This window comes from Varroa destructor, unplaced genomic scaffold, assembly GCF_002443255.2.
Source record: "Varroa destructor unplaced genomic scaffold, Vdes_3.0 BEIS01000003.1, whole genome shotgun sequence".
Lineage (NCBI taxonomy): Eukaryota > Metazoa > Arthropoda > Arachnida > Mesostigmata > Varroidae > Varroa > Varroa destructor.
In genome coordinates, this window is record NW_019211456.1 from 20160933 (window position 1) to 20304326 (window position 143394).

Sequence of the window (143394 nt, forward strand, 5' to 3'; positions counted from 1 at the left end):
AATCATTATTTTATCAAGACGCTAGATGATAAATAGAGCAATACTGTTTAGCACATCATTCACCCTTACTTATCATATTTAATTACACTTATTCACCTAGAAACATCATATCATATTATATACATATACATCTAGTATACAATTGGCTCGAACGATCGGAAAGGGACCATCAGACGATCGCCGCCCGCTGCTCATTGAATGTCAAACCTGTAACGACGCACGTGGTAGCCGCTGCTTATCAACATATTTACATAAATACACATTTAATCTATAAATTGCCGTTCTTAAGTCTAAAACATTAAATCATTGTTTCGGTCCTTTATAGCTTTGACTAGGATCAGTCTGATTCAAGTTCGCATAGAATCATTGTCTGTACCAAACTAAAATACGTGATACAAAATGAAGCCCTGACCTTCAAGAATCGCGTATATTCTGGGTTCATGGAAAAATCACGTTGGCAGTTTTCAGGTAGTGTAGGACACTGACCAGCAGCTGGCGTCAAGCCACTCATTATTAAGGACACCCGACCCTGTCCGTCATTTCGTGACGAAGCTCTCAGAGCGCAAACTTATAGAAGGGGCGGTTCATAAATAGATGTCATCGGCGATTGGCTTGTTGGCGAATTGCAGCAGTGGATATGCGATCTGAAAGTCTCGATAAAAGTAACTTTTCGAAATAGTTATGGCCTCTGGAACTTTGCATAGCTTCACAAGAGTATCGACTAGCTGCAGTAAGAATGCGCCGTTCGTTGAAACCACCCCAGGTATTTTGCAAAAAAACCCTTGGCTCGATTTGACCGCTGACCTGTTAAGCTTTGGTGTGTCAAGCTTTTCCAGTACCATGCCATGGATCTATGGTCCTCTGCAATGCCACAGACTTGTATTTGATAGCGATTCAACATTATACTTTAGCGAAGTTTGTTGTTTTAGAGCTGGTTAGCCGTCGGATTAAAAGTAGACGTATTTGCTTGACATAGGGTCACAACTTAGCTGATTTCATGTGTTCAATGAGACTTTGCATGATGTAAAATCTATGGTGGTTCATTGCTTAAGGATACGATCACCTTCTGGAACATTCCGAGAATCACAGTCAATTTTTCCGTAACAACGATTTAGCCCTTTGTTCTCGATAAATACTTGGACTGAATGAACTAGCGGCTAGATGTTAACCTGACGCATTCAAAAATGGCCGTTATTGGAAAAACGTTTGCATCAGTTTCTCATTGTAATTTCTACAGATAAACCTTAGTGTAGTACAAAAAATTGTCTCTGCTACTGTTGTTCTACGGCGAGACTCATACGCTTTGAATGTCCGGCTTTCCCCGTGATTCACGAGAACGATTATGCAACAACCCTAAATGAGGTTATACTTAAGAAAAAATACTCACCCAATTTATTCATCTATTTTTTATGTAAGTCATGAAGAGAGGACCCATATATCTGATTGTTGTACTCTATAAGCAAATAAGCACATCAAGACAGTTACACCAAAAAGCAAAATAACCATGAGTTGAAAGTATTATAGCGTTGTGATGAAACGCTGAATCACGAGTGTGCGTACTACAAAGTGTCATACTTTACGAGTTATATAGCTATACTTATTGGAGATACACATCTTAATGGCTCACATTCAAAAGCAACAAACAACACTAGAATGTCTTTTCGTGTCGTTGGCCTCCGTTTATTAAAAGTATCGGAAAAATCGCTCGTTCGGTGTACATTGGATTAATGTTATGCATAGTCGATGCCTACGCGAAGGCCGGCGCTTTGCAGTATTTGCAAATGATCTTTACAAACGTTGAAGCCTTTTCTCAAGGTTACAGCTAAAGTTATATGTCACGGTATGCTTGCGCTAATAGGACAGTAAACAATGTCTACAGATAGAAATTACGATCGGTAAAATAGCTAGCTGAAGTTGGTTTTTCGTTTGTTTCGAGATTCTCTATTTGAAGTTCTGCCCATCACGTGAAAAACCTAGGCTGCACTCTTTAATAACGCGCGTGGAAACTCCTGAAGAGTTTGGCCACAAAATTGTAAAATTTGTAGAACAGCCCATAGTCTAACCGTAATGGCTACAGCATGGGAACTATAGCTCTGGGACCGGCATATTTTTCAATACAGTGTAGGGTCTGTGGCACAAGATTAAGTGTTCACAGGTTGTGACAGTATTACTTGTATTTCTGATAGTAGATGTACGCTAGTCTCACGGAGAGTATGCTGTTCTATAAGACGTAAAAATGGGTTATGATCATAATTTAGTGAGCTATTTGAGTTACGAAAATAACGATCTTGAGTTGTACGCATGACGAGACCAACGATTCTTCAGAACAAGGATTAAGGTTCGGGTGAAACAAGGAAGACCTCTTATGAAAAGTAATACTTCAGAAACTGCTCTAAAATAGCATCTGACACCTTAGCCTCATTCGTATGACACAAACAACGATGATCCAAGTATAGGTCAGTGGAGTATATGGTTTATCTATAAGTGTACAACTTCCTTGTTAATACATGAGGAATTATGGCGATTTGTCTTGTCCAACTTACAGGCTTATACATTTTTTTTTTTTGGTTTTCTATGCTTCACATTCTTTCTTTTCCTTGCCCACATCGTTCGTTTTACGGAGCAAAATCAAAACAGTACGAACGATCGATGTCTTCACCTGAAAGAAAGTCATAGCTGACGTTCATAACACCAGTGGTCTACTATACGGCAACTACAGAAAAAGGCGTTTTACTGCTTAGTTGGCTATGTCTCCGGGTGATAAAAACACACGTCGTTGGCTCAATAGTCGCATCATCGACGCAGATCTACACGATGTTCTCATTATCGTTATGCTGAAATTTAACCGAGCTCGTTGAGGTCACTGAATTTTCAGCTGAATTTGCCACTCTAGCCAGGAAACATATCTAATAAGTGATAGGTGCTTAGAATAATGTAACGTAACGTTCCCACATACGTACGTACCACACGTTCAAAAACAGATATCAATATCTGATAACATTACGAATATCTTCGGCGTTGATAATTGGTTTTATTTGTATGTAAATGTGTAATGAGTTCTGCACAAAAGATGGTCAGCTCTGGCCAGTTGTCAAACACCGTTCGTTTTTGTGACGTTCAACAGTGTGATAGCATCTCGAAGCGTTTCTAGGATTTTTACGAACTTTTTTATCGGGATCTTTTTTTTCGCAATTTACATTCAACAATTCCTAAAAAGCCCAACTCCTTAGTACAAACCATTTAAAAAGCGAAAAATAGGTAATTCAGCGCACCCTGTTAGTGGAGACCTGCAAACAATCAATTTAAATTTTAAAATTCGTTCCACGTCTGAAAACAGAGCAGGTCTCGCTTTACTTATACTTCTCTATAGTGATATTTTTTTTTCGAGGAAAATAGGAGGTGCTTAGCGCCTAGCACTAAGCACCAATGGGGTACGGCGCAAAGAAATTACTTGCGCAGTGCGAGCCACGCCTTCAGTCTTTTCCTTTGCGGTACGGTCACCGACCGCAAGAAGCTCCGGGGTAACGAGCGACTCCCCTGACAAGCTAACGATTCAATCCGTAACTACGAAAGCCTGACTGCCGTTTAGATCAATTTCGAAATTTAGGTAGTTTTACGGCTCTACGGACATATCCGTACCATGGCACGGTGCCCAAACAGGATAATGCGTTTATCACGAAGCGTCTATCTGATTTGACGTCTGAGAAGATCTGAAACCTCTTTATCATTGAGTGTTCATTCTGCCTGGGATACTGTGTCCCAACGCGGGAATCTTTCCTACAATATATACTACACGTCCGCCGTTACTTTTTTTTTCTATTCAGGCGAACTCTAGCGGTTTTGACACAGTCGTGTGGCCATTAATGGAATCGCCTTGGAAGAACGTATCTTTCTCGCAGTCGAAGAAATAATCATGAGTATATTGATAATTTCCGATCTGACATGGCACGAAAAGACACTTAAATTTGTGTCATAAGTGTCGGATAATTAATCTGGGGTTTACTCATAATTATTGGGCAAATAGATAGCGAATAAGTGTTCGACCCACGTTTCATCGACTTAGCAGGCTTTATATAATGGGCGTTTGTTACTAATATAACAGTTATTGGTATTGATATATTATTAAACAGTCAAATGGTTAATGGATGACTACTGCGTTGAATACAATAATTTTATATGCAATAAAAACCCATTAGTAATGGAAGAGATGAATTTGGTTTGCAGAATCCTTCACCTGTTCTCTGTCAAATTTAAACAATCGTGACCACTTCTCCCGCGCAAACAGTCTTGGATCGTATTTCGTCAGATCTTACCTTTTTACCTTACAGATATGTAAACGTTCATTAAAGCCTTTTACCGTTATATGGCCACGTTAAATAGCTGCCGTTGTACATTTAACGATATTTTACTAGACATCTGTTTGACGCCGAGATATTTGTCGGTTTCGGTTAGTTCTGTAAATGTCCATTGCCTGTCCGTAAACGCGTCGCGCTGATCCAGAGCGAATCTTGGTAGAATTAAACAGTCTGATCTCTAATACCTGAAGCAGCATATAGTGCGATAATGAGTCAGCGCAAGAAACCCGTTTAGCCATGTTTTTCAGGCTATAAAGTCTGATCTGAGGACCGGCGCCTTGTTTGGCTACAAGCACTAGTTAACTACGCAATAATTCTATCAGATACCGACATCTTTAACCGCAAGAGAATAGATGGTTATGCGGATAGCAGTCGTTTGTTGCTGATAGGCAAGGTAACAGTTCGTTCTGTGTGCTACGCGTATTGCAAGCTCGCTGCAACTTCAATCGATTTCTTGTTGTCAAGGGGACACTACACCATATAGCAATAGCATGAGTCCGTCAGACAGCTAAACTTATTTGGCCAGTTTGGTTAGTATTCAAGTAGCAGCTTGCCAAGCAAATCCTGCGGAAGTTAAATGATAGATCCGATAAAATCGTCCCTATGGCGACTGCGAGGGTATAGAAGCGAGAGTTCGGGCATAGCGAAAATGCATTAGCAAAAAACAGTCGATAAGTGAGTTACGTCTACCCTTTAAAAGCTATCCCGCAACGTCGTCAGTGCCTATAGAAGAGGTTGGCATGCTTGATTAACATATTTCAACGCTGGTAATGGTAAAATAATGCGTATTACTCAACAACCAGTTGATTTGTATCGTTTCTTGCTTTTGTACGTGTGTCGGTATTGAATACTTTGGGGATTGCTTTTAGATGGACAAAGGTTGGTTGATATGAGAGTCTTCAGAGGACCCATATTATTAGTCATCCTCTTGCTACTCATCTCGCACATTAAGATCACAAAGGAAAATATATGGAGGACATTCTTTTTTTAATTTTGTTTTCGTTATTTATCAACAGAAATGGTTAACTTTACCATAATGATTAGACCTGATCAAATCAAATCATCTAATAGGTGCCGATAATAACATGTGTTGACAGGTTTGCAAGGTTAGCTATGATTTACACGTACTTAGCGGAATCAGAAACGATAACTTTAGGGTCTTCAGCTTTCTCGATGCGCCATTTCGTTGGTCAGTAAGAATACTTTGCAATTTCTAGAAGCTCTAACAGTTACAGCATAACGTTTTTCTGTGTTATTTGACGAAACCACTTGGTTAGCTTTATTTTCAAACGTTAATACTGTATTTGGATCCTGATCAACAAATTCCCAAAATTCACTATTAACTTGATCCTTTTAATAGAAAACTCACCTATTTACTAAAAAGCCATAGTAAATTTAGATATTCTAAGAACTTACTCAGTGAAAATGAATTATTGTCGTAAATACCCTAATTTGTCGTGGCCTCTGTGGGTTGTTTAGGTTGAAATGAGAAAGACTGGACCAATCAATGCCTTCGTAAAATTTTCGATCCCACCGTGCATATTGAAAATTTCAGAAACGTTTTGCTGACCGAACTCGGCGATTATACAACTTCGTCCACGCGTTTCTGGCGTATGTCGTGGAGCAGGCGAAAAATCTCTATTCTTAGTACAGTGGAGATGCGGGAGCGTTTTTTCATTAGTGGTTAGTAAAAGATCAGAAATTGTGCGATCTTTACAACATCCAGTTACCCGTCTTGCTTCTCGATTCCTACTATTCGTTCAGGCTTGCGGCCTTATGGGGCCACTTGTATAGCCAAACGTGAACAGCGGCTTGAAATGTTCGCTATGAGCTGAAAGTATCAGATCGAACTTGGGCTCGACTTCAAGCTGTGATTGGAATATGAAAGTATTTGTGTTTCGCGCCGACTACTATTGGACGACTTCGTTTCGGATTTTAGATAAGACACTCAATGTCTCAATAAATAACGCCAACAAAAATATGTTTATTTAAACAGTTCTCGTATAGGTTGCAAGGATGCCCAAAGACTCGAATAACTGAAAAAATACAAAGCCATTTTGAATTATCTTTGGTCTGAGAATACTTTCGATATTTATCTGAAATGGAAAGCATTGCATTCTCACGACGTTTGCCGGTAAGGAAAGGTGCTCATACTGCTTAGTTGTTTGTTACGCAATATTCAACATATCTAATTTGAGTTGATATCTCAAAGTATTTCCCTAAAATTGGGCAACAAGAACTACGCAAGCTTCTATATATATATATATATATATATTGCCCTATATGTTAACACATATAATCACTGCTCCTCATGTTATGCAAAGCGACAGAAGGGACAAGTTATCTATTGACCTTACGACACTTACATTTTTAAATATGATCTATTTTATATAATATTACCTATAATATATTTTGTAAAAGATAGGTACCGTATATAATATTGCTAGTAACATATACAGAGTAGCAACTAAAACTCATTTAACAAAACTCATTTAAATCATCATGCCAGTTGGTAAATAAACCAAAAAAAAATTTATTGTCGGACTTCCATTTTCCTTCCACGAATATTTTTTTGTTAGAATTAAGTGCAGAAATTATCAACGATTAAACGTTTACTATATTTCTATCTGCATTATAATTTATCAATTTGATGTGAACTATTTCTTTATTGAAATGTCACAGCAGTTTACAGAGTAAATGGGTATGATTTACTGAGCACCAGAAGCACTGAATACTTAGCAGTATAGTTTTTTTACTGTGGAGCACATTTTGTACTGCAGTGTATCATAACAATAACGAATTATAACTGAAATAGCATTCAGTTGTACTTTGGTGCTACGTACATAAACGTAAATAAAAATCGTGCATATGAATGGTAACCGGTAAAACTGCCGTTAGCGGTGACTACTATTAAGTGTCAATAATTTCCACTAAACATGATTGAGGCTTTTTGAGTTATTCCCTATGCGACTACTATTAATCGCTGAAAAATCACGGATTAATACAAATTCACACTATTCATGCTACCGGTTCTCAATGGAAGCGTTTCGAGGTAACTTGAATTGGACAAGTCCACCCGAAAAACATCAAATAATCATATAAGTGGAATTAAAGTATCACTGGAGTTGAAAATCATCGTTGCATTTAATGATATGGAAACATTACCCTTATATAAAATTTAGCGAAGAGGTTACACCTGAAAGCTATGCGTAATTTATGCGTTTTACTATAATATCAACTGAATAGAAGTTTTTTTACATTATTTGTGACTTCGTTACCGATTCACAACGTCATCGATCTTTTTCTGTGTCCATAGTGCTATATCTTGTAAATTCTTATCCGCTGTACCACGCGCGATAAGTCTATAGCGGGAACTCGTAGCTAGAAACACTAAAAGTTTGTAAAGACGCGCCTGTTCGAACGCGGAGTTTAACTCGAAACAGCACGGATTTTTAAGTTAAGTGGTACTATTTTGAAACATTTAATTTACTGTATGCCGGGATTCATATGTGGTTTTCGTTTGTTTTATTGTGGGTTCAGAAATTTGCACTTTTGGATAACCCTACTTTTGCCCTTTGGAACTTTCTCTAATCGTTTCGAATTAAATGTGAAAGATTTGAATTCGTACCTTAAGGATTTAGATGGAATTCCAGGTAACAGTGATGGTGTTCGCGAGATGAAATCACGATTTCTGTCGTGCCTTGTATTAATTAGGGCTGGATCTATAAGGTTCACCTCATTCAAATGGCTTCTCACGCGTCGGCAGCGAACCGTTCCTTGGGCCGTTCCTTATACGAAACAGATTTCCTAGGAAGGTTGCGATGTCTACATGTGCAAGCTGAGCAGAGGGATTGCAAACACCTTCGAAAAATATGTGGTTATACCAAATGATCTTCTAATACCCACGGAAATGATTCCAATAACAAGAGCACTTTACAGTTTTGCTAGAAAAATAACAGTTACCGTCCGATATATCTTTCCTATAGATAGTGGTGCCTTATTAAACAGAGCCGGCATGCATCTTATATTGTCTTTCCTGCAACTCAAGCCTTAAAGAGCTCAGATCAGTTCAAAGGATGTGTAAAAATTGAATCGGCGCTTTTCTTAACATTTGACAGCAATTTGAATGTAATATGTATTTGTAGCGACCGTATATAAAGAAAATATACAAGTATATTTCAGTAACACGTACAACTAGCCCGGTTTTAGCCAAGAACGCAATTAGATCGTTTTTGAAATAGTGGATCCGTACTAACGAAGGTTTGGATAGACATCAGGTGGTTTAAAAATACTCCATAAACTTGAAGTAATGACAGAGTTCTAAAACTTCGTTGAAAAGAGGTTCAACAGATTAGCGACCTGATGATCGCAGATGACCTGGTCTAGGTCGCGCAAACCTTCGTCGAAGTCTTGTTGAACGTTACAAGACAACTGAAGTATAGATTTCAATTAACAATTAATCAGTTGAAAGAAACAAGTCCGCTACGGCGCTCGAATATCTACATGATCAAATGTTATGTGCAGGGAGCAGGTTCAGAGTATTTAGCGTCTACTGAAAGGCCATAGCAGTACCCAACCTGAAATACGGGCCATGACAACTCCAAGGGCTTGAATGGGGGCTTATGGACAGTCGAGGAAGTAAGTCGTTGTAATGGTAGAGAAGGACAGTAGCGAAGAAACTCTACAAAGTATGGATAAGAATTATCTTCAAACCAGTAATACAGCAACAGCAGAAGATACTAACAGCTGGCGCTGGCACGTTCACGTTTAGCACGTTAGACAATTTTATTGACACGTTAAACTCGGTATACAAGGATGCTGTATCAAGCGTAGGACATGCAGTACTAAAGTTCATTTGGAAATGTTGTTAGAATAAGCAATCCTACCTGCTTCTGCATAGACTGCACAGCAATAATCTAGGAGACCAAAAACATAATACGAACCTGCAAGCCTACTATGACATACATCTTTCAGCTATTCGCTCCTGTAACTCAATTGTGACCGTCGTACGGGAGAGCGCTGCCCTGACGGACTGTTGATACGTCAAATTAATTCAATTGCCATACTAAGAATTTGATCATTATCCCCACTTAAGAAATGCCCAACCTAAATTAGTTTTATAGAAAGGGAATACCGTCTAAATAGAACAAAAGAAAAACAACTACATTTCATGTTGAGCATGATAATTTATTTTATGGTAAGAGTGTTGGTTTTTTATTTGTTGACATTTATGTACATTATATATTTACAGTGTGGCGTACCGATGTTTGATCCAAACGCTTCCGCCAAATTAGCTTATTTTGCGTGTATGCAAAGATTGCCAAATACAATTCTATTATGATTTCATAGCATTCTCCTGTGACCGTCGATTCCAACACACATCGGTTAACTGATATTTCGTTTTACTCTGTCAGTTCATTTGCCCGTGACTTACCGACTATCAACGAGAGCAAATACTGTTGCGTTGCTGTCAGTGTTCACTAAATACCACAAATTATATATATATATATATATACCTACCTATTAATTGTTTGCTGTTTCGAAGTTTGACTAGTTTGTTGCTAAAAGAGATTTATTGCCCGGCTCGTTAGCGTTCCACTGATCGTCGTTCTCATCGGCAGCGCTTCCGCTTTCCCTATGCGTAATCACAGGCGTATTGAGTTCGGGCGCGAAGTCGCACCGCAACTGCCACTTCGTTTTTTTTTTTTTTTTTTTTTTTATCAACATGTCTCCAAAACGGAAAGCTACTCTGAGAATAAGATTCTTGCGAAACGCTTCAAAAACGCGAAACCGTCTCAAAATGTTTGGCGTGTGTCCGTGCTGTTATGTATCTATGAGCTTATAGTTCTTCGTTTTTTAGGGTAAGTGAACATATATACTTCTCCATATTTACTGCTAAAACGTTATCTGTCGATTTTCTGCTTTTTCTATAGAAACTTGTACGTATACAAAGCGTGGGTGCTACTCAAGCGTACAGCTGCAGGTGTACCAGCCACGTTTCTGTCGTTTGCTTTTACATAAAGATTCTCCAGTCACAAAATTTCTATTTGAAACGAAGTTTGTCGCAATACGGGTAGTAGAATTCAAGGTGTCAAGTCATCTAGAAATCTCCGTGAAGCCTTCTAGATTTCCTTGAATGGTCGAAAGAGTTTGGGTTGTGCCGATGGCGATGTAGTTGAAGGAGTGGCCATTGGTGCTGGGCTGGTGGGAGTTGTGGGTGACGAGGTTGGCGTGGGGCTCGTCAGAGGCACTGGCAGGGGTGAAGAACTCTTCTGGGGCTCTGAAACGATCAAGGCGACAGGCGATTTGGTGCGTTCCAGGTCACTAAGCGACACAGGGTAGCCGGAACCAGTCATTGGGCTCGGTGGTGGAACGGGCGCACATCCGCCAGCTGCATAGTAAGGAAATGGAAGGCCTCCCGGAAGCTGAGGATAGCCAGGAGGTATGCCGACTCCAGTGGCCATATTGCCAATGTAACCAGTTGCGGCAGCTGCAGCCGCTTGCATAAAGTACGCTGCTAATTGGGGGTCATACGACCAGTTGAATGTCATCCGTTGACGTTTGTCCTTCATGCGACGATTCTGGAACCAGACCTTGATCGTACATTCGGGAAGGCCTAAAGCTGCGGCCAATTCTCCCCGACGTGGTCTACTAACGTAGTTGTCGCGAGTGAACTCTTTCTCAAGACGGGCGAGCTGTTCCCGTGTAAATGCTGTACGATATCGTCGAATATTATCTTGTGTAGGAGGATCCACCCCTATAAAGCATAGACGACAAACAAACGACAAAACAGAACGATATTAGTATGTGTTGTAAACGTACGAACAAAGTCAGATACACAAATTAGAAAGGAAATCAATGAAATTAAAATACATAAGCACATGCAGTTAACAAACGAAGCGTCTACTAGCCTAGGCCAAACACCTCCTTCACAGAGATACGCATATGCAGGAAAATTCGCTCAAGGTTTCTTGGCCAGCTGAAGGCTCGGCACCCGTCTGAAGCAGGTGCCATAAACGCAAGCCTATAGTCACACCTATTCACGGTTAACATGATTAGGGCAACTAACGTAGCTGGAATTGGTATTGAAGTAGCGAATAAGTCCAACGTTAGAGGGCGATGGTGTCAGACAAGCGCTCCCCTTGCACTCGGCTGGACTGAGCGACGGGGCGTAGCTTCGTAATAGAATTATTTGGAACTGCGCCCGTGGGAGACATAAGAACGCGTAGCGACCATTCCCATTGATATTGGTCGATTCGGCTTCGGAATGGCTTTTTCGCAACAAATCGAATTGTTTTCAAATTGCTCTCTCATCTTGCCCCTGCTTCCCCAATAGCGTTCGCATTGCTACCTTTCTGTCAAGGCCCGCGTCCAATGCACTCGCGTGGGGCTTCTCAATGACCCAACATACAATTGGTCTGGGCAATTTTAAGTTTACATCGCCGCTGTTGCTCTTTTCATTGGCTATTCACTTTACGAGAGTCCAAAAGAAGTTTACAATTGCTATGAGATAGAAGACGCTTAAGAGATCGTTGAGACAACGGCGGATAAGGTGAACGAAGCTGGACTAATCGTGAAGTAATCAACAACAGGGCATTTTGCGAGTAACAATTAAAGGCTCTCATATGTAATCAACCAGTAACTTGCCGGCTGGCACTCGTCTATCGGTAGGTCCTTATGTACCTGCGTTCGCTTGACCCCATTTTATCGTGTCGCCGTGGCCTTCACGGCAGTCCCACAGCAACAGCAAGTCCGCCACAAACACACCACGACTGACGAAAAGCCAAACAAGACCCCAACCTTTTTTCTTCTTTTTTTCATCGAGTAGTCTTGAAGAGAATTTGAGGCACAATCTATTCGAACTTCGAAAATAATTCGAAAGGACCACAAGACGCTGCAGGTGCGCGTGGATCCGCTGCCGTGACCAACATCGCCGCTTGCCCACACAGCCTATTGTTCAAGCAGGTCTCATTTCGCTTTCTGTATTGATTACAAGAAAAAGGAGCCGTTTTGCTACAAAAACTTACGACTACCACGGGAGCGTGTGACGTGGCTGCGTCAGGTGCTAGCCAACAGCCATTTCAATAGTCTGACTAGCTAGACAGAAGGCCTAGTGGAAGCTGGCGGCAGGAGAGAGTAGTCTCACCAACAACACCAGTAGCGCATTGGGACCGACTTGAGGAAGTGTAGGAGTCCTGCTCGAAGTCGCTACTGTGGCACCAGCTATCCATCAGGATCAGCGAGACGAGCGCCCAAGTCGTGGAGGCGCATGGCCTGCGGAGGGCCGTTGAAGAAGAAAAGGCGGGAAAGAGCTGTGAAAGGCGAGATTTTCAGTGTCTGAGCTTGCAAATTCGACGACTACCAGCGTCAAGGGCGGCGGGGGCGTCGACGATGGAAGCACTGGCTCTGGGAGCTACAACAGTAGTGCGAGTAGAACCACTAGGGGGTGCGGATCGTAGCGGCAACAGTGCTAATAGCAGCAGGTGCTTAGTCAAATCGCTATAGAGGCAGCGCAGACAGATCACGAAGAACTTTACTTGCTTTGCAGGGGCTGCTGTCACCTCCATGGCAATCCTTCATAGGCAATTGCTTTCTAATAGCTATTCACTCCTCTGCTCCGTAAGGAGCCGCTGCAGCGGGCTACAGAACCCTATGTAGCTCTAAAAACTACCCAGGTTGTAGTAAGCAAAGGCCAGTCGATGCGTATATATATATATGGAGGCGCACGCCGTTGTGCTTAAGAACAATGACACAACAGGAGGAGCCTACCCTTGCTAGTTGAATTGACACATTGGCGGCTGGGAGGAAGCCTGACGATGGGAGTGTCAAGATCGGGGGAATGAACACAATTCTGCTGGGTAGCGTGGATTCCCGCCGCAGCTTCCGCTGGTGGGGCTTGGGCTATGAGCTTTATGATTTAACACAGGTAAATCTACCTCAGGACTTCTTCCTGGCTGTTATTGCCACTCCTCGTTGAGTATAGGAAAATAGGTGAGGAAGTGAAAGAAAAGCTATGAGCTAAACAGCTGAATAGAGTTACTGAATTGCCACGACACCGACGATAAGGAAGGGAACATAGACTGGCAGGCGGTGAGACTTGTTAACAGATGAAATGCAATACGTTGTTGATCAGAGAGTGAGAACCAACTAAAGGAGCAGGCGATAGCATAATCAAATCAGGGATTGTGTATCGGCTCTGAACTTCACAAAAGCTCAGATACCGAAATGGCGAACGACTAAGAATTAAGCTAGCAGCAATTGGGAGTTAGTAGAGTCAGAAGGGGCGATAGGAATGATATTAGTGGGGTGAAGCCGGTGAAAAATTTAGTGGAACGCGTTGAAGATCACAGTAGGGAGTTTTAGTGACGATGAGCTGGTGACAGTCAACGACCTGACGGGGTAGTGCCACATAAAGGACTACAGCTCAGGTGCGCACAGGATTACATGGATTAACATAGAAGATTTGCTACGTTAGTTGGGAACAGCGGCGGTAACGAGACAAACTGACCTGCCGAAGGCCAGCCAATTGGTGGTCTTTTGCAAACTCAATAAATAATACTGAGATACTATTTGTTGTCATTGAGTACAAAATGGGACAAGGTAGCCTAGAAGCAGGACCAACGTTTCAACTTCTCATTAACTGAGAGAAGCCAGTAGGGATGGAATAAAGAGGGCGGGATTCAGAAATCGAGCAGCTTTACAAGCATTTGCTTCATGCATGCTGGTAACTGAAACAGATAGCTTCCTTTTTAAGTGCTAGATTTACGAAGCGTTCAAGTCCGTTATCGATAGGCCTGCAGCTGCAGTTAGCGCTCTGCCCGCAGCCAATTCAGACATCATGCAAGATGGCTGAATCATGGAACACACGGTTAGATGCATGGACGCGTTTCAAGACACCACCAAATCGTATCGTATGGCAGAACAAACGTCGTGATGCTAAGATATTAACGAACTTGCACATCTATGATGGTAACTTGTCTATCAAGCTGCACAGATCGCAGCCGAGAACACCCTGAGAAAACACGGGCTAAAAACCTTTTAACCGACGAAAATCTACAGCCCGAAAAGTAATCGCCGCAAATTTGATGTTGTCTGTTGTTGCTGCCATATCAGAGCTCAAGCGTTACAAACCGTCATACTAGCATGCCTATAATATCAATACAGGAACTACAGGGTGACATAAACGGAGCACAAGTCTAAGTCTCGTCTTGACGAGACCCATATAATAGCTCCATTTAGATACACATCTATGGATCGACGTAAGTTTATATCAGCTGACTGAATGCACGCTTGTCTACAACGAGAGCGCAGAAGACAATTTGCTTTGCGAATCCGCGCAAAGTTTATAGCGTTAGGTCCTATTCGCCTCGGGGTCGTACTGTGTCGTCATCGCGAAGTCAACCTCAGGCTATATAAGGCCAGCCTGCCCACCCTCCCGCTGGCCTATTCGTGCCCGTGAGAAAAACAAGATCAGCCTATAGGGGAATATGCGCGTCCAATTCTCATCGAGCTCATTTAGCAATCCGTTCCGGCAGGACGCTATGATTCAACAGGGGGAACGCCTTAATGCCTTTATTTGTGCGTGTCAACAATGTGATCTCTTCCAGCGTCATCCATTCACGATAGGCATTCCATTCAGTTTGGCAACTAGGTGCAATTGAGTATGTCTGTCGGACGTGTACCGTTCGCCGCGAGACGATGGCTCAGACAGATCGGAGTTCTGATTCGTTAACGAAGAAGACGAGCACGAAAAAGAAACATCTGTAGGCAGACAACGAACATTGATGATGCAGCACCGACGATCGGATTAGCCGTTATTCCACTATCTTTCTAACCTTTTCCATGGAAACGTTGACGATTAGTCAAGCTCGTGCAGATTCACTCGGCGGCGGCAGCGACTACTTCTATAACAGGTCTCACAGTAAGACCATTTGCAGTGAACTGAAGCGAGACACGATAACGTTTCGAAAAATTACCGCGCTATTATACTTTTGCTCAACCTCAGCGTTTCGATCTTTACTTTTAAGGGTCCACTCTTAGTGTGATACTCGCACAGATTCGCCTGACGGTTGTTCCTGTCGCACAATCGGCGGACTCTTCTGTCAATGTGCAGCGCGTTCTCCTATCAACTTCACTGGCACTTAAAAGATGCTAAACATCGCCTTGGTGCTTCTAGGTCGAGTTTGATGTTGAGTTTCGTAAGAGCCTTAGTATACGAGCCAGCGTGTGACTACAACTACAACAACAACGACGCTCAGATCCGGCAGGAGAACGGCCACTGTCGTTGTCGCAGGCGTCGGAGTCATCGTGGGAGCTCCGACCCGAACACGTCAATAAAACCGGCCGAAGAGATAGCATCTCGAACGGCGCCGCGCGTTGCTTAGCGACTGATGCAGATGAAAACGACTTCCGAGGACCTACTAGCCGGACCTCCATTCACCAGCGCCGCGAATGATTCTACCGCCACGGCGTGTTCCACTGCCACCAAGACGAACTGCGCGAGTCAGCCTCCCTAGAGAAGGAAAATAGCTTTCTTTTGAAGGAAAACAGGTCGAAAGAATCCTAACGACTCAAGAAAAGCAGGCGATAAGGGTGAATTTATTCCCCACCACAGCGTGCTACTGCTCTCTTTCTCAATAGAGACCGTCACTATTCCAGGCGCTAATACTTTGATTATTGCTGCCGCCTGGTTTCCACAACTCCTTAACCTAGCATGACTACGTCTAGAAGATAGTGGAAGTTAGTTAGAACGAACAAGTAACGACGTTACCGGCCAGATTTAGACTCTGGCTGGCCAAACTCGATTAATTTTTCCTATTTTCAAGGCATTTAGTGCATTTCGGTATGCAGACGGCGGGCAGACAGCGGATGGATAAATATAATAAAACCGAGTGGATCTATGTTCGTTTGTTTGATTGTATCGATGGCGGAAAATGGCTAATCACTACTATAGAAAGCGTATTTGTACTACTACTACTACTACCCGTTCTGGTCGGAAGCAGTGGAGTAGCTGATAAGGATTATGTATCTCTTTTTATCAGGGTGCCGGATGCTGTAGTTGTGACGTGGGCAGTGGTGGCTTGTATAGATAATTGACGTTACCGTAGCTGGAACAGTCGACCGATAGGTGGATTAATCGTCCTCTGTCTCGATCCCATTCTACCCGTCAGTGTCTGATAAATCGGAATCAGACCCTCCCTGTATTCTTGGGTCTGGTAATCCCTATCTGTGGGACGATACAAGCTAGTATCTATGTTTGTTATTGGCAAACCTTTCAGATGACAACAACATGAACCACTCCAGAAACAAACGCGCCGATTCGTTGCCGGTAATAGTGGCTCACTGGTTCAGTAATGGTCCATTCTTCCGCTAGCTCCGCCGTGTCACGGAGGCATAAACCCTTCGGTGGAGTTCTCTATCGCTAGTGCCGGTGTCGCTACTGGTTATTCAGCAGCCTGCGCGTCGAATAGCGAAGCAGACCAAGCAGCCGTCTACCGATTTTGCCAAGTCTTACTTTGAATAGATCTTTTCCTTTGCCCTGTTCGGTTGCTAGCCCAATTGCTTGCCTGCCTGACCCCTACTCGCCTTCCCTTGGTGGACATGTTTGTAGCCAATCTTGCACTCAGTGGGGTGCCCAATATAAAAGCGTATGAACGTGCACCGAACCGAAGCGGCTTCGGGATGTGTGCTGCGTTGCTCTGGGGTAAATTGGGGATGTTGGGCCCTCCAAGTTACCCAGGAAAGAAGCCGATCTGAGTCGTTGGCCGCCAACGCCGACCTAACTTCGTAGACCGTTGCCGCTGCTGCTGCTGCCAACAATAGTGTAGTAATAGCCTAGCCCTTATGGCCCGTTATTAAGCGGGTGGAAACAAAAAGGGAACAAGATTGGGTTCTGCAGTAGGATAGATGTATATTGCTTCAAGACGCTGCTGCTGCTGCTGCTACTGCTGCTGCCGCCGCCAGCGGCGCTTGATCAAATAGGACACGCGCAGCCTGCAGAATGGGCGGAGTTTGAGCTGTCGAGGGCGGAGCCTTCCTCCGACCTACTCCGACCCTGTCACCAGGACCACCGCACTATCTGCCAGGCGCAGTCTACCTTCCTTACCCAGGCGACTGCTCAGCTTTAGCTGAACGTGTGCTTCTTCCCTGGCATAGAATGGTAGCGCTGGCGCGATTACCCACAGCAAAGAGAGCTGGGTAGGGCTGTCTTGTTGAGTCGCAGACTGTCGCTGGACAATGAAAAAGGTACGGCAGGATCCAGAAGAAGCCTGTTTGCAGGGCCTTCACGATTGGTGGCACGCACCGTCTCCAGGTCTAATCGTCTGCACAACGGCTGCTTCGGCGGCAAAAAATGAGGATCAAGCCGGGAGTGCACAACGGAGATAAGTAGGGATGAAAATGAAGCAATATAAAGCTAAGTGTCCGGGCCCAGTAGGTGGCGGCCATTGTTAGTATGTGCTAAAAAGGCGAAATTATGACAAGCGACAACGCACTCAGTGAATATAAATGATTTCTTCGCTTGCTATGGTCACAGCCGGTGACGTGGCGCTGCGATGCAACCACTGAATAAAGGCAAAGTAGTATGCTTATGATGCCGTATAATATGTCTACTGGTTAGATACATGAAAAAATATCCCAAAGTAGACTTGTGCTGTGGATATTGCACAAGTCCATGGCCTAAGCTAAACATCGGTGATTATTATCACGTCTGTCCTTACAATTGCGTGCATTAAAGAATAATAACAAATGATCGATGGCGATCTTGAAGACGGTAGCCCCAAAGTATGGTTATTTGCAATAGAGTGTGCGAATTGTCTCTGTGCACTGTAGATATCGATGCGTAGATTGACAATAATTTATACATTTATGTTAATTCAACGATGTATAAGAAGTATAAGTATGTAGCCTAGTTTAGGCCAATTTGACGTTCATCGAAGTGCGAGGTTCACCACGCAATATATTCTTCCGAGTTCTTGTCAAACACCTCGTGCCCGCATATTGTATGCAATCAAATTAAAATGCATTTTCTCGTGTGCGCATTCTCTGTGGTAGGCGGCTGATGCTCATTTGGAGCAACACCAACAACGCGTGACCTACAGTACAAAAAACAATAGGGCGTGAACGTTCACCAACGAGGTGTTGCAGCTTTTCAAATAAGTGGTGGCGCCCTCCCTTTCGCGGCCGTTATGCCCCTATGAGGAATGGAGGCATTCGACCCGCTGAGGACCACCCAAACAAATGATTGTGAACGCCCCTTGAGGTAATGGAGTGTGCTCTCAGCAGGGCGTCACTCGATTCGTGGAAGATTTTTCTTACTGTTTCCCTTCGATGTGTCTTGTTGTGTTTGTGTGAGCTAGCCCCGTTGAAGTCGAGAACGGAACCGACGGAAGCGAGAAAATTGTATTATGATCCAACTAGGCAGCGTTGGCCGGGGAATACGATCAGGCGAGCTTGACGATAACCAAATTGATCTTTAATCTGAACTCTAGAGTCAGAAACACTGACTGAAAGGAGGTGCTGAAGCAGCCAGAACAAATATCTACTTGTTGATCCACCTAAATATAGACACACGGAAAAGTACTCAAAGAAACCCAGCGAATGCTGCACGAAAGCCATTCAGCTTTTGTCTGGGCATATGAAGAAGATCAATGTAATGGCGATCGTCGGATCACCGACTTCCAGGAGAAGTCAGTTTTTAGACATCAGGGAGCCGAACTCGCCGAACAGTAACAACTACCGAATTAGCTTAAAACCGTGGCAGTGCTCTCTGGGGAAACGGGTTCGAGCGGGGCGTTCGATGGGCTTTTTACTTGAAAGACGCTGCCGCGTTCAGCGCACCGTAGCATGATACAGCGACTTAGTTCAAGTGTACTTATAAACATACGTATATATGTCTGTATAGGTTTGCTATAGAGCGAAATTATACGGACAAAGGAAAACATAACAATATAATACAATTTACTCCTGCGCTGACTTAGGGAATTAACCGGACAGTGGCCGAATGCAAAATGGCATCCCAATTTAGAATTATTCGAAGATGTAAATGGAATATTTAAAGCTAACTCGATCGTACCGTGAGTCGTATCAGCAGGATATCAAATGCTTTATATATTTATATATATATATATATATAAATGTGTTACATATGGTTCAATCGGGTGTGTTTGTTAATGGGCATAAGGACGCGGCCGCGAGCATTACGCTTCGGTTCTTGAGGTGATCCTACAGTTTCATATATTAAATGTACAGTAAATGTAAATACACAGTCATGTACACAGGCACGAGCTTTAAGTCAAATGCTGACCGAAAAATAATGTCATGCACTACCCTCTCAGACTTCCTTAACTGTAACAAGCTAAGAGAGATTTGTGGCCTGTTCTATAGTAGTACGGATATTGCATTCGTTTGAGATAGCTCGCTTATCAGATACCGCTATTGGTTATGGCAATAGTGACGATGCTGCTGCCACTGTGAACTCCTGCATTTGTTGTAATAGTCATTCAACATTGTCGTTTGTATACTCGTCTAGTCTATCTCGCAAAAATCTTCTGCGCGTCCCCACGCACCAACAGCGTAAACAAACCAAACAGCAAACGAAACAGAAGGGCAAACAAGAAATGCAGGCGCTTGTGAAGACCTGAACTGGTACATTCTCACAGAGACACACAAAAGCAGACAATCTATGAGTGTGCGGTGGCGAAGTGCGCGACCGCCCTGAAGTCGATTGGCCTGCGTACCTTCGGAGGTCTTCATTTAGCGTTCATAAACGACCCTCCAGGAACCAGTCGGTAATGCGGTCCTGTTTTCTCTAGTTCATCTTTGCGCTTTGTTCGGCGTCCCAGCGGCGTCCGAATCGACATGTGTAGTTTTCGTGGAGGGTGAAAGAAATCGAGGGAGATGCCTAGCCCCGATCACTGGTCACTTCGATAGAAGCGGAACGAAGTGTACGCACAGGCTGTATGTAAACGTCCCAACTGGCTCGAAAATCGGGGGTGGGCTAGGACACGCTGGCCTGTCTGAGACTTCACAGCTTTTGCAGATAGATAGAGAGAGAGCAACCGCTAGATCGAATCGACGAGTCAAAACACAGCCAGAGACTCGCATTGAGATTAAGACAGGGAGAACCATATTCGCACACATGTGTATGAACTCACATGGATGGAAAATGATACGGAGGTGGTCCGCTGTTCGGTGAACTCATGCCGTTTAGAATTCTTTTTTTCGATGTACTTCACTTATTGTTCTGTCTCGATTGTGTATGGTCTCCATTCTACTGTGAAAGCCGCCAGTCAAATCGGCGTTGTTGCCGCTGCTGCGGACGTCGATGGTGACCTGAAGCACTGTAAACGTTGTCTTTCGCTCTGTTTCAATTTGCGTAAAAGATGTTCAGTGTAAATTGGAGTAGAGCACTCGCCACTGAGAACGACTTTAATCGAGCGAATCTCCCGAATGGAGACGCTATACGAATCACTTTAAGACGTCGTCGCTGTTGAAGTACGCGCGATCTGGGAGATAGGGCGATGGCAGGGGATTCAATCATTTATTCCGACGGCACAGATTCGAAAATTCGTACGCAGGCGATTTTTGACCGCTCTGTATGAATGCTATTGCTTATGAACCTCAGTATACGCCAGTGCTGGCTACTTCTCGCAGATGACTTGTAGAAGGTGGCAGTGGAACGTTGTCTACCTGGGACCGATCACGGTTCCTACTGTGTTCCTATTATACTACAGTTCTACATCCAGAACTATACGGCTCTGAGAAGTTTTCACCTTTATCGCTGAAGACATACCACCATGAAGCCACGCTTTTCGATGGCCTTATGGCTATAGATGCTCACTGGGTAGGTATGAAACGATAGGGTCAAAGTTATGAATCCATTGATTTATATGTATGCATTAATAGTAATAGCTGTGGTAGTAGTGACAAGATGCTACCCGTCTCCTAGGGATTGCTGTTGAAACGACAATAACACGATAAACAGACGTAACAACAAAAGCGACAGTTCGTATTCGTTTGCATTTTGATCGATACTTAATATGTGAGAAGTTTCTACGTGGTTTCACGAAGTGTAGTGTGTGCTCTGTGATAGATACGCCGTGGTATGGCATGTTCTCTACTGTTATTATGCGTCTTCCCAAAGATTACCAGGTGAGGTCTACCCGGAGTCGCCCAGGCCCTGTACTTTTTCGAACTGCTCTTCACCTCTCAAACAGTTATTGAAGGGTCGGCCATTCGAACTAACTTTGATTATAGCTCATAAATTTAAACGACCCATGAACGATGAAAGTGAATGTAGTGTTCAACTGAATCCTACTACTTAAGGCTGAGTCGAATGGAAGCGACCATACTTCACACCTTTAAAAGGGGAAAGTTCAAGCGTGCAGGACATTGACGCAGCAGAAGTCATGGAATGGAAAATCGCTTACAAAATTTCAAGCATAGCAGCCTGTGTCCTGGTTATTTCTGCTCACAGTAAGCTTGGAGTCTGTCCTCGCATGATACGCGCGTGGCGCTTCATGACAGCCGTCGCCGTCTCGGTTCGATACGAGCGACAGCGGAAATAAATCAAGTGGTTTCATTTTGCCTAACTGTTTATAACGCACACGCCTCCAGCTGGACAGGGAAGCTGGTTGTCTTCGAGGCTGCCGAGACTGCACAACCCTGCTGCCTTCAATGTGTGTCCTGTACCTCATTCACTACATCCACAGTTATTCCCTGCTCGATAGCGACTGCAACAACGATGGGTCGTCGTTCAATAAACATTCCCATCTTCGGCTCTAGGTCCTCCACCTCCTCCTATATCCGACTAGTTAACACTTCTATTTGCAATGTCTATGTAAAGCTATCTACGATCAATCGACTCCTCTATGTGGTCTCCGATCAGAAGAGTATCGCCTGCACTGTATTTATCGTGGCCCTGTAGTACAACATCTTAGCCTATATCCCTCTCGGATCGGCTCGTGTCCGATACACTGCACCAGTTTCAAATCAATATGTCACTCAAGGAGGCCGACATAGCCCATCTAAGACGCAAATACATGCAGACCCCGCTAACACCAGCGGATCGAGTACATCTCTGTGATCGGCTGCGGATAGGTAGGTGTATGTATGTGTGTGTTTGTATCTGACTGAGCTGCCGCACCTAGTTATTGTTAGCTTTCTGTTGCCTGTTCCTCCTCGTTTTCTTCGGTGGCTTGATACCATATGCACTGTTTATCGAGCCGTAAGTCGATAGATATCGTGTCATATTAAAAGATGCAGACTGAAATAAATGAAGCTATATTGAGACGATTGATCCATTGTTGTGGTCCACAAGGCAGAGTCTCCAGTTTGAGCCGTAGCGTCACTAGTGACTCTGCGTCAAGACTCTAAGGAAATCTTAGTTAAAAGTGAACACTGCTTGGATAGGATTAGGTCGATGACAAACGATGATATTCCTCTGGATTTAAGGTTAGGTCTAGAGAGAGCCAGATCAGCGACATTCATTTGTTTGAGTTTTGGTCAAGCCTTTCAAATGTGTTATATACGCAATGATAAGGTGCACAGAGGTATTTCGAAGGCATAGACGAATGTAGTGACGTCTTCATGGTGGTCAATTGCTTCGGTCGTCTCTAGACGAGGGAAATGCTGGGAAGAAGCAAAACCAATTTATGTTTTTGAATTTTTGTACGCACCATATAGGAAAACAGCAAGCTCGCAAAAATGCTCTTTAGGCTTCTTGACAGTTAGTAGTTTCGTAACAAAAAGTGAAATGCTTCGAGGCCAAGAAGGACGGCGCGTTATACTGCAATTGAATCATTCCTGGAGAACGTTTATCTACCAATATATACATGCATGCCTATAAAGGTAGGCCAAGTTAGCTAAACGAAGCTACGCATGAGTGAGGCGTCAGAAGTCGAAAGCGAAGTCGAACTATTGGCTTGGCCCATAAACAACGTCATCAAACGACTGGCGCCATGTGCACACCCACATTTTTGGGGGCATAGACTTCAAGATAAACATCACGACGGAATATTAATGGTAAGTGAGGATAAACTAGCAGAACCAACGACAAGGAATAGGAGGCGACAATGGTACATAGTATAATCGAGAGAGCCATACACAATAATGTGATTGCTAGTACTCGTTTGTCAACACAGACGCGTCCGGCACATGGGCCTGAATCACCCCGATGGCAGCGCGGACACGCTTCTCGATTCGAGTGATTAAGGCGTCACCTAGCGTCACCTCATTGTTCAATGTGCTCGATCTTCTAATACTATGAAAGGCATGTGGGGTGTACAAAACCAAATTTTGCGCCCCTGTTGCCGTACTTACAAATGGGCATATGTTTGTAGACGATGACGTTACAAACAGCTTTAACACGACGTCTTAAGATATGGCTGAACAACTAACATGAGACACGAGTCTGAACACCAGATAGCAAGAAAAAGCGAATCCCTATCCGGTATGTTTACCTAAGGATCGATGCTTATGTGTTAAGAAGAAGCTAGTTCTGCATAAGCACGTCCGCTTGCACCTCCAGCACATGGAAGGCATGATTCTGATAGAACTAGGACCTCATACAGGTTTATCTATACGTATTTGCTAATGGCCAGAGAAAAAAGAAAAAACAAAAGCGTTAAAGTGATATCGTCACGGGCTTGCAATGCTTTGTTATTAATAAATATAAGTAAATGCGTTAAGCTATTATACCGGTTACATGTTGATGCGGATTATTTCCGGGTATCGGAGAAGTCCTGTTGTTTCCGCCGAGGTTTGAGGCGATGTGATTGAGTTTGTCAAGCTTGTGCGATACGGGTGCAAGGCTTTCCTTTCCGCCTGTGACAGCTGAAGGTGAGTGGAGTGAAAAAGGTATCTTCTTTAACGCGATAGGTTTGTCATCGGAGTTTGTTAGGCTCTCACCGAGTGTTGCCATCGGCGGCGGACTAATTGTTGAGCTATCGGGGCGATCCACAAGGTTACCGATCATTTTTCCCTGTGACTCCGTACTATTCGAGTTCCCGTTACTCGTTACAAGTCGATGGATTAGCTCCTTCTGTTCGTACAGTTGCATAAGCTCGTGGTAGGCACTGCTCGTCGTATGCTCCTGAATATTCGACATGCTGATGAACGGCACTACACGGCGTGGCGCACTTCTAATAAGGGCCTTGCGGGCAGTAGTAGGAACACGTTCTCCAAAAAGCATCCACTTGAATGATAATTTGTAAATAATTCTGTACGAATTAATTCGAACACGAAAAGCTGAAACCTATGGAATACAATTGCCCGTTTGTCACCAGCACCAAGTTATTGTAGTCCTTGAATTGAATGTTCACACGGCAACCACATTCAACAACTTGATCGTAGAAGTTCCGGAATTCGGTAAGTTGGTTTCTTTCGATGAAAGGTCACACCCACATCTGTTTGTCTTTTCTCTTTCTATTTTGCACCTACACACACAAATCTTCTTCGCAATTCTACCACTATTGCTGCTAGTCGAAGTAGCAGCGGTAACAACAGTGGTGTTACTACCCGTGCTTGATGTAGAAGGGAGGATTTTGATGGAATCAGGAAACTAAGCACAGATTTTAAGTCCTCTCTAGATGAAGATGCTCACGACTGACTGATAGCTGATGCGCTAATGCCGTTCACGACTGAGCGCCTCGCCATCATATGCCGATAATATCAGCATACTCACAGCGATACTCAGGCTCCGCCCATTGCGGCTCGTGCAGCGATTGGCCGGACTGGGCCAAGACCCTCCGCCTCCTTTCCTTTCAAGGAACAAAGACAAACACATACACACCCATACACATAGAGATACAAGCTTCGAGATTCAGGCAGGCTAATACAAAAGTGGCTCTTGTTTTTTGTCCGTTCTCTGTTTCCCAGCTTTGCTGTTCAGGAACCCCGCACAGAGCATCACCGATGTCTTTGCCGTCTATCGTCGGACTATTGAGTCGCATCGGATGCGGTATGGCTTGCTTTGATCGTCCTGCCACGAATATCCTGGCAAGAATAAAGGTAGGGTCGTTCCTTGCCGACTTCGCCACTAGCAGAGCCGGACGCGGTAGTCGCAGCAGTCAGGATAAAAATGCCTTGCCGCGATCTCATCTGTGTCTCTCCTTGGCCCCTTACCCTGCTATATCCACCCCGCGTAGGGACAGTTGGATTGAACCTTTCGGAGAATGATATTTAGAGCGATATATACATCTATCCATGCATTATACCCATCCAGCGTACTGCGTTGTCGGATTCGGTCGCCTAGCGCGTGTTTGTACCGGTATATGGGAGTACGGTCAATCCTGTCCGTGTGCAAGTGCTACGAGACCCAGGCTGGCCCAAAGCACCGCAATGCTTGAGCAAATGGAATTGCCCAAAAGGGGCTCAGGAGGCGGAGTACAGGTCGTTTTGCCTCAACGACCGTGCTTATAGCTGATAGCAGCGTATAAATAATAATACAACATATAATAGAGGGATATTAACGCGTCTGAGCGGCTAAGAACGTTACCACATTCGCTTGAAGCTTAGCACATATGGTGTCCTATGTACAGGCAGACAGGGTCAAAGACATAGACGGCCTGATGCAGCCGCAAGGAGAAGCCAGCTGACGATGCGGCACGAAATGCGGACATTGACAGGTGCCGTTCGACGAGATTACTACGTTTCAGCCATCGGAAGCTTAAAGGAGGAATTATAGATGGGCGAACCTACTTTATTCGCCAGGATCCTGAGCCGCTCTCGTGTAGGGAAGCTACGCCAAATAGTCCTCAATAAGACAGGGGGAAGGGGATTAAAAGAAACATTATAAATATTCGTATATTCTCGTGATATTTAGTAGATTCGTATTTATACTGTTCCGCTTAACGGTGCGATACAATATATACATATGATTTTTAATTTTTGAATGTAGATAATATCCGGTGTGCACAAAAGCTTTCATTTTTCATTGCTGAAACCTTAAAATATGCGTCAAAAAAAAGTAGTCCGCTTAATTTTTAAATTTATTTTATTTAGTAAATTTAGTAGTAGTAGTAAATTTAGGTAGTGTGCAACCTAATTAGACATTACGTTTTAGAGCCGCTTGAACGCACGTTCCATGTGCGTGTCAAGCAGTGCAGAACGCTTTTGCGAGCTCTCTGCTTGTCATAAGCCATTTTTTTTTATAAGAATCCAATGCTTATTATTATTCACTCAAAGCCCTCACTCATGAATCATTTCAAACGGACGTTGAAACAGAGAACATCATTTTAATAAGGGGACAGTCAGAACACGAGCAATTATCGGATTGACTTTACTCGTATTGTCCTCTACGTGTCGCGTACAAAATAAGAGCGCGCTAACATAATATTCAGTTAAATTGGAACGTTAGTCTAAGCCGAACTGGCCTTAAGGTGTCGTCGTTTTTTGATGTACCCGAAATACATGAGGTGCACGAAATGTGAATCTGATATATGGAGGCATGCCTTACTCTAATTCTTGGGGGCTATAGATTAGAACCGAGAGCGACTTCGCTGATCATTGTTAAGGTCGTCTGCTTTCCTCTAGACCTTCGGTTCGTGGACAGAGGCTTCGGTTCATACTTCCGCATCTGGTTCCGCCTTCAAGCCATGCCTTTTTATTTTCTATTGGATATACGAATGAAATATATCGCTCGTTAGATTGTCGTAATTATACGCGACCCTAAAGGTCGTTTGAGCATCGTAGAATCGTCCGGATTATGTAAAAAAAGATGATTGTTCGCTCATATAGACATTGTGACCGAATGTCATTCCATAAACTCAACTCAACGTTGGCGAACGACCTAATTGTTAATAGGAGCCCTTTCCGCATGCCTCACGCTTTTTTAACGTGTTACGAAGCCTGCCATACAAGGTCGATATATTTTTAGACCGAACTGTTGACCTGATTAAAAACTTCAACGAATAATTAAAAATGTTTGCTATGTCAGTTAAGTCTCCTTAGTAGAAGCAAGACAGACTGGAGTTTCGAGTCTACTGCTGCTACGAGGCAACTACGCGAGCACAAGCCAATAGGTTGGGTTTTGTAGAAAACCTGGACGCTTCAGAAAAGCTGTGCGTTTGTTCACGGCTCTCTAACATCTACTCGGGGCAACAATAACTCTAGGAAGTATTGAGAAAATAGAAATTCTTTGTCATCTATTTGTTTTGCGTTAATTGGATGGGATAACAAAAAAACGGGCAGAGGCCGACCTCATTCTACAAAACAGTATTTTTCAGGATAAGACTATTGTACATATGGCAAAGCTTGGCCAGGTTTCCAACTAGATGAAGAGTTCTGTAAATTGAAGGACGCATAATATTGGTTATCGTCGTAGTAACTGATAATCTGAACGTTACTGCCTTTGAAAACAACAAAAACATAATTGTCATAGGGAAGATCACAAGGTGCAGTTGCTTCGTGGAGTATGAGCGCAAAAAAAGAAACAAAAATGTAAGCCGTTTTTACTATATCTTTTCTCGTTCGAAAAACTTCAAGGCTATCCTTTTTAGTGTTGCTACATTTTTCACCCGGGCGCAGTCGCCCCCCTTTAAGACACCCGCTGTGGTAATTCATTTATTTGTAGACAACATTCGATGGACAAAGGCAGACACGATAATCTTATAGCATGTATATGCTTACATTTTTCCATATTGATATGGACCTAATTTCGAGATCCCTTCTTGAAGAAAATACAATCAATATGGACAACGACTTACCCGCAAAGCATTGCAGTACGAAAACGCGACCGTGCATTAACTTTAAACGTGACCGCCGACAATTGGCATTAGTAGTTTTTCAGTTCTTTCCATTACTGAATCAGTTGTCATTCAACACGGGTCAAGTTGTTATTAACTAAGTTAATGTCTTTATTATAAGAAAAAACAGTTTTTCTTCAAGATAATAGTTTGAACGCAGTGATCCAAACGCTTTCTTGTTGGTCGAGCCATCGATTCTATATTCAGCTGCCTATGCATAGGGCTGTGTGTATAAGGCATTTACTACAGACACGATCTTTAATCAACGATTTGACCAAGTGTAAGTCAGTGCTTTCCCCTTTCACCAGGAGCAATTAACCATTTTGAGATATATACACATATATATGTCGAGATATAGAACAGACGACAATCTGACAGCCGATCTTGCTAATCTGTTGTATTGCTTCGGTCTAGCCGATGCCTGTGGCTAATAAACTGGGCATGTGTTCAAGTATAAAGTTTGTCTGGGCTTGCCAACCCAATGACATTCGCAGCATACGAAACGGTCCCTGTATTCGTTGCTCTTTCCACATTGGACAAAATGGTATCAACAACCACTAAGTAACTCATTGTCACGCGCTGCTCTGTCATTATGTGGCCTTCTTTTCGAATGACATTTTATCTCAATGAAGTTATTGAATTCGATTTCAGGTAGAACCCTTTAGCCACTAAAAAAAAGCCATGTTGGCGTGGTACGCAGTCACGGATTATAAAAAACAATTTACATAGGCAACCAGCAAATGATCCGAGTTGCTTTGAGCTTGCCGCCACCGTTTCTGTTTCGCAGTACTAACGAAGCTTGAACTGCAGACAGAGCCTGCAAGGCCGCTCGAGCCTCTTCCCCGTTGCCGCAAACTTAACGCCATGCGGCCAACAGGAGGATTTGGAGTTCGAATTGCTCGTTAACGATGAATTTAAACGACGCTGACGGCGATCAATACCTGATAGTTTTAGGTTTTTCTCCTTGGAGCAGAAGCTGTTGTCAGATGATCATCAAGCAGCGGTGATGGATAGCAGTAGGATATGTTGCTTAAGCGTACAGCTGAATCATACATTATAAATTATAAAATTATCAGAGCATCTTTTACCGAGCCCTTTCGTAGAGGTTCATGCTATAATACTTCTCCTTTTTTAACGTTAAGGCAAGATCATAATTGCTTTTCGATAAAACCTATTTGAAATTGCTATAAGGTTACCATTTTAACATCTACTTCACCGGAATAACTGAGACAAAACTCTGAAAATGAAAATCATGTTCGTCGGAAACGAGCTAACGCGCTGCTTCACCTAACAGCCTCAAGCCGTCTAGCTCGAGGAACTTCTTTCTATACCTTGTCGGTAAGTTTGCGACAGTAAGTGTTTATTATAAACTCGTACATTGTGAGTCACATAAGTTGAAATCTCACAGACCCACTATAATTCTACCTTGTATCGAATAAGACATCGGTGGGAAGCAAAACAAAGTTATGGAAATCCAATTGCTTTCGATTTGAATCGTAACTTCAGGGATCCAGTCCCCTCTAGTGACTTCCTTTCATCAGTAAAAAAAAGTCAGATACCGCAAGCAAGATGGCGAAATACACTAACCTGTCTGACCAATGTGTGACTCAGTTTTTCACCGGATTTCAAAACCGCGCTAAACGCACCGCCAAGGAACCTTTTCGACTTTGAGCAACCTATTAGATAGCCTACTTCTTTATCTCTCAAAGGGTTTAGCCATCTTTTCTGGGTTGTGTTTTTTTTTGTTGTTTTGCTTGCTGTTATTGTTTTATTACCGCTGCTACATTTTGATAGGCTTCAGGCCTGATGCCCCAGGCTGTCTGTCCCCCTGAACCCTAACGACTACAGCTGAGCCGAACTCCTTTACTCTCAAGACACAGGCGCTGAATCAGACGCAAGAAAACAAGCAATCAGACCTTCGGCACACCATCAAAGGGTTTCTCCAAATTGTACTGCTTTTTGAAAAGCGTCGTCTAAAGAGAAACAATCCACAGTTCACCAACTGGAAGAGATCGGGATACTTAGGAACAGTGCAACTGTAATAGATGATCAATAGAGCTTAGTTGGACTTCCTCGCACCACAATGTGGCCACTGAAGAGCTGCTCGTAGTTCTGAGTGTACAATTGTTGGTACCGGTATATCCGTATGTGAGAGCCGGCAGTTTGCAATCTCAGGTGGGAGAGGCAATTCTGGTAGAGTCCAGAAACCTCCCTTGTTACGGATGATCAATGATTTGCTTTTGTTCATGATCTTCTCTTGATACTGGATGAACGGGATATGCCGCCAAAGAGGAAAAATATCAGCTCAACATTGCACAGTACCAATCACCGAAATCATTAGAGATAACGAGGCTTGCATTGGATGTCAGCAAGCCTTGATTTCCTAATTTGCTGATTATCAAGCAGTCATTATGAGGGGACATGAAAAGGAATTATGACATTTTATCCTACAAGCTTCACGACCAGAAGGCGATTTAAAAGTAAAAACGGTCATTTTTAGGTAACAGTCTTCTTAGTTGATCGCTGAAATGCGCTTCAAGTACGGCTCAGTTCTTGTAGGCTCTCGCTAATCTTGAGTGACGTTTTACAGATGTCTGATAGGCAACTCAAAGACTCAGTCGTGTGAATCGCAGATTCAGAGGCACAAACACGCACACATACTCGCGTAGTTTACATGTATGGCAACCTAAACTCCTTCTTTATTATACGTGAATATCCTGTCAAAACGGTATAAATATTGCAGTTATAATTTTTTTTCGTTGAAGTTAAGTCATCTAGAATCACTGGATAAAAAATACTATTAAGTTTGTGCAAGATAAAAGCTGTAATTTAACCACCATCTACACTCGATTGTCGCTCGTCGCCCATACGTCGCTTACCGTTATGCTTATCGGTTCTCGTCTACTATTAGCTCATAGTTATACTCTGCTTCACGTTTCTATCGCGTGGCTCAGCATTCAACAAACAAAGCTGCTATACGCGAAGTACTGTGCCCAGAGTGTTTCGGGACCGCTGCGTACGGGAATCCATCAGAGTCAGCCATATTCTCATGCCAAAGCGGGTAAATTCAAACATAAGTCAAAAGGCAACGAAATGTGTACCTGTTTGAGCAGCTAATCCATCATACATTCATTGTGGAATTGTTTGGCGTCGTACTGTTTCATTCGTCCCGATTGCCCATTAAATACATTGTCGACAGGAAGTGTACCGCTTTTAGGTGTAATCAATCATAACTGTAATTAATTTAGATATATTTTTACGGGCTAAGTTACGGCGGCAGACAACTAGTGCCTGGCACCCTGTTTTTTTCAACAAAAGGAAAATTTCTACTGTGTGAGTGACAGGTTCCAATGACGGGGTCATCTGGTGGGGTGTGATTAGCTGAATAAAAGCAAAAAACTCTTTTGACAGACTTGATGCAGACCGATGATCGTCATTGACGATCGACATTAAGTTACCCAAATATGTTAGGTAGAGAATAGAGGACTGTACCAAGCCGGGTTAATGAATTTGCTCTTTATCCTCATCTGTATACGTTCTATAAGAACCCTTCTATTTCATTATATAAATGCTCATATAGGCAACAGGTCAAATCTATATACGAATGCTCAAGATACTTACCACGATCTACTTGATCCTAAACACATAGGAAGTCACCCTGAAGTCTTCAGATTGACAATATGAGTATCACATTAGGTCAAGGCAAACCACCTTGGTATGTGGTTATGCTGGAATACATTTCATAATTGACAGTAGAAATGCAAGAAGATATTTTAAAGGTATACGTTTTAGCTCAGACGACGCAATACGTACGTTGATAGCAGACAACAAGTTGTAGCGACAAGGAACCTGCATGTCCCGGAAGTCAATATTCGCCGTCCTGAAGTCTCGAACTACATGTGTCTGACAGCTGAGTGACTTAAGTGCGCGTGATCTAAGGAACTTGGCGGAGTCTGCCGGATGTCCTACAGCTTATCCCCCGAGGCTCATTGTTTACTCGCGAAGTAATATTTCAAGACAAATTTCATTTGTCGCGCGACGAGGAACGATCGTATCATTTTCGCGCAATAACATCTGTGTGAAACAGTGCAATCCTCTAGATACCCGTCGGAAAAATGTTACCCTACATCTGACTGCAAGTAGTAGCCGGTTGCACTTAGCGTGTGCAGGAACGCTATTATATTACGATAAAATAGCTAAAGGATTAAAAATTGTACAAAGTAAATTACCTTCACGATTTACACCATCTCCTCATAATACGATACAACACCTGCCATGAGCTAACTGAAGTCCTCGTCGTCCTTGTTTAAACTGATTTTATTGGTTGCCGAAGGGCAAGCTTGCCGCAGTGCTCTTATAGCGTTTTACGTTGATCATCGTTATTATCCTTGGCAAAAGCCCTTGCTAAGCAGGCTCCATATGCACCGCCAGACGTGTTTTTTTTTACAGAAGTAAATAAGTAGCTTCGATATACAGTTTCATGCAGTTGACTTTGGTCCTATCAACTATCAGTGCATCAAACGTGTTGTCACTGCAAGATCACGGAGACACCTTATTCTTTTACGCTGCACCTATTATGCATATTGTGTTAAACTTAGACAATGAACTCCAGCTAACTTTTCTCAGGCGGACTAACAGAGTTGTTGTTTTCTGCTCTACTGGATATTTTGATGTTCTGAATGCATTGTTCTTAAGACATTTCAAATCTAGTTTGGTAGACACTGATGTTATGGTACCTGAGGCTACGATCTACGCGAGCAATATTTGGCTATTCAGTGTGCCTTCTCCTTCATTTACTGAGTAGCTAGACCATCATTAATGACTGGGTAGGAATTGCTCCGTATACTTCGCTGTCGTGGCTAAATTATCGTACGAGGGGCGGTTAACCAGTAACGTGAATGTGGTTTAAGATTAATCCGGATACCTCTATTGAAAATGAATTCGTTTTGATACTAACTGGTTGGTGACTGACAACGGTGATCAGTTCACGGGTTGTGTGGCTGTCCGTCAGCACGACTAAGTGACAATGCCTGGTTAGCCTCAACGATGTCGATGGCAGTAAGTCGAATTTTGTGTTCTCCCTTTCCCTGGTTGTCACCCTCTGAAATCCTCGTTCAGAACTTCACCGAAGTATGAAAGGTTCGCCGAAATTCCACCCCGGTCTTAGTATGCCAGTGTATTGAAAAGCATTGTATTAATGGCATTTCATTTATTTGCTCTTTCTATATTTTCGTATGATTTTTATGAGCTCAGCCAACTCTAATCTTAAGTTCTCTCTCTTAAAGGGAAGACTTGGTAGCTCACATGACGCCTAATTCTACCACTACCCGACCTTCTTTGCCAGGCCACAAGAAGAAGAAGAAGAAGCTGCGAAAAGAGACCGGCACGACGTCGCAGGCCTCGTGTCCTTCTCGTTATCCGTATTCGTTTATGATCAGCAATGCCGTTGCTCAGAGAATATCGTATTCAGAGGGACGCGATGGAGACACAATCTTTACTGCTTTCGGATCTACGAATCTCTGCGATCGCCACTAGGAGGTCCAACTAGAGTATTACAGTCCTGATAGCTGCAGAGTGGGTCCGCGTTAAAGGACAAGAGGATGGCTTTGATGGCCTTTTAGTTGTAAAGTGCCGATGAGCGACTGATGTTCCAGGAAGACGGTTGTTTGCTGCAAGACGTCTCAAATTCAGATCACAAATTTTTACACGATGCAAATTGGCCGACAGACAAATTGTCCTACTACTGAATCGCTTCTAGGCAATAGTGACAGTAGACAGGACAAACTATGCACAGTCAGTGTGTAGGAGTCTATCGATGAAAACGTTTATTTTCATTATATCTGCGGAAGTCATGTATGTTTAAAGCCATGGGCGATTAATTGTGAGACTGAGCTCTAATTCCAAATCTCATCTTAAACTAATAACAATGATAATAATATTTGCCACACTTGTCTTTAATAAAGCGCCATAACTCTTTCTATATAGATATGAAGACTTTTCCCTTGAAGAATTGATTTCCTTGAAAATTATATAGGGACCCTGGGCCATTGCTGGCACCATGTGGTTGTAAAATTTGATCTTCCTCACAAACTGTTCCGGTCATCCTTTTTTACTCATAGCCATTGGTTATAGTCTAGAATTAACTAGACCTAAGTAGACGATGCATCACACATGAACGGTGTACGTTATTATAAATTTGTTGGCTGCCTAAATTATGCTAAAAATAATCCTTTAATTTTTTCGCTGTATGTGAGCCCGAGGAGGTCCGTGCCGCTTTTAACAAAACAGCAGTGTTCCAAAAATTATTTTAGGTAAATGAAAATGACGTTCGGTATAATGACTAAGGTCCTGCAGATACCGTGAGGCAGGTCTCGACGATAGTCACCACGGTTAACGTTGAGGATGTGTGCCTTAAATTAACGGATAGATTAAACTTTTAATTATTACCGTTATTATATTTATACATATATACCGTTATATTTGGCAAGTCCCAACAAAAATAGTTTTTTCCTTTCACATAGTAGCCTCCTAGTATTTCACAGAGGTAGCTGGGGGGACTACTGTCAGTTGTTAATGTCCGCCGCACACCAGTCTCTGTCAAAGCACCCTTCTTCTAATGAGACGTTTAACTTTAAACTCAATGCGTTTACAATATGATATTCGCTTCAACGTCATTTCACGCACGTTGGGACCCTCTAATTAGAATTGTTAGACCTCTTTCTTTTTACGGTACTTTTTATTCATATTGTCTCTTGTTTGCTCATCCTGGGCGGACGGGCAGGTCACTTCTACTGGGTTGGGTCTGGCAATTGGAGCGGTATAGTCCAGTTTAAGATGCTACTCAGAAATGACTTGTCAGCTACTTGCAAGATCTCGACTACCTTTTAACGCTAATGGTAATTTGGGAACAAAGGAACAATATCGGTGCCTCGTTGCCTATCAGTCCTCTAGGCAGCTGGTTCTATTCAGCGAGCCGAAGGTTGCACTGAGACGCACGAAGTGAAGAGTGATTTGTTCCAATGTTTTTGCTTAAGTCGTTTAAATAAATGACCGCAAGCAGCCATAGCTCATCGAACACAATAGCTACCATCCTGTTAGTCTTTTTAGCACGAGAACCATAAAGCAAGCACGCTCGCCGTATACAGTTTAGGGTTAAAAACACCATGGGCCGACGTTTTTTGTTGTCAATGATTCTATCACTTCGATAGCCGTCATTCGTCTATTCGATATGTCGTCTGCAAGAAAGGGACGCACGCAAGACAGCAAAGTATCGAACGGGGGGTGATATGGGACAGGAGACAATGACCAGTGGCAGTAGCAGCGGCAGGAAGTTATAAAGAAAAGCTGTATAGCATCAGCATGAACAAAATCAGGAGCAGTGGTGACGGCAGCTCCCGTCTACTTGTCGGTACCGGCCAATCCTTCTCTGGATGGCGATCGCATTCCGTCTGGTTGACACAGCGGACAACTAACAGACATGCATGTCCCCCCTGTACCGATTTCAAATCTTGCCGCCTGGAAGATATCCACCAGTCAATAGGATGATATCGATGAAGATGCATTGGTTCGATATGCGACAACGCCGACAGCAACAAAACGACTGTGAGCCAATGCAGCCTTTAAGGATTGGACGAATTTGTCGCGCCTATCGTTCCCAGTTCGTACCGCGAGTTTCGTCAATGCAATACGATTCAACGAATGGACAGTGTCCGTTATGTCAGTCACTACCGTCGCCATGGACGAGATGTGCATCGTAATAGCGGACATCCCGGAAGTAATGTACGGGTCTTAGTTGCTGCTGGAGTCAGGGTCCTGCGAAGTCTACATTTTTCGTGTCTTCTTGCTTCGGAGACAAACGCACTTGTTCCACTAAAATGAAGTATCTAACTAAGGAAGGTTTTGTTGTCGAGTGAGAAAAATTGGGACTTCGCCCCTATCTCAACCTGCTGTTTGGACATAGCCGAAAGTGTTGAAACAAACAAGTTGTGTGTCTACAAAATAGCATTTAGCTTACTGGCCAGTTGTAGCTGCTGTTGACTTATAAGTAGGTTTCACAATTCCAATTTGTTACCATATCGGAAAACAGCACGAAAATATGGGCAAACATATTCTAGAGAAGAGCTGGTATCTATATGATTCTTAGGGAAGTGATATTTTCAAGTCGTCCTTCAAATCCCCGCTCCCGGCAAATAAATCACATGTTTTTAAGTTGTATATTCGCTTGTATTGAATTTAGTTGGAGTATTACATAGTGTCCACGCTTCCCATACGTAACACGGCGTCGTCGAAGCGAAGTTTCACCCCGGAATAAAGCGATCATTAGGGGAATGTGACCTTTCTTTATTGCAGTAAGGAATAAACCATCAGGTTCAGGCCGTAACTAGTTCCATACTTCTAGTCGTCTACTCTGACACAAAGGAAAAGCCCAAAGTATACATTTTGTTTATTTACATAAATTCTTCGAATGTAACTTATGTTCAGTTTTGACTCGAATGAGACCTCTATGAATCGAATTAGATAAGTTCAGTTAAATACTGGTAGCTGTGATGCCTCAGACATTTCTTTTACCCTGACGACGGTCGGTTACTTTTGAACGTGAACAAAACGAATCTAACGTCGTAAGAAGGTCGAGTTCCTCAAAAAAAGTTACTCAAAACCACAAGCGATTTGAAATTGTCTACGACGCCATAACCTAATATATATCAAGGTTGGCAATCAATTGAGTTTTTGCAACAAGTTTCTGCAGAACTAAGTTAAAGTTCTTCTGGACACCCTTTTCTCTACCGTAGCGGCAGGAAAAGCCGCATACAAAAGCGTATTTAGAAAAGCGTGTCCTAAACAACGTTGAACTCGTCAGGTTCTGCAATGATTCATTCCTTTGCAAGCTGTGCGGTTTGTTGGGGGCATTTCGCCGAAGCTCAACTACCCAATCAATTGTTAACGAGCAATTACATAGAGCGACGATTCAATGTGATGTACCTATTGCCCAGTGAATTGGCGAACCTGTCGCCGCCGCCGCAACCTGCCATCAACTTCTTGGGGTTCGAATCGGAGTGTCCAGTAACTCCTCACTCTCTCGTTTGTTATGAGTCGCTCAATCACTTGCGTCCTGTACAAATGTACCGAATTGTACGGAAGCCAGTTCGGCCGATCCACCATAGACACCCTGCTCGCTCGCCTTCCTTTTCTATTCCCGTCTGTTCGAAGCTATCTGCTACTGTGCCATATACATATCATCTGCCCCAGTTCTGATTGCGAGGGGATGCGCAACTTCTCATCAATAGACTAAGCACTTCAGACTGACTCCCGTTTACCCTACTGCAATCGATGCTGTTGTAAGCAGATACCAACCGAGATGTAATCAGGTCATAAAATCGACAGCAATGCGTATCCAGAGGCGATTTTGTCGGGCTAGCGGTTCTCGGGTCCGAAAGAAAACAGGATGAGCTCGCGTGTAATTACGGTAAGGCATTTGTGCCACACTTCAGATGGCGTTTTGGACTTGTTTGGGTAGGGTACCTCAAGTGCCCTTCAAGCCCGGTACCCTAATAAAAAGCTACAAAAGAAAATCAAGAAAGCCGACAATTACAACTAGAACTATCCAATTTCCGAACTTTCTTTACTTGATCCGATGCAATTTCTGCAATTAATGCGCAATCACGAACCGAACTCGCTGAGGTCGGGGGATGAGGACATGCAGCAATGGTACGCATAACGGCAGCCGGTTTCCGGTACTTCTCCAAGACGGCAACAAAACAATAAGAACATTAAAGAGCCGCTTCCGACAGCGAGCGCGTTGGGTCCCCCGCTAGCGTTAGAGAGTGCGTATAGTACCTGATAGAACAGCAGAGAAAACGAGATGCCCTGGAACTTGCTCATGTTACTATTGATGTGAGTATTGAAAGTAAACGAAGGTAGGCAATAGTCACTATTGTTACGCTGCGGGTCACTGGGCGAATTCCGTGCTGGCAATTATCAGAGAAATAAGGGTGGCATAAACTTCTACAATGTGTAGGCCTTAATAGCGTCTTTAAAAGACCAGCTACCGGTGCTTAGGTCGTGTTACAGTTGTGTTCCCGGCAGTATTTCGAAAATCATAGGCCAGCTCAAATGGCAGAAGAATCATCAAGGATAATTAAGAATTGCGGCAAAAATTCATACTTCTCAATTTTTAACATACGCTCATATTGTCCTGGAATCGTTTCGACTCCCCAAGGGATGGCGTTGTGGGCTTGCCGATAAATAGTCGTATACTCTACCGCTTTTGCGTACCGTAGTGCACTTCGTCGTCTATTCGTGTCCTTGTGCTCTCTAGATGCCGCTCTGTGCGCGCGCTAACAAGCGGCCAGAATCAAAGTGGCTACTGATCTCTGACGATGGGGGAGGGAGAACAATTAATTATTGTTTCTCTTCGAACATTCTGCTGTTTGGCGCGTTGGGCTTTTCGCATGAACGTAGAACCCAGAAAAAGGATAAAGTCAACAAAAAGCCCAGTGCAGTCGGGCCTATGGTCACTTATGGCTAGTATTGCCAGTCACTGAGGTGCGGCCTGTGGTTAGTCGTCGTTGCTGAAGATCGATTGAAGCGGCTATCGAAGCTGAATGACCACAAAGTGACCGTCGTCTTGATCGACTCGGTGCCACAAGAGTGACCACCAGCAATCAGCCTGGGTTTACCGCAAAATACGTATAAACAATCGTCATAGCTTTTACTGGTCGCTGGCCAGTTATAGCCAACGAGAACTATTTGAGCGTGAGTTCAAATAGATGTTCGTTTATTCTATTATACCTAGTAACAATCTCGAACAGCTGAGGACAGGTGAACGGTGGTCGATGTGGTACGTGTTTGTTAACTTGTTATACTGCCCGTCCGGTATGAGCGTAAGAAAATATGGGTACAACGCTCGAAGTTGTATTTATCCTATTTCTCTGGGAAACGTATCTATAATCTGGCCTCTACGGCAATGGTTGAAAGCGCTCACGTCAGATAGGTTCGCTAGATCGCTACCAGCTTGTTCTGCGTCCTGCGTTATCATTAATCGGAAAAGAATACGTTGATAACTTCTCCCAACCTGACAAAGTAGATTAGGGATAATTATTTTGAGTTCAGATCTGATCATTGTTGTAGCAAACGTACTATAGATTTTAACACCATTACGCGAGATTAGAATATTAACAGCAGGCTGTTCCATGAAAACGGCACCCTTATGCCCCTTCTTAACCAATATTTGTTTATGTTACAAAATGTCCTTTCTTCTCGATACACACTTCCCTTTATGTAAATAAAGGTATTATCTAACATGTATTATTCTGAAAGAAAGCGTTTAAGATCTGCCTGCTAAGATATCAAGAGACTACGGTAAAACGCCAGCATGATCAAAGCAACTTCCTGTCATGCCGTAGGATGTTTCCAAAAAGCACTAAATTTGTTACTGTTCAATAAAGCTTTTCGAACATCTTGAGGCCTAATGATTCCTACATTGGTAAAAGTCGAATTCCTTTACGTGCCGTTGTATGTTTTCCCACTATCCTGGTCCCTGCTGTAATACATAACATTTCATATTGTCAACAATTCTACTAATACGTGAACTCAACCAAAACAGATATGGGTAAGATTTAGCGAGTACTCTAAATGAGAATTATTTTTTGCACCGCTTCTACAATGGTGCAAGCAGACCGGCCTATTTATAACCTAACTTCGCACTTTCGATGGCGTCCATCACTGCATGCGAACCTGCTAAGAAATTCAATAAAAGGTCATAAAGGCCAGATTTTGCCCTTTGTTTAGTGTCATATAATAGAACAACTGGGCCGTTAGTTACTTTAGGCTAAGTTTAGCTTTAGGGCGAATGTAACCAGTTCACACTTCTTTGATACTTGTAAACTCTTTCAAGTATGTGTGTGTATGACAGGTGACAATAAAGTTACTTTGAAATCGTTTGCCACGCGGAACTGCATCAACTTAATAAAATTTTCTGAAGCAGGACTAACGATGATTTAGGCCCCTCTATTTTAATTGACCTGTTAACGACGACTGGTGAAGGAAAGGGCGCAGATAATGGGTGACATTGGACTAAAGCAACGTTGAGCTCTCAATAGGTTGTAAAAAATGTGTCAAAATCAGCGACAATGACACTGATCCGATACATGATTTTCAATTACATCAACAACAAGCTGCGTGTCGATATTTTTTTTTACCGGTTACGATTAGCGATTAATTTCACACGTGGTTGGCAACCATTCAATGTAGATTTTTTATTCCACTAAATTTCAAAAATTGTATGCATATGGGAATATACACAGCAGCTCAAAAGGAAACTCAACCGGAAAATGGGCCCTCAGCGCTGTCACTAACATTGGGTTTCCGTCTTTTTTTTTGTAAGGGAACTCTTCCTAACGATATCTAAGTTAATAGGTTCATTTTGCTATTTAGACCACCTGACGTCTTTGATACCGGTTGAATTGGATAAAATATTTTTTGTTGACCGGTTTTTTTGCTTGAGAGATCTCGCAGCTTCAGACTCTAAGGTGTTCTTCGGTTAGCTGTTCAATACAAGCTAAATAGTCGTCGCTAGGTAATTTTTCTGTTAGTTGTTTCTACAATAGCATCTCCGGCTTCCTGACTGCGTCATATGGCTGTCGCCTGGGTGGCTAGTTAAATGGCGTCCATATTATGCCATTCGATCGAATGTCGCTGTTTCTGAAGTGGAGATATATCTAAAATATAGCCACTCGATTAGATGTAAATGCGGAGCTCTAGAACCTTGTTTTCGAAGTACTGGCTGTTTGCATTTATTCAAGCTTTAGTATGTTTCGAATAATAATATGATAAATCACGTTCGTTCATTTAATTATCTTTCCATAGTAGATAATTAGCACGAGAGACTTGTGCTGTCTTCCTTATGGACATACTATAACAAGCAATCGCGTAAAGCATGTTTGCTTCTCTCAGAAGTCTACCGGAAAAAAATAGATCATGCTGGAAGTTTCTTCTGCTTATTGAGGTAATCTTGCAGATGACCCATATATTTTCAAACGATCAGTGTACATACGTGCTTCAGTATATACAGAGTTCCCAATGTAAGCGAATGGGCAATCGGCTCAAAATGGATTTGGGCGAATGGGTACTGCCTGATGGAGAAAAATGCAACTGAATGAACGCGAAGCTTTTACGCATTTTCACTCTCGAATAACCTCCTTCCTCAACGCATTGCCATGTGGCTTTACGGGTAATGTAGTGTCTATGGGTATCCCTTAAGGTCCCGATGTTATCTTTTAGCGGCGCCTTGAGTATTTATGGTTGCGTAAAAATAATGCCATCAACAGCAGCGTCATCCACTCTATGTGCACTTCATCGCTTTGGTCAGATCCTGCAAGTGAGCCCAGTGCACCCGATAGGCTGGTGGCTCCCCCACCGAGCCTTTCCAGTACTACTACAAGTTTTTCTTTGGAATGGTCCGCTTGAGGGCGCTTAACAACCTGTCTCAGAAAATCTCTGTATGTATGAATGAAGATTTCAGGCTCGTAATACAAAATGACTGTCTAAACATTGCCTAGAGAGAAAGGCAAATCCCCAATGTATACAAGGCACACAACAAGGCATCTATCAAGCTCTTAAAACAACGGTAAACTGGACTACGACGGACACTTAAAATTTAACCCAATTTGTCTCCTTAATAACGGACTGTTTATAGCAGTTTTGGGTCGTTGATTATTCCGAGGCGCAGAGTGTTTGTATCCAATGGTAAATATGAAGTATTCCGACAGTTGTTCAATGCGATAATCTAGATTCTTTTCTAATTCGATGAATTAAATTGTCACCTCGAGATAATTAAGAGAAGCTGGATGCGATTTACATTCATCTTTTACATAGCGTTCAAGCCAAAAAAGGGGACGCGGAACTAAGCGACGATGTTCAGCTGCATTGGTCTCGAGCAGAGATTTTTTTGCTTGATTCTTATCTTATTTACATCGTTTTCGTCTGTACTACTAGTTCCCGCCTATATTTCGATTTCTAGTCGGACAGATTTTATGATATAAAAAAGTATAAATAAATAAATCAGCTAACTGTCTGTCAGCGAAAACTGCCGTTGACTTCTTTTGTTAAAATATTCCCCGTTTCTTTTGTTTTTTTAAATATTGTAAGTTGGGCTTGAGCAAGCGTGCCCTCGAACGTCTTGACGTCTAAATAGCGCGCTTTTTTCTGTTCGACACAAAATTGTCTCTTTAGACCCATCATTTCTTCTTTTTCCCTTGGACTGTTGACAGAAGTCATCCAAACATCTACTTATACACTTCAACGATCGTTGCAGCTTATCCAACCTTCAAAATAGGGCGGCCTCTCGCTCTTTCGAAATGTGCGCAGCTGTTGCAAAAACCGGTATCCCGGAACACAGTACACGACGAAATAACTGAATGTAGATATGAATAGACAAATAAATATCTGTCGAGTAGATATCAAAAATATATTTCCTTTTTTTAAAAATAAGTTATAAGTCCATACTCGATCTACATAGAAAATTAAATCAAATTGAATTGAATTTCCTAAATATTTCAAAGTGTACCCAAAATGTACTATTCCGATTTTTAAGAGAAGAGTACCTCACGCAGTTGCGAAAACAAACTACATTATTTTAATTTAGATTTATCGTTTTTCTATCAATAACAAACTATTTGTGAAAATCCTTATAGGTATAGGCGTATAAGAGGTACTTATCGTCTTTTTTTGCGTATGTCCGGGTGTCGCGCAGTCATCAAGCTAAGCACTATTGGACTCGAAGCTTTCTGAACGGTTGGAGTATGCCGTGCACGGACATTTTGTACACGCAGTAAGAGATGACACTTTTAGCGAATAGCACAAATTCAAAAGAAAGACGTAAAAGAGACGATGAGGTGTACTCTGATTAGTGTTGATGCTGTTGAAGTATAAGGGCTCCTTTGTAAATGTTATCCTTTGTACCGAACATCGAATGATTTAATACCGGCAGTAGATCAACAATTCCTGCCACAACATGAATTTCGTAAGAAATTAGTGTGAAATATCCATTGTCGCCGAAGCAAAAACGTCTGATATTAAGTGAGTTGAAACGTAAGCCGTAAAACGCTAAAAACACAGTTATTAGCTAACGACCGAAAGCCAAAAAAACTCTTTACGGACGCTTGGCGTCTTACGTGTAATGTACCAAATCAGTTATATACATTTTATTAACTAAAATTGTTATAAAATAGCAGAGCTGCATTTCATAAAATGTATACTCTCAGGCCTGTGGTTGTCCTCAAGTGAGCCTTAAGTGATTAAGTCTGTAGTGTTTATCTGAGTAGTGTTTGTGTTACGCTTCCTTTCGACGGTGGCGATCAACAAAAACATAATAATAACAGTAAATCATAAAAGTGACGAAAATAAATCGTCCAAACAATCTCCAAATTCAGTTTTCAATTATTATGTTAATTTTTATCTCGAAATTTACCTATTCATGTATACTATTCTGCCTAAACGATTTATCTGAACAAGTACACAATATGCATGTGTAAGGAAAGCTGCCTCCTTGTTTTTACGATCGATTACGAAGCAAGCTTCGAACGACAGCCTGAATGACAGCTCCTGTACAGGACCTCGTACAAGGCCCCATTGAAATTGGCGGGGGCGAAAAGCGGGATGGTGTTACGTGACCAGGATGTCATCACGTCTCGAATACATATCTATAGGCCAGGCCTTCCGAGTCTTTATTCTACCAGCATCTACGTGAGAGCTCTAAACGTACGACGCAATAATAGGCCGGCTTCACTTTTTCTGTGCTTTCAGAGCACTAAATAATCGACAGATAAAATAAATAAATGGCTGGCATACACATCGACAATTTATCAAAAACGATCATCTGATACGGGCATTTTAGAGACCACCTTAGAGGTACGGTCAGCCCGGCAAAGTTGGTGCGTGTACGTGTTTGTATTAAATTCAAGCGAGGTATAGGTAATAATTTATTTTTATTTATTTAATTTAAACATAACATGACTATAGCTATCATAGCTACTACTGTTATGCGCCCACCCGTCTGCTACGTATTTAGTATAATACAACGCACCCGACAAAAGATTATTTTCTTAAAATGTACTTACTGTGTGGTACATATCGAAAAATTAAGTTTCTTAACTTACTCTCACTTAAGGATAGAGACTGGAAAATGTAAAAGGAAGGTTAGCTTATGGCGCGTGCGTTGAGCGATAGACACAGCCTGGGCAGCAGCGCATAGACGAATCGATACGATCCAGCTCGTTCTGGTCGAAGGAAGATCATTTGTGGAGTCGCATTGGATGCTTATATCTCTTCGTCCGATGAGCGAGTGCCAAGAAATAGAGAAAGGACGTCGGAGGTACTTTGTTTGGCTTACAATTAGTCCCAGCGCCGGCTTACTACACTTGAACGCGCTTCGACTAACCAGGTAGTTTGCCAGGCACTAACCCCTTCCAGATAGAATCGATCTTTCTGTGATGGAAATAATGGCGTGGCGTCCTCTGTGCCACCTCCCTTCGAACGAGCATCAACGAGTGGAGTACCGCTTCAATTCAACTCCACTTTGGAGCCACTTCTTGCTACGGTGCTACTTCTAGCTAGCAAGTCTGCAAGGGTGACCTTTACTCGCGTTCTGTGGCCGTAGGATTTCGTTCAGCGATGGATCGTCTTCGCTTCTCTGTTCTGCGCCGAAAACTGTGGTATTTCTGTGAACTTGTTTTACACTTCAGCTTAATCCACCCGATACATGACACAGAGCAGTGACGAAGGGCATCGGGCCGGTGTATCAGGCCCACTCTGATATGCAAGTACTGATTGAAAGAGTTGCATTGAAGAGTTGCGTTTTCTGGCGGTTGTACAGCTAGCTCAATACGTTGCATTCTGACTAGACCATATCCGCGCTTGGGCTGGGCTGTACCACCGCTAAGGACACGCTTGCCGCTGGATCGTCGATTATCGTACCGACAGAACTGGACCCAATTATTATTAATTAGTAATTGAGACTGTGTGTCCATTGTCGAGATTTTTCAAATTATCGCAGTGACTAATATAAGCTCAGCTCTTACTTACGTTTGATAGTATGTTTGAATATTTTATTTGTAATTAAATGTCACTGCGTCAGCCATATTTTTCATGGCGTGACGACTGGTGACGGAAAATTGCAACCCGTATTAAAAAAGCAATGAATCAACTCAATGAGAATACTGACTGTATATGTCCTTCCTAACCTTATGCTAAAGATAGCTCGCATCGGGCGTGCTAACAAAGATCTGTACATAGGTTACAAGTCCGTACAAATGTTAGGTTTATGACGATCATAGGTATCGAATATTTTCATAAAAACGACAAGAAAAATTATAAGGAAATATAAAAATTAGCGTACCCTGTATTTCTGAGCTTTTTTATGTCCCATTTTGAGGCATTACGTATCAGTCGCCTATGGATACTCTACAGCATGTCGACTTCTCCGTACCAATATATCCACGTAGAATGGATCGAAAATACGGAGGATAGAAAAAATAACTAAAAGGCACCCTAAATATTGAGTTCTGCAAAATACTTAGGTATTAAGTTCTCTACCAATGCTGAAGAGAGTTTTGCGAACTACAAAGTAGAATGAACTTCTGTCGAAACGCTGTTACTAGCTTAACTTGAAACGAAATATTATTTCGTGAAACGCGCCTTGTGTGTAGAACCGTTTGTTTATTGCCATTAGGTTTCACGAAGATGAGATCTGGGTGCGAAACGCCATAGCGGTATGGTGTTGGTTATTTAATCAAACCTGTAACGTCTTGAGCCATTGTGGAGTCTCAGACGTGCCTTTTTAACGGCCCACTGTAATAGCCCTTACCGTCGTCGAATTCTATTAACTACAGTAGAGTTCTTTTCAACACTACTATCGAGTAAAAGTAAGATCCGTTTTCATTCATCAAGACACCCTCTTCCAGGATTCATCCCTAAACCCCTGGAATCCTTGGTTGGCGCTGTGAAGTCTTTTTCCCTTTCCTTTGCCCAGTTCAGCGTATGGCAGGATGCTGAGCGCTTCCGATCCCGTTATGGGCGCGCTCCTTTAAGCCTATTTCTTGTTTGTTTTTCTGTATAACGTCTTATTATTGGAGTCGGCACCCTACGCACGACTCTGTGTCGCCCATATCTCCTAACAAAGATCATCCGAAAGATGTCGTCCCTTTGAAGCTGGCCGCCAACCCCTGCTTAGCCAGTTAGCGAAGACGAGCGCCTCGCCCTCGATCGAGTCCGGCGAAACCAATGTCGAAGTTTAGCTCCGAGCTGCCAATGTGTGTGTTATTCGGGCAGGCCGGCTTCAAGCGAGTTATTGGGATAACCTCTTTTTCGAATCCACTTTACCGACATCTTCGCTGCTGCCCTTCAATTGCTGCTGTTTTGCGGCGTCCTTCACTGCTTATGGTGCAGAGCCTGTACCTAGCAGGCTTTGCACCATAAGTACATCAGGACGAGGCCGCAAAAATCGCTTTCACTGCTGACGGCCAGTTGGGCAGATTTCTGCAAATCGACATCGTAAACTGTTGCTCCGTACTGTAGTGATGGTGCGGTGAAGCTTGAAGTACGCGCCTCGAATAGCCACTGGGATCGAGCATACGGAAAAAGCGATCAGTGAGTCAACTTGAAAAACCTCGTAGGCGGGTCCAGTGGACAGATTGGTGGTTGTGGGGTGGTTTATCGCCTGGGCGAGACAGTTTTTAACGTCGGGCAGCGACACCTCTGCAACTGGCGTGAATGTCATGATGGGGAGCTAATGTTAGTACAGCACACAAGGACAGAGATGCGTAAGAGCGTACATACGGATCGAAACACGTACCCCTCTGTAATGAAAGGTGTGTTTGATTCACTGACTGGCGTCCGCACTTATTCGTGTGACAAAGTAGCCCACCTCCTCTTCCCCAAGGCAATAAACTTACGTTAAGTTCAATTTGTTGTTTCATCTAACGGTAGCTGCGAAAGGCGATAATACGCACAGTACAAAGACATCTTTTAATAGAAACGAAGGGAGAAACTACGAGAAAACCCCCCCCGGGCCTTATTATGGTTCAAAAAATATAAAAAAATGCTATCTTTTTTTATGGTTCATTTAGCCCTTACTAATGCCGCGTTGTTTTGTGGAATCTACTTTCAAAAAGGGTTTTTTTTTTCCACTTATTACAAAGCCATTTCGCTATCAGTTCTAGAAGCCGTTGAATCCCTGTACCCAATTTTGGGTCAGTAAGGACCGAATTCGTGGAGGATCTAATAGTCGCACCTTTAAATTAAGATATTTCCCGTGTCGAACGTTATGTAGCGTAATAATATGAACATTTCACAGATTTCTCGCAATTTGCGTTGGCGTTCCGAAATCTCGAATGAGTTGGGATAATCGCGGGTATTCCAATACAACACGTTGCTTCGCGAAAAAAGCCTTTTTCGCTGTATTCCCTTTATCTGAGATCAGGGTTGAAATGAATTCTGGTAATGCTCGCAGATTTGATGACAACATATATTCTATGGCCATGTAGGGTTCTAGACAATTTGGAAGTACTACTCATCATGTTGAATGTGTGTAGAAAAACCGGTACACCTCATTAGGCAATTACTGTAGGCAGGACGTTAAAAAGCCTTTATTTATAAAACTTGACGTCAAAGACAGGTTTGAGAAGGCGTCTCAAAATTCATATGCTTATAATCAGCATCTAAAAATCAACTTTTTATGAGGTGATTAAAGAAGATCCTTAATCGATGCCTTACCAAAGTCACCTAATTTCCTAAATTAATTAACATATCTATAACCTCACATGAATAAACAATCTTTATACGCTAAACAAGGTCACTGCTGTTCAAAGCATATGCCCATAAGTGCAAAAATAAAAATACAAACGCTTTAGAGATGTCGTACATAAGTCACGAGCACAATTTGCAAGAAGCACCAGACTGCAACCAGACCACCTTTGAGTGTTCTATTTAATGAGGAGACGTTATTGGAATTCTGTGGCTGTCAGCGTCTTCGACAAACTGCCTTGCCACCTCCGGAGTTCTTCACAGCAAAAATAGACAGCTCTATTTTCGCCTCATACACCCTTCTGAATTCGTGTGTATCTCTATTGTTATCAGCCGTCCTCAACCGATTTCAATCAAAGCACCTTATCATATTTAGTGCCACATTCCATCAGCAATTTTCGATCAATTTGGCTAACTTGCAATATATCTAGCAGGCCCGGTCTGGCCTATTCTGGTCAATCCTGGAGGTCGACCCGGCGTCAACTTGGTCGCCTGGTGCGTGGTACTTCTTTGGCGAGAACTCGGCTCGCGCAGTCTCCCTCTTTCTCTGGCTTCGCCGAAGCCAAATGGCGTCACGACCTTCATACACAGCTCATGCATCCTCATGAAGGCCCACACAATTACTGGAGACATGCACACGTTCATAAATGAGCTGGCAACTAAACAAAGCGGACGATACGGCTGGTCGCCTCAGGGGTGCACGATCTAAATAATCAACCAGACCAATATGCAGGAATAACAACCTGTGCATAAGTTGAGTCCTACTGTTTAACGCCTCGTATGCACTTGGGGGCTGCCCGTATTTCGTTGTTGTTGCGGCGTATTTGTATAAGGGTATAATGTGGGTGGCCAATGAAGATATCGCTCATCCATTTCGTTCGATGTTCACTCTCTCGTGCTTGCCGAAGCCGTAATAGCTTCAGAGGTTGGTGGCTGGCATGAGGTGAGGTTGTTCCACTAGACGAGGGGACGATACGGCCCAGGCCAGGCCCCAGCTGAATGCTTAACAACGTAAAACAGCGAAAACATACAATCTACAGGTTAAACACTATCGTAGCTCGTTCTAACGCACTCGCCACTTCTACAAACTTTGCTAGTAATATATACGAACTCCAACAGTATCGATAATAATAGTGGGCTGTAGTTCACCAAATACAACAGACCTGCGCGGACAACTCCGCGATAGTATACAGTATGACTAATTTTGTACCGGCTGGTTAAGGAAAATCGCCAGTGACAAGGCCACCCAAGCCGACTGTAGCCGCACAAAAGGCCACGCACCGAACAGTAAAACGATAGAACGATCAACATAGACCACAGGCCACAGTTCACCTCTTCGCTGGATTTCGATTGGCAGCAGGCACCCTGGGCGTTTTCCTGTCTTTTGTTTGCATCCTTCAAGTAAGTCATCGCTCGCACTGACTGCACCGTTAGTGAGACCTCGCCCGGCGGAACTTTCAACTCGCAGAAAGTGGCGGCGTCGTTCAAAGCAGACGCCCCGCCGTTCTAAACGGAACCCTTCGCGCAGTCTCTATAGAGAAACATAGAGAGGCACAGGTAACTCAGTAGCACGCGGAACCTGCTCCGGGTAATTCGCTAACGCTCCTCGAGAAAGAAAGCAAAACAAGGATGGAGAGAAAGTCAACTGAGCAACATAGAAATCGAGGAGATCTACACTCATGGGCCTGAAGACCAACAGAAGAGTAACGATGGGGAGGCGGTCCTCAAATTAAATGACCTTAACTGCATCAGAGTGGTTCGCACTTACTCGAGAATCTTGACATTGCTGGAAAGGCTTTCGGTGCGACAGTGCGGTATTGGCCTTAGTACTATCCTGATCTACCCAGCACATCCGACTTCGTACTGGTGCGCTCATGTACGCATTACTAAGCAGAGAACGATGCATAGTGCTAAAGCCGTCGCTAGAAATGAGTCTCTTCGATCCTTGTTACTATTGAAACCGTTGACAAACAGACCTATCAGCAAGCGTGTGTTAAGTCTGGTAGCACGAATGTTCGACACTATCAGAGCTGGCATCACCAACAAGCGGTAAGTCTTGAAAGGTCTCGCGTGCGTTGCACGATTAATCACGAGACGATAGGTATGAATAGTATAACTCCCTCGTAACAACCCTCTAAATAAGGCGCTTAATTATTACTTAGTTTGTAATCGGATGTTTCAGTTTCAGTATAATAAGCCACTATATTCTGTTGTTGGCTTCAAAGTAAAACAAACGATCGTGCTTGACTTCGCGGTGAAAACACCCAAGACGAATTGTCAATATTAAAGCTTTGTCGTAATAGTGTATTCTTTTTCTCGATCTATCAGCTCAGCATTGCCGTCAACACGCATCCAAGCAAAGGGTAATATACATGTTATACAGCACAGAACACAGGTACACTCGTCGTGGATGGAAACAGATTACCAAAATGCCTGAATTTCCGGTAGATTTTAATGATAGAAGGCATAATTGACTGTTAAGCACTGGCAACATTCTGGTGATAGCTAAGCGGTGACGGTGTGGGCACTACAGGTATGCTCCCGTGTTTTTTTTTTGAAAAGCGTCGGGACACGTATTTCACTGTGGTCTCTGTGTTTCGAGTCGTACGTCCGATATCGCCGTTAGCCGTTCTATGAGACAACTGGCTCTCAGTACGAAATGCAGTCTGCTTATGCTTGTGTTCGAACTTACACTATACTATAACGTGTACAATAGATTAGCGGGCAAATACACGCAGACACTTCACTGTAACCCTCGTCGTACCGATGCTGCTAATTACCTACCCTAGCTGCTATGAATGTATATGCCACAAACGCAACCACATGTGCCCTAAATAGTTTCCGATGCCCAGGGCAAGCAATGGCACGTTGCTGCCTGAAGCTATCTATCTTCTGTTGAAGCAAAACACACGTGATGTCTCCTTGAAAGCAGGCGCCATTAGAAAAATATCGCCAATTGGTAACTAGCCAAGGAACTGAGCATGGAGTAATCGTAGCAGATATGGGACTAACAGTTCCATGATCAGAACCGTAAAACAGGCTATTGTGACTATTACTATCTCAGCAACAGCCTACTAAATAAATATATAACCGATACAAAATCCGAAGACAAAGTGTTGTCTTTTGCAGCAGGGATACCCTTTAGTGTTCCGTGCGAGCTCTGCGCTTGGCGTCGCTGTAAAGTGCACACGTAGAATTCGACTGAAAAACAAATGCTATTGGTAGGTACAGATATTAAAAATCTTCTCCGCTTGAATGCGAAGTCAGGAGGACACCGACTGAAGAAAAACGAGTAATTACCGGGAGCAAAACAAATCCTACCAACGCACTATGCCGCTGGAGCTTTTAATCCCGTACCGAATTTAGCCTTTTCTACGAAAGTGTCCATAGGTTTACAAGCTTACAGAATCGCATTAATGACTACTAGGACGAGCCGGAACGTTATTTCACGACACTCACGCAATTTGCCGCGCACAACCTCACAGACCTAGCTTCCTTAAAGGTCTACAACCCCAAATGTCATTCAGACTTCAATGGACCCGACAAACGACATTGTACATTTGGAGATTTGCTAAGTGGCGATATTCGTTTATTGAGTATCTTAGTTCATACGATGAAATAACATTTCGGTTATTTCTGGATGAGATAGCCTATGAAGGTCTGGTCGATAGTGCGGCGATTATATGTTTTGGCTAAACTTAAACATTATATATAGTGTCTTGGCCGAGGGTATATTGATTCGATGTTTTTTTCTCGCTGGATATATGTGTATCATTTGGTATGCTAGATGGTTCTAATGCTTGTGATGCCATAAGATACAATGCAAGTACCCATTTGTGTGAGCCTAAATGCGTGATATAAAATAAATCTCATTTATAACAATCGACCCTCGTTAGACCATACCAGGAGTTTGCGTACGTTGTTTGATGGGCAAGCGTGATGCGGTCTAAGCTTTCAGACTGAGTTGACAGAACGTTTTATGATGGCATAAATGAAACTGCAATCACAACATCGTTGTTTCGAACCCACACGCTGATTTCTATGTCCTTCGATTTAACTAAAATTCAGTACTGCGACACGGATGGATTCAAGGTACCCTATTTCATAGGTATAACTAGTCCTGCGTATTATAGCTCATAACGCAGTCCGTATACGGAAGAACATACGCTTGTTTTCAACTCTGTAACATGCCAGAGAAGTATAGCCGTCTACGGCTCAGTGGATTATGTTTTATAAGAACAAATAATGTTTTGCCATTCTGGGATGGCCTTGGATGGACGCAGTGGGTCGTTTGTATTGTCCGGCGATGTCGAGATTATGGTCTAGCGCTATAAGTTAGAAAAACTTGGGTAGGAGCCGAAGTTAACGTTACGATGTGGCCAGACCTCGTCAAGTACCACCTATTACTGATAGAAAAGGATGTTGTACACCAGCAAAAGCGTGTAAACAGAGCCATTTCAAGCACCCGTGACTCAGTTATTGCTACTCATTAGTTCAACAAGAGGAAATCTACACGGAGCAAGTTGACTAAGAATAGCATTTTATTCGACCCACGTTAACGTTTCAAGCTATAGTTATTGAGCTGTGCAATTTAGGGACGATTCTGTCACTTATTAGTTATGTTCTTCAAATTGACATATATGTATTTTCAATTTCGAACACTTATTAAGTACACGAAACCAAAAGCAAGCTGACTTCGAGCGATTAATCAATCTTCGAGTAACTTAACCTATATTTAGTGAAAAATACAAAGGAGCCACTATTTGTTATCAGTGAAATCGATCAAGAACCAGATTTCAAATTTTTGAACTTCATCTGAACGTTATATATACCTGCGCTTAATACTGCTTTATAATAATTTTTGCCTCATCTCTTTTAAGGCACAAGTCTTGTGTTAAATCTACTCGAAAATTGAAGGCATTGGCCTTTTATTAATACGGACCTGCGAGCGAAACCATTGTCCTAAGTGCTTGGTCTGACCTTCGAAGAAATGCTAGCAAAATAGTTTTGCAAGATCGCTATGAGAGTTCGGTGGGTTCGATTTTAGAGAACGGCGAAAGGTTTAGATCTCTTTGTGCTTGGGCTCAAATTTCGAAGCCTGTATCGGTCTTTACATTCCCCATTAATGTCATCTAGCGGTTGATCAAAGCGTTAACAGGCTATTCAGGTAGGAACTACCACATTAGGCTGGACACGAAAAACAGGACACACGTCCTAACCATCGCGGGTAGTGGACACAGCGTAGATTTATGTGAAAATATGTCAAAGATGCATTTTAAAATCTAAAAAAAAACCCTAACAGAAGTACTTTATTGTTGAAATAGAATTCGTTATTATATTTGAAATGACCGCCAGGTAAGGCCAAAACAGTCGACGATGTGTAAACAAATTATTGTTTTCTTCTTATTTTTATTTTCACAAACGAGAGAGGATTAGATCGGGGTACGTCAAGCGTCGTGGAAGTTCAGTATCAACAAAGCACGGATGATTTTCGCGCTGTGTTCAGCCTGTCCTCAAGGGGCCAAAATCCTTCTGCGAAGAGGATGTCCGTTCTAAATGACAACAATTCTGTGACTTACTATACAGAACTGACGCTGTAGTCTAATCCGAAGAAGTGCCAAATAATGAGTTATCTGAAGGAACTCTTTCTACTAAATATTCGTTTCTAATATTAAATACGTTCAAAATAAAGTGCTTGCACTGTTATTAAAAATGTTAGCTATTCATAAAGAGAAGATCTGCCAGGAAAAAGTATATATATATATATATATATATATATAGAATTAATTGCAAACCCTCAGATACGGCCTATATTTTAGAAACGTTTACAGTATCCGTTCGGATAACTGATTGACTTTCGTGTTGTTCTTAGGATGATACGAAAAAGGCAGCCTGCATTTTAAAAAAAAAAGACGATAACAGAAGAAACAAGGGAGCAGAAGAGATTCCGTGGACAGTTAACAGCCCAAAATGTATAATAAGATCTATAAATAAATCAAGTGTTTGTTCAGATCTCGTAACTTTTAGAAGTTGTGTTGTAGTATTTCGATCTTTAAGCAGGTAGGAATAGCCATCATGATGACCACGGCTCTTCAATCCACGTGAGCATATAATGACCAAAATGAAGGACAACGGTAAAAGTTAATTGTTTATCCTTTTGTCGGAATAATTAGCAGAACGGAATGATGAGTAGTAGCGTCAAACTGGGGCACAAAATATTCCGCAGATTCAACTCCTTTTCTGTAGCATTTCAACCTGTCTCCTTCGGCTGTCGCCAAACATTCAGCGCTAAGCTAATTTCAATCATCAGTATATTATCGTTTCATAGTTCTACTTGAATATACGATTGTTGTTATATTTTGAATTGTCTACCAGCTGCATCTTAACGCGTTGCCGTTCTCTTTAGTGGTCAGTCACAAAGAAAGTACCACAAATAGATACTTACCCAGTACACTTCTTTTAGCTGGTGGTACCGTCAGTTCCTATTTAAATAGTGTATAGATAGTCATAAAGTAGGTTTTACTAACTGTTGCTACCGCCCCATCGTTGTAATTTGCCCGGTACTAGGAAACGGCCATAAGAGCTGTAGTCGGCCTAGAGGAGCTGCAAAGTAGGCTTTCAGAAGCAACGCCTTCAAAAGCCCCGCTGTTTGCCCGTCGTGTTCTAGCTGCGATGACAAATAACGCTTGTCACGTAGTTAGTGCCGTCATTATCAGGCCACCGGACGCCGAACATCGATAGCAGTCAGCAACCGATCAATACTCTCAGCATCGATGATGAATATTCGCGCATTTCAGAGAGCCAAGGCAGGGCAGGCGTCTTAACAATATAAGGTTTATGACGGTTTTTGGTCTATGCGTGCGTCTGATGATGAGTTCCAGCAATGGATCTATTGCTACTCCCATCTCGACGTTTGGCGGCATTATTGGCCATTATACCCTTCATGGCCGGTAATGTACATCCAACCTTCCCAATGTACTCCAGTTCTGCACGACAAAAAGTATGACCTGTATAGTGTTAGATTCGGCTGTAACGAGCTGAACTGAAAACGCAGAAGTTTACAGAAGAAGAAGAATACTCAGTAAGTTTAAAATAAGTACTCGATGAAACTGAGTATAGCCTGCGTACAATATGTTCTTTTTTGGTATCAGCATTAATGTTGCATCGTATAAATTACTGAGTGATAACTTTAGAATTGTTATCAAGTACATACTATCCCAGTCAGCAATAGGATAATATGGCCTTAATCTATTATTGCAATAATTTCGATCTTTATTCTGACATAATATTATTCCAGTTTAGCTTAGAATTAGCTAACATTTCTTCAGAATTAGAAGTTACTATTACCTACAAACGTACCTATAATTTTTTCTAGGTCTCGTTTTACAAAAAAAAAATAAAAAACAGTATAGGCAGAACATGGCTTTAAATATCGCTGCCTTTCTCGTAGAAATCAACTAAGATGCCATCGTTTACAGTGTTGAAACCTTTTGCTGTTAGGGCGTCTTATTCGAGATTTATATTTAAATATACAAACGTATTCGATTCAAGCAGTAAATTGGTTTTATGAACTAAGACATTTGATCGATAGTTTTAAAGAACCTAACATAGATAATAAGTCTATATTTAGCTTACTACGAACCAGTTTCCATGCATCCAAACACATTTCAGAAGGCTCTGTGTTTTCGAAGGCGCGAGTTATACAACGAGAAGCTTTTAAGGCATCGGGAAATTTGGATCCTATTTGAGAAAAACGCTTGAAGTACTTCTAACTGAATATGAATAAGAAGCATCTGCGTACGAACAACGCCAGAAACGGTAAGAGATCAGCACATCTTACGCGGTTCCAGAGTGGAAGGGTTCTTCGCCCCTGGGGACCGTGCACGCAAACTAATTTATTGTGAGCTGCAGATAACAGTCGAAAAATACCCAACGGAATAGAACTACCTCTCTTAGAAAATAGCAACCGAGCTACTGAAACGCGAACTAATCCACTGGTACGACCTCTGGCGGAAGGCACTGGAACACTGGATTCAAAAAGATACAAACATGTTAATACTGATGTCGAAGATAGGAACGACTGGGGAGTAGAATAGACGTTTCCTAGATCCTACCGAAGGACACAACAGAGCCAACAAGAGCAATTTGTAAGTACGAAGCCCGCAATACTTAGATTGATTATTATATGAGAAAAACGGTGTTATCACACTCCTTGAGGAGAACAAACCTGAAAAACTCGAATTGAACCAGAAAAACGGGCTGGATTGTTGTCACAGACCGCCTACGAGGACGTCGAAGCAACGCACAAACTTCGGTTGCTATTTAGCAAATCGAACGCCATAAGAATGATGCTTTCAAAGAAAGCTTTATTCAGCCTGAGACGTGCAAGCGCACTGCTAACAAAATCAAGAAAAAAAAAGAAAATGATGGGAAGGGACCAATGAGGCGCACCAAAGTGGGCCTTGAAGGACGTCAAAATATCAGAATTTCTGGACAATCAATGGCAATATGCAGCATATTCAAAAAGCGTGACAGTTAAAACAAGAATGGATTTCATGTTGGAACGAATATGTCACACGAACGTCGGCATAGCGATAGCGACAATGATGTAGGCCTTTGGTAGTAACTAACAGGGTACGAGAAAATTTAAAACAATAGAAACTATATAAACGTCAACGAATACGAACGGGTTCAGCTGTCGACATACCAATAGGCATGTCTGAAGAAATTCCGCATACCCCCTGAAGAGCAAGCGCTGAAGTGTCTATAATGGTAAACTATACAGTGTACGAGAAAAAAAAAAAGTCTCGCAAAAATGGTGGACCTACTACTACCACAATGCGGGCCTACGGCGACAACAGAAAATGCTCACTAGAGGCATGTGCAAAAATTGTTTAAGCCCGCTATACAAAAAGACTGTACCTGTAAGCATGGAATGGAACCAGAGATCTTAGAACGCTTACTGCCAGAGTGTAACACACAGCTCACCTAGGAGAGTGAATTCTATTGCGGTGGGTAGAACATTTTGTGAATCAACAGGATGCTACGGATCTAAAAGGAAGTCTGATATAGGAACGCCCGCTAAAATAACCGCCCGTTGTTTGTAGCGGCCTGTATCATAGGCAACATACAGAGAAACGTCGCTACGACAGACTATTGGTGATACAGATGGACTCTTTTGTATGGAACCTGTGTACAGACTTATTATTATGAGGTAATCCTATGATCAGGCAGAATCTGCGTTGGGTACGACCGTCGAAAAGCATGGAGATTCAATTAGTTTGATTGGTACTTTTTTAAAAATAACATCTATATGATCGTGCAGTGCATATTTTGAAAAAATTAGATAATGAAAAATTTATAAAGACAAATAAGGTTGAAATCTTAATGTTTCCCTCCTAACAATAATATACGTTTTAGCCGGCTTGATCAGAACGGGGTCCACAGTGGTGAACGCATTTTACGATTTCCGAGCACTGTATTATCAACAGACAAAAGATTGCTTCCGAATATCAAAACTCGAATATCCACAAGAAAATCCGGCAAGAGTTTAGAAACCGGACAAATATCGATATTTTGCCCATCCATTCTTTGTTCTAAAATTCGTTTATAAAAAACATTTGGCCCAATTTTAATGGTTTTGACTGCTCCAACCTCAGTGAATATTGAATTACCATAGAATGGGCCATAGATACTCCGGGCAAGAGCTAAATGCCTTTGGCCACGCTGGCCTGATTTTATACCTCACCTCCAATGGCTGGATTTTGTTGGTTTAACTCGGATCAGAAATCGATTTTAACTCACTTTTGAATGAGAATTATGTGTTTCTACCTAATTAAACTATTTAAAATAGTAATAGATATTGTAGACGTTAAACGAATGATAAGAGCGGCCCGATAGGCGTGATACACATAAACACCACTTATACATTTTTAGAATAAAATTAGTTGATATCATCAGCTTAAATGATATATCCTGCCAAATATTAGATACTATACATTTTATCTGATATAAATCTATGCGAAAAATATAATAATGCATTTTGAACTAAGTAGAATCTGTTATATCATCTTTTTTTATAAAATTTTTTACAAATTTTTATAATTTTTTTTAAAAAAAGTTTTATCAAATTCAATTGTATATTCGCATAGTAATAAAAATGTATAGAAAAAAAATTATATCAAATGCCTAGGTGTCATTTGTTTGATTTACCTTTTATGTTATTATGTAAACAAACGATATTAAAAAACTATAATGTTGAAACCATCGTAGCTTATGTAATCTGTAGCACAATTCATTTGTGTAGCATAAAGAAGTGTAGTTGACATTGCATTGTATCCAAATGGTCTGTCGAAGCTGCCTTAATAAAGTCAATGCGCTTCAAAATGATGATATCGACGCTAATAATGCTTTGGACTTCAAAATCCATTGTGATTTCACTAAGTCATCAACTTATCTGCTCAAAGTTAGCTAGTTTACGACCTTGGCAACAACCTTCCCTTTTGAAACGTACAATCAACTCGCGAAACCAATTATAATCAGGCAGCGGTAGCTAATTCAGCTTCAATAGCTGAAGCGAATATCAGGCCATGCACTCCTTTTCGGATATATGTGCTGCCCGATTACCCCTCTAACTCCACTAGTATTAGATCTCAAATCCTGCCCACTGGTTAGGTGTCCCTTGAATATGTAATAATGCTCACCTGGTCCATAAGTAATCGTTGTGCCCCCGTCTAAATTCAATTGAGTGTCCGCATAGTCTGGGTTCCAACAACCGTTATGTCCGACGTCCCTTTATATCCAGCTCCAATAACCCCTCTCCCTACAACTTCATCTAGCTATTCGGCTGCATCGAGTCACTTTTATTTCGAGTTCCACTGACGTTTCCATATGAGTGACGTCGTACGGGCAGTGGCTACCCGGAGGACGCTATGAATAGGAGTCTGCTCAGATCGCTCAAGCCGCATATGTCCGCCAAGTAAAACCACAAAACTTTATCATCGTCCTTCGCGCTATCCTGGACTTGCAGATGGGATAGCTATCCTAGGTTGATCCCGACTGACGCTCTTACCTGCAGAACGCAATATGTACGGACTTATAGCCGCGCATATCATTTACTGACACAGTACCTCTCTGCCTAGGCCAGAAAGGACTTCCGGCCATCGCAGGGGAAACTCGAATGTTAGCCTGTATGCCTGTACGTAAGCCTGATCAGTTAGAGTATATGAGTTGTGGAGCATGTAAGCGGTTCCCGTAGGCACTATCCGAACGAGTTTGCCTTTAAGCGGGAGCTGATGAGTACACCATAATAACACGCATCGAATACGCGGATGTATAGAAATAAACATGATATATACACCAGTATGACACGGTAGTATGTATCAAAAGTCGGAAAGCAATCTGTACAATAATCAGTAACACCAAAGGCTAAGAATAGTTTATTGACTTGAACTGGTGCACCTGCGTGCGGCAGGACAACATTACAGTTGTAGTTGCACATCGGTGCTGCATTATAGGCCAACTAAGCAGGTCTTTTTTCTAGACTGCTTTAGCCAAAATTAGGGATCAATCTTTATATGAGTTATAGCAGGCCATTTGTCCAATTATTACTTTGTCGGGTGAATGATTAGGAATATCAATAAAAGCATACCACATTGTGAGTTCACGTTAAACTTAACTGATGTTCCAGTTCATAAGAACATTCCAATAGAACCAAATAGGTACCTCTAGCGAAAATTGAAATGGCGAACGCATAAAAGTTACCATGAGCTTGAAGAGATGTCAATAGAAGCTTATAGGCATCTTTTCCACTGTTCTGATCTGCGGCTAAGAATTGTTCTTGGAGTAATTGTGCAATCGTAGAGGCTTTTTACGATGGTGTCGCTGTTACGTATACAAATTTCACGGCTTCTAAAAGGAAAGTTGTTTTGCTTTCCATCAGATTCGATTAGACCGAGGTCTCTTTCACCTTTAGCGAAAAAACGTTTTAGCTGGTAGTTCAGTGAAATTATCACGCAGGCACGCGTCACGTAAATCTAATACGTACCACTTTCAATGCGTCTCGGAAGCGAAACGGTCTTCGCTTCCACAGCGAAAGCACACGTCCAGCCAGGTAAAAGCTATTGATGAAGACTGATATGTAGCTCACAACAGATTCATATTTTTCAATAAACAATAACATCGAAAAGTAATGCGTAAATATCGCCTGTTCTCCAGTAACTTTCGCTTGCGGCTAGACATCGTGCTGCATGTACACAGCGGAACGGCTAACGTGTAACAGGACGCGTAGCGCGTATATTGCTCCAAATTTTTTTTCAGGCAGGTATTACTACTATAGGATAGTACGAATTATAACCCCATTTGTTGTTACACAATAGGCGACTATTTAAAATAGGAAATAATTTCATTTTCATCACCAAGCGTTATGTAAAAAGATTGAATGCCTCCTTAGATATAAATAATATCCTGCTGAAGGTATAACAATAATGTTAAAATGATTTAATTAATATAATCGGTAGCAAGCGTTGAAGCAAGGCAATGCCGCAAATATCCGTAATTGATTTTCGAGCTCTCACCCCATCTAATGCGGCAGCTGACGTCGAATAGAAGCCTAAAGTGCAGATTCGACACTCGTCCTATCGTCTTTGACGTGCCGCTCAGCCGGATTCCTATTTAGGCCTCGTCGAGCTTAGGAGGGATTTTGCTTCCGCTTAACTTGTACGCGACAATGGAATGGTGCACCCTAAAATTAGTAGCTTTTCTAATTAACTACGCGTACCAAATCGTGGTAGCAAATACTAGGCAATGTTTTCGATGCTGTCTAGCTAATTGGCGTTCAATATACTGCTACAGTCTTTCAACAAATTCAGGCAAATACGTCTCCTGATTTTGATTTGCGTAAAATTAAGATACGTGTAAATTCTACGTAACGAGCGCAAATATACGCTTGTCAGAATTGTAATTCCATAAACCTATGACTGGTAGCTGATTATCTGAAAGATAATTTGAGGAACCTGGCCGTGTTACAACTAATTATGATATGTTGTCTTGGTCATATGTTTGCACCATAACCTCTATGAAATGTTCTTAAAAAACAAGAAAAAAATGGCTGCCGCTGCGGGGGCCGACGCATCATATCTCTATCCTGACAAGTTACTTCTTTATTCTCTGATAAATTCTGTTCGAAATACACACGACGTCATATGACTTGTGTACAAATCGAACTAGTGGCAGTTTTACTTGCAATAGTATCAAATGTTCCATTGAAACCAACCACTTTTCTAAGTGTTTTAAGTTTCTTGTGTGCACTATAAGTAACGTTGTTTCCTAAGCATAAGTACATAGGCTGACTGTCCGAACGAGCAGTTAAACTTACACACACACGTTATCTAGCCAGTCGTCAAGTTTGCTTCATGCTTCCCGTCCCTGAGAAGCTACACGATAGGAAACATGATAGACAGATAGATACACCTCTATTAGCAAGGTCTGATGTTTGAGCAATGCTCAAGTTCTCACATAGTCTAAAGGGCGCTGCGGCATTCAAAGCGAACCATCTTCTTATCAATTCATATGCGCAACCGTATGCCCAACATACGTAACCTGACCAACTTCATTTACCTTACCACTTTTGTCTACGCCGCCATAATTACATGGGGCTTCCGGTTAAACGCCATGTAACGAGTACGCTATGGCTGTCTGGACCGAAGGCGCCTCGCTTCAGATAGCGACTACGTTGATGAGTACGCGCATGCATGTTGCTACCTATGCAAGCATCCGAAACTCCGCGTTGCGCGGTTCTTTCATGATCGCAGGCGTGAGGACGCTGCCAGCCCGACAAACCCGCTGCTTGTCAGGTTGAGCTGTCACGCAATCTAAATTATCACGCTAATAAACGTGATGGCTATGTAGATTACCGCGTTGATTAAACAATCAGAGTGGCGATCAGAAGCAACATCGTACTCCGTATGTTTGAGCCTTAAAGAAGCAGTTTGGTGCTAAGGCAGTGTCTGTTTGAGAGAATTAGATTATAGAATTGGAAGATCTTATGCGAAACGCCAACATCGCATCTGGTGACTTTGCTTCACTAAGCGATACGTAATGCCCCGTTCGGTTTGTTACCATTTGTACGGCTATGAATATTGCAGGGCTTATCTGTAACGCGTGCGTGTGTACGCATGCACGTTTAACTTATTCAAGTAGGTCATGAAAACTATGGTAGTGCTTTAGGTAAATCCTCGTAAGGCAGAATGAAGCGGTGTCTTAAAAGACACCGATCTCAATGCTTGCCTATATAACTGTATGTTGTCTGGGGAAGTGCCCAGAGGAACGTACATAGTTAGGTGCAGTGTCTATAAGAACTGGTGCCTACATACACTCATTCTCACGATCAATATGTCCACTCCATGTAAATCACTCTAATGTGCGCCTCCTCGTTTCAAGGTCAAAATCGAGGTTGCCAGCCCGCAGATCTCCAAACATGCCAACACTTCGCTGCAGATCGCTTCCTGCCTGTGATCAAGCTAAACGTGAGCTCGTCGTAATTACTGACATAGTCGGCAGCCAACAGCTGAAACAGCGTTCGAGGGGCTATAGCAGAAAAGCGTACGACTGAGCGTCGGTCACTTAGACGGAGACTCAAAGGCCCAACCGCTTCGAACTCAGTGTCCCTCGCGTCACGCTTGATGTCTCCGCGCGTCTGACTGGTACCTTTCGCCAGCAGCCAGCGACCATTAACACAGTCACTTTAGAACCAGTCAACTATCCATCCTAGCTTGGTTGGTACAGGCCAGAGCAAGCTAAGCTACGGTACAGGGCTAGGTTCACGGTCGAAAACCTTCCAAGGATCAAATGAAGGAGACTGGTGTGGGGGGCCGGAGAGGGGGAAAGTTTAAAAACATCAGTGGGCGTCACGGCCAAGCGTAAGTACGCCCAGCTATATACCGTACTATGAGACCATACAAGGTGTACACCTAAACACGGCATTAACAATATGATTATTTGGCGATATAAAGGGATAAAGAAGGGGGACGGAGAGGATTTCGGAAGCACACTTTGAGCTGCCTTTACTGTTCGTGAATACGGGAGTGTCACTGAGTTACTGACTGGTGCTACCTAGCCTAACGCAGTTCCTCAGTGTGTGTAGCAGAATACCTGAAATGAGGGGCGTCAAGAAGGGAGGATCTACAGATATGCTTATATACAGAAATGTATGTATTTGTATATTGGCTATGTCGTTTATAGGCTATGTTTGCGCGATTTTCTTGTTCCTATCAGATATATGAATTTAATAAAGCCTTCTCCCTTATCTGTTATACGTAGACTTGTATTCATAAACAAATCTACATGTTCTTCGTGTTTTGCGTTCGGTACTTGAGCCGTGAAACATTATTTCAGGCCGCTAGCTCCCAGCGCAAAACGAAGTTTGTCTACGCCCAAATCAGGACATGGAACACCATGTGTCTCTAAGTTTAGCAAACCCATATAATGCACGCATACATGTCTGCATTCAATAGGTTAGATGGTCGTCACCTGTCTCGACGATAAGAGAATATTTGTTTGTTTTTTTTTTTTATAGGAACAGTAAACTGTTCGGTCGTCGTCAGCGACTTGGAGCAATGCAGGAGTACAATGCGCCTAACACTGCTCATGGTTTTCTATTTAAGGCATGAAACGGGAGCCGGAAATGTTTAGTTAGCAAATTCTCATTAGAGGTGGAGGAAGTTATAGTTGGCGTACACTTACACGATCATAAAAAGGGCGGATGCTTGCACAAACTTTAGACGTATTAAATTCCTGCGGTTGTCTTCGTGATAGCCTAGTAGGTAACGTCTTTGCATGCTTGTTTTGGTCTGGGTTCGAATCCAGGCATAAACACACTTTGTTTTGTGGTCTTGTCCGTTTGACGAAATGTCTAACGGCAATTTTTGACATAGAACTCGAAACAGAGAGATGCCTGCAGTTGATTAGCGCTGAACATTGGCATTAACTACCCCATATGCGCATAAAGATCACATATGTTTTGTACGAGTTTTGAGCAGCGCAAGACTCATGATCATTATTGTGGATTTCCCCTTGGCTACAAACACTCGCTGTATGCCTATTAGGAGATTCACCAGAAAACACGTAAGAAAAAATCGATAAAATACACCCGGGTTTAACGTGGTTTTATACATGACGTATACAAGCGCATGTTCTTTTTGTTTATCTAGGTTGATTTCACTCAGCGCCAAATACCACGCCAAGTGAAATTCTCAAGAAGAGGAATTATTCATTCCATATGCGCCATTGTAACCGTTTTTCGCCAAACAAACATTTTCGCTTCAAGACACACTTACATACGCTCTATCAAATATCACTGGTTTTAATAGTGACCTAAATTAAAAACCCCTTGTTCGTTATCTTGAGGCACCGAGTACTATACAAACGTTTGCTTTTCGTCGCATGATTTTACGTCATCTTTATCTTCTCATTATAACAGCGAGATACAAACATTTGCACGCCGAACATCGAGCATATCGAAAATAGTGATATACGACTTTCGCTTGAACAAATCAAATCGCATCTTCTCCATTTTGACACATTACAGCCATGGATAATTTGTTTGCCCTCTACCAGATGATTTCCAGAAACTAATTTTCCTTTACAGCCACCTGCATTCCTGTTTCCCCCTCTGCATTACCTCCCGTCGTCCTCCATAACCGTCGTCCAGACGGTCTACTGAAGTCTGCCGCCTCACAACTAGAGGAAAAATGACTTTTACAAACGCCCGACAACACTGACTGCATTCGCCTAGCACACCTGTACAGTTACGTTCGGTGATCTAGTCTAGTTGGAAGAGAACTCGCCTGCTGGCTTTTCTGACGCGGGCCTAACGTGGAAACTTTCTCATGTTCTGCTCGTAACAACTCGCGACGTATATACTTTCAATGGTACCCTTGTTCCAATTCTATCCAAGTCCAGGACGATCGTGGGAAACCGCTACTCACACGACTGTTCTAGCGTAGCTAGTCATTTTTCGAACGGGGGTTTGCAAGCGGTTTGCAGCTGCATCCTGCTCGCCATAACAGTGCTACCTATACCGACTTGGCCTGGCCTAAAGGTCAGTTATGTGGACTTAGGCTAGCATATGGTTGCCGGATGTCGAGTGACTGGCTGGTTATTTTTCGCGTCTCAAGTACAATGCGAGTAAGGTGCGTGCGAGCAAAAATTCTGATCGCATTTCTGGATTGAATAAGATATAATGACTACGACCCATGATCAACAATTAACTTCCTTTTCAATCTTCTTCCTCTATGGTAATGGTACTTTGCTGGTCTTTAGTGTAAGTGCAAGCGACATAAAACCCTGGTCAGAAATATTAAAAATTATTCTTTTTTGCATAAAAGCGTGAAATGTGTGGCAGGATGATCCCTCGACGCCTCTCTAATTCAAAAATCTTTTAAATAGGATATGTAGCATGGAACGATGGCAAGGAGAGAACAAACCAGCATGGCACGATGATTTACGAACGAAAGTTAAAGTATACAGATTTAATCTGGGTTTATGAAAAAATCCCCGTGATAGCTTAATATTTTTACGTATTTTTAGAGACACGTTGGGATTTTTTGACCTAGTCTAGGTAACAACGATAATAACAAGGGTCCTGCACTTATAGTTGCGCTGTACGGCTAAGGTTACAGGACGAGTAAATTTTCTAATAATTTCGATTAAAACGATAAAGGAAGCCGAAAAAAATAACACCAGATCTGTAAAATCTGACCAGAAAAGTTAATTAACCCAAATAACATTATTGATAATCATGTATGATCACCCGGCCACAGACACATTTCGTTTTGTGGTAAGAGGCAGCCATTTAATAAAAGTCCAATGACGGGATCGGACGTAAAATTCGAAACATAGGGTTTGCTAATCGTAGCACCTGTGGTGTATGTTAAAGCATATATCAAACACAGATACGAATCTGATATACTCCCTAACAAAAACATTGTTGTTGAAGTGTATTTATATTAGGGTCAGCTAGCACTGAAAGTAAGTCAAAAATATATATCTAGCATTGAATACGGTAAAACCGCAAAAAAGTTTTTGTTTTATCGATCTACCTTATATAATTTTTTCAACGGTGGTTTTATTATTGTGTAATATATATATGTATATGTATATATATATATATATATATATATATATATATATAGATTCTTGCTTGCGATTAGTTTTAATTACAGTCTAACGTCAACACCACCCTTACACCTCTGTTTGATATTCCGGCCGACAGCGGAGAATTTATTTTAATCGGCCACCTCCGCTTTGTGCATAACAATAGAGAGCATATTTCGGAAGCGTCTTAATAAATGTTGATTCAAGGATCGAAGGCAGGACAGACTTCATGCCAAATACGCTGAATGTCCTTATATCGCCTTTTCGATCTCCAGCTGCTTTTGACAAACGTACTGGCTTCTGTAATTAAAGTCGTCACGAACACCGTGCCGCTGTGTTGTTCTTTGCCCACGTTCTACTGCCGGGTACCGTCTTGTCCTCGAAGTAGTGCTTACGGCTCAAGACTAATTGGATTTTACCGAAACGTGGTAAGAGAGACTCAATATATCGACTACTACAACCGGATTTCAATAGGCGTAGCTAGGTTAGAAAAAAAATTAAGATGACGCTACCCAGTCTGGTCGCTATGTATTCAACTGATGGCTGGATGACTCCATATGTGATGTAACAGATATCTCATTTCAATTTGTGTCGCCGCTTTACTAAATTACCAAAAGTCGTAGTTTAAGAATACATAGATGTATATAGATAAAGCTTATTCAGAGTAATTAATTTCTAAATTCAGAGTCTACATATTGTGTGCCCGTTTTGTTTCAATTTAAATTATGCAAATTAAACGCCAATCTTGAGCGCACTCAATTGCCAATCTAAGGTCATATGTAGACTCTGAGAATTATCCAAATGGGACAAGCGTCACGGTGCCTTTAAGCCATTTGCGAAGCTATGACTGTTGGTTGGAACATTTTCGGCCTTGTGAGAATGAGAATCTTGCCTGGCTTAAACTGTTATCTAATTCCAAGAACAAGCAACTTTTCTGGCCCGTATCCGTTTTCGGCATTCTGAGTTTTAAAGCGTCACGTGTAACTGCGCGTGGACTTGAAAACGCAAACGACGGGAGCATCCGGTGGAAATAGCGGACACAGACCAAGAACAACTGATGCATTCTAGAGCACGCCCCTCCACATCAACGGCCCTTTACGTTACTACAATAACTACCAATGAATACAAATCTAAAATATCAGGTAGTGAGTCTTGTTTTTTTCTATTCACAGAAGCGTTCGAAAAAAACGAAGATAAAAATTTAGTGCAGATATTACAATAGTTTCGTAATGATATCGTGCTATAAAGATAACATGTAAATTATTTTTGTAGTCTTAATCGCAAACAGTGGCCTTTTGAAATTTATTATGACGTAAGGGAATTCTGCAAAATACCTGTTTTCATTATCTTATATTTACGTGGTAGGTAGGATAAAGGCCCGAATCATTCCGGTTTCTAATAGTCTTCTTTAGGGCGAAGATGTCATCGAAGCACCTCACCATATTTTTATATAATAAATAAAGTACCTCTATTCGTCGTAGCGGTCACTATACTACTAGAAATTGTTTCGGGGAAATTACATACTCCAATTGGCAACCCTATGGTTTTTCAATGCGCACTTTCATCATGGTTTGCTCTAAATAGGATGCTATTATCTACTGCGCGATGAGGTATCATCAGTTCACCAACCTCACGGTTATGTTCTTTCCTATTAACCTCTTAAATTGACGATATACTGTGCAGTCGACGGTATTACAGCGGCCCGAAATTCCCCGCTGGGTGAAGTCTACCTCTACGACTGAATGTAGAGTTACTACTACAGGTTTCCATTCGGATAACGCTCAGTCAAGTCAATCCTCGTTAATGCTGTGATCGTTAAGAGGTGCTGAGCCGACCGTTATTTACCGTCTTTGTTCCCTCTTTGTCGTTTGCTGTTTGGTCTTCTTGCTTTTTCTTGCCCTTGGACTTTTCCCTTTGCCTTTACCGTTTTTCTGATGTGGCTGTTGCCGTTCTCCGCATTTTCCTATTTCCTATATGAATAATCTTGTCTTGTTTGTCCGCTTGCTGTACTTTCATTTTCATTCATATCTTTACTTTTTTCCATTCGTTGCTTTTTGAGCCGGTTGCACGAAACCAGCCACATCAGGCTCCGCTCTGTTCCCCACGAGAGTCGAGTAGAGCGCGGTACAAACGTCGTTGCCGTCATAAACTTGCTCGTAGCTGTAGCGAGATGGAAGAGGCTGAACGTTTCCTGTAAGACTCATGGGGCGCCATACGGATACTTACGGCTCGTGCAAAGCTGTCGTTGTAAAGGCGTGAGCGTGCTCATATCTGAACTTGCCTGTGTCTTGATTGTTTCCGTCTTAATTTCTATCTGTCGTTCTTTATTTGAAGCATTTTCAATGAAAGAAGTTTAAAGTCTGCATTTACAGACTTCTGCTTTTGCTGCACTACCCCTTGAGAAAGGGACAGGTCTTAAGAAGAGGGCGCTCGTGTGCGAAGGCAAAACGAGGGATCTACGAGACGAAAGCAGACGACGCGAAAGGCCCTCTCGTTTCTTCTGGTTATGTTCGTTGGCTCGTTGGGTTCGGCCTTGGTTGTCCTGCGGGTGCCTGGCAATTCGATGCCATTTTCTTTCAGGTGAGGTAACACGAAGGAGGAGGAGGGCTGTTTGTGGGGAAACAGTATATGCTGGGCATTGGGCATTGGCGTTAGGGACAGCTAACGATGAGGCGGTGGAGGCAACGGCAAGAGCGGAGATGGCGCTCCGAAAGCATTTTGGGTGAGGGAAGAGACCTATTAAAAGCCTTGGCTTAGGTTTGAATAAAAGCCTTGCTGCTCAGAAAGAGCACGAGTACCAGCAGCGGCAGGAAGAAAGGAGTGGATGGAATCAGGTAACCGACAAGCAGGAAGATCTTTGCCTTCCACTAGTGAATCTCCGCCCTTTCGCGCCACGATGCTCTGCGTTCCTATCGCCTGCTGGCGCTGCTGCTGTTGACCGAAAGCTCGAGGGCTGCTGTTCGCCTCTGCCGTTCGGTGGCTAGTCGCTCGATCCACAGCAGCAGCGGGTCCGAGCAACGGACGGAAGGACCGACGACAGGGTTCCTGCAGCAGCAGCAGGCTTCTTGGTGTAGGCAACAAGGTTGCGCGGCGGTTGGCTGCCTGCTTGCTGGAAATCAGCATTGATTACGGCGTCTCAGTACTCAAATTCGTCGTCACAGAAGTTATAGCGTCAGAAGCGGGAGCCGGACCACAATTGCAGCGGCCAAAGCCGTCGTCGTCGCCGAAAGACGAAGAATCACCGTTTTGGATTTTGGGATTGTCTTGCTCTCTCGTTACGATCCTCGCCTGCGTTGGTTGGCCGCCCATGTTATTGCCCCCTGTCGTCCCTCACTGCTGCGTGCATTCGAGTGATAGCAAGAGTAAAAATAATAATAATCGCTATAATACTAATATTGATGATTTCGTGAGCGTCGTGTCGTGTCGTCGTTGTTCTTCGTGGTGGTCGCCATCGTCGTCAAGTTCATCGATTTCTTCCTCCGCTTCCTCCGCAGCATCAAGCGCACTTTGTTCTTTTTCAGTGCTGACGCTAATTAACAAAATTACTGCGGCTACTGTTAGTGTTACCGCTACGATAGAGACTACTGCAACCAGTGCTATTTCCACGGGTTTTTCCTGTTGTTGTTGTTGTTGCTGTTGTTGTTTTTGTTGTTCTCGTCGTCTTTCTGCCGATCGAGCTCATCCTCTAATTCTCCGTCTTCACCAGCTTGACAATTCTGTGACGCCGCGCCATCCCCGCATTCGCGTAGTCGGCAGCGGTAATCGTCGGCGTTGTCGACCGAGAGGCGACGGTGCTCCGACGGGACGACACTGCGTAGGCGGAACGCAGGTGGCGCCAAGCTGATCGAGGAGCATAGGCGATGCCGTCACGAGATTGCGGGGAGCAGGAGCCCGCCGAGCGCTGCTTCCGAAGCTGTCAGGCGGTCGAGGTTGAGGCCAAGGCACGAGTCGACGCCTGCAGTCGCTGCACTTTTAGGCGAGTACGAAAATCCAGCAACACTGCTGACCGGATGAATGAATGAAGACGAAACTGGCAGCTACACCCGTCGCAACGAAGAAGCAAAAGAACCCCGTCCTCGTAATTAGGCCAGGCCAGCTGAAGTCGGTAAGAACCAATAAGACAAAGGAGATACTCCCGCCATCGCTTGACTGCAATGGTAGGTGTACGATGGGATAATATTACGACCACTGCAAAGAGACAAAAACAAAACGCTATAAGCAATACAATATGCGAATACGAGGCGGCCGTCGTCTTACCCGGTCATGGCATTCTGTTAATAACAGTCGCGTGTGCGCGTGATAAGATAGTCATTATTTCAACTCTTCCTGAAGCACGCAGCTACCTTTTTCAACCAGTGAATCAATAATCAGAATACTTATTCGCTTCGTTGATGTCGTCTTATGTAATTGATACTTGCACCTGACGTTTTTTAGTATTCTGTGCGTGACACAAAAGATGCAAAATCATGTGCACACCAACAAACCGCGACGCTATTATCGTTTAGCTGAGGCAGCTAAGTAATGTCAAGGGGTTTTACTTACCCCGTGACCGTAATTGCTGCATATCCTTCATATTTTACTGGGTGTTGCGCCACTATTAGGATATGCGCATATGAGCTTGTGAATGTGTACTACCGCCTCTCCGGCCCCAGCCTCAGGCTTCCACCGTCTGCCGTTGTTTTTTCAGATGTATCAATGCTTTTAGTTACTTTTTGCCCATGATAGACTCGTAGATATAGTGTGCTCCTTCTACTATCATTACAGCAGCGCATCAGTGGCAGTTGCTATGGTCCGGCGGATGCCCCGCTACGGAGGAGGGAGTGGACGCTGAATCCTGAAAGCAGGACACTATATGTTGTTGCTGCTTTAGAGCAAAGCACGACAGCGCTACCAGGCGAGATCGGGGCGGATTGTATCCTCCGTGTAGAGGTGCGAGACGGATCCCAGAGACGGAGCCCGTAACATCGCTGTTCTTGTAGCCCAGTGGTGGCCATCGTATAGCGGTCGCCTTAGCGGAGGTGGAGACCCTCAACGGCGATGGAAGTAGAGACTGAGGGGTAGCAGAGTCGGCCAAAGGGAATACGGCCGTTGAGGAAAGAACAACGCAGGCGCCATGTTGCCTCCCGCACGCCATGTCCCAGATTCCCAAATGTCATGTCACCGCTCTATTCTTTTAGTGGCGACCCCGTGGCAATCTTGTTGCATTTGCAATCGAACGATATTTACTATCGGCCCAGTTATTGGCACGGAAAAAATAAGAAAATAGCATGGTAATCCCAATGATTAAAGGTTATGGGTGGTTTCCGATAAAATGCAGTTCTCTCCCTTGAGATGAGAGCGAATAATGGATAAGTTTAATTTGCTATAGCCGACCTTATGGAATACTACCCATAGGAAAGCATGTAAAAGAGGGTCGGGTGAATATATATCATGTCTTTAGTCAAACAGTTAGTTGTGGTGAATTGAAAACTTTCTCTTGCAGAAGACAAATGTTATTTACAAGAGGTATACTACGGGACAACGTATTTAACCTGCTCACGCGTTGCCCCGCCATAACGCAGTGAACAACATGTTTGCCCGATGAACTGTTCGATAAAATAAAGGTTCAAATCCTGGCGAAAGCAAAGCATGCAAAATGCTATGGTAATTAGTTGAGTGCGCTAATTTATCAAAGCTGCGTCGGTCAACAGGACGAAGGGTGTCTGAAGCATAAAAATGTAGCCGGCACAGATAATACGCGCTAAGAATCGAATCAAAAGCCGTGACCAAGAAGCCTTTTGTGGCGAACTCACAAAACGGGCCATGTCCTTCTAAAATAGAATCCATAATATATATATATATATATATATATATATAAGCTGAAATACTGTTTATTAGGTTGAATGAAAATTTGCTGTTACAATTAGTCCTACGTAGCGAAACTTACGACATATCCAGTAAGCTCTTAAACACGTTCGCCTTAGACGCAATATTCCCACCTAGTGAAAGTCAAACTCATCTCTGCTGTTTATATATGCCCGCATGTCCTCTGTCCTGCAAACTAAATCATTGTACCTGCTTGTGCTGGTCCCTTCCTTTCAACAACGTCAAGTCTACTAGTTATGAAAAACAGTCATTACGATTGCCGAATCGGTCGAATTGTCGACCTCCATGCCAATCCAGGTTGAGCATTAGGTATAGTTGTACCCGTTGAAGCGATGCGGGTTTTAGCCTTCTGCTATCGTAGGGAATTGTTCCCGTTCCGATGTGTAGAGGACTGCTGGCAAACGGTCACCCTCCATCGGTGCCATACAGAGCAAAAGCGAAATATCACCAACAACGAGAGTGCCCGAGGGCTGAGAAGGCAATCTTCAATATTAAAACAGTTAAATAACCAAGTGAAGACAGTTTTAGTCATACAGGTCAAATAAAATAGCGAAATACTCACCTCGTCATAATGTAGACGATTAGGTAATATAAAAGGTAAAAGCGATAACTGGGCACAATCGTCTAGCGAAGGACGGGCGTTGTGTATCATGTATTGATAATACCAGTTGCACCATTTTTTTTTCATTGAAGCCATGACCTAGATTAGAGTGGAATTCGCTGAAAAAAAATTGAAATTCTCAGAATAAGATCGAAGGTGGTGCTTGGTGCACCCGCTTCTAGAAAAGGTTGGCGGGGTAATTTTTAAAATACTAACTTTGCCAGTCGAACTAAACGACCAATATATATTAGTATGGTGTACGAGCTAGAATCATATGAAGTGTGTGTTTATATAGATGTGTAACAACAACGAAATCTTATAGAAGGACCTGTAAACGGCGGTGCGGAACTGCTTAACGATACGTGATACGAATTATTACCTCATTGCACTAAACAAGTGCTGACGCGCTTGCCGTTTTAGATAAAAGCTGTGCAGGGGACACGTGCATAAGCTTTCTAGGTTGACTATAGTTGAGCAAATATGGTCGCACCATAAGTGTGAGACGTCGATGTAGCGAGCAACGAAAGCCGTAAGAAAAAAATGTACCATTCTAGATGTAGCAGGTTTCCCTGCGCAAACCTTTCAACTAAGACAAGAACTAATGGATCTAGTGTGACCACCAGCTAACGAAAATCGCTCAATGTATACATGGAGACAGAATGGCCTCGTCTTGGCTTGAGTAAAACTCCGCAGGCGTTATCTCGCTTACCGATTTGATTGAGGAGGGTACTAAAAACTTCAGATAGACGTTAGTTCTGTTATTAAAAAATATTGATCCTTTACGGTCTTCGATTCAGACTAAATCGAATAATAGAGTCCTCGACAATACTTGCTTTGCCAGATGGAGACAAACGTTTTGGCCGTTCCAATTAAAAAATCGAGTTGTACACGTCGTCAACTTTAATTTCCACGAATATTCCATTTTTGCAATTACAATTACAGGGTGTGCGAGAGTATGAGCTTAGTTTTGCAGGAACCCTTACGCTGATCTGATGCTTATAATATAGGACCGCATGGGGAATTAACTTATTTTGAGAAAAAAAAAAAGACAAGTGGCAGCAACTTAGAATGTGAAGGCAAACATACTGTAGTCCTGTATATTCTCTAGTTTAGTTCTCAATATGTTGAACTGAAGGGTAGGCATTGGCGCGCTTTTTTGAATGCTTGTCCCTCCCATTAATCTTTTCTATATGTTGGAGAATACCGCTTGAAATATAATCTGGCCTAGCATATCTAACCATTTGTGTAAAGGCAACGACCCGACATTTTATAGAAATGAAGCCCTAATATGAGCGTTCCAGATATTCTCGTCTCATACTTTACTTTGGATCCCGCTAAAATCTAACCCAGTTCACGAAGCAACTGGAGGGCTCTGTGTTGCATATGCGAAAAACTCCACGTTGAACAGGGTGGGTCAGTATTGATCTGCTATGTCCCAAAATCGCTGTTTAGAAGAAGATGCTATTGTTGATTAAATTCCTATTACTTATTTCTTGTTACTAACGTTGGCACAGAACTAAGTAAAACTAGAGAATGTAGACCGCAAACGCCTACAATTTAATGGTTTATAATAAGTTGTGGGGAGGTGCAGGGACTTTATTAAGCCCCTCTTACTATAAACATGTAATGTAAAAGAACAAGTCAACAGAAGTTAAGCAGATTATTTGATTGAATCATTTAAGTTAAAAACGACATTTATAAGCAAAACAAGAGAGCGAGATCATCCTGTGATCGTACGAAAAAGAATTTAACGTACCGACCAATTCGTAAATTTGCTGGAAAAAAGAACTATTACCAGACCATGACCAACTGGCAGTCAGCAGAATATAAATAATTTAAGGTAACTTACATGAACGTAAATGATTACGATAATAGCACAGCAGATTATCCGTAACAAAATCTACTAACTCCGCCATCGCTCCAAACGAATTATGAAGCTCCGTTGGGAAATGAACGAGGAAAAAAGGTCTTCCATATATAACTTATCGCGTGTCGATATAATGGCGTTAATGATATACGCCTGGTTTAAAGCGACTAAATATAATGATAAAATATGACATGTGGCAACTCGTATAGAGTGCAAGCAGTTTCAAGTTTTCAAGCTTAAAAGAAACCACGTTTTGGTTCCATTTTAGGTGATAAAGATAATATTGTACTGACTGAATTTTCGCTATCCAGCCCATTTAGCTTTTCGCAGAAGATTCTAGCTTCGAACTATCGAATAGTTTCTACACTGGGGGCTACAGGGATAAGGTCGATACATCGCAATGATAGAAAAAACCTTGCCTCAGCTGTAAGGATCAAGCCACCCCGGAAATCAATGCAACATAAAACCGTTCAGTTAATTAAGAAGAGCCTTAGGTACAGCACATGACTTGGATACAAATGTTGGGTTTGCGTAACCTTCCGTACAGAAGCACAAGCCCTTAGTCGTTCAACTATTGTATAACCAATTTACTAAGGGTAGACGATTCTAACAACAATGATTCGTATGGAAGTTGAGTTCCAGTGGTCGCCGCCGCTTTTAACAGGGTTAAGTGTTTGGTGTTAATTATAAGGTCAAAAAGCAAACCTATTTATCAGTTTATATTCACGTTTCATGTGTTTTCCCATTATATTTAGTTTTTTTTCCAACACACATTTTTGCATTAGCCGTCACCACTAAATATCAGACATTAGGTTTCAAACACGTCTCTGGGATTTGGTCGCGGTCTGTCGACGATGTACTTTCTGTCTCGGCCCCTTTTTTTACTTTATTACTAGGGTATCATTTTACCGTGATGGTAATTAGCAGCCGTCCACGCACGGTCATAGATGACATGGACAAATCGAGACGTGTTTACCTCTCCACTGCGACCCGAACGTTCCTCAGTTGTGTCCCCTTATAGTTACCGTTGTTCTAATGAATGAGTTGAAACCATTCTAGTCAACGTGATTAAATTTATGTATTGGTGTGCTGGTCGCCATTAAAAAGGGCCACAAACCCCAGGCGTGACTAGTTAATGTATTTCTCTTCGTGCATCCAAGGCTTGCATTAATTGTAACCGCCCGTTTCTGTGCCAATGTTTACCCAACTGACAATCGGAACCCGTCACCGACACTAGTAGTTCGCTGTGAAAAGGGCTGGCACCGCCTCGAGCTCTGGCCGACGAATAATCAGCTCAGAAGATGATAAGATGCAAATTGAGAACGTGTGACGGGATGAGCAACTGATGCGTTCATCGGGCCTTTTTCCTATTCCACTAGGCTTTATCATTCGCTGTCCCTGTGTTTCTTCGTCTATTTCATTCTTTAGCTGTCTGAGTAAATGTTTGCATTCCAGCTTAAAATGTCTTTTCCATTGAGTTCCCGTCTTTTTTTCCGTTCGCTGGACAGAACTAGTTTGCCTCCAGAGTCAGTTTCGCCTGGATCTCCTGACCTCATCCCACACTCTCGGTAATGGTTCTACGTGGAGAAAGTATACCATTCCGCAGATTTGGCTTCGCAAGCAAAGTGTAATGCAGTAATACTTCTGTTGTGTCACCTCAACTAAGTCAAGGAAAGTAATGATATACAGGGGCAAAACACGAATAAGACCAGCGCGTCTCTGTATGCACCTTGAACGTGGCTTGAGTTTCGGTACTCCTTTCGAAAAAGGATATCTTCAAGGATGAAGCTTTCACATAGGTTACCGACAGCAAGATGTCACTGTTTACTGACTTTGTATTACACGACGCGCAAGTAGTATAGCATTTTTACTAAAACTTCAACCGCAAAGACAAACTCACCTCCCTTAGTTTTAGCCCTTTCGAAAATATATACACACACATGCTATGAGTCCGTTGACCTCCTTCAAAGTTCATAGTATATGCGATACGCAGCTCTATAGCATGTAATTAGTTCCCGATAGCATATAATTTTGTTGCGCTCGAAACCTAGATAACTCGACTTCACCTCGTCTCATATAGGTCCCGGAACGGTTATGTAATTAATGTAACTTGATGTAATGACTTTTATTAAACGTAACTTATTTTCAGTTTACCTTTAGAATATGACTCTGGTAGAGACAAAACAATGTTAGGGAGGCAAACTGATTGTTTCGTTTCTCTATCGTGCAACAGAAGCTCTGCGAAATGCGCAAAAATAGTTGTTTCAAAAGTTAGTCACCGACAAACAATTCCCAAATGCTACTAACGCATGAAAAATTGTGAATATTTGGCAGCATTAATACACAATTGCCCACGTGGATCCCGTGCCGTAAAAGCCCACCTTCTAATACATGTCTCTTAAAAATGTCTCCTAAACTTAGCTGTATTATACAAAATTACTATGCTATAAACTGTTTGCCGATCTTCGCTAGCCTTTATTCTCAACTGGGCCCCCGTGGCGTAAATTGCTCCACTGTACGATAAATAAAAAGTTACCAACGGTTAAAATGTTCCGTGATAGGCAGAATGAAGCTAGAACTGGTAAAAGAGCGACTGTTACTCATTAAGAATAAATGATTGAATGTGTCACAATACTGATGCAAATGAAAATCTACAGATATATTCCTAGAAACATCTAAACGTTATTAAACGGTGTACGATTTCTCTATTTCAAATGCTTTCATCAAAGAGTCTGTTTAATGTTTCACAAAGAGCAAATTATCTAACCAAGAAACCCATTCATTCTCATGGGAATGTTCGGGATAACACCGAGACAAGCAAACGATCGCCGTACCGTCAGCTAAGCATTCGTCCTCACCTATCGTATATCCATAAAGGCTGCATGTTTTTTACGTGAACATAACGAGTTGTAAACCCTTGGATTAGAACTATATTGACAAACTATCTCTTGTAATCTATAATTCACTGTTCCAAGTCCGTAGTCCAGGGGGCAAGGATCTTACTCACGGATCCGTCTGCGCTGCAATAACAACGTTAACACAAATATAGTAATGATTTTACTGGCGTTGGTTGGTGTTACCACCGCCAACACAAACACCCACAACAACAATAACTACAAGTATTAGACAACCAAGTTTTTCTTTGTTGCTACTGTTATTCTTCTTGTTGTCACTGTGGTCGCCGCAGACCACTGACACCTTGGCCCAATCCCAGCTAAGCGGAATCCTGTAGTTGCTATTTCTTTAGCAGCATTGAAAAAAAGAACATTCATTTCAGATGTTAGTGAACTAAAGTGTGGGTGCATCTCTGCCGTTCATCGACAGCGGAAGAAACACAGTGTAGTATAACATTGTACAGTTAGACTGGGAGCTGATGTTCGGTCAATAGTGATGCTGCGCCAGAATTGGCTACCACTCACATCGGAACACTTTGGCGGGTTTTTCAAAATTGGAAATATATGTAGAGCAAATGGCAGAGCGCATTTGAAGCTAGCTATCTACGCTACGTCTTGTTTTATGGCATATTAGAGCACGGAAGAGAAAGGCAGAATTTGCAGAAGAAATTATTATATCTTATTATCTCTTGTCGTTTATGTTAGAGCCCAATATTGTAGTTATTCATTACGTAACGAACTGCACTTTAGTGCATGTAATAATTAACTGTTAATATTTTTCTATAAAAGATATATCTTACGGCTTTAGTACATTATCTATTGAAAAGATCAGTTTTATATAAATAACATTAATGATACCTGATGCGACAACAATTATTTAAAATATGGAAGCTAGAAGAAAAAAACCTAGCTAGAAAAAAATCGTCAATACTTCCTTGACAATTCAGTATTATGATTCGTCTACCATAGTTTCACATGAGGCCTGGCAGCTTATCGTAAAAGTTTAAAAAGGCAGAAAGGTTTAGGAGCTAAGGGGAAACGGTAACAATACGTGCCCCGCTCTCCAAAACCAACTTGACTGTATAAAAGCTGGTATAAGGAATATCCAGATGATTCGTTATGCCAAAAATGTTCTTCAATAACAACTACATTTGAGCAGTGGCAATCTATGAGAAACTTCTACCCAATATTAGTGTTGAGGAATTATTATTACCGTGAAGTTGACGTTTTTAACCCAATGGAGAACTGTGTACGGATGGTGAATGGATGTTTTTTTACTATTGCGCATGTATTTCAAAGATTAATATGTGGCAACTTGTACTTACAACCGTAACACAAACTGAAACAGGCGAAAGTTATTCGTTCATGAGATTCACTTAAACAATGCAGGACGCTAAAATTTACTGATGTAAAGGGATAGATCAGGCGAGGGGTCCATCCAATCTTATACCGTCAACTGCTTATGTAGCAACTACGAATAACAGGCGAACCAAAATATTTGTCAAATGTAGCGCATTTCAACTTAATTTTTGGAAGCCGAACAAACTATAACCGAATACGCCTCTAAGTCAAGGTAGTCATTCATGCACTCTTCCGCAGGTTCAGTCCTGATGTGTAATATATGGTACAGTTTGCCTTACGAAAGAGCAGTGGGGTTAAATAAATGAACTCGTTAAAGTTAGCGGGTAACGGCTTGGCCATCATCTTCTACACCGAGTGTCGTCGCCACGGATCCACCGCTAGTTTTCCAGTGGCTCCCTGATTATAAACATATAGGAAGATGAGTGAAGAGAAACGTTGTGCTGTCTGATCCGACACGTTCTTCAGTTCGGATAGGGGATTAATGAAATGAAACGTTGCAGTGTCAAGTGTTACGTCCCAACCAGATCAGTTTCAGTAATCCGGATCTGCTTTCTAACTTTGCGGCTGTTACGGGCTAAATATTGCACTGAACTGTTGTCGCTATTAATGATCGCATACGTATCTGTGAGCATGTTTCCTGTTAATTCACTGCCTTAGCACGAACGAACAGACGCAATCGTAATCACAGGATCATTTGTGGCATAAATCAATACATCTGCTTTCAAATACAATGTCGTAAACTATAAGTAAAAATATTCCGTTTTTATCGGACGCCGATCGGATATCTTGGGCTTTGAATATTTAAGTGTTCGTATAGGGGTGAGTTTTAGAGAGTAGAAATGGGATGTAATTGCAATAATGGGTACATTCGAAAAAATCTACGCCCGTCAACATTAACAAGAAATCAACATAATCAAAAGAAATGGCCCGTCGCAGCTGGTCAGAGGCAAGCCTGCGCTATACGTATCTGCAAACATGTTTAAAATACGCTCATTTTATTACGACGCCGAATAAATTAAGTTGCTATTGATAGTCAATGCGACAGGAAAACCCAGCTGTCTGCATAAAAACGCCACACTGACATCAACCTATATCTGTGAGGAACGCGCATCCTACAAAAATGCAATCACCACGCGCCTGTATTGTCTGAAGGTGCCTTCCAAGCCTATCGTGACATGATCAACGTCATGGTCAATTCGAATACGTACAGACGCACCTATTTAGGCATAATCTCAACGTGTTACGTATCCTATCGATTACTCAGCGTTGCCACTTACAAATATAACACTTGCAAATATAACATTTAGGTTAGTCGGGGGCTGCCGCAGTTGTCATTGCTGATACTGCAACAGCGTCGGTGGTCGCTCATGTTGCGCAAGGGGTCTACCCAGCGCAAATGGTCATAGAGCTATTTCGTGCTGAAATCGGTAAAGCAAATATGTACGAAGAATGAACGAGCAGTTTTGGACCCAGTCTTCCTGCAGGTTACATTTATAAGGCAATGTACGTGCCCATCTGCCTACGAAACGCGACGCACGATACCCAACCGGGTGTGGTAATGGTCGTCGAGACAGAACAACGCAGTGCTAGCATATAAATCTGCCATAATTGCCTTAATCCTCAGCTCCGCGCCAATGACAAACAGAAAACGTACAATTTCAAATAGATATGGATTTTTGCACTTTGCCTAATTAGTGAAATGGTTTGCAGTATTTAAAAGTTTGCCAAATAACTGCGTACATTTTAATAAAGTGGGCCACGCAGAACATTGGGTGATGAAACTGTGCTATTGTCGTAAAATAGAGATAAGATATTCATACATTGGATGATAGTTTGACTTCGACGGACGAGGTAATAATGCTAAAAATTTTTCCAGCTGCAGGCAACCATGACGTTATGAGGTACTGTACTATCAAAGTGATACATGACTATGAGCAGGTGATGAATATGTCGAGGGAGCAGAGATGTCCTAATTACTTTTTCGGCCGCATAAAAAACTGCGAAAAAATAGTATTTACTAAAAAATATTAAAGGTAACCTTTGAAATAAAATCAGTTAAAAATGTCTCGTTATCTGAGATGTCATGGAAAAAATTCTCGCAGATCTTAATTGCGGCGTAGGTTTTCCCTTGAGCTGAACGTCTTTGACGTCTGTTTTCAGCAGCTGTTAGTAAGCAAGGTAGATATGAAAGGAAAGTTATCCTTAGGATCCCGTTCGGCGTCACATCTGATAATCGGGTAATTTTAAAAGTAAATCTGGAATATCCAATTCAGTCAAAAAACAAAAAATATCTTTTATGGGCGAAGTTTCGCTGAGCTATATAAAAGTTATCTTTCAAATACGCTAATTTAAATCCTGCTTAACGCATGACAGATATTGCTACAACTTGTACCATGTTCGCCAACATGAAACCTCTTAACCATTATTACAACTAGTATGTAATGTATTACTTTGGAAGAGTTCAAGTACAGATAAAAACTTGTCTCCCAATCATAAATAGTGACCGATTTCGGGCTATAAACAATGATGATTCAGATAAGCGTAGCTTTTTATGGCAGTTATTTCCTAAGAGCTGAACTGATATGTTAGATAACCTATTGCTTCGAATGGACCCAAATGCGTAATAATCCTCGTTCAAAAATTTATATGTCCTACTTGACCTGATTGTGTAACAGCAGTAGCGATCGCAGACGCTAGGTCGCGCCCATAAGGCTGGAATATTCAGAAATTAGACTCGTACGTTTGTACTCCAGAAACAATGACGGGCAAACGAACGCAGCCGCTATCTGCGACACACCCGTTCCATGCTCTAATTGACACAAAAAAGCCTTTTTGTTTCTTTTTTTTTTCAAATTCAGCTCTTTTCTAGGTTACAAGCTTGTTTTCTAAGCAAATCAAATTTAGCGCGAATCTTGCGAATCATTGCGTTGATGTTTCCTCGAGTAGTAACAATTTACAGAGGCCGCAGTACAACCTATGAAGACGTCGGAAGGGTTCCTGCTCCTGCTGCTGTTGTATGAGCAGTAAACAACATCAGTGTATCTTGACGAATTGAAAGATGGCGATGATGTTGAGAGCCGGAGCTTCGTCGAGTGCTTTTTTCTTGGAGGCTGTACTTTTCTTCGTCTCAATATTTTGTGTTCTAGAACGAGCAGCAGGCCAAAGGGCAGACCGAACGTTAACAGAATGGACGATGTACAAAAAGCAAATAGCGAAACTGTCTCAGCTAGCAAACAGCGTCTGCCTGACGGTAGCTGACTTCTAGAAGTTCCAGAGACCTCTGCCTCTTGCTCCTATCGCCTTTAAATCCAACGTACCCTAGACGTGAAAAGACTTCTAATACAAAGAATCCCCACCATTCGCTTATCCTTTTTTCTTTGCCCAAAAGAGGATCCAGTCCGTATCCTTTACTTCGTCCTTTTCCTCTTTCCCTTGGAATAATGGAAGGCAGAAGAAGACGAAAGGGTAAGGGAGATAAGAGATAGCAGAAGGCATTAGGTCATCGAAGACCTAAACAGGCTAAACTGGCTGGCTATTAGATATTAGCCACCAGGACATTCCAAGCATTCACTCCACGATCGTCCTGTGTTATTTACGGGTCGGAACAGATGCCGACGGAGACCCGTAACCATAGAGAGAAACCGTAAAACAAAGTTGAGTTGTATTACATTTTATCTAACTTATCTCCATACAACTTTTACATCAGCCAAAAGCGTTCATTTACACACCAACTTGTGCAAGGGCCAACTTCATTCGTACACAACCCTATGGTTTCCTTACCACACTCGCTTCTATCTTGCCAATCATCATTACTGTTTGATTTTAACAAATACTGATTAGTTTTACCCACCTCCGATTAAATCGGAAGACCTATACCCCAGAGTACCGAAACATAAGACAGAAAAATAAGACACTAGAATATACCTAGTATATTCTATATAACAAATAACTGTTAGTAATCACGGGTGCCGCAGCATGTTACAGCGACCACTGCCGCTTTCATTATATAGAATGCCCTTTTGTTTAGATTCAGATCTATGCACACGTAGCCTATTAGGTATACATTTGTAGTTAGACTGATCTAATTATAGTCTGGTCTTGATGAAGAATGTATGTATAATATTACTCTTGATACCTAAAACAGAAAACGCAATATGGATTTCTAATTCGTGCAAGGGAAATCTGGCTACGCGCTCACGGCACTCAATTGATTTTGATACAACCAATGCCCAAGTGATCCCACGCGGCTGACCTTGCTAGTCTAACATCTATTGTCAAACAAATATTATGCCATCTATTAAAGATTGCAGTGGTTGGTAAATGGGCTGTCCTTCTCAAATATCTTCTCCTTCGAATGCAACCAGACCAGTTTAAGCACAACATAATTCTATATATAATAGTACATACAAGTAGACTACATACAGTACACACATTATGAAACTCAACTATGCAATAAAAGAACACGACGTACTACGCATTACCCTAGCGGGTAGAGATCATGTATGTAAAGCAGATAACGATTCATATTTGACAGAGCCTTCCGTTAATGACTGTGCTTTTAGTAGGTGCGGACATGAGTGGTTTAGCGGCGTGCCGGCGGTGTCATCCGAGGCCGCACGTTAACGTGCATCCGAGGTCGTTTCAACGAGGTGAGGTGCGGCGCCCTCAGCACCGAAGCTGAAGACGTGAAAGGCCGCAGGCCACCATAGCCAATCGCCAATCAACGTCACTATTACCGCCTACGGAGAGTGCACGAAGGTTAGACACGGAGCGAACGCAGACGGACGCACATCACGGACGGGTTCCAACTGCGGAACATAGGGCAGCGTCGCGACGCAACATCGAAGGAGGTGAACCGAAAACAAAACTACAAAAAATCAACTGAGCAAAAAAGGGCGAGAACTGATTACCAAAATGGTCGCCTGAACCTAAGTTGCGGCCAGCTGCTAAGTTCATAACAACTGAGAACCTGCCGTGTTGGCCTTCACTCGGTAGACGAGGCCAAAAACTAGGAGGCTAGAAAAGAAAGAGCAGTACAAAGACCACCAAAAAGAACACTACGAGCAGCGAGTTAAAAAAAAATATAGGGTCTTCCTTAGTCTTACAAAGCCACTGCTCAACGGTCAAAGCCACACGACACAGCAGGCCACATTTAATGCACTGTTTGGTCTACTGTAGAATAGAACAATACACAATCGCAAGGCGCAGGGGAGAATGTGAAAGCGGCCACAACAAAAGCTCAAACTTTGACCAGAATTCAAAAGACGCTGAAGATACTTCTAAGCAGCATTGACTGCCACGTTGACACACACCGAAATAAAAACAAATTTCTGCACTGCAGTAAGAGGAAACGAGCAGCTATCGTGTCCCTCGCCGTCTCTATTTGTTACCTCTCTTTCTTAATTAACTTACGTTCCGCTAATTTCTAAGTTGTTGTTGCTGACCATAGGCAGCAATGATAAAACAGATTGTTGAGTAGTGACTCTAAAGCGATTCAAGAAGGTCATAACTATCTATATTCTATAGAAGTTTTTGTTTAAAAGAAGACAGCAAACTAACTTCAACGCAAGTCAACGGGATAACTGTTCTGGCGACAACATGATTCTGTGTTACGCTTCCTGAGTTGTCATTGTAACCAACGTACATCTCTGTCCGTTCCAACTGCGTACTCAAAAAAATCTCTCGTCGCTGTCCTTTCTGAACCTTCGTTGAGGTCGAGTCCCATTAGTCTACCTCTTTCTCCTGTCCTGCCATTTTCTCGTCACACCGGATTGGTCGAGGTTGGGCCTCAAGAAGATCGAGGTGGTTAAGTTCTATCTATCAATATATCGGGGACTCCGTTCATCATCTGTTATCATTCGTTTATTAAGTCTCTCCTTCTAAGCTCGATTCGTACGTCTACGGACACATTAACTGCACTACACTCATTATCGACGTCGCAGGCGACTCGTCTATCTTACCACCGACAAACGAAAACGATAGAACGTCAAAACCTAGGAAGAACAACCAAGACGGTCATCTAGCAAAGGTCACACGAAAAGGCGCCAAACTATTTTGTAGTATAGGTAGATGTTGAATAGAATACAAAGCTTCGGCATCGGCATCGGACTAAAAGCGCAACTAAATATTGGCAGTAAAAAGGAAGCATAGGCAGGCAAAACATACGCGTGAAAAATAGCAGAAATCTCGCGGCCCTCAATAGCTTTCCAGATATTCTTATTCACTCAACGGTAAATAACATGCAAGACCTTCAGTTCACAGCAAACTGACGACAGCAGAAAAGTTTAGTCAACTAAAAATACTTGCTAGAGTCAAGACACCAGCAGATACACAGAATGAACGGATGGCTTCCAGCAGTTCATGCAATGTCGGCATGAAATCACTCTCCTCCTCTTAATAAATGTTGGCCTTATCAATAACAAACAGTAGCGGCATAATGACCAATTATCCCAGAACCAAGACCGACCCAAACTACAATTTGTCCATCATATCGAGGGGGGCAAAAAACTGAAGCCCCTTGTTAGATCTGAACAGCGGAAAAGGAACAAAACCAAACACAGTTGAAACCCAGCCGCGGGCAAACCACAACAATACAAGGCATCATCTCAATTAGATCGAGGTGACGTAGCCTGAGAAAACCTGTCGTCCGATTTTACTCCGTCGAATTTCGTTTGTATCCAGCATTTTTTCACTGGAAGGAGTGAAAGCAATAAGGCGACCCAAAGCTGCGTTGTCCTATTGCAAAATTCAACTTGCTGTTGATCGTGTCAATTTTGTTTGTTCCAACAAGATCTAGACCCATTTCTTTCACACAACTGGGCCTCAACTACGTGACCGCACTGACGAAACGCTGAAAAACTGGAATTCTTTAAATAATAAGCGCTAGCACCATAGACCATTTTGTCGCGGGAGCGATTGTCGTCATGAAGGACACTGCACGAAGCTACTCTATTTCTACAGCTATTTCTACTATAATTTCTACAACAATAATAGTGTAGACTGCTTGTAGAACCGTAGACTGCAACGTACATTTAGCGAAGCACATGTTATATAACAGCAAGCAATACCCAATAACAATATTACGAGAATAACAACGAGAAACTTCATAATTTTTGGATATCTATGGTGTATATCGAGCATTGTTTACCAGAAAAAGAGTAACTTCATAATCTACTCATTTCCAACACGTCCAAATAGCCTACTTAATCAGCCATCGTGGTGACGATAAATTAGCAACCGTGAGATTGTTCACTACTTTACGTACAGCCACAGCCACCGAAAAGGCAACGTTGACAACTAATCTAGCTATAGCCATCACCAACTCTATCATAACAACATCGAGGATAAAGAAAACCATCAAGCAGGTCCTGTTAGGTTTCTATTCAACGTCAGGAAGTGAAGCAGGACATCAACCAAAGGACATCACTGTGCATCGTGCATGAACAAAAGTCAACAAAGAACAATCGACCGCCGCAAGCACAACAGGACATCAGTCTGCAATATTCAACCAGACGAAATCAGAACTAAGTCAGTTAAACCGAATCAACTTATATCTACCACCTTCAATTTCGTAGTAGTAAATGCCGCTTGAAATTGTCGATAACAGTAACAGCAACAACAACAGCAGCAACAATAAGTTGATAATGCATCAAACCAATAAACAAAGAACGAACGAAAAAACCAATTATCTAATTAAGGTTCTTTGACTTTGTAGTAACGAGCGCCTGTCGGTGCCCAGGGCGTGCCACTCTTCTACAATTGTATCTATGCGAAAAAAACAGCAGTCCCATTCTTCAACCTACCAATATACAATTTCGATAAACAGTAAGAAACGGAACTACCGGATTCAAGTGTACACGTTTCCAGTGCGTCAAGAACTACAATTATAGCTTTTGTAATTGTTGTTTCTACTAGAACTTATCTCCTAGTCTCCAAAGCAGAGTCTCTCCATACGCACGAACGCATATAAACAGTTATCATATTTCCAAACGTTCAGCTCAATCAGTCAGCAAAAATAAGTACGCAATGAGCAGAAAATGCCACTTATCAGTGAGTAACAGATAAATATCACCACTGCAACTAACTAATTACTACATATACTAATTAGCGCGTAATTAGTACTACTAAGTACTTGGTACAGACCAAGCAATGAGTCTTGTAGCCGGACGTACAAAGGTACTCGACTAGTACTGCAGTACCACTTGATCGATTTCAAAAAAAAAAAGAAGAAAAACACGGGAAACACTTAAATTAACGGAACGCAATAAATATCGGACCGCATCGAACGGCCGCAGTCCTCGACCAGAGCTAGAAAACAAGTCATTTGATTGTTGATCAAGCAACGAGAATTATCGTGGCTCGGATTAGAGAGTAGAAGATACGGCTAGATCAGGACACAGTCCCCAAAGGACCCGTCACGAGTGTCACGTCACCACTGGCACGACGTGCAACCTCGCTTCAACATCGAGCAGACCAAAAGAAATATAAAAAAAAAAAAATTAGTGACTAGACAAGTACGACCGTATAATACCGTGCCGGCCATCAAACAAGACAAATCAGCCTAGATTAATTAGCATCTATAAAAATAAACGGCAATGAAGCACTAGAAATCCACAGGGAAACAAATTAAAATTTTCGCTTCAGAGAGAAGACCCTTCCTCAAAATATACAAGCAGGCCCTTTGGTGCCTAGAAAAGAGCTGTACAGAGCTACAGCAAAGCGACGGGAATCAAATCAAGTTGAACTAATAAGAAGAAATTTTCTAAGCAATCGGCCGATCGACTATATAGACTCTACAAAAACGTCATTCCTAAACTGTTATCCCGCTGCAAATATATATATACACACACATATAAATATAGCCATATATATGCATGTATGTATGTATATATATATATATATATGTATCCATGTATAGTGGTAGGAGGAGCAGTGCGGAAAGAGAAATCGGCATGACACAAAAGCCCGTCTCCAGCCGAATATAAAGAGGCCGTCACTTAACAGTACGTTGCTCGTCAGTCACTAGCCAATTAAATTCAACTACATAAACTACTAATATTCTACTACCGCTACTAATAAATAATAATCAAGTGCGTCGTTATTCTCGACCGTTAGCTTCAAAGCAGCCCGTCGTCTTCAGACCCGAACACAATCCCACTGCCTTCTGCGTGATATCCATCGGGCCAATTATCGATCGTCCGCTACTCGAACGATTGCCCCAGTGTTTCTTCAGCGATTCCAACTTTGACGGCAAAACATTTCAAGCAGCGGTTTTCAACATGGCCGGGGCGACCCTTAGCTAGTAACGACGAAGGGTGAAAGCACGTAATCAAAACCCAGAAACAAGCCAATCAACTTAAGTTCAACAACAAGAACGAAAAGTGCGTACAACATCGGTAGAAAAGAAACAGTGACAAGAGGTTAATTTCTGAACTTTAGGAACAAGGGCACATATATAATCACTCTCACTGTTTTTCTCTCGGTATTGAAGAACAAGTCGAAAAGCCTCGTTGAGAAGACGGCGGAATACCGGAAGAAGTCCAGTGAGGGAAACGTTCACATCTAGAGTGAGCAAGATAACCAGGGCTTCGTCATCGAATGAGAGCGTGAAAACGGGACGAACAACCGCTACCGTACCTCCGTCAGTATAGAAGAATCATTAGCGGCAAAAAAGAAACAACATCAACTATATTATACGTAACAATACTATATTGACTGAGCTAGTCTTGAACAGCATGGCGGAATTCACTAGGAGCTTCAGGGGCTGCATTAAGCGGAGGGCAACTTCCGCCTGGTTTCTAGTGGCGTTCACAATGGTCTTCTACTGCCTCAGGGCAGTTCAGACTGAGAGGGTCCTCCTCCACCAGATGGCATCCGGCAGCAGCGGTCTAAGACCGGGGTAAGTAAACACATTGTAGAATATTCTAGACACAAAAACGGTACAGAATATCAAGACATTTGAACAGTAACGGTAAATATGAACTAGTTCTTTATAACGCTATATAGAGAAAAGGGGAATCAGGCTATCTTTGAGCAAAACAAGTACGACAGGTCCTTGAATTTCCTCATTTTTTTGTCCACTGGCACCTTCTGATGATTAGTTTAAACTAGTAGGGAGCACATCAGAAACACTGACAACCACCTAGTGAATAATTATGTCAACTTACCGTATCGATAAATAGACACTGCTCCTTCGTCAAAGCCAGAAAACACTTATCTAGTTAATCTAAAAAAGTGAACATAAAAATGTCTTGATCTCTGATTGCAAACTGAGATCTCTGAGGCAAAACCTCGGCTTCCCGCCCCATCGTCCGCTTATCAAATCTCAGTTCAGGCCGCACCTTCTAATGGAGTCCAATATTAAATGAGGTACCGCAAGCCATAAGTAGTGATGACAGAAAGAACAACACCAAGAGGGGTAACAATAACAACTTCTATAATAGCAAATTGAAACACCTGTTGGTACCATAAAAACAGTGGCCAATTCGATCTCGACACCCACTCAACGTTGCCGCTTTGCGTTCGACATGGATAAACGCCCAGAATCAGCGATTCATGCAACTGCAGGTTAATATATGCGTGAAACAGGCGCTGCTCGTCTCCTAGTCCGCAAGTAGGTACAGAGGGCCTACGTACTCGTCATCCGTGTCTGTACATCGGAGATGTACTTCTGTCATTAAATATGCACGACGCATATTCAAGCAGGTACCGGCTAGACCAACAGATTCCTGAATAGGGCGGCCGGTGAGGCGTCGATCCCGCGGCCATAGTATTAGATGCGCACGCCAGTTACGATTATTGTTGCCAACGGTAGTATAGGGTTTGATTGTATCAACGCTATGAAAGCTACTAGTACTATTGCCTACGCTGTCTGTGTCCGTTTGCCCAATCATTGGATTTTGACTACCCCGTGACAAGTCCGCCTCTTTCGCACACCTTCTTTTATATTCACTGTTTCTCCCTGCTGTAGCTGCCGACGCATAAATCGACGAGAGTTACCGTAGCTCACGACGACACGAACTAATTGGATTTTCAACTTAGAGGTGTCCAATATACGTCGGTAAGATTGGGAGAGCTAAACCATGGGTTTCTTGCTCGAGCTAGATGGCCCCCATGAACGCTGCGTACTATTAGATAAATAGAAAACATTTTCCTTCTTATAACAACTGTTCATCTCGTTTTAGCTCTGTGCCGCTATATATATATATATATATATATATATATATGTATATAAGATTGAACCTACTCAGCTTCCAAGTTCAGAGGGTTGTCTGAGACAAGCAGAATTCATCTAAACTTGATTCAGTCTCGAGCCGATTGGGGTAGCGAGCTGTTGGTTAGAGATCTAGCCAAATAAAAGACGTCGAAAGATCATTGTTTGTGACATAGTTTCATTATAGCTTTCCATGACCATGGTGTAGTCGTGCTAAAAAGTATCCAAAGGATTCGATAGTGCTGTGAGATGTTGATGCAATCATAGCGGAACCTTCCAACACATTCAATTTCTATTAAACACTTTCTTAGTTAGTACTAACCATTGTTGAACTCGATATGTCTAACCAGATACATAACAGTTCATTAATTCAAGCTCCTAATTTATAACGCCTTAATGATTTAATTGCAGTCAAACGCAGCGCGGTCAAAATATCACGCACATACTCAATGCCTTTTTCACCAAAGGATATGACAAGCGAGTTCGACCCAATTATGGAGGCAAGTAAAATTCATATTACCTTTATCGTATCTATCAGTAGTATAATAAAATGTAATTATTCTGCAAAGCCAATCGAGTCTTTTACCCACTAGGTGGCGACCTTACACTCTGCGGTTCCATACTAGATGTACTGCTGCATGTTCAGCTTTGGGCCGTCTCGATGCGGCCATTTCGCATGCAGTCCATATGAGGTTTGTGTCCTGTAGGACGGTTTGATACTACGAAGGCCTGAAGAAGAGCAGCTCATATTTCTGCTTGCCGTTTTAACAAATAGCTACATAAGAATCTATCGTTCTAGTGTGCATTTAGTACTCTCCAAGAAGAAGTGAACCGGGCAGGTCTGCTGTCAGCTTCCCCGAAGTGCCGAGGTCAGCTCCCCTCTTTCCTGTTTCCTTTTGTAGGAAAAGTATGGCTGGTGCACTCCATTTATGCAACGGAAGCAACAGCTGGTGGAGATTGCTCATTCATTTACATAGATATGGGTCGTAGGTCATCTGCGGCTGGTTGACATAACTCAGTTTATTATAAAACAGTATATTTTGATAATATTGTCGTTCGGCCAAAGATGAAACGAAAACCTTAGTTCATAAAGCACATTCGGTGTTCTTCATACGCCTCATATACGCCTACTAAATCGACATATCTAACGTAATATAATTAGCTGTCTAATGAACTATGGATAGGTAACTTTACTACATCGATTTTCAGAGCGAGATGGACACACGTTACTGTATTAAATGCTTTTGAGTTTGTAAAGTTTTAACGTGATTTGCAAGTAATCGAGTTTTGGCCAACTTAGAGCTTACTTCCGGTCACGAACGGCCTGCTCAACTCATGCTAGGGAACTTGTCTTGTTTACTATATTTGTACAGTCAACCGCTTATTGCGACGTTCGCCAAACGTGCGCACTCCCCAAAGGCACTGTTCGCATTCAGCGAATAAAAGGCGGCGTTACACGTTATTCAATGTTACCCGGAACTATAGCCTTAGCTTCAATATAGAGCAGAATACATTTCGAGCTTGCCGGTCCAGGGCCATAATCGGCCAGCAGAGGAAGATTTAGGATTCACTGTGAACAGCGATGCCGAATTTACCGCCTCTCGATTACAGAAATGAAGGAAACGGTATATCTCCACGTAATAACCGTACATGATGGTCTTCAAGTGTGCAGTAAAAATACACAATGGCTAGGGAGGTGCAAAGGATAAAATCCATCTTGGCTGCTTGGCAATACTTCCAGATACTCGTAGGGTAACTCTTCCAAAGTCCCCTATGCAGATCTGCAAAGCCATCATTGCTGGTAATTTTATCTCGAATAATAGATAGATGATTGATTCGATAAGACCTCAATCAGCAGTTTACCAAAGGTATGTGTCCTGATTATTTATGCCATGTCAAATATATCATTACGCTATCTGCTGTAACAGGTTTATTCTAATCTAATGCATTTTGCAGGGAATCCCGTGGAAGTTGGTGTCAGTATGCAGATCGTCAGTATCAGTACCGTATCAGAAGTGCAGATGGTTAGTACAAGACGTCAGCACAATCATAAATAGTTACCAAACGTAACAGTAAGTGAGCTTTTTTTTCAATATGAGTGGCAGTAATAATGTGATTGATAATTATCTAAGATGAGCTTTGCTAGTGTTGATTAGCACTAGGCGAAAAGATCGTCAAAATTGTCAAGCATAGCCACCGAAGACTAATTACCTAGTTTGTACCCAGTTTATGCCCATTAGTATTCAAGCATTGTGCCAAAATTTCAATATCGTGTAAGGAAAATTACAGCCTGACATCTTGGATGAGTACTGCGTTTCAAGTACATTTGCTGATATTACTCTTGGCTGTGGTGCATTCCGTGACTCGCTCATTCTGTATATTATAATAATACTTACGAAAACCGTATTGGTATGCGTAACTATATGTCGAGAACCAAAGAGTTAGGTCCTGGTACGTGACACCAGGCAGTAAGTATAACCATTGGCAGCGGACCCCTGTTGGTTTAACTACAGATAAGGTAGTTCGGATTGCCTTCGGGAAGAGCATCCTTTTATATTAAACACACGCTAGTAGTAGTAAAACCTGATCAACTGCAAACATTTTTCAGTTATAAACATAAACGACATACGTACGGCTTATCTATGCCATGTAATTAGTGAGTATGCTTTTTTACGTTTACACGCGAGAAGTAATTGATTTTGCTAGATCATGCCTAGATCCCCAAACAGTGTGAAAGCCGCAATCGACATGAGTGGTCACGTTCCTCATCAAACATCGTTGATAATTCGGATATAGGCAAAATGGCTTAAGCAGCTGAACCAGCGATAGAAAGATCCAGAGGCCGGTGGTTCGAGCACTGCCATTGACATCTGTGACACTACATAATGTGCGTGATTAAGTAAACAAAGTATGGTCAACAAACTTCACAAAAATAACTGTTCCTATATGAATTGAACTGATGAACACGGGCTTCGATCTGTACGTGTCCGTTGAAAACCTCAGAGTAGTTCCAAAGACCAGTGTCATTCAGATGTGACTTCGGCAGTTTGTGACAACAGCTGTAACATATGGATGAACCAAACTACTGATTTTCGCTTGCACATACGGCCCGTATAAAAGCCATATATACGACCTGAACAAGGCTTCCGTCTAAAGCTAGCGTATCTTAGACAGCCTATCACCTGGGCGGGGCGAGGGTAAGTTACTGCCGCTGATTGTAGCCACTGACTGACAACCGATTTGCTATGCACCTAGAGAATTTAGGAAGTCGACGTTAACTCCCCCAGGGTAATGGCGAACGGGCTACCTAGGTCTCCGCGCAACAGGAACTAGATAAATTAGGACCAGTACCAGAACCAGACTGGATGCGGCGGCTGAATTGTTGAAGAGCCAGAAGTAAAGAGAACGCGAGGATGCTGAATTCTAGCTGAAGTATCCTCAGCGCGTATAGGCAGATTTGCTCCTATGCCGCTGACAAATACAAAAGTTTAGCCAGTGATTAGCAAACGGGAATCACTGTGTCTATTAACTAGGGTAACAATAACACGAACGATTCTTTTATTACTTGTTATCTGAATTCATTGCGTCATTATTAAATGGCGCAACTCGCTTTCACCATTTTTCCTACATTCCTTGTTTAATTTGGTTTGCAGGACTTCACGTCGGATTTCTACTTTCGACAAGCCTGGAGAGACGAACGTCTCTCTTTCGTCAAGAGTCCCGACCTAGACCAGATGACGGTCGGAGCAGAAGTGGCCAACAAGATCTGGGTGCCAGATACGTTTTTTGCTAATGAGAAGACTGCCTATTTTCATGTGGCTACGACGCCCAACACTTTCCTTCGAATTAGCTCGGAAGGACAGGTCTACAGAAGTATTCGGTGCGTACCTCTCACATGGACGCATTATTAATTAGTAGAAATTACCTAGACATGAAAACTTTGAATCGACATTCTAACAAATGTTTTAAGTTTTACGTCCAAGTCTGGTGCTATTGCTATCAAGAACTGTTACTTTAGATGGCTGATAATCCGTTCTAACGCAAAATGAAATACGTTTGGAGTAGGTTTCGAACCTGAACGACCTCGTCAGATATTCCTGTCTTTAGCAGCAAAAACATTAGTTATATTGGCCTGATACGAGGCTTAATTTCAGGCCGTGCTGTCTGCATACTTTACATGAGAAAAAAATCGCTGTACGCGTAACGCCAATGCGCTAAAGCGAGCATTGACAACATACATAATTAGGAGAACTATTTGGGAAGTTGACAAAAACAAAAGTCTACTGCGAGTTCGTCACGAATCTTGCAATAGATCGTATCGAAAGTACCTACAAATCGTTAATGGAAGCAAATAAGCCAAGCATCGATGCCCTTGACGCGATACGACCGCCATAATTTCTTTGACGTCTTTACACGTAGGCAGTATTATAGGTTATGTTTGTGTTTCTTCTGCCTTCATACCCCGTTTCAGATTGACAGTGACAGCCAGCTGTCCGATGGATCTTCGATTCTTCCCAATGGACAGACAATCATGTACTATTGAAGTCGAAAGTTGTGAGTATCTATATCAAACACTTTTTGTTACACAGATAGTTCTTTTTGGTATGCCTCATTAACGTTAACACATATAACAAGGAAGTATTATTTTAGCAAACTAGAAATTACCCTAATTATGAAGACAGTATGCGAATAGCAAATGATAATATTGTATGCTAAATACGCAGGACGCAATCAACGGACGGTGTTGAGCAATCTGGTCTATTTAATTTCTCTGTTGCTATCTTATACCATTGTTGTTAGGGGCATGATAGTCAAACCATGCATATGTTATTCAATAATGATCGCCACTCAAAAATAACAATATGAACGTTGGCCTATCAGTTATGAACACACTCCCTTCCTATTGCGCCTCCTTTCTATCTTTCTTTCCTGCTACTTTGACCAATATCTTTGCAGTCGGCTATACAATGAGCGATATCCGCTACAAATGGAAGGACGGACCCAACTCGATTGGAATCTCGAAAGAAGTCGAGCTCCCTCAATTCAAGGTGCTCGGCCACGTGCAGAAAATCTCTGAGGTGTCATTGTCGACGGGCAACTATTCACGTCTAATCTGTGAAGTCCGCTTTGTGAGGTCCATGGGCTACTACCTCATTCAGATCTACATCCCAGCCTCACTCATTGTCGTCATCTCGTGGGTGTCCTTCTGGCTGCACCGAAACGCAACCCCGGCACGGGTGTCTCTGGGAGTGATGACCGTGCTGACAATGACCACCCTAATGTCCAGCACTAACTCCCAATTGCCCAAAATATCCTACGTCAAATCCATCGACGTTTTCCTAGGAACATGCTTCGTCATGGTAAGAATTCGTCGCCCGAACTTCAAAACGATCACTTCTAATCTTCATTCACTCGCCTTTTTTCGAAGGTAGCACAAACGCAAATACTGCATCTGTGCTCAACGAATCAGTGGGAGATCTTGAATGAGGCTTAACATCAACAGTAGAGAACTAGTGGAGTACTAAAGATCCAGACGTTCTATCTATCGACTTATCCAGCATCCCCCTGTACACTGATACAAAACCCTGTTTGCTCTGGATTTTATGTCGATTGGCGTGCACGTCCATACTAAAGATTTTATGTTCGTTGATCTTTTTGAACTATTATTTCGTCTTGGTCTCGTTTTTAACTAAATCGTTTTCGTCGATGACGAATGGTATAATATTATTGGCGAGCAAATTGCAAGCTTCGTGATCTGTCTCCTAGCAACAGCACGGCTCTTCATCTTCCGCCTTCTTCTCCACTGCTCCGTCATTTGGTTACCCAAACAGACAGATACTTAGTTTGATTTCTTATTATTCAGTGCGAAACGCTGTCTCTCACCTGTGCGTTTGTGCCAACGAGAAAATCTCGCACGGGTTATCACCAGTCCGTAGGCCTTATTCCTATACGGTTTTATTTGACAAAGACCTCCTTTTTTCTATCTTACTCAAATAACTATTTTACACTATCATACGCGACTAGCCATCGTTTGCTTTTTTTTTTTTGGCGTCCGCCACCTCAGCAGAGCACGCTTCGAAGGGTGCTCGCATCGCAAGTATCATCGCACGTTGTCGCCGTGAAGGAGAAGTAGTTATCAGTTTAGGCGACCGCCTTACGCCCTCCTTAATGTTCCACCCCGGGATGTGAATGCAGCTACCGCGCAATGGAAAGCTAATGCCTAGTAGAAGTTCTGACGAAAGAAGTTGCTAGACCCTTACGCTCAGCAGGTTGCCCTACCAGCGCCCCTTCCACCCCATTCGAACACGACAACGTCGCAACAGCCTGAGCCTAGTTTTTTTTTCAAACTCATATGTATTTGTACGCCAACGGCAAATAAGTTATTCTGTGTTTCGTGTGGCGTAACAATGATCAAATATATACAGACCACCTAGAAATCTATTACGATTATGGAGGTGGGAAAAAAGTTAAAAACAGTAGCGGAATTCGTTCACAGAAAAAACTCAACCAAGGTTTCTTCTCAAACGATGCTTTGTTTCACTTTTACCAGCAACAGACACTGGTACGGTCAATAATATTAATCTATAAACACGGCACATTTGATATCATCACAAAAAACCTTTAACCTGCACACTTGTTAAAACCCTTATGTTGCTGTCATGCTATTAGCAAATAACAGAACTTTGTCTTGTACTTATATTTTTCCTGTCTCGTTCCATCTATGCTCAGGTGTTCGCGTCCCTTTTAGAATATGCAGCCGTGGGTTACTTGGGCAAACGCGTGGCGATGAGAAAGTCACGCGCGCAGCAGCTGGCCAAACTGGCAGAACAGGCGCGACAAGAACGAGCACGTCAAGCTGCGGCCCAAGAGGCCGCCCAGAGCCAGCACCCAGAACCGCCAATGCCACCTATGCCAACGAGTGGTCTCGGTGGGATAATGGGTCCTCAAAGCCCCGATCAGGGAATGCTGCCGCCCCTCGTTAAAGGTTTTGGTGGGGGCTGCCCAACTTGCCCCACAATGATGCAGAGCCAACCACAGCATATGCCACCATGCTTCACGATGGTAGGTTTTTCTCCCTTCTCTTTCCTGCTCGCTCGGTCACTCATTGTTTTATTACACTGTATATATATTTAATACATTGAACGTTGAGGAGTACCGTAAACTAACCATATCGGCTCCTATGCAGTAGAACGATTTTCGCATTTGATAATAGTGTTTGAACATCATTCTAGTTCCCTTTGCGCAGCCGCTTGCAAAATTCCTATTCTTATCAATTAGATTAATAGTTTTTTGGCTTGAATTTCACTACTTGTGTATAGACGCTGTACGATAATCAACTCCGGCGGATCGGCGATCAGTGCTGCCCTGGAGTTCGGGGTTGTACCATCTGCTCGACTCAGCAACAGCAGCAACAGCAGCAACAACAACAACAGCAACAGCAGCAGCAGCAGCAGCAGCACTCGGTCAATTGAATTTACAAAATATACCAAATAGAACAGAGCGACTTTTATAAATTTCTCCCTAGGATAGCTTAGCACGAAATGAAGCATTCTAGCCATTTCCTGATAGGATAGTCTAGCGGTTATTAGGCCAGGCTATGTATTCTGTTTTCAATATTCTGCATAAGTAACAACGTGTAGCAGGAAGCTTATTTTCCTTCAGCGGTCATTCGTTGGTTTTTTTTTAGTGCATGGCATTAGCTTTCCCTTCTCTAACATTACGGTCCTATTGCTATGGTCAGTTGAAGAAGTCGGACTCGAAGAGCTCGCGCAAGGAGTCGACGGCGCAGACTCCTGAGGCGGCCTCGGCGCCGGGCGGCGCCGGCAGCCCGGCCGAAATCGAGGCCGCGCTCGCCGGCAAAAACCCGAATAAGCTCTTCGGGGTGAACCCTTCTAACATCGATAAGTACTCGCGCGTCGTGTTTCCCGTCTGCTTCGTGTGTTTCAATCTCACGTATTGGGTGATCTATCTGAGGATCTCCGACGTGCAGTACGACGAACCAACTATCCTTCACTGAGCTGGGCACGTGCGCAGAGAGATACGTGTGGAAAACATCATTCTCGACTACATCATCATTCCTACGTATTAAAAATGTATTAAGATAAAAACAAACTCACTACAGGAAACTGCTATAGCTACTACTACTACTACGTTTACTAGTGCTACGGGTTAAGTCACAGACAACTAATAACAGTATAAAAAAGAAAAAGTTTCTCTAGCCAAGAAAAGGGGCTCCATCACAAGAACACTAGAAGAATTGCTGCTCGCGAAAAAATCGACACAAGAGGGCCAATGATCTTTAACGGCAAGATTTTCTACAAAAGAAAAACTACGCGATAGAAAAGTAACTCTACCTGATCGTAAGGCAAGTATTAGCAAAGAGAAACAGTAACGACTAAAATGTAGCCTTCGCAGCTTAACATCTTTCATCCGTAGGGATCATCAACCGCAAAACAAAAAATACCGCAGGACACAGTTATACTTCTATTATTATGAAGACAATAGGACAAATGAGAGGAAGCACTACTACAAAGCAATAGTCACAGTGAATTATGATAACCCTATCAGTAATTCTATGCTGGCATCCCACAGCTCTTCGCTTGTATACCACTAAAAGACAAGACACAATAATAACAACAACAACAACAACAGCATTTGTGTACACACAACAAGAAAAACAAACATTAACAGACACAGATCAAGTAAAGGAAAGCGACAGCAGCTAACGAGGTCATCGATGAGATGAAAAGCGACAAGATGGAAAAGAAAAGAAAGCAGACGCAGGAAGACAGGACCAAGTGAAGAAAAAAAAAAAGGCCAAAACGCAACAAACCAGGAAACGGCCAACAAAACCAAACTCGACAAATAACTACACCATCAGTATCAGCATATGCAGTACCCCCGCATATCCGAAACACAATACAGGAAGGCTCTCGAAGTTCTTCGTGTATTTCGTGCAGCATCCAGATGGTACCGTGGACATGTGTTGTGTCCCCGTGCCGTCCGCTATCGAACCATAAGATAAACCAGTGCAGCAAGCCCGAGAAACAACAGATCAACAACTACAGAAATCGACAGAATGAAAGGGACTTAGATCGCCATGTTGATTGCCATGTTGTACATAAATACTGATATGAATAATATCATTATTACCACAACTACTGTTAACGTATACATAGTATATGATTCTTGCTGATTAATTACCATTTTTTAACAACCAATGACTGGCCAATGACAGTCGGATTATTACTTCGATAACTACAAGTAGTGGCTAAATATGTTGGGGAAAAATGTGCTATATTTGATTGTTGTTATTTATTACTAGATTACTACACTCTTCATTAGTACAATTTGTAAAACAAAGGAGAATTTCTATCGTTCCTACATGCTGAAATAATGAGTGTCGATGATGAATTCCTTAGCACCGATGATAATACCAACACAGTTGTACAGTTGTTAAAAGTCTAACCCGAGCATTTATTCACAGTGTTATCGCTGTGGAGTCAACATAGCAGAAACCTCACTTATAAAGCGGACTCACCCCAGTTCTGATCGGTTCTACCCCAATCAGTCAGAGGCTGCGTTTAGCCGAGTCCGCGACTTAGCCGCTATCCAGTGAAAATATCAATTGTCATCTGTGTGTCTATCTAACTTGATTGCAATGTGTGTGTCTCTTAATAACGATCTGTTTCTTATCTATAGTACTACTATAGCTATGATTCCACTTCTAATTATAAATTGTCTCAAAAAACAACTCTGACCTGTACGAGTGTTAACACTACACGTGGACAGTTATTACCGTTCAAGGCTGGCCGATTCATGCCCCAGTGTCCTCTGGTGTTGTTGGAGGGACGGGCATTTCGAGCCGGCGAGAGGGATCTGTCGGATCTCTCGACGCTCGCTCTTCGATGAGCAGACGTCGAGGCCTACAACAGTGAGAAGCCGGGGCGAATCGAGAATCTGTTCAACGACGCGCAACTTCATAAACCCACATGGAGAAATCTTGATAACGTTGCCTTGACTGAAAATTGAAAGCGACTAGTGAAAACGAAGGGACTCACAATCTATCGGCACTCTCTGAAGGTTTGGTGATGAAAATTACGATTCTTAAACATGAATAATGGATCGAACAGTCAGATGGATTACGAGACAGGATATCGCTGCAAAGCAAAAACAATAATCGGCCTTTCAAACCTTCGACCGCTTCGGCACTTCACGGGACGCGTCCAGTTTGGACCGTCTTCATGAGCTCCTCACCGTCTCATATCAAGAGTGACCCTCAACTCAGCAATGACCACTTCAGTTGCGCTAGTCAAGACTCTTTGCAATTCAATAATACAAAACCAAATTTCTTAAGTAATAAGTAGTAGTTGCTTACGAGATTGTAGATCATATCATACGCACACCTATATACACACAAACACAGACATCAGTCACGTACGTAACTACATAACTGAACAAGACCCCTCAACCACTGTCAATCTGATCGACTATTCAAGCTGCAACAGCGAAAAAAACATCCATAATAACAAATTCGGAAAGACATCTCTTTACGCAATAACGGCCATCGATTTCTCCTGGTTGAGTCTCGAAAATTCACGGGCTTCCCACCTCTCCTTCCCGGTTATCTCTCCGGTAACAAGAAGAACGACAATATTGTCGTTCTTATATATTAATATTAACTTATTAAGTTAATATTATTAACTCCCACATCAAGAACTATCATTATTTCAACAACACTAAATATCATATCAGAGAAGCAAAAGCAACAGTTCCGGCTAACTTACATGCTTTTGGCAGCAAAAACGAGACCACAAATAATAGTTTGTGACTTGAACGAAAAACTCTGATACTTCCGAACTCCGAACCTGACGAAAAAAATAGTTATTGAACTTCTACACGACACGAGCTCAAATATTGACGTACGTACCTTGTACTACAATTCGCATCGGGCGCAGCAGGCCTGTGCAGTCGGAACCTAACGGATCGCTTTGTATTGTTCCCCAATAACCCCAGTGTCTTGAATGAGTCACCCTAGGAAAGCTAACCGGTCACGCTAATTAGAAATTGTCGATAGACATCATTTGAAAGTAGTGCCACTGCCAGTTTGCCTATTTGTAACATTCAATATCGACAACTATTTCCAGTAATCGCTTACGACACACTTACATACATAGTTGATGATCTTTATCTATTCTTGGACCATTTCAGTAAATCACCTACGTTTAGATCGCACGTTCACCTTAATCCACCGTCACTGATCACATCAACGCACAAATATCAATCTGAAGACAACAATTTAATTGTAATTACGACAACCACTACAACGGCATCGATCGATCGATCGACCGATCAATCAATCAGCTCTCTGACGAGCTCTAACGAACGCTGGACACTTGATTTCATGACAAAACAAAAAATATCGACTAATACTAACATCAGCATATCGAAACAACATGAGCAGAAAAAAAATGTTCAAGTTAATGATGAAGATGCCACCGTTAATACTGCAACAATACGTGTTGTATTAGGCCATATTATACATATATCCTCATATATGTATGAGAGAACAATGGCTCAGACGGTTGGATTGCTTAAAGACGCTTGCGCATTGCCGAAGCCTGTAGCGTTTTAATGAATCGCATATAAAAAAAAATCATTCTCAAACGAACAGAGAAGGGTACACAACTACAGTGTATAACTTTGTCACTGACAAACCCCAACAGCGGCATGTAACTTGCAAACACAGCATTGCAGTGATGAATTACTTAAAACTAGGCTTCGGCCACTGCGGACCTTGCGCCCAGGGAACAACCTAACCAATCATCATCTGACACGACACCCTGCATCTCTATTGCGGAGTTACACGGCTAACAAAAACGGCAGACGCCAAGTGTGATTAGACAAAACAAAGGAACCATCTGTACTATGCACATTCGCCGAATGCTACGGTACACCACATATTTTTACGAAAGAAAAGCTGAAAATCAATAGCGAGAACAACGTCAAAGTCCAACAATCGAATACTGGTATCACTTCTACGAAGCGGAAGCAGAGATGAAGATCTCGACACATGACACACAACCAGCAAAAAAAAACAAAGACTTAAGCAAGAATGATTGTTTGCAAATCATACAGAAACACAATAAAACGAATACCGATAAGATGGAAAAAGGAGCTTACGCTCTGATTATTGATGACTCCTGTCACAGTCCGATATCTATACAACTATCGATAATTATCGCTATCATTCATCTGCTTGTAATTGATTTTGCTTCAACATCGGCAAAACAAAAGCCAATAATGCCACACAGCAAGCAAAAAACGGAAAGAACATGAGCAACAATAATAAGCAAGCTCGCAGCTTACAACAACTGCTACGGATCAAAGCGCAAACAGAGGTTCAATGCAAATACAGACTGCATCGAACCTGTTAACAACCTGTACGAATCAGTTTAAGTCACTCATTCTGATACGGCACGCCTGACGCTGCACAGATAACGAGGTGAGCAGTAGAAGCACGAGATGCACGACATACGAATTCACGGACCCGTCCATAGAAGTCTATCCTTTAGCCTAGTAAGCAGAGGTAGACAGTAAAAGAGGTACAACACAGTCCCAAGAGAAGAAGACAAGGACGAAAAGTCTTCCTCTCAAGGCTTACTTAATAATAACTAAGACTGAAAATAACAGTTCATTATGTACTACTACCATTGCTAACCAGTTACGATAATACTGTCATACATTATTAGTCTGCGCGCATTCGCTGGTCGCAAGTCGCTGGATTTGGCGGACAGATCGATATCGGATCGGATATCCATATCGTGTTTGCGAACGAACGTATCGGAACGTACGTATTTGAAATGAGCTGAAAGACATGGCCACGACCCTACCAGCAAGTGCGCGCGCTGCACAGCAGAACCAAGCAACGGCGCGTAACGACAGACATCTTAGCCAGACGATAAAAACAAGCCTAGAGCAGCTAATCCGCCAAGCCGAAAAAGCCAAAACGCTGAAGCAATGCTTCTCTCACTAACAACAGCCGAAGCTTAAGACAAAATATATTCAGTACACAGCGCGCTTGTTTTCTTTGACAGCATTACGTACATAACAGTCGATAAGGAACAGGATATATTAGCACGCAGCGGATGCACTGTTTGTGCGTCTGTGTGCTTAAAGGTACAGTTAGCTGTTCAATTAGAATTGGCTGAATCCATGCTGGGAGATACTGGATTCAACGTCAGTAAGGAGCCCAACCAGCGATGAAAGAAGTTTCATCTTGCGCCCCGTGTGCATGTGCACGTAACCAAGCTGCACACTATATACCTGTATCCAGACACGCCGAAAATAGATTGCCTGGAGATTAATTGCCAAATCGTTTCACATGCGGTACAAAGCCGCCGAGCTTACATGTCCTTCGACTTACGATCGACCACTCTGACGACGATAAATTGTTTCAAGGTCATTGTTAATAACTGACCTTTGCAATTCTAAGCAACCCCGACGATAGCATAAGACTAAGCTGTCGACGCCCGCTGTCCAAAACAAACGAAGTTCGGTCATATACGAACTATCAAAAGGCAACAGTAACACGGACGACGATTAGAAGCGGTCTAGCGTCCGTGAGTTTTGTATCGATGCCAATCTAGCAGAATGTACGTTGGAGAGGATACCTATGCTATACCGAGACAAGGAAATCGGGAGAAAGGACAGACGGTCAGAAAGGATAGATTTTGAAATCGCACTCTTCGTGAACGAACTCAACGTTAGGCAGCAATCCCGATGAGGCCATAATGCAATGGCCTAACGGCAAAATACAAATGGACGAACTGAGGAAACGAAAAAATCGTAGTAGGACTGGACGCACGACCAATGTGTTTAGGGCATGCTGCAGTCCCAGTCTGTAAAATGATGATAACGTAGTAAATGGAGTGAACGCGTTACATACGAAAGCGTTTTAACGAAAATGATTTAAGGAGACGATGTAAAGTAAACATGCTACAGGAACGTAACACTAGGCAACATTGCAAGGTAGCTCTGCGTGGCTCCTTGCTGAGTTCGTCCCATGCTATCACCACGAAGGTAAAGTACAAAAACAACAGCAAAAACATAAACAAACTGAAAAGAAAGATCCGAAGAGTCCCGAATTACCAATCCGGAGCCGCGCGGCTTGTCCGTGAGTATCTCCTGAGATCCCAGAAGGCATTGTAGGACCTGGGAGAGATGACGGACAGGGGCGACGGCCATCCCGAGGGTGTTGAGCAGTTCGAAGCCGGGACTCGGATCCTGCGATGCGACGATTAACGCTGGGTGCTAGAGAGTCGTTCGTGCCTACGAATGGAACGGTCCGTAATGCGATTCTGCTCGTTTTTAGGATTTTGTGCCGACTGGTGACGACGGAGTGTGCAGGACCCTCGTTCTTTGTACAACAGAAGTTTCTCGAAGTTTGCCGTAACGGAAAAGACGACTCGTCGCCATTGCACGGTAACACATTTCTCTAGTGTCCTGGTCTAAAAGCTGCTGTTACCATACAATGGCCGGGTACTATACGATACGTTCTTCTACCACAGTTATAACAACCACTATCTACTATGCTATACAAAATAGAAGGAAGCACCATCCAGGCTGGGTCGGGCGTCAAGATGCCCATCTAGTCATTTTTCTTACAAATGCTATATTGCCTATGTATCGTGTTTAGCTGAATCATAATTAATATAATAATAGTTATTATTACTATTCCTATTACCATTGTTATCAAAATAATTATCAGTATAATTGTTGTTATTATTATTTATTATAACGCAAATGTCACACAGTTATCCATGATTCCAATGATATGGGTATTAACATTATTGAGTATCTTGTTAGATATATGATTCTATGACAAAAATAATATATCAATTATAATTAGTCTATTGATAATATAATTATATTAGCGCCATATAAGTAAGTATAAAAATGAATAAACATATGTGCACCAATGCCGAAGTATATGATTGCTTACATTCTTAGAAGAGGGACAATGATTGACTTTACTACATAAATAACACTGATATATTAAAAACATGTTAATACAGAGCATTTTGTTTCAATGTCATCCAGTATGGCCCAGTAAAGCTCAGGAAACGCAATTCATAGTAGCATCTTTAACGGATGGCCCGGACCTTTGCTCAGTTGATAGACGAACATGCTCGATGAATAGCAATTTCTATTGTCTCACGTGCTATCGATGGGCGGCACTCGTCTTAGTAAACCAGTCAAATGCATTCTAACGGAGAAGATCATAATATCCAATATACAAGGTAAGGAAGGTCAAGCAACAAAAACAAATAGTCTGATAGCCTCCCCACATTAATGATGGCCAGAACAGAAACGCGTATCAATTGAAAGAAAAATAGTGGTGGATTGTAACAAAACCGATGGCTGTGAGTTGTTAAAGAGTAGAAAACTACATTCCTATTGACTGGCCATGTCAATAAAACGATACCTAGCATAATATCCGATGGACGTGCAACAACCGCCAATAACATTCTATCGGAATTGACTGCTCGTCGTCGCGCAAGACGCACACGTATAGCAATGTGCATAGATGCACGTGTGCGTGCAACAAACGTCAGAGTAGGGCGACACGAACGTTAGAGACGCCTCTTTCACCACAAACAGACAAGCCAATGCCGAAACAAACGGCATTAGCACGCGTCTCTCTGCTGAGAGCGACAAAGAACATTCAACAAGGAGGCCCTACAAAAAATGGCGCCACTACACGCCATGCACTGTACGTTTCCATACAACAACGAGAAAACGGTATATATACAAACTGAATATACTCATCAGCCAGTTTATGGTTACGATGAAGTGTGTAGCACTTCATTCGAATGATGAGGCAATGTACAATATCGGCTAATAATAATAATGATTATTGTTATTACTGTTATTGATGACACTGCTGACACAATGAGGTGTTCTAATTCAGTACCGATCATATATCTGTTCATGCGCGTCTGCCCAAAGCAGACGTCACGATTCAACTGAACCGATTGCTTTTGTCATCTCTGCGTACGAACATTATGCACAGAAAACCACCAAACACAAAAAGAAGAAAGGCGAAGCAAAAGATGAACGTAACAGGCGGTACAGACATAACAGAGTAAGAGCAAATGCTAGATAAGCTCGTATAGGTCATAAAGTAAGAAAAATATGACAACAAGCGATAGATGTGTGTGAATGTTTCATTGACGATTAGATGATGCGATGCTGGTAATGATGGAAGCAGTGAAGCAGGTGGGGTGCAGCAGTAGCGAAGCCATATAACGATAACGAGTTACGAGAAGACCTGGGGATTTGAAATTTATCGCAGAGAGAGAGAGAAACCACGGGACCGTATTTGATGGAATAATGAGATTATTGAGGCAAAGGCTTACTAAAATTACCATATTGAAGGAAGGTGACGAGGATGCTGACGCTGCTGCTGTCGCTGCTTCGACTGGTGACGGTGACGGTGATGGTGGTGGTGGTGGTGATGATGATGATGGCGATGATGATGATGATACATTTTATTAAGAATCATTTATACAATGTTACTATTACAGCACCATATGGCTAGTGTTATTATAGATGCATGATCGCAATGATTAAGAAAAATTAAAAAGAACAATGATAAGGTAAATCATCAAGGAAATGAAAACTAACCGCAAATAACCTGAGAACACGACGGAAGCAACAAGAATAATACAGGTAACATTTATTCATAACTACAAGCAGACGAACTAAACTCGATAAAGCCAGTCAGGACGTAAACAAAACGGTATTGACGAAGACCTAGCGGAAGACGCTAGTGTTTCTTTTGTCACGCAAGCGCATCGAGGTTAATGGAAACCGGTCGGCGGACTGCTTCGGACCTTCTCAGAGATACAGCATACACTCCTAGATGAACTAAGGTTGAGTATAAATGCCAGCTTCCATGTTCTTGTCACGAACGACGCTGTCCCGCGGATGCCCAAGGAAAGAGCCCATTTTCTCATAATTATACTGTTCCCGTTAGATGCCCCATTTTGTGACTAAGTCTAAGTTAATAAACAGTTGATGAACATCGACCTAACGCTAAAATCACCGGTCTTGAGTCGGGAGAAGAAAGCGGAAGCGCAGTACTTGACCTATTTCTGTTTCTACATGAATGCGCATAACGTGAATTGAAAAGGAAAAAAATTAAGACAGACGATAATGGTTACGATGATCTTAAACAAAAGGAAAACGAATACCAATAATTATCATACTGTTAATATTAAGAATTATAATAGGAAATAATAGTAAGAATGATGATCCCACCAATCCACCGGACAGCGCCCGGGGATCTTAGTAAACAGTCTTTGGGTCACAGCTACAAATGCTCAACGTGTAGGTAGACGCAAAAGAAAACCTAAGGTGAGGCCAGAGGTCGGCGAAATGATGTGGAAAAAGCAACGAGTTGATCGAAAGATGAAGAAAACAGACAAAAGACAGATAACGAAAACCTTAAAGCACTAGAAAAACTTAAAACAAGCTACTGAGAATTGATAATATAATTACAACGACAATACGATTCTAATCACAATAACAGCCACTATTACTTAAGAATAATAACAGTTAGTAACCTATTATCAGAAATCTTGAAGCACTATAGCAACAAAGGAAACAGTACTGCTAGCGTAACTTACTTCTGAAGCGAGTGCTAGTTAGATCTACATGTGAAGAATATGAGTATTGAGCTGGGGAAGATTAACCATTCAGCGAAGGGTTCAGTGAATTGTTATCTCTTATACAGAGAAGAATCATTCAATGGGGGGTGAGTAAGGCTATGAATTATGAGTATGCTATGAGTAGGAAGTGAATCTAAAACAGGAATGAAAATCGAGCCATTTTTCCTAACCAGACGTATGTAAAACACGCAAATTATATATTCCAACTAAGATAGAGGTTAAGCAAGCAAATACGCTTCAAGAAGGTGACGAAAAAATAATGGCGGATTGACCATCGTTACGCCTGGGTTTTTGACTCATTGGAAACATAGCGCACGAATATAGAAAGCCAAAAGATTAATTCTTTCGTCGGAGCGTTTTAGTTAGAAGGATGAACTTTCAGAGAGCTAGACGGAAAGTCTACGTCACTTATAACAAAACAGCATACGACAAAAATAAGCGTAATGAATAAAACATAAGCTGCTATGGGAACACTCCACGTATAATCTAAGATCGTCATTAGTGCTTACCGAAACATAAATTAATTAATAGAACATAACGTAAACGGACAACGTACCCATTGAATTCTGACAAGAAAAAGCAGACTGCCACATTGCCAGTAAGATGCCTAAACATCACGGGTCCTCCTCGTTCATGCGCGAGAACATCGCCTATAAACAGATGCTAACAGTGTCTCATAGAAGAGCTCTCGAGTAATGACAAGGTTTATTAAATAGGGTGTCATAAAATGGCACGAACATAACGCGGTACGTATAATACCGTTAACATCAATAGCCACATTAATAGTAATAACAATAAGAACAGCAATAGAGAACGCAAAAAAATAATCACAACAACCCACAACAATAACAGCGCAAAACAGGAACACCATACAATCAGAGAAATACGATGGCGTGAGGATGTGGGGTTGCGTCAAATATGTACGTTGGTTAGAGATTGCTATTCCTAGGAGTCCAGGTGAATAAAGCATTAAGAACAAACATTTATTTAAGGCGTGTACTCATTCAGGTAGTCTTTACTATAAATGCACATAGTCTACATTGTTTAGTAGCTAGAGTGCTGTCGAGGTGGTATCAGTGCGTGTGAGTAGCGTTTGCCGCATGCACTCATAAGCGCACTGCAGCGGTATGCTGCACGCATTCTATTGGCTAAGAGCAGTTCTTTTATACGTAACATCATATTGATGTTATAATAATAAGTTAAAATAATGATTTTATATTTCGCTTACGTTACGTTACGTTAAGACTTCGACGTTAAAAGGTTATTTCTGTGAAAGACACTGGGAGATCGAAGGTTAGGTTTATGTAAGCATCTGGATTTAGCCGATACGTACATTCCTAAATACATAAGGAATTTGCATGGAGTACCTGGGAGCCTTTGGAAGCAAGTAGATATTACTTCTACGGGTTCAGTTTTAACAGAAAAATGCACTGACCAATTTCGTACTTCTGCGATCTTATTTCACTTGGAATTCCGCTGTTTTGGCTATAAATTTTGTTTGTTTGTTTATTTTTTAATTCGATGTTCCGATCATCTGTATCCACTTAGAAAAATCGGAGATTTGCGGAGGACGCGAAACACACAGGATGCGGCGCCCGCCAAATGAGCCTGACGCACCATCGAAAAGGCTATAGACATCCCAAAAATATACCTATTACAAAAAACGCCTCTGCTTCTTCAACTGCGTTGATGTCTTTCCCACGTCCCTCTATTGCTATTGGAAAACTCTACCAGAAGCTATAAAATCGTTAGCCTGTACTCTTTTTTGTTTTGGCCGTTATCGTATGCTAGTTGCGTGTTTCTACACAAATGAACGCGAAAACCCTTTAGCTCTCTGCGATGAATCGAATTCAGCGGTATTTTTGGCCAAAAAAAAAAACTAAACAATAAGTGAAAACCGCCAGATGACATTCACGTACTGTGTATTTACTAGGTATAAAACCCGTCTGCAGCAAGACTGCCCCCAAAGACAAGTAATTAAATAGCTTAAGACCAGGTTAGTCTCTTTCTTGAGCCTGAAGTTACTCTTCGGTCAATATCTCAGTAGCGTACGTAGAGTTGGCCGATGTCTGATCTAAGTCGAATGACAACGCCCTCTATTCTCCAACACATCGACGCAGAAGTACTGGGACGCATCGGTAACTGTGGAGCGCTAAAGCATCCTAATATAAACCGAGTTACGAGTGTTATGGTCAAGAGGAAAACGACCAAATAGAATGTAATACGTATAACTTCCGTTCGAGCAGGCTTTTCACGCGATCAATAATATTTAGCACGCATCTGAGCGTGTTTCACTTTGTACACATTTGTAGTGGCGCAACTAGTCTGAGATATGACCGCACCGAAAGGGTCCAATTTTATTTTTTTAGCAGAAAAGCTCACCATAGTAGATTAGAGAGTAGTGTCTTCCGATTATCAGGAAAGAAGCCACAGTGTGCGAATGCTAGCGCTTGTTTAAAGATTTGTTGCTTTATAACTTACAATTGCTCACTTGGTTTTACCGCCGGCACGAAGAGAATCTAGCACGATTCGAACGCGACCGGTAACATGGATAACCGTGCGACTGGAGAATAGTACAACTTATACGTAGAATATATGTTTGCGTTTGTATTAAATGATGTCGATTAATTTACAAGGTGACCATTTTGTTAAATGCTCACCGCATGGTAGAAACAGTCGAACACATCTATAAAGTAGACTTGGTCTTTTTCTCCATAGTCACTTAACACATCAGTGTTAAATACTCGTTTAACTGCTCCGTAATCGCTTTCAATGAAATTTCCTGAGAAGTATAATCGTCAAATGAAGTGCTAAAGCCTTTACTTGATTAATGGTCCCACTCCAGTAAAGGTAACGATCTGTCTAGGCAGGTTTACGTGATCTATGAAGTCATTAATACCATAGGATATTTGCTTAAGCAACTCATTCCAGCTGAGTAAACATCTCAGTGAGGTTTCTGTAAGTCTCACCTCAGAGCTTAACCAACATCTGATAACAAAAAGAATTTTTAAAATTTAGCGGATTTAGTATATTTATAGCCACAACAAAAAAGGTGAAAAATCATAAGTTCATCTTTACAACTATAAGTAGATGTCTCATTTGTCTTTGTAAACAGCAACGGATATGATTTCAATAGGTGCGACTCAAAAACTGAAATAGCTCTTGGCCATAAATGGCATTGTTATCGAAGCGCCATCGCCAGACTCAGTTACGCCTCCTATTATTATTCTACAACTGAACAGATGAAAATGTCCCAGCCGTCCAAAAACATGCTTCGTGAAGTCTGTTTACTTTAGTGAGAGAAACAGAGATACGAAATGTACTTCAAATAAGCATTTTACATAGATTACTATTGGAGAATTGCTGGCGCTGTGTTGTCACCTCATTTCAATGGCCATGCAAATGTTGAGTATATTTTTTCTCCATTTATCTCTCTAATAGGACTCTAAATAATTGTACCACTTATAAAGTTATTTGCTTGTACTTTAAAGTGTTCGTTTGCATAGTGAAATTCAAACATTTCAAATGAGTAGTAAATTATTCCGCAATTACAATTAGGCGGGTATTGTCAAGACCTAATATTAACGACCTACATCTTTTGGCCGTTAGGTGTTTCGAAGCTTGCCAATTTAGCTTCATTGGGAGCTAAATTTACGATTAGCACATTCTGAATTTCCATTGCCATTTTCAGTAGAATGAACCAAATTAAGTCCTCATACGAGTTTGAACTTTGTACCAATATAATTTCGAAACCGACAAAAAAAGAAGAGGACGTCACCCATTAACGGACAGTCAGTCTAGTTACTGGTATCATAAAAATGCTTCCGAAGCGAATGTTGAATTTATAAAAATCCTTTCTAAGATAGGAATATTTTGTTACATTTACCTTTCAGTTCTTTCAGCTACATTTTACGTCTTAGAGGGGATTGCTTTACCTTGAATTTTTATGGCAACTTTTAAAAGAGTAGACACAAGGCATCTTTTGAGCTCAAAAGAAGCAGACTTTTGCTACTCAATTGCCTCTAGTGTGGCCCCGTTTCAGAAGGGGCTATTTTAACTCAAAAAAGATGCCAGGGGAGGCACTCAGCGGTATAAATAATTATTACGACCGGCACATCACTAACCCAACATTCATGCCGGCTAGCAGCGTCTTGGCGGCGTGTTTAGATTAGATAATTAGCGTTATAATTTGGGAACACAGATTTCAAACTATTTCGACGGGCTGCCATGCCGGTTTGCTAATGCTATGGTTTCCGGGTTCTGTCGTTTCTCATCTATACCAACGGCTCCCCATGTCTTGACTGGATATTCACTGCCAGCCGATTTTCGTTAGGTTTTTGAATTGCAACTACTTATTTTGAGCCTTGTAGATACTGACATAGTTCGTCCAACACAACTGTCGACCGGCTGTTAACATAGCCTGTATCCTTACTCAGGTTTGCTTCTAGATTCGTTCTATCACTACTATGAGCGCGTAACCGACTAGGGTCTTTTGTGATATATGTGTGATTCTAGACAGGTCTTCCGAGAGAACTTAATTTGTTACGTTCTCTCGGAAGACCTGTCCTAAATTAGTTGTCAGACTTCCGAGATGCCACACGTTTAAGGCGCTAGGTTTCTGTGTCCTTCTGTAAACGCTTACAAAACATACAATGGGCAGATATCGGCCATTTCTTTGAAATATAGACCGACATCGTTTACCATACAAACTGATCCCAGCATGCGGGTCTGATAAGTCAGAAAAAATAGTTGCGATTGAAGAGTCACAAGCGAATGCTTTCAAAATCCTTCAAAGTGGTTTCCTTAGAGTTCTATAAAACATGAAAAGAGCAATAGTCAGGACTGAAACAAGGCACTATTTATGTTAATCGTTATGATATCTAATTTAAAAAAAGAGGCTAAATCGACTCACATTATATAATAGCCTTAATCAACAACAATTACTTGATAACTAAAAAACTAGGTCCATACGTCTGAAAGAAATCGTTATAGCCTCTTAAACGAACTTGGTCTATGACTACCGGAAAATGGTTCAATGATTTATGCAATAAACCTTATATTGGGACAAAATCGAAAATGGGTAGATTACACAACGTGGTTTTAAGGAATTACCAAGCACCTATTATTTTAGTTTGATCAAAATTTCACTGTGTGAGAGAACCCTAAGGCTTATTTTTTTTTGTCTAAAATCGCTATTGCCAATTCAAACTAGAACTGCTCTACACAGCTTCGAACAAATGCGTCCGTACTGCGAGCAATAAAAGTCTATAAAGACAAGATATCGTCCGGGAAGTTTCCTACCGGCGGTTTCTGTTAAGCGTACGATTTAATCAAAAAAAATAACTGGCTGTTACTCTGTTTAGTAGAATACTACAAAGGTAGCGGGGGGAACCGATACACCGTTCCTACTGACATTAGGTATTAATTAAAGTTTAAAATGCATTGACTTTTTCTTTTGCTTGAGAGAGCAGTGCGCTTCGTGTGATGCTGAAATCCAGGTCGACCACATTAATGTAAAGCCTATCACAAAATTATTATAATATATGTTCAGAGCCTGGAGGTCGTTTGAAAGTGGATTTAGAACTTGCACACGCTTCAAGAATTCAAAGTTACTCAACTATATACCCACCGATCCTCCTTTTGATATGAATTATCTGCTATCTTTTGTTGCACTGCGCATTTTGTTTGTACACCATTAAACAAGACTCGATAAATGCTGAACGCCTTACTTAACAAAAACACTGCACCACGCATATTGTTTCCTTCAGTGATTTTTAATCTTTATTGAGCAAAGTGAATGACAGTATAAAATACACTGTCACAAAATAGACCTATTTTGTATCTTTTTTGCAGTTTGTTCAACATGTTTTATACGCATATAAGAAATTTGCGCTATATATACGTATATATAGTGCTAAAATTGTGTTTCGTGCCTCCAAGCGGTAGGCGACACGTTTTTGCTATAATCTCTTTATTTAGATGAGTGAACAGGCACACCGTAGACCTACAGAGATAATGTCGACTACTTGGTTACATGTGCATGGAATAAGATATTCGTGAGAAGCGTATTCCCACATGGCATGTCGGGTGGCTTTCGTGAATCAAGTTGATATTGATGCGAAACTGCCGCAGAAATCAACAAATGATAAAAATAGATGGGAAGGTCAATCGAAACTTGTTGTTACTATCTAATTGATCCCGGTTATAATATGATTGCACAAAGTTATAGCGAAAGTGTGTGAAATGTGTACAGAGACTAAAACAGTGTATCTATACGATTAACCGTAAAAACAATGATAATAACACCTAGATAGTGTCATGGCGTTGTCCGCCCTATCCACGGCCTGTCTAATGGCCACTGGCCTCACGCAACTATATGGCGTCGAACCGATCACTGGAGATGAGCGCAGTCCAGAATCTGAAATTGAACACTCATGTAACCAAGTATTATCGCGGTGTATAAACTAAGAATTTATCAAATTAAAAAAAGTTTATTAATGAAAATAACCTCTAAAAGGAAAAGACCATTTGCATACGATTTTTATTTAACTTAGGACAAGCGATTCCCACTTGAGGTCACCCCAGTAACTCAACACCTATAAAAACGTTCACTCGTTGAGACGTCTGTTTTCATATATGTGATTAATAGGCCTTTTCTCGATCGCATAAATCCGAAAAGGTTCCCTTTATTTAAAACAACTTATGTAAGGGGCATAACATTTTTTTTGTTATGAGCTATGGTTAACAATTATGGGAATGTCTGATGGCTTGAATAAAGAACAGTGATTGCCACCCCACTTTTCTAAATAGTGCCTAGTCTGTTTGCACTCTTACAGCTAATGAACGCGGCAGATACTCGCAGATGGTTACAGTTTTCTTCGCCCACGTTACATTTTTCCGAACGATTATATACAAAGAAGCTGAATTGCAACAAACCTTTTCAGTGGCTTTCAACAAAAGTTCTTAGTTCGCCCATAGTATCAATCGTTTGTTTTGATTGCCTCATCAATAGCAGCAGATCACGTTCAAACACGCTCAGGTACATTATGACCTCCTCGATAAGATCAGTCTCATACTAATTTCCATAAGATTATAATGCGACGGATCGTATTAACATTTGAAATTAAACACGAAACAGGGTACCATTCGCAATCTTAACAGTAGCATTTTAGTATATTACAATGCATTGCCAGGTGAATCAAAAAGGTACAGTATAGCTCAAAGCAGAAAAACGACCGGATCTTAGAAAAGTATTGAAACTCTTCGATAATGCCTATATTTGCTCGCTCAGGCTAATTAGCAAAGATGTAAGTGGACACCTGCCACACGTTCTAACGGAGCACAGTGTTATCATGCTTGGTCACCACCAGGCCACGAGCAAACAAGCGATTTTGTGTTTTCGTTCTGTTCGATTCTGTTTGCTTCTCTGGAAGAGTATCACCTCGACTTCTTTCGAAATCCTTAATTTAGTTTGATGGATAGAAAAATGCCATGCGAAAACGATGAACACGTTTTTTTTTTCTACTCAATCTAAGACGACACTCTGTAGTACGAAGGTATCATTTGACGATGGCTCGGTAATTTCGTTACCTTAAAAGGATCAGAAACCCCAAGGACGTCGCATTTCGAGCGGAAATACACCAGTTGATAAGTACCGGGAAGAACGACCATCTGATCGGAGAATGTCTGCCGGTACACATGGCGCGGTGTTGGCAGGATCGGGTTCTACGAAATTTCAACAGCAACAAAGAGTTAATTTAAGCCAGGATTGCTATTCATAATAATGCACGTGCTTTACGGGGTTTGATGCACGTAAAATGCTTCCGGCAGCAAATTCAGAAAAATTATAATTATCTTCTGTTGCTTCAGGATGAATAGTATCTGAACAGGAACAGGTTGCATTCTTGAAGGAAAGAACTACCAGTTGGCGATTCTGTATTTAAGAGATCATAACATACATAGGGGTAGCCGGAACTCTTCTACGTTCTGCTAAAGGCGTATGCTAAACTAGTTTAAATACACACATTATATAAGAGAAGTATAAATAACCCGTTACCTCGTCATCGGGGAATGAAATCGTGTCCATAGGTCGCGTATCTACCCAAATGTAGGCCAAATACTTATCCAGGGTAGTAAAGTTTTCCTGCATCAGCCCTATCCAGTCCAAGTTCTGCGGTTGTGCATTGGTTGGAGTACAGAACCTGTACGCATATAAAACAGGTGCACAAGAAAAACGATAAATAGGGATTGACTTAGGAATAAATTTTCAAGCTTTCTTTTTTGTATGTTCGCTTGTTCCCTCATTTATTATAGTAGCCGCAATGCATAACGGTGGGCAGAAAATTAATAAGCCCTTTCTCAGGCATAAAATACGATTAGTTTTCGACCCTATATTTTTTACGATATAGAACAGTCTATCGACTATTCATTCCTCAGAACTTTTTTTTTAATACAACGCTATCTTACGTTGTACCTACAAAGAAAAACCGTACGAAACAAAGGAGCACATTATATAGCATATTATTATTACTATCTTCATTTTATTATAATCTGATATAAACTTTATTTAAATGTCTCTGTCAAAAGCGCTTTAGGCCCATCAGGCTGTATAAATACTGATATAACATAGCAATCTTATTTTCTATTTCTTTCTAGAAATTACAATACGAAATCGTAGTTCTTACCACAGTTCAAAGCCTCGACTGATGCTCCAGTCACTAGTGTTAAAAAAATACACACGATCAAACACAGTGTCGTTACTGAAGACCTTCACAGTGAATAGTGCTGAAACGGGCTTATGGTCGCTCTGCACATAGTCTTCATGAGAGCGATATTCATGGGCAGTAATATCGAATTTATTTCCTTGATACGTATCTTCATTACATCGGTAGAGGATGCGATCCGTCCAAGCAGGCCTGCGAGTTCTGAAGCATTGTCGAAGCAACGCAATATAACAAAACACAAAAATAAATTATACTCTTAACTGTAAAGAGGACCCAAAGGTTCGCGCATTTCCAAATCGCAGGCAAACAGATGGCTCGCAATGACGAAGATAATCCAGCTCACTCAACTGTGACTATTTTTCATTTTTTAGAACACACATCTGACGCTCCAGTCTAATACATACTTAAGCCTAAAGTCCGTCGTTCCAGTTTGGTACTTAAAGGTAGGTTTAAACGAAATTTTGCCTTCAGTCATCGTTTCAAACGCGTCCTCATCGCGTTGTGCCCGGTGAAGCTGAAATGACGAAAAATACCACACTGTTTTCGTCTGACACGTACCTTTTTTTTGGGTCATACTAACCATCGTACATGAAGAATACAAAAAAGTACAGTATATTGCAAATGTTTGCATATGACAGTCAATTGCCGACAGATACCAAATGAACAGATAGAGCGAGGCTAATATCGATACAGTTAGAAATACGGCGAGCGCCTTGAATGGGGACTACAAACGCTGTAATTTTCATTCAATGTTAAACGTTCATTAAACGTTGTAGGTTTTCATTCACCATACCTGATCATATTGGAGCATCTCCATTACAGCTTCATCTTTAATAGCTTTTCGGAGATCGTCGATAGTAATCCTTTCGTCAAGACGGAAATTAAGGTCTCCAAACCAGAACACGTAGTCATGGTCCAGAATGTAGCATCCATTGGGTCCACACCAGGCAGTCGTTGCGATTGCAGCATAGTCCTATACAGATTGTGGTGTTAAGATGTTACATATAGAAAATTCGTGTTAATATTGTTCTTGCTATCTTTAATATTTCAAAATCATGTAGTAACTACATGTTCAGCGAAAGTAAGTACACAATTAAAAAGAAGTAACTATATAAAAATAGTCCGTTACAGTACTAACTTGCGCACGCGGGAAACTACAGGTGTATGTTAAAAGGTGAATTTTTAAAGATATGAAATTTCCATAATACTTGTACTTTCCCTAGAGCGGGCTATTGTTAGCTATTTTATCAACAGCGCCGCGTCATCCTATAAAACGGAACTTGTAGTAAAAAAGCACGAGAGAATGTATGCTAGTATAAATCAACTTACACCGAGCCTTCGCTTGTACCCATGATCATGGGCGGCCAAATGTGAGTTCGTAAAACTCATTGACGCACCGTACGCGCGAAGGGAAACAATTGACGCGCCCTTATTCCCCCAAGAGCCCAGCACCCCAGTGCGCACACAAGTAGAATATATATTTCTGATATGGTGCAGATGCATTCGCCGCACGAATATCGCTAATACAAGTCCCTGAAATAAACAAATATGTTAATTTTGAGAGGAAGATTATCCAAACGGTCTTACGCTTTGTTGGTTATTAATCGTCTTTTTACAACAAACAAAAACTTCAAGCCGATTCAAGCTAAATTCGCAAAGCTGACGTCATCGATTTCTTCGCTTTTTCCTATAGTAATAGGCGCTGTGGCCGCCTTTTTTACTAAAGTGTCCAAGCTCAATTTTGACTTGAAGCTAAGTCGGCTGATAACAAAATATTTGCTGCCTTAACTTTAACGAATCCTCATTATGTCTACGGAATATGTATTTTCAACAAAAATACACTAAAAGCTCCGCAAAATAATAAATAAGTATGGATAATTTGTATGGAAAATTGAGACGCTGAAGCACTTCGTCAAAATATGGCTAAATAACTCTAGATTTTTTTTCCACGCCTAGGAGTTATTACTAGGTTTGCATTTCTGAGTGGGTTTTACGACAAGATAGGCGAAGATAAATCGCTTTCTGTATCTAGACTTTAATCCAGATGAGCTATCGTACCACCTTGATTGTTTTTCCTGTGATATAGCAAAATTGTACACTTTAAACTGTGTTAGTTCTTTTGAATATTTCTTATTGTGTACAATGTAATAAAGCATTATTTATGATTATTTTCGTATCCTAATGTATAAGACAGATATATTTGACAGAATGAAGAAAGTTATTAGAAACTAACCTGAAGTCTATAGCTAATTAATTTAACATAATCAAGCTCCGCTAATATTTGTCGTAGCGGAGTGATCCACTCCTGTTCAAGGAGCATTTCGCTGAGCACATTCCGGGGCCTCATGCTCACCTCCTGGTATCTGTTAATAACCAAGTGAATCATTTAATAATATTAACATTTCCCATTTACAATATAGAAGGGGAGACTTTTTAAGCATTTACTAGATTAATTTTGTGTACTTAATTTTTCTATGTTGGAGATTTCCAAAGATGTTTTCATTTACCCTTAATAATAGATTAAGTAGTCCATTGGAGCTCTGAGCGAAGATATGTTAACTACTTCTCGATCACGTTACCTTTTTTTAATCAATTTGTTCCTACTGAAGCACAAAAATATCAAATGCAATAAGCTTGACTTACCCAACAGCGTATAAGTCAGGTAGGCTATTTTTGTCAAAGGGTTTCCGTACTCCAAGGAGGTTCCGAAGATTTTCTGTTGGTGATGTTCCCGCAACGTTCCAGGTGATCACTCGGATACTGGACAAAGATTAAATAAATTTATTATGATAATATCCTATAGGCCTGTACACATTTGCGTACACTGGGCTACACGTATCCTATTTATAACATATAACTGGGCGGCAAATACAAAAAGACTGCGCGATCTAAATGGCTCGAATCTTACCTTTGGAGCTGTGTAAACATTGTATAAAGCAAAGAACCTGTAAAATCACTATTGACTTGCTCCTGCAACCAGGAATAAATAAACCGTTTACTGGAAGATCACATCTAAAGCATTTGCTTTACCTGAAGTTCCGTAATTTTGGGTCAGTCATGATCGCCGGTCACTGAAATCGTTAAGCGACAAAACAAGACTTTAGTTACAACTGCGTTAAATCCTTAGCGGCAATATACCGCTAATAGAAAATTAGCCGCAATGTAACTAAGTTAGATGGACTTTGTAAGATTGCATTAACTTAATCCTTTCTAGATACATAGATTATTGAGAGCAGTGGGTTTCCTAGTTGGCAGATGAGCGCCACCTCACAATCATAAACGCGCTAGACGAGCACACACGGAATAATCACAAAAATCTGTAAGAATACCCGGTTGACAGCTTAATCAAGTCTTATCTTTGCTTTCGAGATAAAACCTGTTTCATAGCAGTCGCTTGTTGGGCTTACTGGTAGTAGGTCGGCATGTTACCTTGTCTCTTGTAATACCATATAGCAGCGGGCCAACCACACAATAAGCAAAACAAGGTCCATGCCGCATAAAATCAGGCGAGATGTGCAAATGAATAGAGGCATTAAATCGAACAACTGCTCTAAAAATTTGCCATTCGACTATAATTAGACAGCAGATTGGCCGCTGTAAATTCCATAATATCCAAGAATAGAACTTTAGGTTAACGTGCGTTTTTATAAAAGAAGTCCAGAGTCAGCGTAGGCTTATTTGTAATGGACAGCGGGATTCGAAGGAAAAGCACTGTAATCAAAATAGAAATTTTGTATATAGAAACTCATCTTACAATTGATCTATCCAGAAGTTGAAAAAATCCAGAGCGTCACTGTTGATATAAATTATTTCTGTTTAACTTTGTTTACAGCAATAAGCGTGAGTTGATGCTGAAGGAAAACTTATGATTCAGAGTTTTATTAACAAACAATTTTTTTTGTATGTTAATTCTGCAACGATGAAAAATATAATAGCAGATCTTTTATAAGTTTCATTATGAAAATGCTTATTCTCCAGGGTAGGCAGGGTTCGACGCCACGCGCCACACAAGTGCGCTAGTGAACTAGTGAATGATGCCGTGGAAAATCGTCTGCTTTAGCCGAAAACTGTTTTAGTTCAAATTGCAACGATCCAGCCACTTCCAAGGAGAAAAACATACGTAGAGAAACTAGAGTGAGCATCGTTATGGCATCGCACCCCACAACAGTTAGGACTCAAAGACGTTAGACAACAGTGACGTAACCATAACAGTGGCGGCTGCATTAAATATCTCGCTGATTATGATTACTGTTAGAAGATGAAACGGCAACATTTTCGGTTTAAGTAATAAGACCGAACAAAGAAATCTATATATATATATGTTTTTGTATAAAGATTTTGGTCAGCAGTGATTTTCTGGAAGATTTACTTAGGACACTTAGTGTCACCAAACAAGAGCAAAGTCGAACAGGTAGAAAGTCGAACACGCTTGTTACTGCATCGTTAGTCCCCATATCGTTTTATATTATCCATGAAAACCAATAACTAAATAAATACGATTTGATTGGTAGCAACATCGACTCTATATGATTATAAATTCTATTCCTGGAATTGAAGTCCACTTCATTCTTCAAATTACTATAGAGCTCAACGCTATATGTATATAAAACACAGATTGTTTTTGAGTTAGGAAATTTATATAGGACTGAGAAAGACTGCTATGCGCAAGCAAAGCTATCTCTCTTAATAAACTTATTGATCAATACATAAAAGTGGGAGGAAGGTCGTTATATATAGATCTTATATATAGGACGCCGTTTCTAATAAATTTAGCTTAAGAAATTAGATAGAAAGAGTAGTCACGCAAAACTAAATAGATCACCTAGATAGATGGTCAGGATAAACGCAGTGCTCATAAGATTCAGGCAGTTTTGCATCATCAAACGAACAGCTGGACTGTCATTTCAGCTGACCACTTTATTGCATCTTCTGGCACTCTGTAAGTACAGCCACTTCTTCTAATCAAAGTAATCGACCATTCAATAGAGCGGTTTCCGTAATCCACTGGTGAGGTGCCTTCCATGCATCATTTATTCGACAACATATATGACAAAGACATGAATGGGGTGACGGAGTGAAAGACTTACTGGATTTAACAGTTTTTATCTTAAGAACAACTTCAGTAGTAAGGGAGACACTGGCCTAGTAGCAATCTCCACCAAATCACTTCACACTCTCTGTATACTTACTTAATGTTTTGTTATTGTGACAGGGCTGACGTACGAGCGCGAAGACGATCATCGAACAAACACAATGCCTTTACCTTTGCAAGAACATTATTTAGTTTCAATGACAGGAAAGTCCGGCTTTCGCAACTCTGAATTTTCCTCACTCCGTCGATTATGAAAAATTAACGGAAACTGGATTGTGCAGACGGAAGGTGTGTAACAGCCAGCTAGTCGTTCCGTCTGGGGTTACCTTTGAAATGTAGTTTGCAGGAACGGTATTTGTGTATGGAATGGGAGAGTTGTGCATTAATCGACTGGGTAGAAGTTAGTTGCACCTAACAATAATTCAACGTACATTGAATAAAAACTTAAAGGGTGGGAGGGGGACACATCATGAACTAACGGTGAACGATTGCATTCCGCAGTAAAAAGTGTTTAAAAGAGCTGTAAAGGGCTTTCAATTGATCAATAAACTTTCATTTCCACAATTGTAAGTTGATCTAAGAGCAGTTCTATCACGTTTCTATAACCTGTTGCTTTTGTTCAGGGTCTGCTGTGACTTGGAAAGTTCGAACAGTTTCTTAAAGCCCATCTTATCATAAGTAACATAGTGCATATATGGTCCATTTGTGTAAGTCAATCTGGTCTATGCGAGAATATCATAAATTACAGTGGGCAACATATGTGTTACAGATTTGACGGACAGCCATCTAACGAAGCAGACACAGGCAGTTGTCCTTACTTACAATTAGGTAGAATCCGTTCATTTTCATCAGGATATTTTATTAGTAGACTTTCCTATATTTACATTTATTATTCATTCACAACGGGAAGCTGTGAGGCACTTCGAGCTTGAAGTCGGCCAAAAAAAGAATTTGTTGCACTTGCTTTTCGAATCAACGTAGAACATTTCTATTAGTAGTAATTATGTTATTAAAAGTATTGTTTACTGTTCATTTGTTTATACTACTATGCTACCTTGTAAGTAAATTGCGATAACCAAGGCCCTCATTAAGAAATAAGTTATGAAATACTTAGCTGCAATTACCATTCGAAGTTTCGTAAATCCTCTTCATAACACTTCAGAACAACAATAAATATCAGTATAATAATCAAATCATTGCAACGTTGCTACATGTACAATATTAAATGTCGCACAACAGATGACTTTGCCAGGGAATCAAAAAAAAATGGCGCTCTTCCATCATATCTTTTGTATAGTTTTTTTTTCTAGTTCGTTTGCTATATGGGAAATTATCAGCTAAAAAGATACATGAAGAAAAGTATAAAGCCAGTCTTTTTTCTAACAAACCCAGCTTTTAGAACAGCATATCGTGTACGATTATACACTTAGGGATTACTATACATCAACATGCGTAGAAATCCAGAAGGAAGAATATATGCAATTGTGTTCATTACAATTGCCACTTTTTAATATATTCTACTTCCATTACTTTTATGGGTTTATTTCCATTAAATTCTTTATATTACTGTGGTTTATATACCAACAGATTCACGCATAGCTAGTCAAAAGGCAAGTATAGCCAAGCCAGTTTTTATATGCAAACGTGTCCCGGAGCTAATCTACTTTATGGGTAATGTTCTGCCAAGGATGGCAAATCCATAAGTATCTATCGAGGTATTTATAGTACGGAGGGATCTTTGTGTTTGTCCATAGAGTTGTGTAATCAATTCTTTTGATAAACAAGCGTTTCTGAATTACCCATACCTGCAAGCCTACGATTTGCTGGTGCTTACAACCCCAAAACAGCGGCCTACCCCGCGTTTTCATTCCTATCCTCCCTTGGTGACTACTGAATCCTACGTTCTTCGTGAACCAGTGACCGGGAATTTCCCCCTCAGCTCATCACGGATTACGCCCCAGCCCGATAGCTCGCTCATCCCAATACGGGGGCTTCGCCAAACCTCTATCATTCAATGTGAGAAGTACTTTACGATAGGATGCAACGGCTACTGAAAGCCAAGGTTTTCGTGAACTTTTTACTAGAGGACATGCCGATATTATTGCCCCTTTTCTAATGCTGTTTTGGAAGGTACACCAGTTCATTTTTAACCCGCTCATTGAGACGCTCATGAATATGCGAAGTAGTCAGTCATTTATGAGGATCCTGAATTTACGGAAGTTTACGATTCTCCATTGCCTTCTTGCGAGACCGATCAAATTTGTCGGGTAAAGTTTTATGGCACCCGTTTATATAACACTACGGAAAAGCTAAAATTTTTATCGACGAGCATAGATTTTAATTTGAATTTCGTGGTAGAGAATTACGCCAGAGAAAAAATATCATCTGATAGTAAGCTATTAAAACCTTACAGATACATAATTGACTAGTTGATATGATATTGCTGCGCTATTGATGTTGTCGGAGCTGAGACCACTACACAGCGCCAAAAAGACACTCCGATAACGAATTATTAATGCGTCAGTTGATAGCGATTCCCAGTTTAGCAAGATATGCTGATGGTTCCAAATCGAGTTTTTTTCGTTGCTAAAAAGACAATTACTTTCAATCATAGTATATTAACGCCGCTTGTGTGATAAATGTTGAGCCAATATGCATATAGTGTCGTTTGCCCACAAAAGTCAACTCTGTTTATCGTGCATTTAAGGATGACAAACATTATAATTAAGTTGAAGATGTGACCACCTATCTAATAACAAAGGCCAGGCAACGTGGGGGCAACATTCAACTCCATGCGGCCAGCTGGACCAGTCTCACTGAGTATCACAACGTTGCGTTATTGCTGTTCCGCCGCTGCACTCTCTATACAGACAGCAAAGGTAAAAAAAACTACATATCCCTCACTCCCTGCAGCACTGACCACCATTTTTGTGGGGTCCAGTTGTAGTCTTCTTGGTAGTCATATTAGCAACTAAATAATAGGTTGAGAGCTTACGTTGATCGTGCGCCATTGGAGCCGTATACCCGAACACAATGTGCGAACGTCCGCAAAGTGATCAGGCTCCAGTCTTCCTCATGGCGCGCACTGCGATTGACAAACACAACTGATCTTTACTACTTCCAAAGGAGAAGTTCCATCTAGCAGACTGTGCGACTGGTCAATGATATCGAGTACATAATATCCATTGGTTAGCTTAGCTGTTTAGCCAAAGTTATTGCGGAACCAAATCATGCTGAAGATCTGTTCGTTGCAGGATGAGAAGGCCATCTGTAAAACGAAATGAGTCACTCGTTATATACGCCATTTGTACATCGGCGACGGTGAGACAAAAAAGTAAAATGATAGTTTCTGCTCGTTGTCCGCCGATGATTTAATTTTCTCGCTGAAACCTAATGATGTTCTCAAACTATTTAAATTCTTAATAACGTAATACCATGCGTACAGTATGTAGTTGTGTTTGTCTAGCGTGAATATCGTCGCACTTCCGGTCCACGGAATCTTCTCACGGATATAACCTCACTGCATCGAGGGCTATACAATTTTAGCTAGCAGGGAGTATTGGCGCCTAAACGTTTCAGCCCAATGCAAACAAACCGTTGCGTATATTGTTGATTAAACAGCTGCGACACAATGACAGATGTTAGATAATTGTACGCTTCAATTTGTCGTTCGTCGTTGCAATTGGACTAGATAAAGCGGCTAAAAAAAAAGCAGCAATACCGAGATTTTTCAATATTACAAATTATGTAGCATTCATATAACTTTCTATGGAATTTAGAATAGCTAAGTGCAGGAACGACGGGTTATCTTCCGTTAATGGAACTAGAGTTGTCTTCCGTTTCGTTGCTTAATGTTTGCGTTGTTTGCGTCGTGGCCGCAATAGCACCTGTATTCCTGGGCTAACCATTCGAATTCGTACACAAATGCAAGAAAAAAACGCCTATGTGCTTACCTCTAGACACATAAAAAATATTATTAAATCAGTGCCTGCATTTAATCTAACTCAGTGCAAACTGTGGAATACATTGGCGCATAACGCCATTTTACTTACAAGACTGATTTTCGTTTGAGTAGTTGATTATTCGGCCGTTTGGATGATGCTACAGCTGGTAAAGAAATACTTGTAAAAAGAGATCGCAACAAACTTGTAGGCCGTGATTATAATTTTAACATTTAACAATTTTATAACACAGAATTTAATGACATAAATTTAAGTGGTAGCTAATTTTGTAATTCTCACACAAATCACACATTTACAGATTCACTGCTTTGGGGCCACCTTACCATTCCTGTATTTCCTCTTCTTTGTTGATTTACTTTCAGGTTATGATATGATTTTTGCGGTCAACTAGAACGCAAAAAGCCAAACAAATCACATAACTAAACGGCAAATTGTCCACAAACAGGGAAAATAAACTCCTCTAAATTTGTCCATTCCCAGCGATGTCCTGCTGTTGAAAGGTGTTAAGAAATTGCTAAGAAATCAGTCGCAAATTTATACTGGACAATGATAGACTGGCGTACACGTACGAATCGTTACGAAGTATATGCACTGGCACCTTGGCTGTATTTGCAGTATTACACGTTCTTCGCGCGTTCGGTATCTGAAGCGACGCACTGCTGCGAGGTCAGACTGACTAGATCATTCATATCACCGAGCGTTCACAGGCCCCGTACAAGTCAGAATATCCCTACGGCAGACTCTAAACATCTTCAAATGAAGGCTTATTTAAGTACATGTTTCAACGCAACTGTACTAGCTATCTGAGATCCGAAGCGATTCCCACGGCCATTGAATGAACCGGCTTACGAGAGCCTGCGTGGTCATTTTCACCTGGTTGCTCTGACTCTGCCCCTGCCCCGCTCCTTGCCCACGTAGTCCGGTTCATGCGATGGCAACACTAAGCGGATTCATCTGTTTGCCCTCTATGCTTAGGGTAACAGGCAGCACCAAGGGCAAGTAAGTGTAAAGACGAGCGACTGAGCCAAATACAAACAAACTAACGCAAACTAACCGCCCAACTTCACGTCCATGGCTAAGAATAACGTAACATAGATAATAACAATAATAATAACAACAACAGTAATAGGCAATGAACAACTAGCGGCGTGTAGAAAGCAAAGGATAGGCATGGCTTGATCGAGGGATGGCTGAGATGAACAGCGATAAAAGCAGATGCAACTTGTAAGCTATTGACTAGCCACATCGTCTACGATTACGGAGTCCGCTGTTCGACGTGACTCTTTCTCTTCCGCCATAGACAAACTATATATATCTACTTGCTCCAGAGTGTGCTGTCGTTGCTTATTGGCACATAGCAATTCTGTAGACAGGTCCGAGCACACCCTAAGCTAGATCGGGAGAATAAAACTGGGCAAGGGAGTACACTAGGTGCCATTATCCGTTGCAACTGTTGTCCGTCTTTAAGAGAAACTGCTCCACGCACACCGAAAGGCAGAGGACTCTGGCTGCCTAGCGTTGCTTCGGCTACATGGTCGCGAACGGGAATGTTGGTTTGCGGCTTCCACACAAGATCCTTCTGGAGATCTGATCCATCCGACTGAAGGTGCTAGTCTGCTGCTCATCCCCCCGCTGCTCGGCTGGTAATTGATTGTAGCGACTTCAATCTCTGATTGACCGAGGGCCGGTACAAAAAGGAGTTTCGAGCTGCACTATGAGACCGAGCGTGTATTGGTGTAGATGTACGACGGCTGCCAGGCGATGCTTTGATGTCGGAACAACAGCACTGAAAAAGTGCACAACAGCGAAGCAGATTTGCCTCAGCAGATTGTGATGCGTATTGACACATAGGTACGGGTCTGGCTGATCATCAAAGTTTTTTTGAACGCGTTTTTTTAAAGCCACAGAATACAACAGGCAAGCCCTGCTAAGACGACGCATATGTAAGAAAACAAAGAGCCAATGATTATCATCTATCGAAAGTTTTATATACGCATTACGTCTTTACGCTTACATTTTACATGACGTTAGCCTATTCTCGTTTTAGAGATTCGCTTTTAGTGTCTTCTATGGGCGGTAGCTTCAACGATTACCACAAATGAATGAAGGCGGCCTAATATTATAAAGTTCTAGTAAAATGTAATGTTTATGATTTTACATTTGAGTAGCAGTAAAAGGCCTACAGTTGCTAGTGGCTGCCGTTTGCAACTAAATTTCAATACACTTGTGCCTCATTTTGGACAAGCGTGCGTACTACGCACTTTCACAATTATGAGGACTTACTAAATGCCGTACATAATAGTGGATAACCTGTTGATTTATCCTATTTGATTTGATATGTCACCTTTTGAGAAACACTTATCACCCAACTACCGCGTGTAACTTTTCAAACATCTAACCAAGACCGAATTCACTGTTCAAGCGCGTTATTATATAGTTTATTTTTCACGCTATTTATAGCACTGAGAGAATTTTCTTCGAAGAAATATGTTGTACCGGTCGAATTTCAATAGTTTCAATAGATCGAAAAAATAAAGTTCTAATTTCTCTAATTCCTATTAGAGTATTTGTGTTTTTCTGCGTAACGAGTAGGCCATTATCCTGCACAACAACAGAAGTACCTCGTTTCTCGAGATTTTTTTTCTCGATTTCGACGCCGGCTACAAAGCTTTGTGAACAAGAATTCGTTTTTTTGTGGCTAGCTGTGGATGGGGATGTTATTGAGGCTTTCCCTGGCCGTATGAAGGGATAGGACACTGGTCGTAGGGGAAAGACATTGTCTCCTGGCAAAACTACTCTGACGACAATTTGATGTCGCGCCCAGCTGTCGTTTCGAAGTCAGCATCAGAGGAACGGAGTTGGACTCGGTTGATTGTTTCAAGGGGTCGGGGACGAACCTGTTTCTGTGAGGTGCCTCTAACCGCCCCCGTATGAAGGAGACGGCGACGGTCGAATGTTAACGTTTGGCTCGTAAAGCATCTTCCGTGACTCCATTTCTCGTGCAGAGGTAAGTGATCGTTTGATACCACGAATTCGCTCGCATCGGGGTAAATCAAAGATCGTTTAAGACGGACATCATGTTAGGTACACCGTCTTTGTAAGGTAATATTTGTAACAGCAAAAGAAAGAATAAACATTTTAAGACTGAAAATAATTGTGTATGTATGCATGGTCAGGCAGGTTGTCAGAAGTTAAATGATTTATAAGGTATGTAGCCTTGGCTGCGGTTTCGCTTCCCTGATTTGTTTGTCTGAAATGAATTGCACGATCCTAGGATACGTTTTCGGTTAAAGGCTTGTTTGCAAGCATCGCTCCCCTTACAAGTGCATCACGCTGCAGGTCTTCAGGCCAGTAAAACTGACAGGAGGGCCTACTTTTGTGGTTTTAACATAGCTTTATTTAACGGGCTGTGGAGTTATGCAATATTGGAAAAGCTACCATATTCAGGCCTCAATTGTCTTAATGAATTGCGTAATCAGCGGGTTTTTTTTTATTTTCGGATATTTTCGGAAACATCTAGATGTTGATAGTATAATGGAAGTGAACTGAAATGACTTTATACTTAAATATGTACAATGTGTGTCAACAGAGCAAGATTTGCAGGTAATTTTTTCTATGAAACTGCAACTATCTGATAATATTGATAGTACAACTATCAGATACCTTTTTCAGACAAACATTTATGTCAGTTTCCATGACTAAATACGGATATATATATATATACATATATATATATGTGTATATATATATATATACATACATATATATATATATATGAATCCAAAGCTTGATCTTCTTTAACTTACATCTATTCTTACACCCTTTAGCCCATACTATTGTTCAGCTGTAGACAAGGACATACGCTAACTTCAGATTTAGTGTTATCGTTTGTTACCAGTAACATTTGTTAGCAGTTATTTTACTATTTAAGTTAAAAAAGAAACATAGAATGACTGAAGATTAGGCTATTGCTCAAATAATGACTTAACTAGCTATTTGTCTACAAATCGACTAGTTAAATAACTGGATAGATAGTTGTTTTAGAAAAAAAAAACTGTGTAGAATAAACGAGTCCCATTGTCACAGGCAGTTTGTCAATGGCTCGCGATTTGGTAACCATACGAAAAGAGAGGGCCCCGTCTACTGTTTCACTCCAATTATCAAAATAATGATGTTACTTTATCGTCGACAATCATACCTTTCCATTATCGGATAAGATCTAACGCTGGATTGTAACAGTGATAAACGACGTTTTTGAGTATAATATCATTTATCTTTGAACTCGAAGCAGTTATCAAGTAATGTATTGCTAACACGATTCACAGTAACCCGAATTGTATCCTTGAATTCGATTGGTCCATCACTCAATAGTTTCTCATCTCAAACTATTGAAACTTAACGATCAAAAAGTATCGTAATCGAAACTTCTGATGTATAATAATATGTTCGTCTGGTATTGCGTTACTAGGAACTAGTCCATTCTCAGAATGTGGATAAACTCCAGTTAAATATTCCATATGTGTACAGCTACGATCGTATCTTATTGACAATGCTGCATCTTAGGTAGCCATAACTAGCTATCAATAGTTCTGGGGGTTAGAGTTTCAACCCTGAATGATGGCGGACCGAATGATGCTGCTGTTTTGTTCGGGAACCAATGCTGGCTCTCCCAGGATTGTATCCGATTTACTCGCCAGCTTAAATTGATACAATTCGGCCTTTGCTTGGTCTCACGTGTCAACTGCACCCAGTAGATTCTTAGCAGTAGATTTATAGCGATTGGACTTGACCTAGATCGCTCCCATTAATGCCGAATGCATACAATATCCAGCGAACATCGAGCAATGATTCCTGCGACACGAGGCCTTCCCATTGTAGCAGACTTCTAAAAAAATTCATGGCCAGACGATCGCAGCCAGTCTCAGACAAGAGTAATTTATGATTCAATTATTAGCACGTTTAAGTATACGAAAATAAAGTTCGGCGTGGGTAGGTATAACGCGAACCTCACACTAACTCTCATTATTTGAGTTATCATATATGCACGGTGATATAGTGTGATTTTAATGTAACGTAAGCTGCTAAACAGCTGAGCATCTTACGCTTTACGAATCACTAATTTGGGCACATGTGTGCATGTTATTGAAGTTTAGAGAACTGGGATGACAACAATAGCTATTGCTATTGTCTTTGTTGCTGTCGTTAGTTAGATAGCGAATCTAATAACCCGATCTCGTCTCTCCCCCACGCGTATGTTACCGTGTATGAGTCAGTCTCTAAGAAAGTCTGCCGGTAGGTGACTCCAGCTCAAGGAGCGACTCCAACTCCAGTGAGCATCGGCAAGCTCCTCCTCTCCGCTGGCAGCGTTCTCCTTTCTCCTGGCTCCGCCCCGAAGGACCGCGCTGTGAAGCTACCACGTCCCCAGTTGGTCCCGTACACTTGTTGGAAACGGAAAAGCAGGCCAAGACAGTCTGCTTCCAGCTTTCCAGCAACTTCATCCTTTTTTAATTATTGTACCTGCTGGAGGATACAAATGTACGAAGCTGAACTTACATTCTAGTGGAAGCACATTATCGAGAAGAGTTTGATTCGTATAGTTACGGCCTGTCGAAAAGATTTTCGGCAAGCACTCGGCGACAAATCGAAAACGGAGCACTTAAGCAGATGCTCGTACAAAGAGAACCTATTAAGAAATTGCTGAGTACCTGTGAAGGCGCTTACGTGAATCGTGTCGAGTCAAGATCGTCATACATAGAACAGTTTTGAGTCGAATTTATCAAATATTGGATCCAGCATTTTCACAGAAAAAAAGCAATTTTGTTTTGGTGGACAGTTTTTTGCGTACTGTTTTGCCTCCCCCCCCCCCCCCAAGGATTGCAGTGAAGTTATCCTTTTGAACTTAGTTCTATGAAGAAATGCCTGAAAACTTAATTGTGACGAATATTATCAAACCACCAAATAACGCGTGGTTAGCGTACTGCATACAACAGCGGGCTGTAAAGAAAACGGAGATGCTTTGCCCAGAGTGGCAAGTGTAGGTAGGTGGTGTCCATGTATACAGCTAAAGTGCCAAGAGGCTGTCCTACAGCCTACGTAGACGTGACTGGGGCAACAAGGGGGCGTCGGAGATGGCATCACACAGTTCTGGCAGCACCTGGGCAGTTCATTATGAGGACTCCACACGTTACGGAGTAGGAAACTACTGTCTGCGTAGTCTGATCGTAGTAAGTTTTCTCCTCATTGTCACGGCTACACCTCAAGATTCGCCTCAGAATGAAAAAACATCTCATTGGTGAGTTAGAGTAACGAGAGCGGTGTTGATAGCCTTAGTAGGAATGCGGACCCTATGCGTATCTTGCCGTGAATACAAAGCCTTCTTTTGTCTAGAGTTTACTGCTGTTGTTTACATATGTCAACGTCTATGTTGCAAAAAGATTTTCTTGCATATTGGGTGTAACGAAATTCTGACGTACTAAATAAGATGAATAGAAGGTAGCCTAAAATTTCATTAAAGCATTTTGGTTGGACTCGTGGTTTGTCTCTTCTGACCTTATTATTGTTTTAATACAGTTTAAATGAAAATAAGGGGTGATAATTCGTAGATTTAGAATGTGATATCAGTAAAAAAGCGATAAGAATCAGGTCTAAGAAATTTGACGGGCTCGCTAAACAACAGAGCCCTGTGCACTTCGTCCACTAAACCGAAACGTATAGACAATCGCCTGCTAGCGCGCTACAGAAAATATGGCTTTTCTGAAACATATTCATTGTTACAACACTGCACCTTTGCCTTGAGAAAAAGATAATAAACAGTCTGCCGCATCTTTGAATAACGAATCTACCGTACGCCTGATTTCTTTCCGACCTCCTGTAGAGATCAAGAGAACTTTTCATGGTAGATGTGAGCAATATCTGAACTCGTGATATCGGTCGTCGACAAGACTATGGCATTACTATCCGTTGCCAAAGGAAAACGACCACTAACGTTGCTAGAGTCTACTATTCAATAGCTCTTCTCTTCTCTTTCTAAAAACAGTGTATTTCCACTTCTACTTAATTCGAGAACACAGAGGAGATATCGACAATCATTATGAGAAGACAGTTATTTCCACGAAGATATTCGTTTGCCGCATCGAAAACCTGATACTAAAATTAGCTGTAAACTGTTGTGTGAGTTCATCTGCAGCAGCTGACGTGATAAAGTGAAGATTGTCTTCAAAGAACCTTTCAAAGAAACATAATATCTGAGAGCTAGGGCTTCAGTAAATAATATCGATAAGTATAATTAAAAGTAAAGAAGCCGCTGACAAGCTAGGGCCGAACAAACGTTATTACGAAATAGCACCATCACTCACGAGTAGGGACCAACGGGGTCCTCGAATAGAATTCGGTCGCCTAAAATTTGCGCTGTTCAATCTGACGATAAACAACTTTGCTATGTCGGTTCGTTCTATCCAATGTCAACAGAATGACCAAACACAAGTATTTTATCTGCACTATCCAATGCGTCCAGATTTCTTTTTTATGGAACCTCCTTAAAAATTGGTGAGAATTTTTGTATCGATTGAGCCTTAGGCCAGTATCATCTCCACTAAATGATCTGCTTACTGAACGCAACAGGCGCTTTATCGCCTCATGACGCCTACATTAAGTAGGTAACTAACTGCATAACTAATTCTGCTATCAGACCAATTAACTTATTTTCCGCATACACCGCTTCTAAAGCCCTATCTGGCTGATACTGCCATGATGGGGTTATATGACAGGACTCAAAGGTCGATCATGCTACCTTTAGAAAGGCACCCGTTCGAGATGCAACTTGGAGGCTAAAAATGTATTCCGAAACTCGAAAAATGCCAAAGTAAGCCTTTAGTCGATAGTGTAGTTGCCTTCCACATGTTGGCACTAAGGAAGGCGCTGCATTTACATTACCATTACAGATATGTAGCATCAAATAGGCAATAATAAGAAAGTAACCAGTGCTCTAAGTCGATTCCTTTTGCTAACACAGATGGCAACAGTTTCGTCAATGTTGATAACGGCAACATCGATATCCAACGCGAAACGTGACCTTGAAATATAACAAATACCACGGACAGATAGGTTGATCAAAGCTACTTCAATATCTATTTACCGGGGAAGATCTTTGTTTTATTCGAAATTTTTCTGGTTTCAAATATAACTGTAATCTGCGTTCTTAATAGCTCTGTGTTGCGGTACTAATAACGTAAAGGCGATAACATACAGCAAGCAAGTGTATCTATGTTAAGTCTCCTGTTAAAAAGGCGAGCCTCGAACGCTCATCTTCATACTCTGTTGTCATACAGTTTTCACATTTACGAATACAAAGATTATTTAGCCTGCAGGAACCTTCCAGTTCGGCGAAGCACAAGGAAACTGCACACAGAGTGCCTTGCAATTATATTTCCATAGTCCTGCACACCTCATTCCTCTCCAAACTTGTTTTTGCCTTCGATAAGTCTATATATATGTATATATATATATATACCAACGTTATCTTATATTGTTTAACATATGGGTAACTTCGGAAAGTTCCATGCAGTTTAAAGTAGTACTAGGGAGCAAATGTGTTAGTCTATTGCATTCGGAAATACATAGACTTTTTATAGACATAGGAAATACAGATATACGCGAAGTCTGTCGCATTGGAGAAAAACAGCTGAATGGCGTTCGATTATATTTTAATATAAAATGGTACAGTAACTGTATGGAGTCGAGGCACGTGCGGATTGAGCTGCTACGCTCAGTGCTTTCTGTGTTCCGTATCTCCTCTATATATGTAGATACGGTTCTTTGGTCGATAGGGTTAGTGTCATTTCTCGATACGTACATCTATCGACGAATTTCATCGAAAGAACACTTCGTGTGCTATCGAAGTTACCGGTGAATCCGCTTATCCTTGCTTTGAGTCTTTGAGGTTCAAGAGCCTTTTTTAGATGCGCACATTCACCTTGTTGTTTGAATTTAGCATTGTAATTCTCTGAGAATTATCACTTACGTGACAATATGGCCGGCGCACTCTCCCGTGACTGCGGCACAGTTATTGTTATGCGCATTTTTTAGCTTTTTCTCTTAAAATGTGGGCATAAAATGTTAAATCCTAAACGTTTCCAGTGATTTTTTTTCTTTTAATCCGATGAGGGTTAGCTCAGCTGTACAAGCGGAGCGCCTGCTCGACCGCGTCCAGCACGAATACAATCGGTGATATGTATTTGTGTATGGGAGGGTACTATGAGAGAGTAGTCTTTTACAAAGGCTGAAAGCTCTCAGCACCAATCGATACCCCAAATTAGGCGACACTGCCTGTGGCATCATGGATAACAATGTCGCATATTTTACAAGTAACGACCTATATGGTCCAGGCTGGTAATTGGAACCTAAGCTAAATCTATTGCATCTCAGCCGGGAATTAAATCCTAGACCTCATTGATGTGTATCCGGCAGTTCGCTGACCTTGCCACCGCGGTAAAAAGCTTTCATAAAATTTGTTTTGAGCAGGTCGCTAAAACTCGAAGAGATAAAGACAAACAATAGCTCAAAGAGCTTTAAGGGACCATTTTCTCAGGTTTTGTCAAAAATTCTTGTGATCAATGCCGCTTAGAATTTTCGGAAACACGAGTTCGTAATGGCGGCTTCATGTTCCTAACTAGTCTGTGAGGTTCTTATTAATCATGAGCCATTTGTGTTATCTATTTCATGTTTCTAAATAAGTTAATCCATACCTACGATTCTTTAGATATAAAAGAGTTTCAGTGTAGCGGTTAAAAAATAAAATTATTATTGCTTCTCTTTATAGGTTCGGTCGTCTTCTACTTGCGTGCACGTAATCTTAAAGTGCATATTTAGTATTTTTCATTCCTGGAAGATCGGACTCGAAAATCTATGCAATGTTAACAGAAGGGAAGGCTTCAAGTGGACATTGTGTGCTCAGTCATTCTTGTAGTCGGGACTGAACGCAAGTACTCATGACCTGTATGAAGATTTTTTTGTTTAAGTAAATGGCTCTCGAAGACACTAGTTATAACAACATATACAATTCTACTTCTTAAACGTTATTCCTATTTTTTCCATTAAGCCCTTGTTAAATATTTAGTTTTATTTATACCCTTAGGCTATTACATTCTGCTTAGGGTGTTATTCGCGTTTGCTGGTATCGGTATATATCATTGCACCACTTATCCCATTATCCCAAGCAAGAGTTTTGTGTAGATACTAGTTAAAACTAGGCTGGTCTAGTCTCATATTGCTGCTAAATGCGAGCGATTCACAGATTTTCATAGATACATTCCTTAGTAGGTTTAAAAGTACCCCCAGGGACCAATTGCAAAGATCTAAGCTTGAGAGGCTGCTGATCTTAGCAGTAACTATAATAGAGACAAATGTTTGCCCAAAAATTTACTAGGAAGATTAACCAACTCTGAAAACAAATTGATGAAAACAAGAACGCTCGTATCACAGCGGCAGCTAGTAGCATCGGCGTGCTCACTTTTTTTCTTATTCACGGGATTATCTTGCTAGCCTCAGCCAGGCTGTTATTTGCAATAGTGATGCAATAGAGCCTTTTTTGTGGTGTTTGTAGTACCGAAGCTTTGTTGCAGCTGGTGCTTTTACTCATCTAATCTCACCTTACCACTCTAAGTGAATAACGAGCAGTAGACAGTAAAATTATTATTTTAAATGTACCTATGGGCGTATACAAGTAAATACTATTTGAACATATACATTAACTACTTTTGGCTCAGGGTATACACTGCAGTTACGAGTGTCTCATGTTGTCTAGAGAGCCAGGTTCGTACCCAAGCATAGACAAACTTCGTCTCGTGCTGGAATTAGCTGTTTGTCTGATAGAACTATGCCTGCCGACGACACTGGGCGTAAAACTCGAAATATAAAGGATATTGTCTAGAGAGCACTCGTTATCAGGGTCAAAAAATGTTTATATTCGAAACCTCTGAACCGACCCAAGATAGAACACGCTTATAAAAACGTGCTTTTATTCCAAGCACACGAGTTCATATCGCTTGAAACAAACCTTCTTAGCAAACGGGACAACAATATTTGGTCGAAGCAGTAAAGTGTGACAACAAATCGCCATAATCGGAATTACCTAACTGTAAGCACCTTATGTCGTTTTGGTAAGACTAAAAGTCATCTGTGCAGGCATGTGTGTGTGTGTATCTGAGAGAGAGAGAGAGAGAGAGAGAGAGAGAGAGAGAGAGAGAGGGGAAGCGAGAGCGAAAGTTTGCGCCAAATACGTCGTGAAGTAACAAAACTATTAGAGAGTTCAACTTATCTCAAGTTTAGACGAAATACAGCAAGAAGCACATATGCATAACGATGTTTTTTGCAAGACTTGTTACCTAAGATTAACCGCCAGTGTTCTCTGATACCGACCAGATAAGGTAGACAATTGAGAAAACACGCCTCGAACATTTATCGTTCGATATCATTGGCCCACTAGCCTAATGAAGCAATTTACGGGACGATGTTTTTGGCGTGGTGCCATATTCAAGGTCAAGGATCAAACGCCTTTTTCACAGAAGCGACTGACGGGTGACCCAGACATCCCTTTTGGGTAGGTTGTAGCCTCGAGAGGCTTCTAGCTGCGTCGTATGCTTGTTACTTCTTCCAGTCATGATCACGAGGGAAGAAGATCAGGGGCGAGTGACGATTGATTGTGAACGAGTCTTTTCTTTAGAGAAAGGCGCACAATCGAAAGTGCTTATATCTTATTTCTTTTCGAACTAATGCCTATGCTGGCTAATCTGCTAGTTGTTGTTTTTACGTTGTTATAAGCACACATCCTTCACGGACACTAGATAATAGGATATTAAGGAAGGAAGCATTTTCTATCAGCCTTAAAAACAGGCTCTCTTTGTAGCTATCCATCCGCCGGGTGGGCACATCATTGTATGGCAAAAACTGAAAAAGGGCACCTAATTCGCTGTTCAACGATTGTCTTCAATATACGTCCTGCCTCATACTGTCCCTAAGCCCGTTTGACAAAAGAAATTATTACAGCATATATTGACGTCCATTTTCTGTATCCAAATGGCCTCTTTGTATTTTAAATGTTGTCCATCGACCTTATTTGATATATATATGTGTGTGTGTACAATATGTTGTATTATTATGTATCACACCATTATGAAACTTCGATAGTCATTTTATTCGATACGTGGATATACCTGAATAAGCTGCCGCGTATTTAGCCCCAGGCTAGCTGTTTACCACAGCTATAAGAAATATGCCATTCGCTTCCTGTTATACAGTGGGTCTTCGAAAGTCGAAAAATTGCTTCTTTCACCTCAGCGTTGCTATTTGTGTCACATCCTCTTTGTACTTCAACGTAATCCGGTCGTTGGATATCTCCATGTGTCAGAGCCGCTAGTTGACACGTGGTCGGTCAAATAACCCCTACTACTGTATCCTTTTTCGGTTCGAAGTTTTCACATAGCTCAATGCAAACGACTCTCATGCAAAAACGAGGCGTCTCTGCATGAATCAGTAGATATATACACAAGCGGAATAGATGCTTCGTTCAATGAAGGTCTGTTGCATAATCTTTTTGTTTTTCTCGCATCTTTTGCCGATCACTATTATTACTCTTGTGTGTCCTTCAACTCGTTCGAAACCTTTTGAGGAGGATCAGACATGGAGCTGTCGGGACTGAATAGCCTTAATTATCATCATCATTATTTGAACAGGGTGCTGGCCTGTTGAATATACGTAGACTACGAGCATGATATTCTCTGTAATAATATCCAGTTTGTTCCATTCGCCAGAAGACAGTGTGATGCAGTAGTGCTTTACCGCACAGGGCGCGGAGTAAACAAGTACTCTACTATAACATGCTCTTAATTATCTCAGAAAGGTTTTACCGCGAAATTTTTTTTGTAGAGCTAGTAATGTAACGAGCGTAAAGGTACGTGCATAATGCAGCTGGTTGACGCCTTATCTGTTTTCACAAAAAGCGCGGGAAAATTTAAATGTTGAATTGAGAAAACAACCGAAAGTCTCTGCTGCTATTAGTATGAACACTAAATATTGTAACTAATTGTTACGATAGCTGTGTTACTCTGTCATCAGCTCTACTTAGTTACTCGTAATGTGATGCTTACACTAGTTGAACCATTTGGCACTGAACTCAGTGCAAGCATTTGACTTACGCACCGCAAGACCATCAAAGCAGATGCAAGGGGTATCGCGTTACCATCCAAGTATAACATGTAGCAAACTAATTAATTAAGCGCGAGTATTTACCACTGCAGAACGTATACGAACGAACCCCGACAGGTGACCATTGTATTTAATAGGTGATGTCTTCGGGAACCGTATAATGCCTACACCAACTATAGACACATACGTCACGCACCGGTACACGCTAAATATTTCTGTGCGTGTTGCGCCTGACGTCTGGCATTTATTTTGCTGTTCTAATTTATTTCTTCATGGAAAAACAACGCGGCCGCATGATGTCGCAGGAACGTACCGACTATCTATCTGCGATAGCTAGAATATTTCTTGTAGAACGAGGCAATAAGCAAATCTCTATGCATTAGCGTGAAAACTGCTAAGATTAAATACGCAATAATAATCAGATTTATTATTTAACGGACCCCACTGCTTTGCACACATGACAATATACAGTTAATTTAGTCTCAAAAATCTGAGATAACAAAAGCAATCGACTATTAAAAACTAGGTTAATAATAATAATACGACGAATTTACAGAATGTGAAGATTATAGCTAACGAAAATAATTTTCTACTTTTCTAGGTCTGTCGACGTTCCTGCTTTTTACCATCGGTTATATTTTAGCGGTGGCGAAAGCGAGGTTCGGGCACATTTGCATGAAGTGACAGTGCTTGAAAATGCTCTGCAGTTTCGAGGCACGGTGTCGCGACGTTTATCCGATGGTAATCAACTTCTCAGCCTATTCTATCTCGACGGCAAGCTAGAATCATGCAGGGTGGAATCTGATCCAGTGGAAGTAGCCGAGTTCTATCGGGCCATAATGGACGATTTCAACTGTGCCGAACATAAAACGGCTCGCCAGGTGTTCGATGGGCTTGAGAAAGTAGACCAGGCAACACAGATAATGACGTCTTCATCAGTGTTCGAGGACGATGATCTCTTAAACTTAGATAAAAGATATTTAAACAACCACGAGAGGAAAAGCCAAAGTTCAAATCTGAAGTATACAGTAAAGGATATTCCAGACACACCGAAAAACGTAGAGAGGAGGACAGAGATACTATTTAGTGTAGAAAACTCCAATGCAGAAGATTCATCCCGCGGTATCGAGGATTCGCCGTTGTACGGCTCGGAGGAACCGCTGTGGTGTTCGATTGAAGACCGTCTAGAGCGCCAAATTTGGAATGAGACGTTTATGCTTCTAGATCAGGCGGCACAAAAAAAGCAACTCATGAAAGAAGTCAACGAAGTGCTCCACTTCAAGGTAAATGAATGTTAGACAAATTTCATGAAGGAAACAAAATTCGTGCTGAATGTTCTGTCTTAGCTTTCTTATGTTTATAACAGACTTTATTCCATATGATTATTTATATAAAGGTACTCTTTTATCTACAGAATATATGAGATTATTGAATTTTTTTCTTGCAGAGTTCTTTCTCTAAGTAGCTTACCTTGCAACTTACATTAAAATGACGTATCTCATGCAACCGTGTACACAAGCTAGTAATGCGTTTTAGCACTTTTCCCTATGAAATTGTAAGTAATTACAATCTGGTATACGCCAACAACAGACCATCACATTTATCGATTAAACTTATCATATTCCAGTCGCATAGAAAAGCTTGTTGGAGCCTGCAGCGCCGAATAAGAAGAACTGCAGCCGCCCAAAACAAACCTCAACAACTCAGTGAACTTCATGGAATGAAAGGATTGCAATCTGACGATGACGAGGTCATTAACGCGGAAGAAAGTCTGCTGGATGTCCAGCAAGGAAACAACGGAAACGTGCTTCACAAACGTCGAAAACGCGTGCGTCGGTAAGGACTTCTATTTCCCTCTTGTCAAAATGTGTTCAACACGACAGATAATAAACGTCTAGTACAACTTGATCCGCGGCCCTTAAAGCCTTATTTGTAAGGTATGTATCATGTATGCATCATACGTTAACCGAACATCTGAGGTCATTACATCTGGACACCCCAAGGCGTCCAGTGGTCCATGTTTGAAGAATCTAAGCCGTACTGCTTTTGTATCGGAGCTTCGATATAAAAAGAAAGCATATCTGAATATGAGAAAACCGTAAGACGTTTTATCTAATGTTTTTGCAATGAAAACTTGTGTTTAAAAATCTGGTGTCCAATCGTTGTGTTTTTCCGAAAAAAATCCTATTCATTGTGGGAACAATTTGGTTTTTCGAAAATTCTGATTATGTCAACAATACTTTGTTCTTTTATCAACAAAATTCAGCTTGCTTTATGAGAGCAGGGGAATAGATCGGAAGCATTTTGCATACGCTTAATTAGTGAGGTATCGCATTTAGCTTTTATTTGTGTCTTCTCCCAATCGAAACCTTCTGAGCAAAATCGAACACAGTATACTACTATGTATAATGAATTAACCCAAAATGTAATGCGAACATATGGGTTGCTTTCGCTTTGTAGTTCGCTATTTTCGTCGATAATGCCAGGTACTAAATGGTGCGGTTCCGGTAATCGTGCAGCTGCTCCGAACGAATTGGGCGCAAGTGCCCGCACCGATCATTGTTGTCGCCAACACGACCAATGCCCTTACACGCTCGTGGCATTCGAGAGGCGCTGGGGTCTTCGAAACAAAAGTCTCTTTACCATGTCACACTGCAAATGCGATGAAAGGTAGGTATTGACCACTATATATTTCGTTGTCCACCTCCACGTACGCTACTTGAATGTTTTCGAATTAACGTTCTATTACACATACTTTGCCGCATCTGACTACCATACGTGATTGATCGTAGACGAATAATAGATTTCTAGTGAACACAAACGTCGAAGACCTAGACATTTTACAAGTGTGTTTTTCGTTTAACGAAAATATTCCTTCTATGAATGTTGAATATTTGACTTTAAAGGCCTTTCAGCTATATATTGTCGATGAAATAGTGTATTTGTTTTTGCTCAACATTTATTACTTCATGTCGAAATGAAACACACTACATAGTACAGTATGTTTCTTGGAGTATTTTTATAGTTTGTTGCCAGCTCTAACAAAGTTTTTTTTCTAATAAAAGCAAGTCAAAGCACTGACCATTGTCAGATCTTTATACTTGTATAGACACATCTTCAGGAGCTAAATCGTTACTAGTATCTGTGTATGTACGGCGTGCACACGGCTGGATATATGTACACATTTTGCAATTTCCATTTGTAGGCGTTGTCTATCTCTACTTTAATGTCTGTCGGCTTGATATTAAGCTCTGATTTCTATGGGAGAACTTGACAAGCATTAGTAGCTTGTATCAGTGACAAAGGATACTAATTTTACAAGCAAATCGTATGGGTCAAAATATTCCAACTGGTCAGCTGTTTGCGTTCAGAAACCAAGATAACAAACAAGCACAAAACCTATTACAGACCCTTAGCAGTAATTGCCATTAATGTTGTCATTTCAATGGCAAGGCGATGCATCGCCCGTAGTGCATGCAGTCAACTCTTGTTGAAATCGACCAGAGTCGTCGCTGTAAAGGAGGTCCAGTCAATAATGTCGGTTTACACAGTTATGTTACGGGCGTAAAGTCACACACATGTATAGAAAGATGGCAGACAAGATACACGGATGAATAAAACTTGTTTAATATTCGTTCCTTTAAGTTGCGGTGCGTGACCCGTTCATAGCGCTAAAGCTGTTGTGCCTAAGTAATCGTCTCTGATGCTCATGAAATCGCGTAAACACTGCTTGCTTCTCAAGTAGCTTATACAATGAATGAATCCTAGCTTATATAGGGTGCATGAAAAACGTCTCTGTACACCAACTGATAGTGTCTAAACGGTACCTAACCGCAGTTACACTGTAGCCAATAAGCAAAACGCGAGAAATAACTCACGGTATTAAAGAACAATGCACGAGCACTGAATCACGAAAAACAATCCCTAACACGATACGCAATTTTTTTCTGCTTGATTATTTAAAAGGTTACTGAGTGCCCGTATCTAGATGTATACGCATAAGTATTGCCTTTGTAGAGTGCTTCAAGCTTCGTGTTCTTTTCGGTGATCTTTTCTGCACCACGACCTTCTTATGTTCTGTGCCTCGTTGTACCAGTATAATCCGACAGCGTTGCTTATTTGTGTCGGAGTAGCTGAGTGAAATAGCCACAAAGTGGTAATATCAGCCGCAAAAATTGGGGGTGAAGTTAAGCGGCATGTCGGGAAGGAGAACGAAAGTGTCACTGGAGGCCAAAAGCGTTGTGCATTGACATCGGTTCCCTATTCAAAGCCAAGACTGAGTGCTCTGCAGTCACGTGTCATGGCCAGTCACACACTTTGACTTTCTTATATATAACCTATATGTAATAGATTATAACCATGTGGAGTGTCTGAGAAGCTGCTGTCTCAGCAATGACCGATGCTCACTTTTCGAGGGTGAAGTAGACTTATGATAGGGGGCGACAATAGAGGATTGTCACAGAGCTCGTAAAGTGGAACAGACATTGGGTTATTATGAATCCGATTCCGGTAATCCAACTTGGAGAGAGTTCCCCGAGGCCTCAGGCATTGCAGGAACTGTATGCAATAACAAATACAAGACAATTTCTCGCACTCTAGATGATCAAGGAGATAACTCTAGTATTATCCTCGCCTCACCAGCAAACGACATACATCTAGTCCAGTACACGATGGTAGCAGATAGTAGATTTCAACAATACACACTACAAATGGCGAAGATTGACTATTGACACAAAGATAACTGAAATGTGAAAAGATGGATTTTCATTCACGGAAGTCGCGGGGTGCGTCAAATACATTGTGATGTGTATCGTGGCTGAAAAGCCACAAAT

General features: G+C 41.6%; 5 protein-coding genes across 23 annotated transcripts in view; 2 read left to right on the forward strand and 3 right to left on the reverse strand.

Annotated features, from left to right (window-relative positions):
• Nucleotides 1-9521: 9521 nt before the first annotated feature.
• On the reverse strand, nucleotides 9522-25005 carry eve (homeobox protein even-skipped). The gene is made up of 2 exons (XM_022797112.2): nucleotides 24054-25005; nucleotides 9522-11112 (listed from the first exon to the last, which is right to left on the reverse strand). Exons 1-2 carry the CDS (start codon nucleotides 24544-24546, stop codon nucleotides 10478-10480), a joined length of 1128 nt encoding a protein of 375 aa, XP_022652847.2. The 5' UTR covers nucleotides 24547-25005; the 3' UTR covers nucleotides 9522-10477.
• Nucleotides 25006-49424: 24419 nt separating this feature from the next.
• LOC111246218 (gamma-aminobutyric acid receptor subunit beta-like) lies at nucleotides 49425-104146 on the forward strand. 9 transcript variants are annotated; one of them, XM_086982652.1, is made up of 11 exons: nucleotides 49425-49945; nucleotides 55568-55714; nucleotides 83201-88536; nucleotides 90262-90350; nucleotides 91807-91874; nucleotides 93504-93730; nucleotides 94322-94404; nucleotides 94807-95210; nucleotides 96580-96912; nucleotides 97170-97313; nucleotides 97592-104146. In XM_086982652.1, exons 3-11 carry the CDS (start codon nucleotides 88373-88375, stop codon nucleotides 97865-97867), a joined length of 1788 nt encoding a protein of 595 aa, XP_086838778.1. In that variant the 5' UTR covers nucleotides 49425-49945; nucleotides 55568-55714; nucleotides 83201-88372; the 3' UTR covers nucleotides 97868-104146. The 9 variants fall into 9 exon arrangements, with proteins under 9 accessions (XP_086838778.1, XP_086838781.1, XP_086838779.1 ...); XM_086982655.1 differs by having other exon boundaries at nucleotides 83204-88536; XM_086982654.1 differs by lacking the exon at nucleotides 49425-49945 and adding an exon at nucleotides 54848-54977.
• LOC147756646 (uncharacterized) lies at nucleotides 54845-77975 on the reverse strand. 4 transcript variants are annotated; one of them, XR_015323082.1, is made up of 3 exons: nucleotides 77241-77924; nucleotides 72477-72634; nucleotides 54845-54938 (listed from the first exon to the last, which is right to left on the reverse strand). XR_015323082.1 is itself a non-coding variant. In XM_086982658.1 (2 exons), exon 1 carries the CDS (start codon nucleotides 71181-71183, stop codon nucleotides 70821-70823), a length of 363 nt encoding a protein of 120 aa, XP_086838784.1. In that variant the 5' UTR covers nucleotides 71184-72464; the 3' UTR covers nucleotides 67186-70237; nucleotides 70592-70820. The 4 variants fall into 4 exon arrangements, 1 of the variants encoding a protein (XP_086838784.1); XR_015323081.1 differs by lacking the exon at nucleotides 54845-54938 and adding an exon at nucleotides 67186-70237 and having other exon boundaries at nucleotides 77241-77922; XR_015323080.1 differs by lacking the exons at nucleotides 54845-54938; nucleotides 72477-72634 and adding an exon at nucleotides 67186-70237 and having other exon boundaries at nucleotides 77241-77975.
• Nucleotides 104147-113338: 9192 nt separating the features above from the next.
• LOC111247264 (phosphatidylinositol 4,5-bisphosphate 5-phosphatase A-like) lies at nucleotides 113339-121652 on the reverse strand. 8 transcript variants are annotated; one of them, XM_022797963.2, is made up of 12 exons: nucleotides 121498-121652; nucleotides 119339-119379; nucleotides 118952-119068; nucleotides 118542-118671; nucleotides 117638-117841; nucleotides 117102-117281; nucleotides 116713-116822; nucleotides 116270-116509; nucleotides 115642-115786; nucleotides 115176-115310; nucleotides 114522-114660; nucleotides 113339-114003 (listed from the first exon to the last, which is right to left on the reverse strand). In XM_022797963.2, the coding sequence occupies exons 2-11, from the start codon at nucleotides 119365-119367 to the stop codon at nucleotides 114526-114528; spliced, it is 1425 nt and encodes a 474-aa protein (XP_022653698.1). In that variant the 5' UTR covers nucleotides 119368-119379; nucleotides 121498-121652; the 3' UTR covers nucleotides 113339-114003; nucleotides 114522-114525. The 8 variants fall into 8 exon arrangements, with proteins under 8 accessions (XP_022653698.1, XP_022653706.1, XP_022653708.1 ...); XM_022797971.2 differs by lacking the exon at nucleotides 114522-114660; XM_022797959.2 differs by lacking the exon at nucleotides 113339-114003 and having other exon boundaries at nucleotides 114097-114660.
• Nucleotides 121653-130798: 9146 nt separating this feature from the next.
• LOC111247263 (uncharacterized) overlaps nucleotides 130799-143394 on the forward strand; it is a 19725-nt gene continuing 7129 nt past the window's right edge. Inside the window, exons 1-4 of the mRNA XM_022797958.2 lie at nucleotides 130799-131654; nucleotides 139164-139845; nucleotides 140190-140398; nucleotides 141023-141232. Of these exons, the coding sequence (XP_022653693.1) occupies nucleotides 131491-131654; nucleotides 139164-139845; nucleotides 140190-140398; nucleotides 141023-141232 (1265 nt within the window). The 5' untranslated portion in view covers nucleotides 130799-131490. The remainder of the gene's footprint in view (nucleotides 131655-139163; nucleotides 139846-140189; nucleotides 140399-141022; nucleotides 141233-143394) is intronic.

Excerpts from the sequence above, each read along its gene's own strand:
- eve (XM_022797112.2), bottom strand. The coding sequence starts at position 24,546 with ATGCTTTTTGGAGAACGTGTTCCTACTACTGCCCGCAAGGCCCTTATT. Across the intron at positions 11,113-24,053 it reads TCCGCATCAACATGTAACCG|GGGTGGATCCTCCTACACAA; the intron begins GTATAATAGCTT and ends TATGCTTTATAG.
- LOC111247264 (XM_022797963.2), bottom strand. The coding sequence starts at position 119,367 with ATGACTGACCCAAAATTACGGAACTTCAG. Across the intron at positions 119,069-119,338 it reads CCAAAATTACGGAACTTCAG|TATCCGAGTGATCACCTGGA; the intron begins GTAAAGCAAATG and ends ATCTTTGTCCAG. Across the intron at positions 118,672-118,951 it reads CCTGACTTATACGCTGTTGG|ATACCAGGAGGTGAGCATGA; the intron begins GTAAGTCAAGCT and ends GGTTATTAACAG.
- LOC111246218 (XM_086982652.1), top strand. The coding sequence starts at position 88,373 with ATGGCGGAATTCACTAGGAGCTTCAGGGGCTGCATTAAGCGGAGGGCA. Across the intron at positions 91,875-93,503 it reads CCGTATCAGAAGTGCAGATG|GACTTCACGTCGGATTTCTA; the intron begins GTTAGTACAAGA and ends TTTGGTTTGCAG. Across the intron at positions 94,405-94,806 it reads TACTATTGAAGTCGAAAGTT|TCGGCTATACAATGAGCGAT; the intron begins GTGAGTATCTAT and ends ATATCTTTGCAG.
- LOC147756646 (XM_086982658.1), bottom strand. The coding sequence starts at position 71,183 with ATGGCGTGCGGGAGGCAACATGGCGCCTGCGTTGTTCTTTCCTCAACG.